The 144,179-nt window shown below is 46.8% G+C and overlaps 1 protein-coding gene and 1 pseudogene across 1 annotated transcript; both read right to left on the bottom strand.

The window, feature by feature from the left end:
* Window positions 1–40,498: 40,498 nt before the first annotated feature.
* LOC144118987 (uncharacterized) lies at window positions 40,499–99,910 on the bottom strand. The gene is made up of 7 exons (XM_077651745.1): window positions 99,722–99,910; window positions 85,617–85,674; window positions 83,187–83,222; window positions 80,636–80,674; window positions 64,002–64,075; window positions 56,541–56,609; window positions 40,499–40,658 (listed from the first exon to the last, which is right to left on the bottom strand). The coding sequence occupies exons 2-7, from the start codon at window positions 85,669–85,671 to the stop codon at window positions 40,515–40,517; spliced, it is 417 nt and encodes a 138-aa protein (XP_077507871.1). The 5' UTR covers window positions 85,672–85,674; window positions 99,722–99,910; the 3' UTR covers window positions 40,499–40,514.
* Window positions 49,374–49,410, bottom strand: LOC144122297 (U5 spliceosomal RNA; annotated as a pseudogene).
* Window positions 99,911–144,179: the final 44,269 nt, after the last annotated feature.

Here is a 144,179-nt window from a genome sequence, read left to right as displayed (position 1 = left end):
AACCTAAAAATCAGCACAGTTAGATGTTGGGGTGGAGGCATGCAGAGATAATTGTAACCGACGGGTGCCCAGAATTTATAAGTATTCTTTTCAGTAAGAATTTAGCTTTCGGCCTGTCTTCGTAATAGACAAGAAAGAAGCATGAAAGGCAATTGTCCCGATGTTTTGAGCGCCAGAAGTCTTCGTGGTGGACAATATTTTGTTCAGGAGGGAGAAATGCGCTACTGAATGGAAAGAGATGGTTTAGGGCGGCAACCATTAAATAGCTGTTCTAACGCAATAGCTTCCCTCAAAAATATTCTCGGAAGACTGAAGCCAAAGGTCTAATAATAACAGCACGAGCTAGAGCAAAGAGAACTCGGATACAACCGAAAGTCGAAGAAGAAAGCAGGCTTCGCCAAGTAATTATGGGAGAACTCATTACAACAGTGCTGCTCTGCATGCGACTGTCTACGTCTCCTCAACGACTGCACTACATTATTATCTGCTTTCTACACTGCGCAGCAAGAGGAGTTTACGACTGTCAGTCTCACTGCATCCAAGTTGCGCACCAGCTGCGGCTGAATTTCACGTTACATTGCCGCTACCAATGTGGCGAGAATTGTATTGTTAGTTTTTATTTTTCACTGCAATATTTTGCCGATCATATTTTGTAGGGAACATAAAAATTCCAGGCCATCATAGGACGTAATCGGCTAATCTGCATTAGCAGTACTGGCTGTACGTTCTGCTGTTGCATCGATCGCCTTCTCATCGCGCTTTTGAAATTTCTTTTACTCTGGGCTCGTGGTGGGTGCAGTCTACTGGACGGTAGACGCAGATTGGTAGAGGATGGCGGCTCATAGGTGGCAGATGCATTTTTATCAGTGGGTGGTCTAGAGGAGGTGCATTTAAGACGGGCAGAGTGCGTGGAAAGTAGATGCTTTGCGATGACAGCGGGATTTCGTCAGACGACCAGCCTTCGAAGGCAGTAAAACATTGTTTTATTTATTTTATTATTTATTTATTTATTCATACTGTTAACCCTCTGCATGAGGGTCATTACAGGGAGGGAAACATATATAGACACAAGTGCAATTCTCTTCGCTAAAAAAAAAGAAAAAAAAGAAACACTCAAATGCACAGAATTACAGATTTGCACAGCAATCTTCCAGGAACGCGTTCACACCTATCACAAATTTTTCTACATCTGTTTGGTCCACAACGTCACTTGGTAGTTGATTCCAAATTTCTACAGCATCGGGAAAAAAGGAGTAGCGATAGACATCAGTACGTGTAATAATAGGTTGTAATACCTTACTGTGATTTTTCTGAGGGCAACGCTTCAGGGGAGGTGTAACATAGTGATGTTTATTAACTTTGACTTTATCATTCATTATCAGAAAAAAAAGTTTCAATTTCTGCTTTGTTCTTCTTACTTCTAGTGATTCTAACTGACACTCTTTTAGCATTGCTGTGACTGAATCAGTGCGGCGGTATTTAGAGCATATAAAACGTGCTGACATCCTTTGCAATCTTTCCAGTTGCCGTTTTAAACCCTTTTGATGAGGACTCCACACTGCACTTGCGTACTCTATGATTGGCCGCACGAACGTCTTGTACGCAATCAATTTAATTTCTCTAGTCGCATTCGGCAACTTCCTCCTCAGGAAACAGATCTTCTGGTAGGCTTTTAAATAGACATTTTCAATATGGGTGCGCCAGTCATGATTATTTGTTAATGTCACTCCCAAGTACTTGAGACACTTTACTTGATCTAAGGAATTTTCACCGATATTGTATCGAAACATCATAACATTCTGCTTCCTTGTTACTTGCATGTAATTAGATTTTTGGTAGTTTATTTCCATACCCCATTTCAGGCACCACGAGTTTAACGACTGAAGACACCTATTTATGTTCATCTGATCTGCCGGGGAAGCCACAGGAGAGTAAATCAAACAATCATCGGCAAAAAGTTTCATTCTGACAGGCGATTCGACGATAGCAGAAATATCATTTATATACAATAAAAACAAAAGCGGACCTAAAACGGAGCCCTGTGGCACCCCCGACAGAACTTCACGCCTATCCGATACTGCACTTTCTATTTTGACGACTTGACAGCGGTTACTTAGATAGGCCTGAATCCACAGTACTATATTTTCAGCGATTCCTAATCTGCGTAGTTTAAAAAGAAGCTTATGATGCGGAACTTTATTGAAAGCCTTCGAGAAGTCTACACAGACCACATCTACCTGCTGACGTTCATCTATAGCCTTGCAAAAGTCGTTCACTGTTTCAATTAACTGCGTTACTGTCGAAAGGCCGGTCCGAAAACCATGCTGAATTGGACACAATAGGTCATTTATTTCCAAAAAATGAAGGATGTGTTTAGCTATTATGTGTTCAAAAACCTTGCAACATACGGAAGTGAGTGAAACTGGCCTGTAGTTTTTTACAAGAAGTCGATTACCGCCTTTAAATACCGGAACTACTATTGCGCTGCGCCAGTCACGAGGTAAAGAATGATCCCGCAATGACTTTTCAAATAAAATTTGCAAATAATATGATAACCACTCATCATACCGTTTAAGGAATTCCGTCGGTATTTCATCGGGACCGCTCGATTTCTTCGGGTCCAGAGACAGCAGCTGCTCACAGATGCCCTCCCTATTGATGCGAATCTCGTGCATTGAGTATGGCAACGGGTAAATTATTGTATGATCACTCTCAATATCATTGTCATCCCTACTAAAGACCGACTGGAAGAAATCATTAAACAGATTTGCAATATCGTTTTTATCAGTCACCTCATCGTCCCCATGCATTACCTGTGTGATTGCGTTCTTTTTCGCTGAAAAATATCGCCAGAACTTTTGTGGTGAGCTTGTGAGAAAATTAATCAGTGTTGTATTGAAGTAAGTTGTTTTCGAATCTAATAACACTGTTTTCAGCTTCTTTTTGATGTTTGAAAGTTCTGTCGCTCTATTTTTTTGCTTTCGCAGCCTTTTTACCTTGCGCTTTAACTGAATGATCTCTCTAGTGATCCAAGGATTGAGCTGCTTCGATTTCTTTGAGCGAGTGGGAACAAACCTATCAATGCAATATTTTAGTGTGCCCTTAAAACGTTGCCACAATTCCTCGACACTTTCATGGTGTGATGCAGTTGCAAACTGATTCAAGTTTTCTTCTAAGACGTCTAAGATAGACGTATCGTCTGCCCGGCTGTAATCTTTGACCCGTATTAAAACATGCGATTTTTTGCGAACTTGTGTGTTCAACCGCACATTCAAACAGATCATCTTGTGGTCAGATAATCCCGGCTGGACAGATATAGTGTGGTCTGCCACTTTAGGGGATAAGAAAACCAAGTCCAACAATGACTGGGACCCCGATGTAACCCTTGTAAAATCCTTTACTATTTGCTTAAGGTTATGAGCAAACATAATTTCCATTACTTTATTCGCACTGCTTATTTCTACATTACCTGTTGACAAAGTTTCCCAATTAATATGTGGCAAATTAAAGTCGCCAGCCATTATCAGTCTGGTGTTCTTATTTACATGAGAGTTAAGGAACAAAAGCAATTCATCCAAAAATTCAGGAGATGTAGAAGGCGGCCTGTACACAACACCTACTAAATGTACAAGGCTCCCACAAGAAACCTTGCACCACACCATTTCAGAAAGGCTGCAGTTAAGAGCGACTGCAGCTACTGTGCTTTTCACAACAATAGCCACCCCCCCTCCTCTAGAATTTCTATCCCATCTAAAAACATGGTAGCCTGGTGGGAAAATGCTATCGTTACTAATTCCCTCATGTAACCAGGTCTCGGTTATTAACAATAAGTCAGGGTTCTCGAAAATTAGCAAATGTTCTAAATCAGTTGTTTTGTTTGCTACACTGCGGGCGTTTAACAGAATAATTCTGAGCTATATTTGCGAGCAATCGCTATGATCATCAGAATCTGCAGTTGATTTGGTCGGGGATAGCGAACTATGACCAGCAGACTCATCGATAACTTTGGGTCGTCCTATCTTATCTTGGTGGGTTCGGTACAGACAACGCTCTTGTCGTTCATGATCCCATGCGTAAATGGTGTTGTTAATCTTAAGTTTATCATGTATCAGTTTGACCTTTGTTGCGTTATCTCTTTCTGCTTTACTACTTTGCCACAGTTTTTTTCGTACTGCTACTGTTTCCTTCGCATAGTCTGGGCTTACACTTATCGGGCCGCCTTTCAACTTCCCGCAATTCTTAAATACCAACTCTCTTTCTCTAGAGTCGAAAAAGTGCATAATGACAGGTCTATGGCTACCAGTTTTTTTCTTGCCTATACGATGAATTCTGTCTACAGTTTTCGCCTGAACGCCCAATTTTTCATTAAATATCTTCTGAACCACAGCTTCTCTCAGATCGGAATCTGATTCGTCTTTTGCTTCTTTGACACCAAAAACCAAAAGATTATTACTTCTGCTCCTGTTCTCATATTCAGTCAACTTATCTGCCTGCTGACGAACAAGGGTCTCTAAAGTTTGCATTCGTTTGTTCATTTCTTCGATAATATCAAGAAATCCAGTCATCCTATCGCATTTTGCATTAAGTTCGGTCATTTCTGTTCTCAGTTTATCTATTTTAGCATCCGACGTGGCCTGGGTTTCTAGAATTAACTGCAACATTTCAGCAGTCTTTGGCCCCGGGTTTTCCTCAATATCACCAGAAACCAACAAAGACAATAACATAGACCAAGTGTCACTCAAAACAGTCAAAGCAGTCAACAATCTTCCAGGGCACGGCAGAACTAACAGAGAGCGGTTGTCACTCCTAACACTTGCAATATTAGTCAAATAACGAACCTGTAACAGCAGGATCGGAGGCTTAGACATGTTGCCGGTTGTCCAGGTGCCGTGCCCTCTGAATGCTCCGGCGTCGCGCAGTTCCTTTTGTAGGCTAGCCACTGGTGACGTCACTGTCATCGACGGAAGACGCCCCTTGAACAGGTTATCGCTGATATCGCTGTCGTGATGGGTCGCGTAGAAAAGTGGTTTTTCATCCGTTCCACAGGTGGAAATGCTTGCGGCAGCAATCCACGGCAGAACCTGTAACAGCAGGATCGGAGGCTTGATGGTTGATTTATAGTAGGTAATTTTGAAGTTGGAGAAAATAAGCGGGAGTAAAACAAAGAGAGAGAGAGAGCGAGAAAGACGATCGGACAGGCAGGGAGGTTAACTAGGCAGCGCTCGGTATGTTACCCTACACGTTGGAAGGGGCACGGAGGGAGGGATAGAAAGGGAAGAGAGTAAAGGGAGATGATCACTTTTCCGCGTGTCCGTTGGCCATTACTTGTAGGGCACACAGGGCACACACTGATAGTTGACAACCTTGCACACAGCCCTGAGTCCTCTAAGAACTTCAAAAGTGCCTTCAAAGGTGTCCTCTGCGATCACGGCTTACACCAAATACCCAGAATCTTGGTTTCAGCAAGAGGCCGAGGATCTAGAGGGTGGAGTGTTGCAGCCTGGAGTGCACGCTCACGCTGAAACCGAGGGCAGTTACAAAGAACGTATTCTATTGTTCCGTCTCACCCACATATCACACACGCACGAGAGTCTGCAACTGCAATTGAGTAGGGTTAGACATTTGCAAACGCCCCTCCCAGCCACGGGTGGCAAAACAGCGTAGCATCGCAGCGGGAGAAGCCGGATGGAGGACGGAGTGTAAGTAAGGGGTCAAAGCGGTGCAGATGGCATGTGGAGATTCCAGAAGAAGACCATGACGTTAAAATCTCTTTTCGGCCAAGCATTCGCAGATGCCTTGCGGCGCCGGCTCTTCTCAACGGTATCTGGACAATGTTGGCACTTCCGTGAGCCGATTGAGGAGCAGCGTCAGCTGCGTCGTTTCCGACAATGGCGCAGTGTCCCGGTATTCACTAGAAGACGATTTCATGACCCTCTTCCTACGCCTGGTGTTGGAGATGTCTTAATTCAGCTACGAGTTGATAGTAATCACAATGGCGAAAAGCAGAATAAAAACATTTTAGGGTTGCTTTTTAGTCGCAGAAGCACAACGCATTTGTGAGGTGTTTGTGCACGGATGTACTGCACAGCCGCACGAAGAGCGGTCAATTATGACCCGGTGGAAGTAGTCCGATGCGAAGTTTGCTGGTTAATACTGGTCTGTCTCGCAGGAATGACCACGGCGTATGTTACACTTGTATCTGAGACCGAACCATCTGTATAAACCTGAGTGCGGTCACTATATGCGGCGTGGAGTAGGTAGAGTGTCAACTGTTTAATGGCGGTGCCGATAAGTTCGATTTTTTCTTTATGCCCGGATTTGTAAGATGCACACGTGGCTCCCGCAGACACCACAGCGCAGAGGAAGGCCGTGTTGTCGTTGTGAACTGTGATGGGATGGACGACTGGTGGGCTGCTATAACCTTTGAAAACGCTGCGTGTGGTTTTTGATCCGCCACTGACACGAGGTGGTGCTGGGGAATCCTTGTTAGATGCCGTATGTGTATCCGAAGGGTGTGAAGGGTTATATAGAGTGGGTAGTCCTGGGCGATTGCAATGGTAGCAATGTTGATGCGCTGCGAGGGAGACCCAGGCATGTGCGAAGTGCCTGGCCTTGTATAGTTTGGAGGGCACGCAAACTCGTTTTGCATGTGCTTGAAAGAACTGGTGTACAATACCGCAAAAACCACAAAGACACAAATCTGCACACTTGCAGCATTGACAGAATCCGCCAAGAAATCTGAGCAGCTGTGTGATAGAGACAAGCTTTTTCTTTAGAAAGCTGCAATGCGGGCTCCATGATAAATTTCGGTCTATAACAATTCCTAAAAAAACGATGAGAAGCATGATAGGCGATGGCACGGCCGTCAGTAGTTAGCACATAGCGAGTCATACGTTTGCGCGTAAATGCCACTATAGCAAACTTCTCGGCTAACACGATGAGATGTTGCTCTCGGAGATAGGAGGAAGTTATGGTTGCTGCCTTCTGAACTCTTGGTCGCACCTGGAGACGCGTCACGGAGGAGGCTCAGATGCAGATGTCGTCGGCATACATACAGATATGGACGGTATTAGGTAGGTACTCCGGGAGTCTTATGAGTGTTAGATAAAACAAAGTAGGACTGAGCACTCCGCCCTGGGGCACGCACCGGAAGGTGTAACGCATGGGTGTGGGGTGTGGAGCCATCTTTACACATAATATAAAATGCCCTTTTGGTCAGATAGCTTTGGATCCACCTATCCATCCGTCCACCGATTCCAGCAGCCCCTAGCGCATCAAGGATGGCCTCAAGTGTCATGTTATCGTATGCACCTTTGACACCAAGAGAAATTGCAGCACACATGCGCTTCTGACGTTTCGGTTGCTGTACTGTGGACAGAAGATCAATGACGTTGTCTATGGAGAAGCGACCCCGTCAAAAACCCGCCATGGCCTTAGGATGCACGTTATTGAGCTCAAGTATCACTCAAGACGCGCCAGAAGCATTATTTCTATGACTTTTTCCACACAGCTGGCCAAAACTATTGTCCAGCATGATGGCAAGTCTAGCGGGGATTTCCCTGGTTTTAGTAATCGTATCATACGACTGGTATTCCACTGGGGAAGAACAACTCCGTCTTGCAATGAGTGGATGTAACGGCTGAGTAGTTTCTACTCTCAGTTTGACGTCAAGTGTGGTGGAGGTAACGGCAACCCTTACTGCTACCTTCACTCTAAGGAGCACTCATGGTTTTGAAGTTCAATACTAAGGCACCCAAATAGCAATTTTTACAACGAATTGCAGTCGAGGAACTTGCTTGCTACAAAATCCCTCACCGGCCATTTGAGGACAAGCACCAGCAAAGATGAAAGCTTTTCGCTTGAACAGGTTGGGTGGCCCAAAGGTTTGGTGCGGTTGAACCGGAATACTCCTCCATACTCCGAGATTTTTGCACTTCAGTCTGGGCTACTGAGCTCCTCCAGTCTTTTTAGGTTATTGTGGATAGATGCTTCTAGAATGTTTTTAGAAAAAGCACAGTTTCACCCCATCCCCTTTAATCTACGCTGAACATCGCCCAGTATCCTAAGTGAAGTCGAGATTTTACATAAAGTCAACGGCTACAAATTATTCCGGCAATCTACACTCCCTTCGTATATAGCCGAACAAAAGCCTTCCAGTATCATAGCCCTAAGCGGGATTGATACCAGCGTGCGTGCAAACATACCGTGTTCCTTCCTCGAGGCCGCAGACCAGTTTGCCATCCCCGCAGCATCGCTTTAACCCACCATGTTTATTACAAGCGTGACAATTGCAACCCTCAGTGAATTCTTTTGTGTTCTACTTAGTGTAAAGCACTTGCGAGCTAGAATGTCGCTGTTGTCGTCATATCCCATCCATTTGTTGTGCGCTTCGGAATCCTCAGCGGGGATAAGTTTTGTAGACTTGTTGCTGAATCGACGTCACCTTTCACACGATTGTTCCATGCTGCCGTATGCCTGGTTAAGTAAAGCTGCGGGCGTAAGCGTTTAATAGAGTGAGGGAGTGAAGCCCAAGAAAGGTTCCCGCCTGTCCAAATGACTGCCGTATATGTCTCCCGCGCCAAGGTGACAAAGGCTGCGAATGCGTTCTAACACGTCCCTTAGGCCGAAGAAGAGTGGGCGAGAGGAATGGTGCGTCACGCTATCTGGGATGCTGAGCACGAGGCCCTGCAGAAAAAAAATCTGCAACCGCTAGCAACGCTATGATAGTTCTTAACACCACATTTTTAGGCGAAAAGCCGTACTGCAGTCATACTCGGCTTTTTTTTGCGCCATTATAAGTATCTGTTGTAGGGCTTATGACAGCTTAACGCTAGCACCCGATAACAGCTGTTGGGAGAAATTTCGTTTCAACCAGTAGCATGCCGTTGTTTTGCCGTTGCTGATATTTTTTATTCAACAAGAACTCTACAGCAGATAAAATGATTGCATACTAGCTTTCCTCGGTATTAATAACATAGCTTTTTATTCTTTTATGATTGTTTTCTTTTTTGTTTCTTGTTATTCTTGCGATCTATTTAGAATTTTCGCTTTTCGGCTCTGGCGCTGCATGTTTTATGATATTGCCGCGAACTCATTTTTTCTTTGTTTTCCTAGGCTGTTTAGTTTGGTTTATTGGCGTTTAACGTCCCAAAGCAACTCTGGCTATGAGGAACGTGCTAGGCTATTTTTGCGTATTGCCGCTGGCACACGGCCGTTTCACTTGGTTGAGTGCGCGAGACGCAACGAAAGCGCTCTCGAATTCTCGTCACCGCCATTTGTCGTTTCTACGATGTTCCAGATTGTTGTCGGTGTGTAACGCACCTTATCCATAAAGTTCTCTGCTCCTTGACTTTGAGGTCATGTCAGCAGTTGCTTGGGAATGCCGTTCAAAGAACGGAAGTCCTTATTTCTGCCATCGTTTGTCTTTTCTTCGCTACTCGAAAATTCTGTTTTAAGGTGACCTTAGCCTCATCGTCGTACCACTATTCATACCATTACCCCGCTCCGCTCTCCTCAAAAGTGCCATTCGGGAGACGCTGCAACGGGTTCCTCTTTGGCCAGCGGCGGCTCAGAAGGCAAACGTTTCTGCTTAACCACAGACCACCCAGTTGTGTCTACACACGGCTCAGTGGGTTACAAAGCCACTATCAAATCTCTGGCAACGAAAAGCATTACAGATATACCGACCAGAATTCTGCAGGCAAACCTGGATGCATGTCTTAGAACGAACGTTTTTCGCGGCTTTACGGCCAGAAAGAAGTCCGATACCATTGCTGGGTGGCTCCCGACCTTAGCTGCCGTGGAACGTCTGCAAACGCTACAGTGCATTACAGGTAGCAGCGAGGTCTCGGTACCGGTACAAGTGTACCTGGTTGCTGGATTCGACTTGCAACGTTGTATTTCCTACAACGTCGATGTTAATGACGACCAGGACGCCCTTCAGCGTGAGCTTTATCGTCCCACTCACCGAGTGATCCAAGCACGTTACATTGAAAAAGGGCGCCCATGCATCGTCACCCTGCAAGGCCCACCAACACCGCCGGCCTGCTTGTACTATTATGGCTGTATTTTACGGCCTCGGCCATACAAACCAACCGCCGTCTACTGCTACAGTTGCTTCAGACCTGGCCATATGCGTAGCTCCTGCCCTTTCACAACTCAAGTGGAACCTGCGTGAGAAGGCGCAGCGGCGTACAGATGAGGCCTCTACAAAACTGACGACATCACATCACCCACTTGCCCCACGAAGCAGAAGGCAACAGAAAAGATTCGTCGTGGCTATTCTAAGCAAGTGGCTGAGAATGTGAATACGCCCCTTGTGAAGACTTCCAACCGGTTTGCACCTCTCCAGTCGCATGATGACGAGTGGCCCGAACGTCCCGTGCTGCACACGCATGAAACTGCTACTGCTACAGAGCAGACTTATAGCGAAAAAGTGCATAAGGACTGCCAACATCAGCAGGCTACAAAACAGCATAGCATCCCGGAACCTCTCAACGATGACATAGTAGCAGTTGATGACCGAATTGCACGCCTTTTGCCAGAGGTCTCAAGGCTTCGACAACACCGTGAACTGCTTGCCCGCCGTAGACATGCAGCGGGATCTGGCACCGCCACTAGAAATGATGAATCAGCACCGAGCATGTCCCGATCATCAGCTCTTTCACTGCTCCTCCCAGAGTACCTGCTACATTGCCAGATAACTCTACAGCGTCCCTGCTCCGCTTCATAGTTGGCCAGTTATCCAACCTTACGTCTGTTCTCTTGCAACGCTTGGACTACTAACCGAAGATGGCGCGTTCCGGCTTTTCTGTTGTGCTCCAGTGGAACTGTAGAGGCCTCTCCACTAACATGGGAGAGCTCGAAACCCGTCTTCGCTTGCACAACCTCCAGGTGTGGGCCATGATACTGCAGGAGACTCATGCTTTGTCAGGAATTCTGGTCTTCAGTGGTTACGCGTCGCCTTCGATGAACGAACATCGTGTGCACACTGCTTCCCCTCCGGGAAATGCCGCGGTATACGTTGACACGCGTTTCCCTCATGTATGCCTCTCTCTGGAAATTTGGTGCACATCGTATCAGGAGGCAGTTGCAGTTGCTGTAAAATTACCGAAGGCAACTGTTGTGGTGGTATCCTACTACGTAAGACCAGCGGGTGGCACTCCCTTCAGTATTAATCTGGGCTGGTTATTGACTGTGCGTAGGAAATACCTCGGGTGTCCGATTTTAGTCGGAGGTGACTTCAAAGCCCCACATCAAGAGTGGGGGTGCCCTACTTCGAGCCCCTGCGGCAGGCGTGTGTGGAATGCCTTCGCGGGTGCGTTGTTTATTCTTCTAAATCACCCCAGTTCAGCAACGCGGGCTATGCGTCACAGTCACAGTGCCACCTATGCTTCTGATGTGACGTGGTGGTCTGACCCCGGCACTCCCTCGTGGCACCTTGAGTCTGACAGTTGGGGCAGCGACCACCATCCTAAATAATCGGTGTCCATCCATCACGTGCTCGCCGGTTACGCCGCAAGTGCACGGTGGTCAACTAGGATTGTTTCCGTGCTATTCTTCAGGATCTCCCTGCAGAGTCGTCACCATCGCTTCTTGACCGCATACAATGCGCGTTAAACAGGGCTACCACATGCACCTTGGCAGACATCGATCGACTGGTTCCAGATATCGGTCTGCTAAACTTGTGGGCTGCTTGAAGACAGGCCGAGCTGGCAACCTCACGTAATCCCACAACTGCACAGGCACGTATAAGAGTGAACTATATTTCTGGTAAGGCTCGCAAATACGAACGTGATCTATAACGAAGGCAGCGGCATGCGTGGTGCGAGCAGTTTTCTGCGATGTTGTCGAATCCATCTCTCTGGCGAACTTTCTGGGTCATGGAACACGGTCACCATCGCCACAACACAGCTAGCACCGCGTGCTTCGCAGCTAACTTGTCTCTGGATGATTTCGACAGAGAAGCGGCGCGGAACTTCTTTCCAAAATATGATGTGTTGCCACCCTAAGGCACCCAGTCTAACTTGATAGGTATTCCAGCTAACGTAGATAAACTGCCATCAGCACCAGATGCCGAGGGTCTTGCGTCTCCTTTTACAATGCCTGAGGTGCTTGCAGCAATAGACGAGGCTAAACGAAACACATCGCCCGGTCCGGATGCCATTCCATATGAGGTGTACAAGAACATGAGTTGTGCTGTCGTGTCTCAACTTCTCGACACCAATAACACAGTATGGCTAAACGACTCTGTGCCTGAGACCTGGAAATTGGCCACAGTGATGCCAGTTCCAAAAGCAGGGAAGCCACCGACGTATCTTGGCAACTACAGGCCTACTCCTGTAACATTAAAACAGTGCAAGTTGACAAAGAAAATGTTAGCCACACGACTGTCGTGGTGGCTGGAGCACCACGCTTTCTACCACCCCACAAATTTGGCTTCCGTTCATTTATCGGCACTGAACGTGGTTTGGCTGTCTTGGCGTCGCAAGTTTTGTCAACTCGCAGCCACACAGTACGTACCGTCCTCGCCATGGATTTTGAAAAGGCTTACAATATTATAAGTAATGCCGCCATTTTGCATTCTATTGACACGCTGCATTTCCCTCCTCGAGTATACAATTTTATGAAATCCTTCCTTGAAGGCAGACGATTTGCCATAGGCATCAGTGGTGACTACTGTTGTGCTCGCGCTTCCTTGCTGCTGTGGAATTCGGCGAAGTTGGGCATGGGGAGGATTCCCCGAAGACCACCGCGAGGGTGGGTGAGCCCTCTGGGGGAGACGTGACTGCAGGACTGCCGGAGGCGACGACGACAATAGCGTCCACACGTGCTGAAACAGGAATGCCGGAAGAAGCGACGACAATAGCATCCCCACGTGTTCAACAGGAATGCCAGCGACGACCAAAAGCGTATTCGTTCCGGTCCTCGCCACGACGAAGTGCAGTATCAGTGTGGTCCCCTTCAGTCACGCTGGTTTTGAACAATTGCCCGAGTGCCGCACATTCGACAGAGCTTCCGCGTTTCGGTCACCAGTACAAGACCTTTCGACACCTGCTGGGAGACAGCCTACATTCCTGTGTCATGCAGGTGCCCTCCGGGTCAACATGGGCGCGGTCCGGACGCACGTGCGCGGCCACCAGGAGGCCGCGGGGACGACAAAGTGACCGGGCCCTGTTCCCTTTCCCTCGACCGAGCTGCGAAGAAACATCTGGACCGCCCTGCCGTGGGTGGTACCATCGGTGCCATCGTGTGATTGGACATCATTCTTCGAACTATATTCCCCAGCTAGAGATCTGGGGAATACGAAGAGTATTTAAGGAGCTGCTGGTTTGATACTGCAGAGAGCCCCCTTCTTGAGAGGTATCAGAGACTCCCGACTACTAAGAATCTCTCTTTACTGAGAAGCACTCTCAGTTGCCCGTACTCGTACATAATGTAAATAGTCCTTGTATAAAGTTTTCCAAGTTTTCTTCCTCCGATCGTCCTCGTCTCTTCTCCGGCCCAGTCACGCTACCTGAATCCCATCACTACATAGGATCATTTGAACCTGTTCGCGGTGTACCCCAAGGCTCGGTGCTGTCACCAACACTGCTCAATATTGCTTTCATTCCTCTTGCATGGTGGTTACATGATGTCCCTGACGCTGAGTTCTTACTGTAGGCCGATGATATCACGGTATGGAGAACTCTCCATGACCTGCTAACTCAAGCGGCGGCCCTACTGTCGGCCTTAGGTGTTGCCGCCAATTACGTTATGTCTGTCGGCCTACAGCTTTCAGTGAGCAAAACAACGTTCATGTCAGTGGCAACCGCTGGGGACGCCGTAAACTCGCTGCCACGCCCATCCGTCTCCAACTATCTGGAACCCCAGTTCAAGAATCATCGACATTGAAAATTCTGGGTTTGTCGATACATGCGTGGGGAACGGGTACTGCCTGGCTTTCTCAGGCTAAAAAGCAGGCGTTGCAGACTTTAGGCCTAATCAGACGTGTTGCTCCCAAAACCGGCGGCGCTCGCTCCCATGCCGCACATTTGGTGGCAGCGGTTTTGCAACCGCGCCTCATTTACCAAGCACGGTTCCAACACTTCACCAGAGCTCAGTGGAATCGTCCGGAAGCCGTCAATCGAGAGGCAATGAGAGCTATTACTTGCCTTCCACGCATCACACCGATCGTGGCACTTCAAGGAAAGGCTGAGTTAAATACCCTTGACGAGCTTGTGCAGCAGCGTCGTGATGCTCGTAGCCTTAAGGCCACCCTTTTCCATTCACCGCGAGCACTCCGGACCTTTCCTTCATCACACACCATACTGTAACCGCCCCCGTCAGCATCAGTTCTTCCTCCATGGAACTTGTGCAGCTGAGCGACAACAAACCTACCCATCTACGTCGCCCAACCTTTTTCATATGCGGCATCGTCCCTTCGCGAGCGAATTGCGGAACAAGATAGTCACCTACCCCACGGCTCGATTATAATATATGTTGATGCCAGTATCCAGGGTTGTGTAACGACTTCACTTTAGTGGCCCTGCCAGCCTGCACTTAACAAGAAGGCCAGGCTTCGATTAGTGGAACCCCCTACTTCCTTCTGTGCTGATCTGCTTGCTACACAAGATGCGCTTGGCTCTGTAGTCTCAGTTACCTTGCTCCATACAGCCCACATTATCATCCGTACTGACGCTCTTCAAGCAACTCGTCTACTCCGACGTGTCATCCGCAGCCCAGAATTTTGCCAGAATATATATCGCCTGGCCTCTCGCATCCTGCAAGCCATTCGAATTGAGTCTGTCCCACGTGACCTACTCAATTCACAAAGATCTGCAGATTCTGCAACCCGCTTGCCAACCCTACCCGCGTCAATGCCTCAATACCCCTGTATGGATGATGCTACCCTCCTTCTCACAAGAAAGGAACACTTCTGGCGCCGCACACGTGCTCTCGTCCCTCCGTGTGCGATAACCCTTCCCCACGGTCTTACCCGTGCAGAGGAGGTTGTGCTCCGGAGGATCCGGGTCGGAGTTGCCCTCACTTCTTCCGAAACTCGGACGTGGGCTCAATTTCGCCACTTATATCCCCACCTGGGATGTCCAGTCTGCAACTCACAAGACATTTAAACTGACATTCACCAATTGTTGTGGGCTTGCCCGGCACTGGAGCCAACTACAAATCGCTACCTGGCAGCAGCGGGTCTCCACACAGACAAGCAGTCCTCATATATTGATTGGACGCAGGGGCCACATCACCGCTCCCTCCTCGCCTTCTTTAGATCGGCATATCTTTGCTGCTTTATTTAACACCCACCCACTTTTTTCTTTCATTTCTCTTTTCTTCGCGTGCCCCGCCGCGCTGGCTCAGTGGTTAGGGCGCTCGACTACTGATCCGGCGTTCCCGGGTTCGAACCCGACCGCGGCGGCTGCGTTTTTATGGAGGAAAAACGCTAAGACGCCCGTGTGCTGTGCGATGTCAGTGCACGTTAAAGATCCCCAGGTGGTCGAAATTATTTCGGAGCCCTCCACTACGGCACCTCTCTCTTCCTTTCTTCTTTCACTCCCTCCTTTACCCTTGCCTTACGGCGCGGTTCAGGTGTCCAACGATATATGAGACAGATACTGCGCCATTTCCTTTCCCCCCCCAAAACCAATTAGAATTAGAATTTTCTTCGCAGCTCCTCTTATGCCCAGAGGCAATAAACAACGCTATCAAAAAAACGATGGGCGCGCACATGCTACAGCTAGATCTGGAAAGGAAAGCAAAGACATCACGAGAGACACAGAACAGAGAGAGACGCACGCGTACGGACCAGCGGTGACTTTCATTTGAACGTTGTTTTCGTTGAGTGAAGGGCAGAAAACGGTCAGGGCGACAAAGGACACGAATTCATTGGTGCGAGAACAACAGAAACGAAAACAGCAAATGCGTACGACGAAACCCTAAACGAGTGACATTTCTCCAGTTGTGGCCTGGTCATTTCACAGATCCACTCGCTGCTCGTCGAAAGGAGAGCATGGCAGGTTCCCCGAATGGTTGCTTCGGGGCTCGGAAGGCCAGCGAAGCTCGCGCACGTGCTCGAGGAGTGAGGACCGCTTCTGTCGACAATCGGCCATCCTATTGGAGTGTTAGATTTTGTTATCTGGTTCCCTATATTAGCGCCGCGATCATCGTCGTATGGATGAATGGATAGATAAATGGAGGATAGTCCACTTAGAAATGGAGTAGAATTAGTTACCGCCATGGTCGTTTTTTCTCTTATATTTCTTTAAGAAATCTGCTAAATTTAGCCGGGCTATCTGCAACTTTGTCATTTTCTTTAAATACAGATTTTGTTCTTGAGCTTGTCACCTTACATTACTACTGTTCTCGCTGGAACCACATATTCTTTAGGCACACAGGAGTTTTCAGTAACGAAGCAAGTGCAGGCACCGCAGCTTTCTTCACATCAACAAAGAAACCGACACCACCTGATTTGAGAACCAGGAAAGCACATACTATAGTGTCGCTGTTTTGCCGTTCGTAGTGTTTCCTTTAGATTGCGGCACGAAGCACGGAAAGATTGCATAAAGCATTGAGGGGGGGGAGGCGGCATAGCGACATTCTTTAACTTAGTCTGTGCAGAACAAGAACACTGAAGATAAATATTCTGGAAAATATCATATCGACTTATTCAAAGAATTGCATGCTCCATATTTACTGATGCAACACTGGAACAAAATTCCTGACTCTGCTGCTTGCTCTACTGATTGGCCAAAATACATTTGTTCTGTGTTTGGAATAAGGACTCTATTGCGTCTACTTTATCAGGTCAACAAGTGCCGTTACAAAATTTGGGAGCGAAGCGAATCGCGTTGGTTTCGGCTTAAAGTTGCGTGGGAAGAGGAGAAAGCTCAGCGCAGAGAGGGCTAGACGACTCCCTCCTGAGGTAACCTTAATCGCTAGTCCTGATGCCTCCTCGAGTCATTTGATGATGCTCTCGAGTGTCATTGCTCGTGTAAGCCCAACGTAGAATTATGAGCGGCGCTACGGCCGTGTTCTGTAGTGCAGTGGCAATTCAGGGCAACTAGGGCTCCAGGAGAGACGCTGAATAGGAAAAAAAAATTCGCTATATTCAGCAAATAATAATAATAATAATAATTGGTTTTTGGTGGAATGGAAATGGCGCAGTATCTGTCTCATATATCGTTGGACACCTGAACCGCGCCGTAAGGGAAGGGATAAAGGAGGGAGTGAAAGAAGAGAGGAACAAATAGGTCCGTAGTGGAGGGCTCCGGAATAATTTCGACCACCTGGGGATCTTTAACGTGCACTGACATCGCACAGCACACGGGCGCCTTAGCGTTTTGCCTCCATAAAAACGCAGCAGCCGCGGTCGGGTTCGAACCCGGGAACTCAGTAGAATTTTCTGAGCACAACTGCAATAAAAATTGGAGGACGCTTTATCTTCGTCTTTAAGAGGCGACGCGACAGCGTGTCGCAGCGTTGCCAAGGGGTGCATGGAACGACATCGTCCGTTCGGCGCGTCGCCTGGCCCGTTGTACAATTTAAGGAAAGGACGCCTGTGTCACGTATCTCGGCGGACACCCGAACTGGGCCGTGAAGGAAAGAAAATTAAATGAACAATTGCATTTAAGGAAAGGAAATGACGCCTGTCTCACGTTTCTCGCTGGACACCCAGATCGCACCGTAAGGAAAGGAAAAAACGATCGATTAATCGATTAACCAATCGATCGATCGATCAATCAATCATATACATCAATCAATTAATCCTTCACGCTCTCGCTTTAAAATCTCTTCTCTTACGGCGCGGTTCAGGTGTCCACCGAGGTGCGCCAATTTTCGCTCACGGCCAAAGACGCTGACGCCGATGATAATAATAATAATAATAATTGGTTTTTGGTGGAAAGGAAAAGGCGCAGTATCTGTCTCATATATCGTTGGACACCTGAACCGCGCCCTAAGGTAAGGGATAAAGGAGGGAGTGAAAGAAGAGAGGAACAAATAGGTCCGTAGTGGAGGGCTCCGGAATAATTTCGACCACCTGGGGATCTTTAACGTGCACTGACATCGCACAGCACACGGGCGCCTGACGCCGATGACACCGGCTTTTCTGCAACACGAGCTCTTTAACGCTGTTGGGTTAAAACACTAGGTATCAACCGGTTGATATTTAACTATGAACGCCTCTGTACGAAGTTATGGCCGAAAACGCGACACAAGACCCTTTTTTTCTAAGTTGGACATTTTTTTTCTGATACACATTGTGTTGTAATATAGAATAAGTAATTGAACTGAAAAGTACGTGTTATAGTGAGCCGTCTTAAAATACGGTGTTGCTCAAGAATGTCGCGAGCACTTTTTATAAAATAACAAAAAGAATGCTTCTAGCGGTAAATTCATGAATTAAAAGAAAGAGAACCCTTCATGGAAAAAAGCTCATGATTTGCGATGAAAAGCACAAAAACGAGATCCTAAAAACTCTTGAACGCGAAAATAAAATATTTGATGTTTGCAAATATTTTATTGATACCAATTTTTCTAGTCGTCTCAGAAATTCAAAGGGCTGCCACATGACCGGGAAAAAATTTTCCCCCAAAGTTATAAATGGTAAGTATTTTAGACGACTAAATAAAGAGCCACAATTTTTATGGAAAAGATCTGAGGGTTTCGTGCCAAAACTCTGGTTCATTTGGCATGGAATGACGCATTACTGACTTGCTGAACACTCAGAAGGTAAACTAAAGGCCGGAACCCGTCAGCGATCATCACCTAGTCACGAGTGATGTGAGAAAAGTGTTGCTCTGATGATTTCGCTCCGTGAGTGGTTTATCGGAGCTCTTCCTTGCTGCTGCCTCTTCAAAACCCGTCTGGAGCCAGTCCCGTGACTTGCTCTAGAATCGCAGTCGACAGGTGGGGCATAGGGTGCACAAAATACGCCTCGAAATCTCTTTAAAGGCGCTCACGCGACCAACCACTGCACCTAGCTCATGCCTCACGCATTGCGGACACTTTGTCAAATAATCGAAATAGGACTCTGCTTAACACTTTGAAGCTGTTCTCTTGAAAACATCCTGCAAAGAATGGATGTAGCGGCATAAGGGTCCTATCAACAGCAGCCGCCGCAGTTAGTATACAAACGCCAGCGGCGATATGAAACGTAAATGGTTGTAATGAAAGAAGAGGCCTAATAAACACTTTTAGTTGCTGCGTACGTAGCGACATTGCGTAGACAACCCTCACTACGTTCCGTACGCTGTAAAGGACACCCCCTTCACACGTATAGTTGGCCGCACCGCCACAGAGCAGCCGCGTGGAAATTGTTGATAGTGCATGTTTGTCTGGTAGGTGCTCTCGAATGCTTTTAGCGCCATCCATTACCACAATCAAAACTGCAATGCCTATTCAATCCAAAGAAATATCCAGGTCAAGCGCCAGTCTTTCCGTACTCGCATTCTCCGTCAGCTGGCAAGAGCCGGAGCGAGTTGTTTCCTACCTACATGCCTTAGGCTTTTATATTTTAACATGCCTCGAAAAAGTGTTCTTTCGAATGCTCATGAGATCTCTATGTTGTCATGGCAGACGATCGGTGACCTGGCGAGTGGAGCGACGCCTATTTGGAGCTGCTACGCATCTGCACAATGGCGACGACGACTACGGGATGAGTTTTCAAACTACCGCTCACGATATGGGCTGCTAGATATTGACAACTTCGTGCTTACACTTTTCAGGCAGCAATTCAGGTTTACTAAAGAGGATTTTTGGTGAACTGTGTAGCGCCCTTCGTATTGCGGAGGCAATCATGACTGCACAAAACGTCAACATTCCCGGCCGAGAAGCCTTGTGCATTACCCTGCGAAGGCTCGGTTATCCAAACAGATAGTGTGACTTGGAAACGATGTTCGGAAGACATTCGTCTCTAATGTCGAGAACTGCAACAATGGTGACATACCACATCGTCGCCGCTTTTGGACATCTTATCACTGACTGCAGCAACCATGACTGCTGTGTTCCAAAAGTTTGCAAATGTAAGTCACAATTGAAACCTGCGCGTTGTTGTGATCGCACTTCCTTCCTGCTGTAGAATTCGGCAAAGAGATGTGACTGCAGGACTGCCAGAGGGAACGGCAACAATAGCGTCCCCACGTGTTCGAACAGGAATGCCGGAAGCAGCGACGATAGCATCCCCGTAACAACGATAGTGTTCAACAGGAATGCCAGGGACGACCACAAGCGTATTCGTTCCGCTCACCAGTGCAGGATCTTTCGACAACCCATAAGTGTATTCGTTCCGGTGCAGAATCACTGCAGAATCTTTCGACACCTGCGGGGAGACAGCCAGCATTCCTGTGTCATGCAGCTGCCCTCCGGATACTCGTGCGCGGCCACCTGGAAGCCGCAGGGACGACAACGTGACCGGGTCCTGTTCCCTTTCCCTCGACCGAGCTGCGAAGAAGCATCATCTGCGAAGAAACATGAATCCCAACAACTGGATGGCAGCTGTGGGATGTCCACGCGTAGTTACCGGCTCCAACAGACCTCAGCAGCTACGGGACAGAGAGGCGTCCGCTATACCTTGGCAGGGTGAGTGCCCAATATTTTTCGTTCATTTCGCCAGACCGTAGTGGCACAGGCAGATCCTGGGTGCGGATTCCTGTTGCCCGGGGAAATTGATTTAGGGAAACTGCTTTGCACACTTCAAGCTAGGGTTTTGTTTCAGTGGGCTTGCTAACGATTGGTGAAACTCACGATGGAGAAGTTAAATGTGCAGGACCTGCTCGAAATTTGTCAGGAGCTGGGGATTTCGCTACGTTCTGCGGAAAGAAAACAAGAAATTCTCGAGGTTATGCGGCAGGAGGAGGTGACTACTGAGGAGGTCGACGAGGATTGGGAAACGATTGTTGGACGCAAGAAAGAAAAAGAAGAGCTTCGCTTGGCACAACAAAGACGGGAATTATGTGAGAAGAAAGAAAACGAAGAGCATCGGTTGGCTCGAGAGAGACGGGAGGTCAGTGAGGCAGAGGAAAATGTGAGAGAACACGCTCGAAAAATGAAGGAGCTCGAAATCGCGTCGAACGGAGGGAATATGGCGCGTCTTAGCCCTGTAGCTTCGGTAGAGGAGCAAGGGAGGCAGAGATTGCAGGATCTCGTCTCACCACACCGCGTAGGAGGCGATACTGCACTATTTTTGGTAAATTTCGAACTCGCATGCGGGAAGGTGCACATCGATAAGAGCGCTTGGCCTGAGAAGTTACTTCCTCTCCTTCCGTGCGAGGCGGCCGAAGTGGTTTCTCGCCTCTCACGGGAAGAGTGTGATGACTACGAAAAGGTAAAGAGCGCACTGCTTACAAAGTGCCGGCTTTCTGCTGAAGCCTTTAGGCAACGATTCAGGCAGGCAATGAAAGGTGGAGAGTCGCATACTGACTTCGCGTACCGGCTTAAAGTCAACTTAAACGAGTGCCTTAAGACCGCTGAGGTGCACGGAAGTCATGACAAGGTACTGGAGTGCACCGCACTAGAGTAGCACTATAGCGCGATTCCAGAAGATATCAGGATATGGCTGCAAGATAGGCTAACAGATATAGACCTAGACAAAGCAGCACAGCTCGCAGACGAGTATTACGTTCGCCGAAACCTCCAAAGCAACTCAGGGTACGATAACAGGTTAGTTAAGGGAGAAACCTATTTAAAGAGAATCCCCGACCGAAGGGTGCCACCACCACGCCGAGATCGCCGAACAGAGGAAGCAGGATCAAAAGGAGGAGGTTGCGAAAACAAGATGGAGTCACCCAAATCTGCCGATTCCCCGGAACAGCAGGCACCTGGAGCGCGCGCGTTTGAAGCGCGAAAGCCCATTGTCTGCTATAATTGCAACAAGGAGGGTCACATCTCAGTGAACTGCAAAACAAAAAAAGATGGTGTTCGCGTGGATGCGAGAGTCGGAGGAAAACCTTAAATTTCTGGAGCCATACATGCGGGACGTGGTTGTAAATGGCAAGAAATTCAGGGCACTGCGGGATTCAGCGGCTACCAGGGATGTTGCTCACCCGTCCTGTGTTTCCTCCACGGACTACACATGCGAAGGCGCCTGGATTAAGCATGTCGCCTATGAAAAGAGTACATGCTTGCCTATAGCGAAGGTGACTCTAGACGGGACTTTTGGCAGGCTAGACACAGAAGTGGCTGTTAGCGCAAACTTGCCGACACACTTCCCCTACCTGTTCTCGAACAAATCCGAGCAGCTGCTGAAAGAGAAAGGTCTCTCTTTCACCTCTGGCTTGGCTTGCATGGCGCTAACACGTTCTCGAGCGCGAGAGCTCGCAAAGAAACTCCACTATGCTCTGATAAATGAGCAGGCACCGAACCATTCTCCCGACCAGCCGGGGGATTTTTGTAAGACAACTGATCCGTCTGAACCGCATGAGCATGACCATGAAGGTGTTCCCGAACTAGCGGTGGCCCATGAAATTCAAGGAATTACCCATTCCGTAGAGAATGGGGCAAGAGGAACCAACGCGAAGGGGTCGACATTAACACCTGCTTCGACTTGTTGGGAGGAGTTGACTAAGGTTGATAGGAAAGCACTCATTGAAGAACAGAAAAGCGACCCATCATTAGGAGCTCTGAGCAATAATGTCAGAGCAGCGCAGTCACTGTCTAAAGTGTACTACGACAAATCTGCACGCAAGCGCACTTTTCAGTTTGGCGACCAGGTGATGTTGCTGCGCCCGTCAAAAAGGAACAAGCTTGAGGTGCAATGGGAAGGGCGAGCTAAGGTGGTGTCCAAGCTTTCGTACACCAACTATGAGGACAAATTTAAGAACAAACACAATCAGATAATCCACCGTAATTTCATGAAGCCTTATGTGCAGTGTCAGGCCATGGTTAACATGGCGCTGAGCATGCCAGAGGAAGAGATCTCAGACATACCTTATGTCATACATGAGGACAAGCAGGTAGCGACTGAGCTGCTAAATTCAATTCGCAGAGAGCCACGTTTGTAAGAAAATCAACGAGGAGACATGAAAAATGTCGTCCGCGACTTTGAGGCGGTGTTTTCAAACAAGCCAGTAAAAACAACCCTCATCGAACACAACATTCAGCTGTCCACCGAGCAGCCGATCAGGTAATATACCTAGGAGTACGTTTCCTATTTCGGCCAGGATAAGTGAGAGCGAGTGGTGTAACGTACCTTGACTGTAGGTATTGGGGCGGGAAAAATTAAATGCCACGTCGGCCAAATCCAGTCACCTATTCCCGTACTGCGTGCCCTTTAAGCACCAACTTGATTTCATTTAGCGAATATTTTCCCTATCCAAGTGGGCCTCGAGCGGGAGCACATGCCTTGTACAGGTGCCCTGCCAATACTACTCGTCGGGAGACACCATGTGTTCATTCAGGCAAAACATTAGATCTCTTCAAGTTTTAGTTGAATTTGCTAAGTGCAGTTTTGGCCCTGAGTTTTGGTCTGGCGGGATGAGTGGGTTCTGAGGGCACATGCTTTTGTCAGGTGTGGTTTGGTGTCTGTGATCCCTTTTGGCTAGCATTGTAGAGAATTTCCCAAAACGGCCATATGAAGAGGAGAAGCGATGCCGAGCTTCTGCACTGAAGGTCATCAGAAGACTCCCAAAGAGCATCTGGTTCCTGCCACGCCCAGTCAGCCGAGCTACGTGCTAGCAATTCATCTTCTGGGCGCAATATCTGGCGGCGGGGGTGCTGTTGTGACCGCGCTTCCTTCCTGCTGTGGAATTCGCCGAAGAGACGTGACTGCAGCACTGCCAGAGGGAACGACAACAATAGCGTCGCCACGTGTTCGAACAGGAATGCAGGAAGCCGCGACGATAGCGTCCCCATAGCAACGATAGCGTTCAACAGGAATGCCAGTGACGACCATAAGCGTATTCGTTCCGTTCCTCACCACGACGAAGAGCGGTATCAGTGTGGTCCCCTTCATTCACGCTGGATTTGAACAATTGCCCGAGTGCCGCACCTGCGACAGAGCTTCCGCGTTCCGATCACCAGTGCAGGATCTTTCGACACCTGCGGGGAGACATCCAGCATTCCTTTGTCATGCAGCTGCCCTCCGGACGCACGTGCGCGGCCACCTGGAAGCCGCGGGGACAACGTGACCGGGTCCTGTTACCTTTCCCTCGACCGAGCTGCGAAGAAGCATCAGGACCGCCCTGCCGTGGGTGGTACCATCAGTGCCATCGTGTGATTGGACATCATTCTTCGAACTGTACTCCCCAGCTAGGGATCTGGGAAATACGAAGAGTATTTAAGGAGCTGCTGGTTTGATGCCAAGAGGAGCCTCCTTCTTGAGAGGTATCGGAGACTCCCGACTCCTAAGAAGCTCTCTTTACTGATAAGCAATCTCAGTTGCCCGTAATTGTACATAATGTAAATAGTCATTGTATAAAGTTTTCCAAGTTTTCTTCCTCCGATCGTCCTCGTCTCTTCTCCGGCCCAGTTACGCTACCTGAATTCGAACAACTGGTGGCAGCGGTGGGATGCTGCTACCTGAGACCCAACACCGTCTGACGATGTCATTACACAGCAGGACCTAAATGCCTGTCTTATAGTTTTTCGTTAAAGGCTGTTGAAGCAAGAGGTGCACCATTGCCGAAATTTTGGGCATTTATTGACGGGACATCACGCCCTAAATGTCGTCCCGAAAGGAATCAGAGCCTGTACTACTCAGAACACAAAAGAGTGCGTTGCACAAAGTACCATTCATTGATGTGCCTAAATGGAATTATATGCCAGCTAGATGAGCACTATCCTGGGAGCTATCATGATTCATATGAGCCCCTTATATTATTCTCCATTATAGTTCGGTGTCCTGGTTTTCTTCACTGAGTGCTACAAAAATTGGCACAAAAATGTCAGAAACATACTAGTGTGATTTAGCTCCCGTAAACGGGCTGTTTTTGTGCAGGAATACTCTGAGAGAGTGGACTGTATGCCAAGTTGGAGTAGGTAGTGAACTGTGAAGACTTGGTTATTTATGGGGACCCTGCACACCCTCTTTGGCCACTTTTGATGAAGCTGTATGATAGATGCTATTTGACACGAGGCCAGAAGGCTTTCAACTATGCAATGAGTGGAGTCCACGAGGCGGTAGAATGGGGATTCGTCAAGGTTATTGCTGAATTGGCCTTCCTCGACTATAAGGGAAACCAAAAATTATTTGGCGACAAGTGGAAAAAATGTATAAGATGGCCACAATTTTAACAAGCTGTCAGACAACTATTTATGGCAGCCAAGTGTACACCTATAATAACCTAAACCCGCCTATCTTTCGTGAGTACCTGAACCCACTCCCTGTGTTATTATACCAGCTAAGATAAAGCGTATTTCAATAAAATGAGACAAGCTCGTGCTTGGGCACTTCCTAATATATTTTTGCCGTGAAGCTTCGAATCAACTGTGTGAGAGCATTGTCCGTTCTATCAGCATGTCTTTGCTCCTCAGCACGATTTCGCCTCTCATCTCCTTCTTCGGCGCGTTCTCTCCGTTCCATAATTCTTTCTTCGTGCTCCATAATTTTCAACTCTTTCTCCTTTTGGAGCATGCTTTCCTCTAACGCCAATGGGCGCATTTCGACCTCGTTTTTTTCTTTCATGACCATTTCATGCCTCATCCTTTTAAGCATGAAATTGTAGTCGCTGTTCTGATCTGCTTTTCTTTTTCTTGTTGAAGACACAATTTTCAAGAAATAAGCAGGGAACATGTATGGCGTTTCATGTCTCAGGCAAATTGTCTAGAACATGAACATTTTCAAATAACCTGCCTCGTCCTGGGTAACTCAAGGGCATTTGCTGTGGCACTCGCTCAGATAGCTGAGTGTTGGGAAGGCTCCTGGCATCAGACACGGCAGGAGTTGCGTCCATAGGAGGCATGCTTGGGGCGCACTCCTCGTCATCTGCTGTGGTTGCCAGCATGCCGTGCAATAACTCTGCCGGCGTGACCCCGCTGCTGTCTGTAAACGCAAGTTATGAAAATTTGCTTTCACCAACAGCCCTGCATGATGAAAATTGAGCCTCTGTGATCGCAGCTGAATTACTGCCGTCGGCAAGAACGCTTACTGGCCATATCGAGGTCGATACCGGCACTTTCTGACGGTGTAGCCCGGTATGTCGCCGCGTACCTCTATATGTACAATTCCTGGCAGCGGCCGCCTTCTTCCGCGCTGCGGTGTTGTTCATCGGCTGGGAAGCGGCTGCAAGGTGTTTCCAGCTCGCAGACCCACCATCTTTTCTTGATCCCTTAATCTTATAAGGTGTCCTTTCGATTAAACACAATATGTCATGAAGGAGTTGGTCAGGCTCGCAGTACTCTTCTTGTGTTCCCGATCTAAATGGAGTCAAGTACAGAAATCAACGCTTGCGCACACACATAAAAATAATAGAAAACTTCTTTTGATTTCTCCAATCGTTGGCGGCGTCATCAAGAAGTCGATCCGATCGCGCACGCTACGCGATGTAAATGGTTTTTTCAGCACCGCCTTCAGCCTAAGGGCGATGTCGTCCCATTGGTCGGGATTCCGTCTTGGGTCACATGCTTGTACCTGAAGAAGTAAAGCGACATCCAATTTCGGCGTATTATATACTCTGCCCGCGTTGGCAGCAAGGCTTCCATTACTGGCGTCGGCTTGCATGTTCACCGTTGATGACAGCACGTGCACCACTGGCGTCTGCATGTTTACGATGTTGTGGTTCCGTATCGTTCTGCCATCTAGTGACAAACACTGAAAGCGGTGTAGCGATGGGCTGAGCTTTTTTCAGTTTCTGACAACATAATTAGTATATTACTACTCTTAACGAAGGAACAAACTTATAATGTTTAGTGAAGTGCAAAAGCAGGCATATTACTAAAACATTATTCGGCAGGTGCTGTTGCAATCAGGATAAACGTACACAACATTACTTAGGCTTAAAAGGTCAAAACTCGTCTCAATATCTAAAAACAAGGGACATTTGTCACTAATATTTTGGCGTGTGGGGGAGAGTAGACAAAAATAACAGCTAACAGCACAGTTTAGAGAGAGCTTTTGCATTGGAGAAAGGAACGGCGAAGTTAATTCGGTCCGAAGCGAGCGCGTTGGTTGCCGCCATGTTCTCTACGCAGCACGTAGCGTCCCACGTTGCATACGCTACGCTGTTTCATAGCGGGAAGCCGTACGCAACGCGCGGCTAGATACTTTACTTTCTGCGCATGCGCATTTGTTACCCGCAGTGTCGTTGCGTACGCAAGCTCACTGCGTACGTCCAACTAAAAGTGTCTAATAACTGTCGCAGCCTCAATGCGCACCTGAACATCGCCGTGAGAGGAGCGATGCAGGAAGCAGTAGAAGAATGAGAACACCTCGAACATCAATCGCATAATTAGATGCGGGAAAAAGATGAGGAGGCGTGTGTGTGGCAGAGGCTGATTGCTCTCAGTGCATTAGTACGCCGTTGCTCAAGCGTTCTTGGAAAAAATGCGAACAAGCATATGCCGCTCGTCTCAGACACCAAGTACCTGAAGAGCACCAACGATAGCCAGATATAAGCCGCCGTAATGGAATTGCCGGCCGCAGCTGGCAAATGAGAGGATTAATTGCAGAGACATGGGACAGGCATTTGCCCTGCAGTGGGCATACTCAGGCTGCTGCTGATGATGATCAAATATAATTCAATATCCTGCAGTTCGAGAACACCGTGACGAAGCAGCCCGCTAGCAATGGACATCTATACTTTCTTTATATGGACAAACATTTCAGCGCATCAGCATAGTAAAAAATTATTTTATCACAGTTATATTTTTGTGGCATCTGTCTGTGCCTAATCATTACCGCGTACTATCGAGCGCATGCATTTCCGCGTTACCCCTTTCTGTAATTGCTATTTAAATTTTTTTTCTGAATAATCTCTACAGATGCTACAAGCTCGTCATTCCTTGCTTATTTCCGTCACGCGCAACAAAGAATCTGCATATTAAAAAACTAGCAAATATACAGCTTTATTTCATACTAATACTAACAAAAAACGTTCGAGGTCGCTGCGGTAACCCGCACTGCTGGAATCCGAAAGCATTGAAGCCTCCTCGTTTTTATTTGCCTCTTTTTGCTTCACTGTCGCCTCTCTGAATTGCTTCACTTGTCCCTTATCCTCACAGTTACTCGATTACGCAGTGATGTAAATTCATCCAATTCCCCAATTACCACAACTGATTGTCTTACTTGATCAAGTTCCATCAATTGCCCATTTTGAGTTTTCAAACTTGGCGCCACGCTTCGTTTTCAAATTTGGCGCCACGCGTTGGCTCCACCCACACTTCCAGTTTTTCAAGTTTGGCGTCTCAAGTTGTAAAGGGTTTGCTCACTTTTTGTACATTTTTGGCTCTAATTAATTACCTAATCAAATTATCGACATACTTCTTTTATCGACATAGACCTCACATCATCCTCTTTCTATTTCAACCTTTGGATTGGCGGTACCTCTTCTAAATTCCTCACAACTTCTGCGGACAGGCTTTGCGGACACGACCTTCTCGACATAGCTTGGTAAAGCATTCGCTTTAATATGAGGGTTTTAAAGTGTTAAAGCGAGATACGCTGTAGTGGAGAGCTCCGGATTACCGTAGATCAGCTCGGATTATTCTGCGTGCTCTGACATAACACATTATATGTGCGCTTGAGCTCGAAAGTGCTGCTTAACACAGTCTCAATCAAGAATCTTGTGTGATGCTTCGGTATAACTAGAGTAACATTGAGTTACTTAGGTTGAGCATCGCGCAAGGTGCATCCAGTGGGAGAAAGCTCGGGAAATTTCGGAGGAGCGTCACGCCAGCTGTAGCCATTGGGAGAAGGGCGTCACGCCAGCTGCCGCCGAGTGGAGAGAGGATGCGAGGATGAGCGAGAAACGCGGTTGCGTGCACATGCGGATGCCATAAAGAATAATAATAATAATTGGTTTTGGGGGAAAGGAAATGGCGCAGTATCTGTCTCATATATCGTAGGACACCTGAACCGCGCCGTAAGGGAAGGGTAAAGGAGGGAGTGAAAGAAGAAAGGAAGAGAGAGGTGCCGTAGTGGAGGGCTCCGGAATAATTTCGACCTCCTGGGGATCTTTAGCGTGCACTGACATCGCACAGCACACGGGCGCCTTAGCGTTTTTCCTCCATAAAAACGCAGCCGCCGCGGTCGGGTTCGAACCCGGGAACTCCGGATCAGTAGTCGAGCGCCCTAACCACTGAGCCACCGCGGCGGGGCATGCCAGAAAGAACAGGTGAAGATTGAACATGTTCTTCGCACGTCTACTCGGTTTAACTACGTTAAAACTCGATTACTTTTATCAACTTCGCCACCATTGAAGTGCAGTCGCCGCTGCAGGGAATCCGCAACCTTGGAATAAGCAGCTGTGCGCCGCAGCCATTCAGCAACGTTAGCGGGCCTTATTTTCTGCCTGCTGCCGGAGACAATGAATACCTCCGACAGTAAATTTTACACAATGTGGTTCGGTCTTTGCTCCTATGTTGCACACGTTTATCATGCATGACGCAACGAAAGGGAAGCTATTTACAGTCGATGTTTTAAGAGTTAGAGCTGTGCTATTAGTTCTATTTAAGTTATTAGTAATAATAATAATAATTGGTTTTGGGGGGAAAGGAAATGGCGCAGTATCTGTCTCATGTATCTTTGGACACCTGAACCGCGCCGTAAGGGAAGGGATAAAGGAGGGAATGAAAGAAGAATGGAAGAGGTGCCGTAGTGGAGGGCTCCAGCATAATTTCGACCTCCTGGGGATCTTTAACGTACACTGACATCGCACAGCACACGGGCGCCTTAGCGTTTTGCCTCCATAAAAACGCAGCCACCGCGGTCGCGTTCGAACCCGGGAACTCCGGATCTGTAGCCGAGCGCCCTACCACTTAGCCACCGCGGCGGGTAAGTTATTAGGAAACATATGAAACGAGGGAGACTAATCAGCACAATATTTGGCATCAGTCTTGCGTGTGTGGTTTAGAATTGCCTTTATAATTTTGCTTTATAAGTGTTCAGAATTCCAGAATTAGGTTTCTTTTCTAGACAACAGACCTCTCTCACTGTAAACAAGAATGAACCCAAATGGGGGTTTAAATGTTTGGCGCAACCTTTACACTCTATATGCGGAAACATTTACTCCATGAATATGGAGTAAAATGTGCTAAATGACCTATTTTACTCCATTCACTAAATAATAGAGTATAAAGGAGGTTTCTCCTGCTTGTAACTCCCGCTTTTAAATGGAGTTTCTTGGTCTGAATGCGCCCCAAGTCCCAATTGGAGTAAAAAAACACCATTTTGCGCCATCCGACCGCCAACTAACGTCTCGTCTGCTTCTGGTTAGTCGTCTGATAATAGCGGTGAGTGACGACCCCCTGGTTACCATCGTCGCTGGATCTCTGCTCAGTTCTGCGCCTTCACGGGCGCCTGCCGCGGTACAAGGTACGCTTGTCGCCGTTTTTCGCTACAGCAAGCTACATAATTTAACTTTTCTTGAGAATCCTCCTGTGCTCTAACTATACGTGACCTTCTTTTGTTAGTGCCGCCACCCCGTTAGAGCCTCCGTTTAGGCCTAATTTTCACAGCTTTTTTCATTGTGGTTCTCGCGGTGTGTTGCAGCAGATTATAATGCTTGATAGAACATAGTTTTAACGCTCAGCTCTTGCTGAAGGTGAAGAGACTACATTTTTCCTCAGTCATATTGAAATGTCAAGCAACAAAGCAGTGAATATGAAAGCAAACACTGCCATACCAAACTAGCTGCAGGGGTGTTTTCATTTTCAGCTTATTCTGCTCTGGTTTTTAGTCAAATATAGCGTGGTGCACGACCGTGAAAACAATCCCGCGACTCCTTTTCTGTTTTGAACTATTGATTCTAATGCTGCATTCCTTTGTCTACGAACATAGCCAACCAAACAAGCTCGTACAGCAGAAGCAGACGACAGGCAGACGACTCCTGCCGCCTCCGCCTACTCCGTTGCTGGGCTTGCAGACTGCGACAAGAACGCTTGAAGCGGAGCCACATTAGGGCAGCGCAGTTTTCCAAGCTGGGTTGCCGGCGGCCTCCGCAACTACTCCCCGTTCACTCCGCTGGCACTGCTGTAAAAATGAGGCTGGATGAGGATAAAGATTACGCAAGTTTTGGGCTCTATTTCTGTGGGTAGTAAATATTTACTCCCTTGTACTTCTAGATTCCTCCCTTGTATAAAAGAGTAAATAAAATACTCTATATATATGAAGTAAATAAAACCTCCTTTTGGGTGTGCACTAGAGGACAAGCCATTTACTCCCATTTGGGCGTTTTTTTGTTAACAGTGCTCAGTTTTGTTCTGGTATAGACTTAGCGCTATTTTCGCACTGCCAAGGACAGACAGCTTTAAGTGGCTTAATCTACGCAGTAGCACGTGTGTAAGACTGGACACAGGCTTTAGAATCTTCAGAGGCTGGCGCTCAACGAAGAAGACGACGAGAAGCGCCGAACATTGCGAAGCTCGAGCGCCGAACACTCCAAAGCTCGAGCGCCGAACGCTTGGTCGCTCGTGCGTGCTCTGGACTGAACGCGGTCTCTGTTCTGTGCCTGGACGGTTCGGCTGGTTATCCGTGACGCTGTGCTTATTGCTGTGCTGTGCTCTTATTACTGTGGTGTGCTGTGGTGTGCTGTGTGTGCTGTATTAGTAGTGTGCTGTGTTCTTATTACAAGTGGTGGAGGTGCCAACGATCCCTCGCCCTGGAGCTTCGCACCCGCGCATTGACTACCACCTCTGCAATGCCTGAGACCGTCACCCAAACCGCTTCACCGCTTCCGTCGGCTGTATTCTGTTCCGGCGCCGCGCGGCAGCGTGACCCGACCACCTTCAGCGGTACAGATGACACGGATGTGGAGGATTGGTTGGCCTCCTATGAACGCGTAAGCGCATACAACAAGTGGGACGATAGCGTTGTCTTTTATCTGAGCGACGTAGCCAATCTCTGGTTTCGAAACCACGAGGCGGACATCTCAAGCTGGGCAGCTCTAAAAACCAGTCTAACAGAAGTTTTTGGCCGTCCCGCCGTGCGAAAGCTTCGCGCCGAGCAACGCTTGCGAAGTCGGGCCCAGCAAACCGGTGAAAACTTCACCAGTTATATAGAAGATGTCGCCGACCTCTGCAAGCGTGTCAACCCTTCTATGAGCGAGGCCGACAAGATCAGACACATTATGAAAGGCATTGAGGATGATGCCTTCCAGATGCTCGTCGCCAAAGATCCCCAGACTGTCTCCGGTGTCATCGGCTACTGCCAAAGCTTCGATGAGCTGCGCAAACAACGCCTTTCTACCCGGCGTGCAGGCTTACAGGAGGCCGCACTTTGCAGCTTGGCTCTGCCAGGGGACGGGGCTCTGGACAAACAGTCGCTCATCCAGAGCATCCAGCAGTTTGTGCTTGAGAAAGTCGCACGCCAGCTGTCTTTGTCTACCTGCCCGCCTACGCCTGGGCCGTCGCTCACTCCCAACCTACAGCGTGTTATTGAGGAGCAGGTCGCTGAAGTCCTGCCACCTCCTTCTCAGCCACCCCTGATCGCGGCTCCTCTTATGTACGCAGATGCCGTGGTGCGGTCGCGGCTCTCATCTGCTTCCCCTGTCTACAGGCCACCTACCCGGCAGTTAGAACCCCAGCGACCTGCAACCCCGCCTTACCGTCCGGTTGCCCGCCCCCTATCACAGCCGCAGCCACTCAACCCCTGGCGCACACAAGACAACCGCCCTATTTGCTACGCCTGTGGCGTCGCTGGTAACGTTGCTCGTTTGTGTCGCAGTCGTGACCACCGTCCCTACGATTATAGGCGTGAGCCGACGTACGAACTTCCGCCGTCGTCCTCACCTGCATCACACTTGCCACCTCCGGATTCTTCTTCTCCTAGTTACCATCCCCGCTCCCACCGCTCGCCGTCTCCTGGCCGCCGTTCCCGTTCCCCAATGCTCCGTCGCCAACCCGCCGTCCACGCGGAAAACTAACCACCGCAGTTCCGGAGGCAAGAACTGCGTCAGCAGCGGCTCACTCAAGACCCGTTTCTGCGCCTGCCAATATTATTACCGTTTTCGTTGAAGGAGTCGCCGTCGAAGCACTTGTTGACACTGGCGCAGCCGTTTCGGTTCTCTGTCACACCCTCTGTCGCAGACTGAAAAAAGTGACGACGCCCCTTCCTCCCCTTTCTCTCCGGACGGCCAGCGCTCAGGACATTCGACCGTTAGCCGCCTGCACCGCCCGCCTGCTCATCGGGAACGTTCCCTACACAATCGAGTTCATCGCCCTCGCCCGCTCCTCTCACGACGCTATCCTTGGCTGGGACTTCCTCTCCTCACATCACGCGGCTATTGATAGTGCCCGTGCTCAGCTTGACTTGTCGCCCTACAGTGACGCCCCCTTGGACATTACCGGTGCTGCTGCCGCTACTGTGGTCGTCTCAGAGGACACAGACGTTCCACCTTTCTCTTCAGTGCTGGTGCCTCTTGTGCTGCACTCTAAGATGCAACAGTGACTTATACCCCCTCTTTATGATGTGCTGACCAGAAGTCTGTTTTGCTGCCTCATGCTGTGCTGACAATTGTTCGTAGCTCCAGGGCTATTTATGTGGCCAACCCGTTCTCCTGCCCTACCACTTTACTCCGTGGCCAATCGCTTGGTAGCGTTGCCGTTCTCGATACCGCCTCCGCATACCCCCTCGTCGATAGCGCGGCCGGCCTTCACGTCAGCGCCATTACGCCTGTTCCCATCAGGAATCAGTCGTCTGTAGATATTTTTCACCGTTCCGTCGACGCCGCCCTGACGTCTACCCAACGAGACCAGCTTGTAGCCGTTCTGCAGCGTTTTCAAGCTTCGTTTGACTACCAGCAACCTTCCTTGGGCCGCACCACCACCGTTACCCACTGTATTGACACTGGAACCCATGCCCATTTGCGCCAACGTCCGTACCGCGTGTCAGCCGCTGAGCGCAGCATCATTGACGCCCAGGTGACCGACATTCTCCAACGTCACGTGATACAACCGTCGCACAGCCCGTGGGCATCGCCAGTGGTTCTGGTCAAGAAAAAAGACGGTTCCATCCGTTTCTGCGTGGACTACCGTCGTCTGAATAAGATTACACGCAAGGACGTTTACCCTCTCCCCCGTATCGACGATGCCCTTGACTGCCTGCAGGGCTCTGAGTTCTTTTCTTCATTGGACTTGCACTCCGGTTACTGGCTGGTGCCGATGGCGGAAGCCGATCGCCCAAAAACTGCATTCGTCACACCCGACGGGCTCTATGAATTTAATGTCATGCCTTTCGGCCTCTGCAATGCACCCGCCACATTGAAGCGCATGTTGGACAACATACTCCGAGGGCTCAAATGGCACACATGTCTTTGTTATCTAGACGACGTTGTAACCTTTACCCCGGACTTTCCGTCTCACCTCCAGCGCCTCGAGACTGCTCTTCGCTCCCTGGCCGACGCTGGCCTCCAACTTAATTTGAAAAAGTGCCGCTTCGGAGCTCGGCAGGTCACCATTCTCGGTCAAGTCGTATCGAAGGATGGCGTTCTCTCGGACCCGGCCAAGTTGCGAGCTGTGGCCGAATTTCCAAAGCCCACTTCTGTAAAAGACCTCCGCAGCTTCGTTGGCCTCTGCTCCTACTTCCGCCGCTTTGTCCGCAATTTTGTCACTATTGTCGGCCCCCTGAACAAGCTCCTTTCCACCCACGACCTTTCGGCCTGGTCGCCACCCTGTGATGAAGCGTTTACGACACTCCGTCGCCTGCTAACCATTCCACCTATTCTGCGTCACTTCGACCCTCGTTCTCCGACGGAACTCCACACCGATGCCAGTGGCGTCGGCCTCGGTGCCGTACTCGCTGAACGCAAGCAAGGCTTTGACGAATACGTTGTCGCTTCCGCTAGCCGGACACTCACAAAAGCTGAAGCCAACTATTCTGTCACCGAGAAGGAGTGTTTAGCCATCCTTTGGGCGATCGTCAAATTTCGCCCCTACATGTATAAACGCCCTTTTGACGTTGTCACCAATCACCACGCCCTCTGCTGGCTGTCGTCTTTGAAAGATCCCTCTGGCCGACTGGCGCGATGGGCTCTGCGACTACAAGAGTACGACATTCGCGTTATCTATCGTTCCGGCCGCAAACATGCCGATTGCTGATGCCCTCTCACGTTCCCCTGTACCATTTGAGGCAGCTCCTTGTATATCCGTCCTGTCTTCTTTCAAGTTTGTGTTCGCTGATATGGCTTCCGAGCAACGCAAAGACCCGTGGATCACTTGCCTTTTTGATCTCCTATCTGGCCAATCGTCTCGACCTCCTTCCCGTGCTCTCCGTCGTCAGTCCCACCATTTCGCCATCCGAGACGAGCTTCTTTACCGCCGCAACTATCTCCCGGATGGTCGCAAGTGGCTTCTCGTTATTTCGACACATCTGCGCTCCTTCATTTGCTCTTCCTACCACGAATACCATTTGCTCTTTCTACCCAGTGTGCCCATGCCGGATTCTCTAAGACTTTCACCCGTCTACGACAGCGGTACTACTGGCGTAGGATGGCCCGTTACGTCCGCCAGTTCGTTCTGTCCTGCACCACATGCCAGCGACGAAAACATCCACCTCGCCGACCCGCCGCTCCTATGCAGCCGCTGCCTTGCCCAGTACAGCCGTTCGAGCGTGATGGCATCGACCTCTACGGCCCTCTTCCCAGCACATCAACCGGGAACCGCTGGATCATCTTTGCCATCGACCACCTTACACGTTACGCTGAAACATCACCTTTACCATCCGCTACAGCCCACGACATTGCATCCTTCCTTCTCCATCGCATCATTCTTCGCCATGGTGCTACCAAAGAGCTGTTCAGTGATAGAGGTTCGGCCTTCCTCTCAGAAGTTGTAGAAGCTCTCCTTCAGGAATGCAACGTTGTTCACCGCACCAGCTCCGCCTACCATCCCCAGACAAATGGCATGGCTGAGCGTTTTAATCGCACAATCGGCGACATGCTGGCCATGTTTGTTGCTTCCGACTATTGTAACTGAGACCGCGTTCTCCCTTTTGTCACTAACGCTTATAACTTCGCTGCTCAAGCCACCACCGGATTCTCTCCGTACTTTCTCCTGTACGGCCGTGAGCCTTCTTGCACAATGGACACCATTCTACCTTACCGCCCTGATGCTCCCGAATTTACAACTCTTTCTCAAGCCGCAACTTATGCCGAAGAATGCCGACAGCTTGCCCGGTCCTTCACTTCTCACGCACAGCAACAGCAGAAAAGCACCTGTGATCCCCCTGCACTTCCTCCCGCTTACCTTCCTGACTCTTTGGTCTGGCTCTGGGTACCCTCCTCAGGTCCCGGCCTTTCCTCCAAACTTGTTAGCAAGTACCAGGGACCCTACCGTATTCTTCAGCAGACATCCCCCGTCAATTACCTCATCGAACCCCTTACACCATCCCCTGATCATCGCTGCCGAGGCCGCGAAATTGTCCACACGACCCGCCTCAAACCTTACTACGACCCCGCCGTCGTCGCATCGACCTAGGCCGCCAGGATGGCGCCCTTTCGCCCGGGGGCAATTGTAAGACTGGACATGGGCTTTATAATCTTCAGAGGCTGGCGCTCAACCAAGAAGACGACGAGAAGCGCCGAACATTGCGAAGCTCGAGCGCCGAACACTTCAAAGCTCGAGCGCCGAAAGCTCGGTCGCTCGTGCGTGCTCTGGACTGAACGCGGTCTCTGTTCTGTGCCTGGACGGTTCGGCTGGTTGTTCGTGACGCTGTGCTTATTACTGTGCTGTGCTCTTATTACTGTGCTGTGCTGTGGTTTGCTGTGTGTGCTGTATTAGTAGTGTGCTGTGTTTTTATTATACGTGTCATTTTGTCTGAAAAAAAATATTACGCCGTCTTATGAGCAAAGTGACGCTTAATCAAGTCCAGAACATGTTGGGAACAGTTCCTTGGAATCATTCCGGTTCAGGTAATGTTCTAAGTCAGCCAAAAGTGATAGGTTCGGTTAGGTTTCTGTTCGGGACAAAAATACACGTTCGGTTTAGGTTCAACACACTGCACGTACAAGTGACTGTAAGTGGTTCTGACAAACACCAGGAATATCAATAGCCCATAGGTACTTATATTGGCTTTTTAAGTAAAGGAAAAGGCGCGGCAATTCTCTCATAGCTCGATGAACACCCGAACCGCATCGCAAGGAAACGGAGGAAGGTGTGAGTGAAAGAAGAAAGAGTGAAAGAGGTGCCGTAGTGGAGAATCCGGAATAGTTACGGCCAACTGGGGATCTTTAACAAGCACTGACACCGAAGAGCACACGGGCGCCTTTTGCGTTTCGCATCCATCGATACGTAGCCGCAGCGCCATAACCACTAAGCCATCGCGGCAGGCAAAGGTACTGATATTAGGCTCTTGTTTAAAGATTGGATGATGAAAAAATTGTGGCTGTTTAGCATTACTAAACACGAGATATTGTGCGAAAGAACAGTTTTTGCAAGTGAACACCCCCGCCACCTACCTGAAGGCGCGATTAAGGTCTCCGCTGACCCAGGAAGCGAGTTAGACATTTCTTAACCTTTTTCATCGTGAATGCCAATTTATACAATGCACGCCGCAGGCCTGTGATCCAGTGCTACGTTTCTGCAGCAATGTTGTCAATGTCAACGCGTATTGCTCTAATGCCGTGTTTCGGACAGAACGTTATCCACGCGAACGCATGCAGCGCACATGTCTCTGTCACTAACGCCACATAGATGAAAGCATGAATATTAGTTTGATAGTAGTATTAGTCGATGAAGAAGGTGTGCAACGCACAGCGCGAGAGTGTGTTGCAGTTTAACACGAGGCGTGCTCGGCTGCGGCGATAGCACAATGCCTTGGGCAGTGGCCAGCGAAGCTGATCTGTTCGCACCGCCGTGAGTATGAATCCCAGTCGCGAATAATAAATTGATTTAATTAATTTATTTATTTCACTGCACACAAACTAGCAAATACCTCAAGAATACAAACATCACAACATCTTGCTCGGGGTTTACCAATCGGAGTTGGGCTTTCGCGCCAGTCAAGTTCTGTAGTAGGCAACGGTAAAACCCGATTCGTGTACTGAAAGGCTGTGCTTAAAGTTGTGGCTGCTAGATTGCGCAAGCATGCAGGCCGCCATACTCATATTATACTAGATCGGACATCAATATTGCAACTTCCGACTACACTATAAGCGAACAAATTGTGTTTCAAACCGTAGCAGTCGCCATGAAAACCGGCTTAGCCTTGATTACCTGTCCGATATTTATATTACTGTTAAGGGTCCTTTAGAATTACTGCAGCTCGGGGGGCACAGCGCCGCCTCAATGAACTGACCGTGACGAAAAGCGCACAGGTACGGTGGTATATAAACGAACGACAGAAACGAGAAATGCAGGAAAGGCCACCTCAAGCCGCGAGGCGTGACCCTCCGCGTATTTTACGAATCGACAGTTGAAGACCCCTAACAGCAAATCGCTTTTTCAGACTTTTTCGGTTAGTAGGTCAACAGGCAGTAATTGGTTTTGGAGTGTAGACTTCGCTGCTAATTTGTCAACTTTTCAGCGGGCCTAGCTTTAAAGCTGGAAAACAGTCCTATTCAAGCCACCAGGCTTTCCCCGGAGAAACGTATACCGGAATACTGCACCAATAAAAGCATAACCAGGAATTCTTAGTTTGGAGTTATAGCTTAACTAAAAAATGTTAGAAGTAAGTTACCTGGTGTTCCTGCGATGATGACTCATCAGCAATGGCGCGCAGCGAGTGAGCCGAAATCGAGGGACTGAGTGCCGGTAGCTGCCACAACAACACAATATTATAATGGCAATCAGTTGTCTTGATGCTGAACAAACGCCACCGCATTTTTCTTTCACTCGCCAGCCTATTCCATTCCTCTTTCTGTTATAATTTTGTTCCAGTTCTGTGTCCATTATCTTTCACTCATCAATCTATTGCAACTTACATTTTATTACAGTTCTGATGAAATTCGTATTCATAAGTAGGCGCTCTTCTTTGTTGATATTTGCTGAGTTATTCTTAGTCCGGAGCCTGCCTCTTCTGTCCGCCACAAGTGTAGAGGGAAGCCTCCACCTGCTAGCCATGACAGGTGAAGTTTTCGCCTTCATGGCACTCTTAATTCTATCACATTCAAGATATCAATGAAGTGTGCTATCTAATTGGAGCATACACAACCTACGGTACTCAAAATTAAATGGCAGCCTACGACTACGCTACCTTTGATTGTGTTCAGCCAGGTTCACGACGTTTACCATACTATACCCTGTGTTATGCAGTGGTACTTTGTAATATGAAGAGATATTAATCAGCAACCATAATCGCCGTGCAGTTAATGTGACGATGTGCCTGTTTTGGATGTAAAAGCTCCAGAAAGGTTAATTATTGAAAAGAACGAAGTTTTGTTACGGGAGCGCATAGCGGGAATGTGTTCCGAAAAATGCAACGACGGCCCCGCACTCTGTTTTGTCCAGGAACTACGCACTGGCATTGATTGTTAGGAAAAGGTTCCCCAGAGTTCCATTCGTTATGTATGTGTTGTCTATCACAGGTTTGTAATTATGTTTTTTTATTTTTAAACTCCTGGTGAACACACTCGCATTTTTCGTAGTTTAGGCACTACGTACAGTAGAAGGGTTAGAGCAGCGATATCTCGTGTATTGGCTTGTCCGAATTATTTAAGGTAATAAAAGTAAAATATAGATACGTAGTAGAGAAAAATTCGCAGCGTGAGATTACTTTTGATCGCTCATGTCAAAAGACCTTGATTATTAAACCGAATAAAAATGGCAGAAATATATATTTCCTGCACCTGCAGGATGGATATAATTTATCGACATAAGCGTAGCTCAATGCGCTGAGATATATAGGTATAGGCACATCAGTCGTAAACATTCGTGGCAGCGTTAACACCTCGCCTTCGAAGGGGACCATGGCCCCAAACAGTAAGCCTAATCATAACTGTAAAGTTGATGTGATGGAGAAGCCAGCCGATGGACCCAGTAAAGTTACCATTCATTCCCTGTTTTGAAGATAGAGTGACAAGAACGACACGTGTATTGAATAAGATCCTTGGCATCTGCTGGTTCCAGAGCCAACAAACTATACTCTAAATCGGACCGCGGTTGGGATTTTATTACTAAGAGATACTAAAATCTGAACTTGCAATACTTTTTTGTTAGGACTAGGGAAAACAACGTGTATCATTTTTCCTACAGGTGAAAAAAATTATCTCCCTTCCGCTTATTAGAACTATAAACCGAAACAGAATAATGTGTACAAATAGACGAGAGATAGGGTGGAAAGATGAAGCGCTAAAATACTACCTGCCTGGCCTTGTGCGGTAGTATTAGTAGGCATCTGTGAAGCACCTGAGCGTACAAAGCATGTTACCTTGACAGTGTTCGCTTGAAGATATCCAAACGAATAAAAATCGAATAGACTGAGTCGATGTAGTGGTTATTTATTCTCGATTACCCAGTGTCCCTACACGGACACATGTTTCGGTTCGATTCTTGCGAATGCAGACTCCGGACATACAGACTCCGAGCGGGCACTGATATTCCACATGTCGTTTCATGCCTTGCGCAGTTGTGACGTTCATATCCTGAAATCAATAACATTCAGCAACAGGTTGTTCTATACTCGGCATAAGAAATAAATTCACCTGAAACTAGCGGTATGATTGTTTTTTATGGTCGGCATCAGATTCTTGATGTGGCCACGTTTGCATCTACGAAACTTCCTGGGCGGTTCCTTTGCATTCCGATATCGGGTACGGCAGGAGAAGACATTTTCATCGGGAAATCTGCTCACAGCTGCTTGAGAGTTGAATCCGTAACTTAAACTTCATCAAGAAAAACTAATGACTTCCGCTATTCACATTCTTTAAATATTAGCCTTATCTCAAACCACCTTCTTTTATCAACCTCTAGCACCTAGGAAGCCTAGCGTTTTCCTTCTCTCTCACAAAGCAAAGTTTTTCCACAGAGCTCCTTTCGGAAAAATTCTCTTGACAGTAAAGGAGGATTTTTCTTTGAATTTTATAGGAAGAGATATCTCAACACTAAGGTGTTTCCGAAAATGACGGGTCTTCTTTAAATGTTTCTTTTTTTTTTTCAAAAAATAAGCACTAGTGCTATGTTGTGTCGATAGCGCAGAAATGCCATTCAGAGCAATAGTGCTGTTTCTGAAAAAGAAAAAGGGTGCCTCTGAATCGATTATAATTTCAAATCTTGTGCACTTCAACTTAGGGCAAAAAGATTGCTATACTGTTTGCTGAAGGAGCCGCCGCGGTGGCTGAATGGTTAAGGCGCTCGGCTGCTGGCCCGAAAGACGCGGGTTAGATCCCGGGCGCGGCGGTAGAATTTCGATGGAGGTGAAATTGCAGAGGCCCGTGTGCTGTGCGATGTCAGTGCATGTTAAAGAACCCCAGGCGGTCGAAATTTCCGCAGCCCTTCGCTACGGCGTCTTTCAAAGCCTGAGTCGCTTTGGGACGTTAAACCCTCTTAAAAAATCTTTGCTGAAGGAATTTAAATGTACCTCATAGAGGTCTCAGAGGAGAATTAAAAAAAGAAACACTCGCTTCGAGGCATCATGTACCGTGTATTATGTTTCGGCTCACTTTACACGCAGAAGTTGACAGACGTGAATATTGTACCAGGCTTGCAACGATTGCTACGTACGCGACATTCATCCAGGAGAACAAAGCGATTCTTTTGCACCAGGGATGGCTCATAAATGTTAATGCGAAAGCATCAGTAGTCCCATTACGAAAAAAGGTGGCGGCGTGTGAATGTGTCATCGCAGATTACACAGAACATCCCAACGATGGCAAGAAAAATAGGATGATGTCATCAAGCAACCATTTGACGTAGACAGCAAGCCGAGCAGCGCCACTTCAGCGATTCCTATACGTGTCGTTCCTTTATATATGTTCGCCACTGGCCGACCTCCATGTGGTACCAGTTCTCCCGAAAGTCGTACCAAAATAGTGACGCCGCCATTTGTCGTGTCCTGCGATTTCTCTTCACGTATGGCTTACATGTGCTATTTAAATTGGATACTAGCTTGCTACAGAGGCTCCAACGGGCGACATATGCTAATTCAATGTTGGCCTTCCCAGACTTTCATATCAAAATTGTGATGCAACTGTTCGTCGTGCAGATTTCCGGGTGGTGTCATACGCTCGTGGGCACTACCCGGAACGCTGCACGATGCTGCGCTTTCATAAACTCGTAGAAAAGGAGTAAGTGCATGTGCCAATATTCCGCGTAAACAGATCACGGAGGTACAGTAATGTTTTCGCATTCCTACACGTAAGCAGTCTTAACTGCTTCTGCCGAATTTCACGCGTGCATAAGAGTGAAAATTAACAAAACTAGTTATAGGTACGACAGTGATACAAACTAGAAGTGTCTTTGGAAGGTGCGGCGAAACTATTTCTGAGCGCGTTACTGCGTCGATTTTAGTCTAAAAGAGCGGCCGCCGCGTTGGCTGAGCGGTTGCGGCGCTCGGCTGCTGGCCCGAAAGACGCGGGTTCCATCCCGGCCGCGGCGGTCGAATTTCGATGGAGGCGAAATTCTAGAGGCCCGTGTACGGTGCGATGTCAGTGCACGTTAGAGAACCCCAGGTGGTCGAAATTTCCGTAGCCCTTCACTACGGCGTCCCTCATAGCCTGAGTCGCTTTGGGACGTTAAGCCCCCAAAACCATAAACCTTAGTCTAAAAGCTGTTCTAGTAATTTCAGTTTTTAGCATCCAGTTGAAAGTTTTTGAGTGGCAGTAAGGTATTATGTATCGTTTCGTGCAGATCGCGCAGCCTCGTATACGCTCTCATTCGCGATAAGCATTTGATATCTTTGCCACGCATGACGGAAAGAATTTGGAGGGATAACTCCATTAATCGCGTTCCGAGCCTCAGAGTTAGGGCCCGTTCACACTTGTCCAAAAATCCGGCGAGCGAAGCGGATTCGGCCGCTTTTGACGCCGAGCGAGGCGGAAAGCGGCGCGGTGAGGGCGATCGGGCTGGACCCAAATTTTACTCGTTCGCCGCCGAGGCGAAAAACATGGCGGCGCCTTTCGATGCAGGGCCCCACGCCTCGGAATGAATTCGCCGTTGTTGCTGCTTTGTTCAGCGCGTTCGCTGGCCATAAATCGAACACCGGTACATCGCTTCGCATCACCTCACCTGTAAGCAAAATTAGAAGTAATAAATTTGCTTTATTTTTTATTTTGAGTGACGATTCTGCAGCTACTAGGCCTACGAGCAGCGCCGGTTTTGTTGACAGTACTAGTTCCCGTCCTGACAAGCAGATGTGGTCACTAGGCTGGGTGTTTCGTTGCGAGTCTGCTTGCATACGCTGAACTAAAAATGGGAATGTGCTTGCGTTTACGTACGGAAGCGTGCATACGATTATGGTACACAGAAAGCATCGATTTGTGCTCTTTTCTAACCATATTAGTGTACACCGCGAGTGGTGACGTGGTGGCCGGGAAGTGTGTGGAAAAGCGAAACAGCAGCGGCGCGGCGGTTCCGCCTCGTCCGGGCGTCAACAGATGAGAACAGGTCCTAGTGTGAATGCGCACTTATGCTGATTCCGCAGATAGAAATGGCGGCCTCCATAGCAATGGCATTGCATCAAAGCGTTGAGGGCTACTTCTCGCGTTTCGGGTCCCAGCGTTATGCGTTTTTACGCGAAGTTTAACCCAATGGTTCCCATGGTAACCGAAGAAATACATAATGCAATGGCATAATACAGGTACCAGGCGGCAGCGCGATGCCCGAGCACTACAACTCACTGATAATCTGTCTCTTGTTGCCAGGAAGGAAGAAAAGGAAAGTGCACAGGCCTCCTCACTGGCTCAAGCCGAGCCACAATCGCTACCACGTGCGGATAGTAGGAGAGTTGAAAGATAGGATAGAAAGACAGGATAGTACAGACGCGGTAAAGACGAGGCCGATACCAGAGGTAGTGCAATATCGGGCCAACCGGTGGCGGGAGTGAAGCATCCTTCAAACTCTCCGCCACATTTCCAAAAATAAGTCCATGATTAGAAAAAATTTTATTTACATATGTACACATGCCAAGGTTACCGGATACATTTGACATTCACAAGTTGACATGACGCTCAGCATGTAAGGCGAGCCAATTAGAGTGCCAAAACATCTGTGAATAACTAACAGGAATTTCTTTTGTGCGATGTAAAGCGGCGTGGCATGATTATTAACAGTGAGTGATACCGGAAAAATCTGACACGGAAAAAAAAAGGGGGGGGGGGAATAAAGAAGAAGATCTTAGCGCCAGTTTGGTCTAAAGACCAGAACAAGACGTTCATTGGTAACAGAAATGAATGGGCATGACCACTGCCGGAGAAACTCTTCCTCTCCCAAGAAAAAGAGTTCCTCTGACAAGAAACTGATCAGCTCCCTTCTAAGACGGCCAAGTATTGGCCACACAGCTCGGCGTCGAAAGCCACCAGCGACCGCGGTGCATCGATTGCGCCATAAACTAAAAAGACCTGCAACAATTAACAGGCAAGCAAAACGGCCGCTGGGGAAGCGGCCGCGGGAGACAAAGCTCGAAATGCCCTGCCCACGGAATCCCGCATGAACGGCGCGCCAAAAGACACGTGCTACCATGCAGGTGACTGTAGCATGGCGATTAGATTACGGAAGCGGGCAATTCGGACAGGTACTGGAGCGTAAAACGCCCCACCGCTCCAGCCGATCACAAGTAGGCAGCACTGCCCAACCAAGTTTCCACACAAAGTCACGTAGATGGTCTGGGAGAGGCGTCGATGTTATGCGCGCCCATTGAACGCGGCGCATCGGTGAGCGGCGAGCCGCCGGCACAACAGGCAACAACAGCGAGCCCATAATATTCACGACACGGTCTGTAAGGATGTTGACGTCAGGTGCTACTGCGCTTGCATGCCTGAAAAAGGCCACTGCCGTAGTATATATAGCGGTAGGCTTCTCTGATTGAGGACCATGATTAACTGGGGCCGAGGGATCCAAAAAGCGCAAGGAAGGGCCCAAAAAGTACCGCGCCAGGGTTCGCGCCGGAGACGCGTCCCCCAGCAGGATACGCAACATGCACTTCAATGCTAACAGTGAGGACGTGATGGTCAACGTTGGGAAGGCAAAACCACCTCTCTCACGTGGTTGTCCAAGAACAGCACGAGGCACAAGCTCGGTTCCGCATGACCAAAAAAAAGAAAAAACTGTAGTCTGCACCCGCCTTATGACGCGCAGGGGTGGTTTAACAATGTGGCAAAGGTACCAAAAGGCACCCAGCACGACCGACTGAACCAGGTAGCGCCTCTCAAGCAGAGGAAGGTCAAAGGTCTGTGCCCTCTGCACACGAGCTGTAATACCCTCAACGACCGAAGACCACATACCATCCCATACTCCAGCACAGTCGTAGGTCACTCCTAAAATGCGCATCTGCTCACACCACTGCAAAGGTATTGTACTCGTTATACGTCTCTGAGGTGACCCTACAAAAAAGTAATGACTCTTGGAATAATTAAGAGCAGCCCCCGACAAGGAGGCGTACTCTCGAAAAACGTTTAAAACTTCGAGCAGGCTGCGTTCATCAGCTAAGTATAGCGTGATGTCATCTGCATAAGCAGTGACGCGTACACTCTCACTGCCTGGCAATGCCAGACCGCTAATAAGAGAATGGTGATTGACTGCCAAAAGGAAAGGCTCTAATGCTAAGACAAACAAAAGAGGGGAGAGCGGACAACCTTGACGGACGCCGCGGCCAACATCAAATGCGGTACTTTCCCAGCCATCGAGGAACAGAGTGCTTGAAATATCTCTGTACATCTCTTTAATAAGGAGCACTAAAGAAGGTGGGAAACCGAAAGCATCCAATGTACCGTAAATATACTCATGCTCTAGAAAGTCGAATGCCTTCTCTTGATCTAGAGAAACAAGAAGACCCTGTGCGCGCCGCCGTATAGTATACTCTAGGATATCTCTCGTTACAGAAGATAAACTATGTATTTCACGGCCCGGAATGGAGCAAACCTGGTGGCAGAAAATGAGGGACGGGAGAAGAGCCCGTAAACGGCGGACGAGTAATTTTGCTAATACTTTATAATCTGTATTTAGTAAGGTAATAGGGCGCCAATCTGACGGACATGTCGAGAAAGAAGACTTTTTAGGGATCAGAACGATGCGGCCTCTTTTAAATGAATTAGGAAGGACATTCCGAGTGAAACAGATTTTTAACACTTCCGTGAAAATGGGGCCTACTATATGCCAGAATTGTAAATAGAACTCCACAGGAAGACCATCTGGCCCAGGCGTTGAGCCTCGTTTCATGGAATCTAACGCCTCCTTGATTTCATCTGTTGTTGGCGGAGCCATAAGGCCATCATGAAGTTCATCCGCAACCTGCGGCAAGCCTGCAAAAAAAGGGTGTGCGGAAACGTCATCGCGATGAACCAAAAAGTGCTACTGAGCAATATCCCTGAAATGGACGAAAAACGCACTGAAATTCCTGCCAACTGGCTGGGCCACAGCACCGACGGAAGAGGTAAAAGCAGGGGCACCTTGAGCGCACAACAGCTCCTGGCGTGCAAACCGAAGCACCTCTGGATGAGAAGTTGGATTGCGCCGACAGCGCCATGCGGCCGCTGTCAGAGAGGATGATCGTAAAAGACGCTGGAGACGCTTTGAAAGTTCCTCTTTCCATGCACACATAAGCGCCGATGGCGACGGGGTGCGCTGAGCTATACGGAGCTTCGCCGTCATAACACGAACCTCAGCTGAGACGCGAGCTCTAAGGGCTCGACCAGAAGCGGCGCAATGGTGACGCCACTGCTCCTTCAGACGATCCCAGTCACCAGGCACGGCCCCAACAACCGAAAACCGCAAGGCCCGCGTTAGTCCTTCTCTCGTGCTGGCATCGTGAAGGATGCGTACATCCAAACGCCAGTGTCTGAAAGGAGACACTGCAGCCGCCGGAACCCTGATCGACAGAAGAAAGGGGCGATGGTCTGATATGTGTACTGGTGAGGATGGCAGCGTAATTACATTAGCAGAACCCACTGTCCTCGAAAGGCCCGTCGGTACGTACGCCCTGTCTAGCCTGCTTGACGACAATCCGCGACGCCAAGTCCACACAAAGACGCCGCCATGCAGGAGCTCATAAGCATCTGTTAACAGAAACTGGTTGACTAGGCGGCGCAACTCGCGCGCATTCCAGCTTGGTCTGCCTCTGCCAGGGCCCTGCACATCAGCGACCGTATCGAGCACGCAGTTGAAATCGCCCAACATCACAACGTTTCGTCCTCCAAGAAAATACACATCAAGAGTTTTATAAAATGAGTTTACCAAATTAGAATGCGCAGGTTCGTAGATGCAAAGAAGTCTCAGACGAAGTGAGTTAAACGTGCAGTCGAACGCCAGCACGCGTCCAAGCGCATCGTAGGTAACATGATGGTCTCGCAGAAGTATTCGGTTCAGAACAAGAACGCCAACTCCGCTAGAACGCGTGCTAGCGTACGAAAAGAAAGCATCGATACCAAACTTACGCTTAAATTCCAACACGTCACTGAGGCGAAAAAAATTAGTTTCTTGCAGGCAGAGGATATCGCAGCCCGATGAACGAGCGAAAGCGACCACCTCGGTCTGCTTCATAACATTGCGAAACCCTTGCACGTTAAGCGTGATGATGTTAAGTGTAGCCATTTTGGTAATGAAAAAAAAAACAACGAGTTGTGATGTCTAAGCAATACAATGCGCGCTACGAACGGCGCCAAACCATCTCACTGTTTTCGTAGAGTCGGACCAGAGGAGGCACGATGCCTCCTTGCCCGACCAGAAGAGTTGTCCGAGTCCGTAGTCGACGTATGTGGACGCTTTAAGCTGGAGCTCAAAGCGACCATCTCAACATCCGAAGAGAGAGTACTAGAAGTGCTGGCGCTAATCCTCGATGCAGAAGAGGACGGCGACTGCACAGATTCCACGTCAGGAGATGGCCTTGGCTCCTGCCCAGGCGAAATATTTGTGCCGACACTAAACTGCGATGACGAAGGAGATGACGACGGCGGCCTCGGCTCCTGCCCAGGCACGATGATAGTCTCGTCGATGACGATGTTGACTGAAGAAGCTGAGGACGACAAGCTGCTCTCGTCACCATCGGCCTCAGATACACTGGCGTTGTCGCTCAAAACCGCAACGCTGGCTGCGGGCTGCCGCGCAGGCTGCGAGAGTGGCCTGTCCCCAGCATCAGAGACCTGCAGGGGCGCAATGGGCTCGGCCTCCGTAGCGGCAGGTACACTTGGAGAGACTGAGGCTGACATAGCAGGCACATTTAATGCCGGCTTGCGAGGTGCATCACTGGACGCATCAGCCGTAGGCACCGCTTCCTCCACCGATACATTCAGAGACGCCGAGGAACCACTCACAAAGCCGTTGGTGTCGGTAACGCCGCGTTCCTTGATGGCTTCATCGGCTGCCTGTGCAGCCGGTGGAGGTGCAGGTCGGGCCGCAGCCTCAGAGTACGAGGGCTTGATCGCGCATGCCACGGTAGCGTGCGGATCACCACAACGTCGACACGGCAGCACACAACCTTGGCCTTGGTGCCCAAAGACGCCGCAGCGGGCGCAGAACGGAGCCGTGCACTGTGCTCTGAAGTGTGATGTCGAGCCACAACGTCGACAAACACGCTGCATGCCTTTGTAATCGCATGCCACGCGGTGGCCAGCGACCTTGATGTAGTTAGGCACGGGCGACTCGGGCTTCATTTCAATTCGGACATACCGCGTCCCGGTGGTGACAGTGGGACGCGACCCCATGATGCCGCGACTTATGTGCAGCACCTTGCCATAAGGAGAAAGAGCCTTGGCAAGGGCATCACTTGGTACTCGGGCGGGCAGAAAAAGAACAGTCACCTGAGTCACCTGGGGGCTCAGGGGAACGATGGGGACGCGTTCGTTGCCGATGATGAGGCAAGACGCATCAACGATTGCAGCCATGGCGGCTTCACTCTTTACGGTAACTTGGTAGTTGCGTCCACCGAAGTGCTGGACACAGTAAACTTCTTTCAAACGAACTACGGAGGCTGTCGCATCGACGACATCCTCCGGACTAGCCCCCTCAGGGACGACGACATCAAAGGCAAGGGCCTTTGTAGGTGGCTGGCTCACCATGTTGAGGCGCCCGCCAGCCGAAGGACACCGGAACAAAAGATCACTCTTGGTGGTCGAACACCGGCCACCGACGCAAGCCGGCGGCCGGAACGCACGCAGGAACACAGCAGGCCGAGCAGTCCGAGCAGGCCGAGAAGCGATCTTTAGTAAAAGCGGTAATCTTTAGTAAAAGGCGAAAGATTAGTACGTACATGAGGTGAGGCCTGAGCGTTCCATTGGACCCGTAACAGATACTCTACGGAGTGGGGACTGATAATCTATGTCGATCCGGTGTATACATCTATGTCTAAGAGGCGTCGAAGTCGGGCCTGAGCGTTCCATTGGACCCGTAACAGATACTCTACGGAGTGGGGACTGATAATCTATGTCGATCCGGTGTATACATCTATGTCTAAGAGGCGTCGAAGTCGGGCCAAATATTCCCGACATTCGTGTGAAATTTGTGGGCCACCCGTTTGCCTCAGATTGCTCTAGATAATGTCATACGATTCAGCCTTTCGCGCAGCATAAACCTACTAGTTAAGCTAGAGCGCACCTCACATCAGAAATCAGAACCGGTCACCTATGTACCCCATTCCACGCCTTTATCAATCTTCATATGAACATTGCGGGTCAACAGTTGGCCGCAGAGTGTTCGGGGTGAGAACACATGATTTCGCGTTTCATGCAGCTTAAACTTACTACTTAAGTAGAGTCTCCCTCGCGGCAGGGACTTGAACCGGCGACCTATGTTACGTGTGTTAACGCTCGATATACGATCGCCGCCTCAGCGTCGTCAGTTTCTGGTCGTTTCATCAAAGAAATTCATCAAAAAACTAATCTACTTCACTAAGAAATGCTAACACGATGATAAGAACGGCCTTGTGACTTTGAAAATTCATTTCCTGCCATCCACATGTCCGCGCAGCCTTTATAATCAAGGTCTGCATTCAGACCCTTGTTTTGTACGCAGTTATGATTACTTTCTTCATTCATTCGTTCTGCTCCAAAACTGCAATATCGATTTTGGAATAAGCGACGCAATTAGTCAGTGTCACAAAATACGGCGCATTTTCAAAAAAAAACGGGCGCTGCGCCTAAGCAATCGCACCCGCGCGCGGTAGTGTAAAAAAAAAACAGGAAAAGAACGCCCGGAGAGCGCGTAAGCCGAGCGTGGGCTTTTCACTCAGCCCCGCCGCGGTGGCTCAGTGGTTAGGGCGCTCGACTACTGATCGGGAGTTCCCGGGTTCTAACCCGACCGCGGCGGCTGCGTTTTTATGGAGGAAAAACGCTAAGGCGCCCGTGTGCTGTGCGATGTCAGTGCACGTTAAAGATCCCCAGGTGGTCGAAATTATACCGGAGCCCTCCACTACGGACCTATTTGTTCCTCTCTTCTTTCACTCTCTCCTTTATCCCTTCCCTTACGGCGCGGTTCAGGTGTCCAACGATATATGAGACAGATACTGCGCCATTTCCTTTCCCCTAAAACCAATTAATATTATTATTATTTTCACTCAGCTCGCAGGCGGGGCGAGAAAGTAAACATAGACACGTGCGGCGTCGATTTTTCTCGAATGTTGGCGAAGTTTTTGCTTGTTGTCGACCGAAAGGGGGTAACCTTGTGCGCGCCAAAGTGATACCCTCCCACTTCGCTCCGGCGCCGATGACTCAGCGTGCCGAGAGGTGGTGGTGTTAACTTTATTACATACAGGGGAGTTTAGTACGCACAGGTCCTTGGGCCCCCGCACGGCCCCACTGCGCTCAAACGTTCATGTCCCGGAGGCTCATGACGCTGGCAGCCCGGCCTGTGGCGATGGCTTGCTTGGCCGGGTCCTCGGCGCGCAGTAGGGTCTCCCAAGCCTCTCAAGTGGTAAGGTGCTCCACGCCCCGCGGGGAGGATCCGACAGGCAGAGGAAAAGGATATTATCGAGAGTGGCTTTGGGGTGGTGGCAGAGGGTACAGGAGGGGTTTGTGTGGACTTGGTGAAAGCGCGAGCGTATATAAGGGGAGCGTAAGGTGCGTGTTTGGAGCTGCCTCCAAAGTGTCTGATGATAATTGTCGAGGGAGGGATGGGCTGGGGGGTACAGCCGACGCTCGGCTTTGCAGGCCTGCGTCAGTTAACTGAAGGAATGCATGCGCTCTCTTGAGAACTCCAGATCGAAGACCGCCGGTGCCTGGTTGAGAGAACCTCGGGCTAAAGCGTTGCAGCCTCGTTTCCGGGATTCCCGGAGTGGGCAGGCACCCATATGAGATCCATGTGGCGGGGCGGGTGTGCGGAGAGGGAGTGTAATATGCGAAATGCAGGGACGTGAACTCTCCCGCGGGCGAAATTTAGTATGGCAGTTTTAGAGTCCGATAGTATACACCGGGCCTACGTGCGCGTGATGGCTACGGCAATAGCGGCCTCTTCAGCCTCCTCCGAAGTGGAAGTGGGGGATATGTGGAGGGTAGCAATCGGTTGTAGGGAGGGGTTCGTGATGGTTACAACCGCGTCGTCACCTGTGCATGCGGCATCCACCCAAACAGCATCCGGTTCCATGCCATAGTTTTTGTGGAGCGCCCGTGCGCGAGCTCTGCGCGGGGCTCGTGGTAGGTGGTGTACATGTTTTTAGGGAGAGTTTTAATAAGTAGTTCGCGGTGAATGTGGTGGGGGACCCGGAGCTGTGTGTGATTTGTGGCTGGTATCCTGATGCCGAGGGTGTGTAGGATGTGTCTGCCAGTGGTGGTTCTCGCGAGACGTATGTATTGAGTCTGTCGGTAGGCCTCGATAAGCTCACCTATCGTGTTGTGTAAGCCTAGCTGGAGTGGAGTTAGAGCGGAGAGTCAGGAGGGCCGCTCTGACTTCTGTTTCCGTAATCTCCGCGTCGAGATTCGCATTCGGGGTGCCGGAATAGGGGGAAAGAGGTTTGAGGTACCGGGAGTTGTATGTGTGTTCCTTAGTATGTCGATGAGTGCGTCAGGAGAAAGGTCGGTCCTGTGTATAAGGCGTGTGACGTGGTGTTTTGTGGCTGTTTTGGATTGCGTCGGGTCAATTAAGCGACGGAGGAGTTGCCAACTGCGTTTGGATGACAGATTGCCAGCCATACTGTCACAAAACTGTCCCCAGTTCGATCGGCAGAGCTCCTCAAAGTGCTCAGTAATTTGTGTTTGCAGTGCGGCTAGCCGCTTTTTAAGGGCCTGATTGAGCTTTCGGCCTTTCTAGCGCTCTAGGATGCTATGGTGGGCGTCCCATAGGTGGGCCAGGTGAGTGTCGAGGGTGGGCGTATGTGGTGTTGTGTCAAGCGTTCGATTATGTGCGGAGACATCATTCATGAGTGATGCCACCCACTGGTCGATGTCTGTAATGAGGGCGTCAGGAAGGGCCGCCCGTGCTGCGCGGACCGCATCCCAGTTAGTGAGTTTGTGTGTTAGGTGAAGGGTCGTTCTCTGTTTGTTCGGTACTGTAACGGAGAAGATGTAATGATCGCTCCCTAATTTGTGATGTGTTGTGTTCCACGTAATACCCGCAAGGTTGCGGCTCAGTGTCAAGTCCGGGCTGGTGTCCGCGCTAACACTGTTGCCAATTCTCGTGGGAGTGTTAAAGTTGTGTATTGTGAGGCGGAGCTGTTGTACCAAGGACCAGAGTCGCCTTCCTCGTCCCGTGGTGGTGCGGTAGTCCCAGTCAGTGTGCTGACTGTTGAAGTCCCCTCCGATAATCAATGGGTGCTTACCTGCAATACGATGGAGATCGCGCAGTAGCGTTTCCAATGAAGCCATCGGATGAGACGGTGTGTGATATATATTTGCAATAAAAATAGATGGTGTGGAGTGTGCATCTGGTATCATATCTGTGTACACGCAGGGCGTCTCGGAAGTGATCTGATGCGTTTGGCGTGTAATGGAGTGATGTATGAGTGTGGAAGCCCTGGCTGTATTCGTTGCGTCCGAGTGAGCGGATGTGTAGCTGGGAAGTGTTGCAGGGGCATGTGTGTCCTGAAGGAGGAGGATGTGGGGCGTGGGAAGTGTGGGGAGGAGGAGTTAGAGGTGTTCGCGTTTGCTCCGGAAGTGGCGGCAGTTCTATTGCAGTATTAATAAGGAATTAGGTGGTCGCCCCGCCATACTGTAGCTTCGGTGGAGTGAGGGTAGGTGGGTTGGGTAGGGGGTTCTGTGGGGTAGGTGGACGGGATTGATGGGGGTATTGGGTAGGTGCAGTGAGGGAAGGACCTGCTCTTTTGTTTGGAGGCGGGTGTCGTACCGTGCGAGGCTCATCTCAAAGGCGTGCAACATGGGCGTAAATGCCGCTTAAATATGTTGCTCGAAGCATTGGGACAGGTGGTCGATGAGTTGATTGAATTTTGCCTCTAGACGCGCGTCCATTTCGGCGAGTTTAACACCCATGCGGGCCTATAGGGATTGAAGGCCGGTCAGGGTGACCGGTGGGTGCTCTGTTGTGCGTTTCTTTCTTGGGTGGGGGTGAGGTGGGGGTTTGGGAGTCAGATCGTTCCATGTTTTCAGTGGGTGTTTCAGGTAGCAGCGTGGGTTGCGTGGGAGGGACTAATGGCGGAAGCGGTAGAGGGGTAGAGGTGGGGGTCTTGATGAGAGAGGTAAGACGACTCACCTCCTCTCGCAGGGCCTGTAGCTTTCGGTCAAGGGCGTCCACCTGTGTGGGCGGGGGGGATTGAGGGCTTGCTGGTAGCTTTGAGCCTGTTGCCTGCTACTCTGCCCAGGAAAGTTGTGTAGGCTGTTAGGCCTGGCGGCGACGAGACGATGAGCGAGACTTGCTAGAGCGACGAACGCTGGCGCGGTCCGCGTCTCGCTCCGGTGTGCGGGAAGTGTGCGGTTGCGGTGAGCGCCGTCTCATCGCTTTGCAACCTTTAGTACCCTCATGTGGGCGCCTCTCCACAGAGTATGCAGGCTGGGGTGTATGTCGGAGTGTCCTCTCGTGGCTGGGGGATACCGCATCTTGAACAGTTGTGCGTACGCTGAAGGGTACACTCATCCGCGCGATACCCTGGTTTTCTACAGTTTGTGCAAGCATCAAGGTGTCCTCTATATAAAGTGCAGTTGTGGAGACCGCCTCCATAGGAGATGGTTTGGGGCACTGGACCCGCACGGAAGGTGGTGAGGATCGAACGGGTCTGTCCCATGCGGCGTGCATCAATGATGGGGACGCCAGGGTTGCCCGTGATGAGGTCTTCAAGAATCTGTGCTGGGGTTTCTTCCCAGTAGGCATTAGTGATTACTCCTCTTACTGCACCATCCGGGGGGGGGGGGGGGGCGATGTAGGCGGTGACGGTGTAGATTTGGGTTCGAATTGAGATTTGTTTGATGGCGGCCAGGCGTAGCCCGTTGTCTTGATGCGGGGTACTCATCGTGCAGGTGTTGTTTAGGGGGTGGATACGCACGTTGGTGTGTCCGGGACTTGGCGGTCCTTGGCTGCAGATATCAGGGCCAGGCGAAGCTGTCGCGGTTGAAAGTCGGTTAAGTTGAGTCCCCGTTTGACCGAAACACTATCTTGTAGGTATCCCCAGACAACCGCGGCTGGCGTTGCGACCTTTGCGCCGCGAGACGCGTCGCGCGCAGCTGGGACGCTTGGTAAACTGAATCTTCAGGTCGTGAGCCGGTGGTGGTATTCGCCTGGTCCTTGTTTTTAGGTGCTCCTTTCTGACGGGCGGGTAAGCTCAAGATATGGTTCCAGTCCCTGGGATCGTAGTCCTTCGGGTTGATTGTCTCTCCGATCACGTGGACCTCCATGCTGGCGAGTAGGGGAGGTCGAGCGGCTTATGCTTAGCGCCTAGTGCGGCAGCTGATCGGCAAAGGGCGGTTTTCGGCCCGTGGGCCCATTTACGGGGGACCGACGGCCACGAAATTTGAATAGATGGTAGCGCTCACCTTTACGAACGCTGCAGCGAAGACGTTGGCACTGCGTGGGTTCAAATCCGGACGAAATCGCCGTGCTTGTGCAGAGCCGATGCGTAGCGCGTTCGCACTCGCCGGCCCCGTACCGACAATCTAGATTTTCCTGGACGGTGATTTCTGTGCTCGACCAATGGGGTCGCGCGCCCAGCGCGGGAAGGAGAAGGAGTTCGTGCAGTTCAAGCTGCGTGTATGCGCGCGCCTGCCTTGGCACGACGAACAAACAGACGCGGTCTGCGGCTATACATGAGGGGCTGCAACCACTGTCGGTTAGCCCGAGCCGCCGTTTAAGTTTCCGAGAAGCGCGCCCGCTTGACTCCCGGGAGAGCACCACTCGACCAGCCAAGGACCAGCGAGGCAACGTGCGCCAGTCTGCGGATTGGCCCCGTCGAGCTCCTCAGGTCGTCAGACAGTCGCAGTGCCCGGTGAACAAATTGTGTTTTGTTTGTTTTTCTCTCTGTGTTAGTGCAGTTTAGGTGCAAAGATTTTGTTGAATTGTTATCTCTCTCAAGTGTTACTTTGCACGCGTTGCATGGTATTTGTGAATCACTTTGTATGTGGTCGTACGGGTGAGTGTGAAATCTCTGCATCGCCTCTTAGCTGTATAAACTTAATATTTTTTTGTGACCTTTGGCTGCGACCCATTCTCTGGCTTGCGGCCGGCGAGAGCTGGACACCAAACGACCAACCCCCTTGTCACTTGCTAGCTGGCCTCCGGCGGAGCTTACCACGCTGATTCGGGCATCTCCTTTGTGACCGAGACCGCTACCCCCACACGCTCTAAGGGTCTCTGGGAGCGCACGCTAAAGTGCGTGAAGTGGTGACAGTAAGTAAGGCGCATACATGTATGGCGAATAAACAGTCGCCCAGGTCGAAGGGGATAGGCGTATTTCTTTTCATACAAAACATGCAGCGTTGTGATTGCAACCCTTGAACATTACTGTTGAAAAAAGTACTATCCTATACATACAACGCAATGTTATGAATGCTTGATTTGATTTATGCGCGTTTAACATGCCACAGCGACTCAGGCTTTGAGGGACGCCGTAACGAAGGGCTCCGGAAATCTGGACCACCTGGGGTACTTTAAAGTGAACTGACATCGGACAGTACAATGGCCTCTGGAATTTTGCCTTCATCGAAATGCGATCGCCGCTGCCGGCGCGGCCGTGATCGAAACCGCGTCTTCCGGGTCGGCAGCGAAGCGCATATCGACTGAGCCACCACGGCGGCTCTATTATGATTGCGTTTTCATTCAATGGATGGACAGTGCAGATTTACATACGGCCGTTAAATATTGTGTCAAATAAATGCTGTATTTTCGTATCAAGACGATCACATAATTTGCTGCGGAAGTTTCTGGCAACAATCTTGGCTCTCATTGAGCCTGATTACAAAGGAGACATCGGCAACTTATATAACAGAATAACAAAATTGGTTACATACGTAGCAAGACACATTGTTTTGCACAGTGTAATAAATCCCTTCACAGTCGTTCTTGCATCCAACAGGTACCTATGAGAAAGAGAGGTATATAAGTCACGGAAGTGGACATTGTTAAATTTACAGGTGTAAGACGGGCTCCCTTCGGTAAGCGGCACCACTGTTAATATGTCTTAAAAAACTAATCTCATTTAACTGGTGCCAGAAATACGTTGAGGCACAAGGGATATGCAGGAAGTGTAGGCAGTGCTTTCAGCATCAGCCACCTGTGGTCCTGTGGCCGGCGTGAATTTAAACACGGGGTGCTCATTAGGAATGTAGGAAGGGAAATTCTGATTCTCACTTCCGCGCACTTGAAAAGGGACAGAAGTGTAAAAATATTACACCTTGTATGCTACATGAAGATATGTTCCGTTGTGCTTTTTGGCGTCTATTTAGTACTTAGATGGATTGGGTTCACAGTCAGCGAACAAATACACGTTCTATTGAAAAGAAAACACTAAAAATAAACCTGCTGTAAACTTTTTGCCCCATTTGTAATCTTTTTAATGGAAATAACGATCACCACACACTCGCGGTAGAGAAGTGCTAATTCTTCTAATCAAAATATCATGTATTACTGGCCGCCGCTCATTCAGTATCATTCATGTTTATAAGAGGCTACGCCGCGGCATATAGGCGCTAAAGTTAGTGAGAAGATGGAAGTAAGTATATTTCGATGACAAGCAAAAAAGCACGGAGTGAGCGGTTTTACGCTTCGACAGGTATAAGAGCGCTGACCATGAAGTCAATATTATTGAAAAAAATGCAGTGTATGCTCATGAACAAAACTAAGGAACGAAAGAAAAAAAAACATCAGATGCAATTAGTTAGAACCAGTGACATCAAAAAGCTGTCAAGTTAGCGATTTTTTAGAAGAAAGGATGTCAGATGGCCACTTGACACAAGTCAATACAATATAACATGCATGTTTCATTTTTTTAGAGCGACCACTGTTCCTTGCTTTAACTCCCGACGTGGTGGTTACATAGCGGGCTCGTGTTGTCAGCAGAGTGAAAATTGCTTCTTTAGGCAAGATCAAAGGCGCATTCATTGCCTAGTTTCACGATCAGCACATTGATCGCGCCGTGAGAAAGGAGGGAGAGAAAGACGTGAGACAGAAAGAGGCGCTGTAGCGGAGCTTTCCGGAAGTATTTCGGCAAAAGCGGTTCTCTAACCTGCACTGACATACCTCACTTCGAACACTACACGGGCACTCTGCATTTAGTCCCCATCGAAATGCGGCCACCGTATCCAGGACTTAATCCACGTCCTCGGCGTCAATTTTCGAGCGCGATAACCGCTTAGCCACCGCGAGAGTGTGACCTGAAGAGGAAGACACGTGGAGAGAAGGAAGGAAGGCCCACCAGTAGAGAGAAGAAACAAGTGACGAAGGGACATTGCTGCAAGATGTAGCCAATCAGCTTCGGGTGCTGTCACATTACTTGATAGAGCGGAGGCAAAGAGGCGATTTGTCTGTTTAAAAACACTTTCACAGAGGCGTGTCGCGAAGGGAAAAGTGCCCCTCTGGGCAATTGTTTCTAGGAGGAAGTCGGTTCCGGTTGTGAAGTTGTTTACACTGTCCCTGGAGCTCCCCATGAGGGCTGGAATATCTGCGTGCTCCTGCTGTTTTGACGGATTTTGCCGGGTCATAGAAAACCCGCGTGGGGCGCGGGCGAACAGAAAGCTCCCCCGACCGGCCCAAGAGGATGAGATTACAAACGTACCAACGATGTTTTCGGGCAAGGTCTGTAGAGGAAAAGTCAGGGGAATTAAATTTATTTTGTTTTTTTATGGAATCGCCTAGCCGTGTTGCAGCGTTCTTCCTTTTCGCAGGTCCCTCCTTTTTTCTTCGTCGATCTATGATCACCTAGCTGCAGAATACTACATGCTGGGCCGAACTAAATAGAGAGAACTGAATTCACTGACTTGTTCACAGAAAAGTACACTCCAGTGGCATATCATAAAAACATCGAATATTAGAGAACCTGAAATAAACCAATCATTACATCTAGGGCAGTGCGCGCTGCAAAGCAAGGGCGCGGGAAGATGACGATCGCCTCCGAAGCCCAAGACCTCAGTTGTCGCTCGCTCTTTGTCTAAGGTCAAAAACCTCGGGAAAACCACGCTCTCACGTAGAACGTACGAGCCCACGGTTCCAAGTTGTATACAGTATACAGCAGTAGAGGAGAGCCGCTAAAGCTTATGGGACCGACGACCAGATTGTAACAAAGCATTCCTGCGCAGACACACAATGTTTGCGCGAAGATCCTCCGAAGTCGATCTGAGAAAAAGAAAGCCCAAGAAGACGCGCAGTGAACGCTTGGGATGGCCCGCCGATAACGGTTGGCCAGTCCCCCTGCGTGGGCATGTGCCATCATGTGAGGGTCACAACAACAACGGTTGGGCTTCGCGCTGGAATAAAAATCGAACGCTATTTTGGTCTCTGCGTGGACGCACGCCACTTCGGTCATTCATGTACAACATTCTGGGACAAAAAATTTGAATATTGGAAAACTGCAAGATACTGTTGTGGAAATATTGATGGTATTGGTCCTTTCTTCGGACATGTAGCAAAATTTTTCGTTCAAAGTGTTTCCATCGATAGCAATCGAACAGTTAAGACTGCCATTGAAAATCAACAGGGAAAGCTTTTGACAGCTACAAAAACTTTAATAGAAAAGAAATGTAAGACTGCCGTCGGGTGATCTGCGGATGTATTGATTGTTATAGTGAAATTGTATTTTATATGAAAAAGTTGAGTTCATAAAAGGGTTCCCGTTCAAATATGCCTTTGTCTGAAACTCTTGGGTATGCATATCCCAAAGTCGATGCAAAGAAACAAGAAGAAAGTAAGCGCCGAATACACGTCCGCACATGACGACCTTATAAGGAGATGTGCGCGACAAGTCTTACTGTCGCAGGGGTGGCTGCCGACAGCCATCTCAAATAATGGCGGCATATCAATACAATGGAAACTTCCGAGACCACAATAAAATAGTAAGCATGACTTCCCTCTTTCTTTTTGGCACGTGCGCCGGCCGCAGTGTTCCGTTTTTTCCTCGTAGCGCGTAACTGCGACGCCTCTCGGCGGCTTGGAGCATTGCTCCGCACTCCCCGGCGCTGATGTGGTTAGCCCATGCACTCTCCTTCCATTGATTCGGTGGTTTAGATATCATAGTCGCTAAGAATTGAGGGCGCCTCACAAAGCGGCATTTTTCACCAAAAAAAGAACACCACCTTCGTCATACCCACTAACGTTTTATAAACCGCTTCGTTATAGCGGGGCTGAAGTGTATACTGTAAGCGGATACGGATACTATTGACGAGGACTTTCTTTTTTCTTGCTGTTACTTCCACCCAAGTTTGTGCGCACAAAGCGCTGGCGTCACTTTAAGCAGCAAAACACTCGTAAAGGCGCTGCCGTGGACAGCATACTCAAGTATTCAGATCTTATGCGTGATGGGGTCCTCCTGATTGTTGCTGTTAGTTCTCTGGACTGTGAAGAAAGTGTTTGTGTCATTATCAGTTGGAAAATATGTTTCGTACGTTCGACGGTTTGAGCATCCACTGAGCATGTGGTAGGTGCTTTGCCCGGTTAAATCCCCTGCACCCAGGTGAAATGAAAATTAAAATTGGCTTTTGAGGTTAAGGAAATGACGCAGCAACTGTCTGACATATCTCGGTGGACACCTGACTGCGCCGTAAGATGGAGGGTTGAGCAGGGACTGAAAAAAGAAAGGAAGCTACCGGGTGCGCGCCGGTTCTCTAATGAGTGCATGTTTTCTTCCTGCTTGGTGCTTTGCTGTCTCTTATTTAGGGTTCATCAGCCACAAAATCTTTTTCTTCCCTTTTTTCAAAGCAATTTGCGGTCCTTTTTGTTCAAATGGTTATAAAAACCTGCTAAATATGAAGGGAAATAATTGTATTGCTCTCCACTATGTTTTGAACGGGCGAAGCGTGGACTCCGACAGTGCCCAACTGAGCGGCCAGTGGACTGGGCTGCAGGGCTGCGCAGTGATTAAAAACAGCTGGTGTGTTAGCTCTGCTAACTACTAAATATTGTGCGAAAGCATGGCGGGTCACCCAAATTTTGGGCATGGGCCAAACCTATTATGGAAGTGTCGCAAATCTGTTACGAACGTGGGTCAACTCAATTTTCAAAATTTTGGGTGTGGGCCAAGGCGATTTAGGGGATGTCCGAGGTCGGTTCTTACGGTGGGTCAACTGATTTTCAAATCTTTTCAAATCAAGGTGTGGGCCTACCCCATTTTTGGGAGTGTGCCAATTTCATTTTGTGAGTATTTCAAGCCTGTCCTGCACCCGAGCACACCCGGATTAACCTGTAGTCAAATTCGGCCAAGGTAATTCTAAGGACAAATATCGGCTGGTCCATGACATATTTGTGCATGAGCCATGTTGATGACGTGTCATACTACCTCTCTGGAATCCACCCTACAGTTTTTGTAGATTTCGGCCATGGTCACATCAAAGTCAAATTTCGGGTGGTTGGTGCAATATTTTGGCGTGGATCATGTCAGAGTATGCTATAATCACATCCTGAGCCTTCAGGTGCATTGTCAAATCTCTTCACAGCTGTTTTTACAGCCACTGGAAATTGACTCACGTGACCCGCCAGAAGGCTTCACTCATGCCACGGATATCGCAGAGAATTCAGCTATAATTGAATAAAACTCAAGAACAAAGCGGAGGATGCCCCTGAAAGGACGCCTTCCGGCCAATGGCGTCGACCGATTTCCATAGCACCGCTATTAGTCCGATAAAGAAGTGGTTATTCCCAATTCCTCTGCCACGCCCTGCAATTTCATGCTAGCGGGTTCAAGGGGATTGGTGAAGAAGGAGAGGAGGAGGATCGGTAAGGGAGGAAAATGTGTCGCCACCAATTACTGGAGAGACTCCTTTGAAGGACATTCGTTCTTTAGTTATATCGTACTACCAAAATTCTTTTTCACTAAAAAATAAACGCGCGCTACTTTAACAACGAAAGTTAACAATTTTCTTTCATTGTTTGTTTTGTCTGCGTAACGGCAAAATAAAATCTTTGTTTCAATTCACTTTCGGAGGCCTGACTATTACTCATCGCAGACGGCACCGAGACAGAAAGCGCTGACACAATTTCAGCCGGCGCTAACAGAGGCGTCGGCAGCTTACTGCATCATAGATAAAGGGCACAATCCGTATTTTTTTCAACCCCAGTCGACTGTTCTACAGTACGGGAGAGTTAGAACGTCATCAGGCAGCTTTCTTTCATATTTTATAGGCTTGCTTTAAATGCCACGAAAAAAGGACCACGTCAAAGATACATCCTACCCAGAATTCTTGAGCATGGTTTTTAACCTCTTTGCAACCTAACAAAAAGCGCTTTATCCTCAAATGAAGATTACAAATCTTATAACATTAATCTTGGCTTATTCACTAATTAGAGGATACATGGGTAAGTTTACAAGAGAGGGGACCGCGCTCTCGGCGCATGTGCGGCTGCTCGGATCTCTGGCGATGGGTCTTGCGTTGCCGAAACCAAAACTCGGGCACAGCACTCTGGAAATGGAAACTCGCGAACACCACAAGAACGGCACTAGGAAAAGCAGTATGCCGTTGGTTTTATACTCTATATAGTCTGCTATTTTTTTCAACCTTAGCTCAAATTACGTAAAACATGCTGTATACAGTGACACTGAAATGAAAGTAGAAGCGATGATGAGCAGAGCCTCTCCAGCCGGCACCAAAACTGTTACCTCCACAAGCAGCATATAGGCTCCGCTTGCTAACGAAAGTTACGTAAGCTTTGCCAGTCAATGTTCTGCTGCACATTTATGGCGTGCTGCAATTTCAACTGCCGTTGAACATTTGTGCTAGTAACTTCACTACTGTCCTTCACGGAATTGGTCATAATAGCATCAGCAAGGAAGGCCGGGACATCTGTGCTGCTCATGAACGGCTTACGATCATTAAATTCATCATGGCGCACATAGTTTCGAAGTGTGGTTTGCTTCACCTATAAAATGATTTTAAAACTAATGTAGGAATATCAACTGAGTAGAATCTGAAAAAGCGCTCGACTTGGCTGAAACATTTGCTAACACTAAAAAAGAACGGCTTCTACTTATCCAGGTAGACCAGGTGATTTTTTAATGTCAGGTCTTACTGGCGGGCCATAACTGTTCCTTTACGATATGTCCTACTGGTCTCTAGTTCTGGAAAGTTTAAAGCTCCAAGATAATAATTAAATTTAATAATTTTATTATTATCTTGGAGCTTTAAACAGCTGCGATTCGAAAAGATAATGTTTGCGCGTTGTTACTGGCCCTAAAACAAGAATGGCCTTACAGGGGCTGTGACTGGGGCTCAGTAAAGTAGTGGAATCCTAGGAGGTTAAAGGACGCTGCTTAACAAATACCCTGCAGTAAGAATTTTTAATGCGATTTGTGCAAGCTGCGTTATTTGCAGTCTAAACTTGAATTTTCCGCCTTCTTGCTTTCCTGCTCTAGTCAATTTTTGATCGCTGAAACGTCGGCGCTCTTCCGCCGGCCCAACCCACTGATTCCTTGCGCTACCTCCACCGGCTGCCGGCGAGGGCGGGAATTCCTCGGCGGGCGGTGCTCCCTGACCCGCCGGTGTGGCTGCGGCCACTGTTCCTTCGTGATGTCTGAAAGAGATGGCGCTGTGAACAAATGATAACCACCGCCTGCTGAAGTCACTTCCACGACATAACGGCATGTGCAGGTTTCGCGCAAAAGCACGGCGTCATTGATCATCGCGAAGTGCGAAAGCGGTAAGTTTTAAAAAATGCATTGCAAATTATCCTCTTGGTTTTGTTCTCTCGTACGTGGCGTGAACGCTCGGTGGCCTGCGCTGTACATAATGCAAGCATTTTACACCCAACCCAGGCACCTTTTTCATGAACCTTTTGAAAACAAGACCATAGCATGTGGGTAAATAAATTAGAGTAACATAAAAACAAAACGAAGACAGCAGGCAAGGCGTCAAGGAGTTTTTATGGTGCATTTTTACCAAAGGACGACACCGCACAAGTGTTTTTTCTTACACAAGGTGGGGTCAAAGGCATATTTCTCAAGCATTTTGCCTTGTTAAGCCAAGAAAGTGGCCAGCAGCAAGTCTGTATTGTATTGCATTTTTTCACTGGTGGGCACCCATTGTATTACCGATGGCCAAACGACACTCTAGGATCGAATCCCGCAACTCCCGCAAGCGAGGCTGATGCTTGAACCAGGTTACCGCTTCAGTACGATTTTTTTGTCTGTCGTTTATTTTTCGACTGGTATATATTAGTAAAATCTGCCGTCCTCTCCTTATCGCTAAAATCACGTGTCGAATTAGATATAAGAGAGTATGAGTTAGTAAACAAGGATTTTTTTAGAGGCCCGTCATGAAAAGTGTTCCTACCATGCTTGTCGGTCCTTTAACATGCAGAACTTTTTCACATGGGGCTTTCGTCGGCCGTGTGGTGGGTGTAGTTACTGAAAGAAAACAAAACAAATTCCTGATTTGAAGTGGGTCTTTGTATATTATTGAGGCATTAACGAAAAATAACGGTCACCTAAGCGGAAAATAGCGGACACCTAAGCTGCGCTTTAAGGCAATGACGTGATAGCGTTAATGGTTTAATGCCCATATATTTAGTATTGGTCTTTATATACTTAATATCCATAGATGCCTGGGAGTCGTCGTAACATTCCCGGCCAGTTACGCAGCGTATAAGCGATGCACCACATTCCTGCGATGCCAGCTGCTGCCACCGGTTGGGCTGGTGCGACTCTCGCCACGGCAATTTTGTGGGCGGGTTGCGATGGCGACAAAAGATCACGTCAGCTAGTTTGCCCACCAGCCATCTACGTGGGCTGCCTAGGTGGGCCACCCGGATTCCTTGCCTTTTTTTGTGAATTTTTCGTTCACTGTCAACGACGCCGACAACGGACGGCGACGGCGACACCAGCTTTTTTGTGACACGGGCTTCTTAACGCGTTAATAAGGTACCTATATCTGTCCAAATATATGCACTCACAGCGCATGAGTCTCAGATTTTCATAACGACGTACCTCCTCTGCAGTTGTGAGTTATGTCCCGATGAACTGCCCCATGCGAAAATCCTGTTACGGTCTCTTTGTGCCAATGGAAACATTATTTGGATTGTGCTCATGCGTTACACATCACCAGGGGGCGATGTTTGCTCTTCATGAAAATTTTCGTTGAAAAAAAGCTATTTCTTCACACATAATCTCCAGAAGCCTAAAGAAAGCTAAAAACTTATTTTGCAACTTCGAACATCCACTCTTTACTTTATGCAGGTATGCTCATATTTCTGCACAAAGCGAAATGGTACCTGGAGATTTATGACAAGGGCGAGTCTTGTATAGACGGTACATTTATGGAGTCTTATTTTTAATTCTCTGAAGCGCGCTTCAATTTTCTAGACATTTTCGTCCAGCAACCGTGATCTTTCTTGAGCATGATGTGCGATGGCCAAGATCAACTGCAGGATGACAAATCCACTATGCTGAGCCGCAATACTAGCTCTAGTTCTCTTAGTGCAATATTACGATGTTCTGTAAACGCCGGAAACAGGCGGGGATGCGCCGGCCAGTCTTCACGATGTGACTTGCGAGGGCAAGCGTCGACCCGCGGTTATGCGCTACTCTGCACTGCCCCAGTTCAGCTCGTTTGTGGTGGGTCGTGAGGCTTGTGCTTTTCGACTGCCCCCCAGGCCTGCTGGACGGTCCATAGTTGAATGCCCCTGTCTGAAGACTGCACTGCTCTTTGAAGTTTGGGTGGGTATGTCCTGGAGGTAGCTTCGGTCTGGAACCTGGCACAGTCCCACATCATGTGCAATTGGTCCGCCGGACCCACTGCACAAACAGTGCACACATCACACGGATAGACTTATGGGTGAAGCACGTGTAGCACTGCAAGGGCGACGAGTAAACCGGTCTGTATCAGCCTTAGGATTACTACCTCCTCCCAACTGAGTGCCGGGTGAAGAGGCGGCATTGTCCGTCGGGCTACGCGGTAACACTTCGTAATTTCCCCATAACTGCGCTCGGTGCTTGGTTTCCTACCACCACAGGGAACGGTCACTCTCGGCGGCGCGGAAGGTGAGCGCTCGCGCCGCCGAATGGGCTATCTCGTAGTTTGGTGAACCACTTGATAAGGATAGTGCTGCCGTGGAATTGGAGCTTGAGCTTGCCGAGAAATATGTGCACCGGCGGCCGCCATCACCACCAGGAAATACACGAGATTTGTTTAATTTCATGAGGAGCAGAAAAGTGATTCTGCAGGTTGTCACCATTAAATCCCTCGTTCGGCCCCCTGCTGACATTTTCGAGGCCTTAAGGGGCATTGCGTGTGGCCTATAGCGTCGATTTACATCTGCTCTACCTTCTCCACCTATATTCACATGCACTTCAAGTAATTTTATTTATGCCGTTATGCCTGTGCTATCGCACGTTGTTCTGTGCCTATCCCCAGCGGCTCCTGGCCCCGATAAGGTCACTTCATCTGTGATCAAAATTTTGTTTAACGAATCCCTTGAAGACCTATTGGCTCTAGTTAACCATTCCAATAAAGATCCTTGGATACCCCATGAGTGATGTCTTGCTGAAATAGTCTATTGCCTGAAAAGCACGGGGCACAACTTAAGTCAAAATACGCTCCATTTCATTAACATCGAACGTAGTGAAATTGGCGGAAAGGGTACTGCTGAGTCATGTTATGTATTTCATTTCTGCGAATGCTTTCTTGAAACCAGGTGAACTTTGTTTCGGGTCGGGCTGTTCGATTTGGTGTGCTCATATTGACCTCGAGAGTGGTGTTACACTAGCTTGCAACAATAAACCATTTGCGGCTCTTGTCACTTTGGATGTCAGTAAAGCCCACGACAGCGTTGAGCACTCGACGCTGTTACACAGGTTACAGGATCTTAATCCAAACTATTTGGCAGCTAGGAGCTCTGCTTTCTTTAAACACACAGAGAATTGTATTGCTGCCAAAATGGTGTTTTCTTTTTAAGTCAGTAAAGACTACGAACACGTTACACAGATTGCAGGAACATAATTTCCCAAACTATTTTGTAGCCTGGACCTCTGCATTCTTGGAAAACAGAATTTTATTTCTGCGTAACTGGTGCCTCTTCTAGGAGATTCAGACAGACAAGAGGAGTGCTGCAAAAACCAGTTCTCTCCCCTGTTCTTTGTAATACCTTTCTAAGCTCAATTTCATGCATTCATAATGTGAAAACATATGTTTACGCCAACTATATTGCATTTTTTTTGCATCAGCAGGTGGCATTCACACTCTTTATTACACCTTGCAGAATTGTCTCAATGTTCCTGAGACCTGGTTAGGAAGAATTAATCTCCTCCTCAATATGAAGGAATGCTCATTGTTAGTATTTCCGGTTTCTGATTCTGTAAATATCTGCCTGGCATATAGGAATCCAATTATTCCTCAAGTTCGCACGGTGAAGTATCTCGGAGTATACGAAACTACGCTATCCTGACGGGCACAGATTCCGCAAGTGTCTGCAAAAAGAATTAGGACCATTCACACCCTGCGTAGGCTTTGAAGTGCTAGGTAAGGCATGAGAAAGTACACACTTCTGCTGATTTATAAAGTGTATGTCCGCCAAATTTTGGAGTTCGGCTGTGTTGTATTCTCAGGAGATCCTGCCTGTGAACTTCGTTCTGTTGTGCTCTTGGGGCATCAGGGGTTGCGCCTATGTCTGGGGCTTTCAAAACATATCGCGAATACTGTTCTGCACATTCAGGCACAAATCCCATCTTTATCAGCGATGTTTCGCCTTGTAAGTTATAAATCATTTCTAAAATTTCACGACTCACCTTTTCACAACTTCAGTGGAATATTTCTCATTCAACCTGCAGTCTTTTTTAATGCCGCCTATTGGCGTTTGCATACTCCGCAGATATGTTTCCTGCAGTCCTTCCTTGATCTTTTAAACATTCATTTCACAGATGTCCACCAAATATATTACAACTCATCTTCTGTCCAGATTGCATTCGTTGACATTTTCCCATCGAATGCAAAGCTGCAGCCCTTTCCTGTCATATTCTCATTACTAGCGATTAGTCGCAGGATCGCTAAAGGGCAGGTGTGGGTTTTTTCTCCTTGACTGGGTTGGTCTTTCTCTCTCTTTCTCCCTGACTTCACTCCAGTTTATTTGGCTGAATTATTAGCAGTAATTTAAGCCTCACGTAAATAAGAAACTACTGTTTCCCAAGACAGACTGTGTCCATTTGCTCTTCGTTATCCTCATCCATTGAGTCTCGTGAATTGCGACTCTTTAAGTTCCTAATAGGGCTATATCTTAATTAGGTAATATTAATTTTAGTACCGGGGCACACGGTCTTTCATTGAAATGAGGTTGCAGATTCATCATCAAGGGCCTCTTTCTGTGCCAAATTATTGCTGTCCTATCAACCTATTGATATACAGCTGGGGTGAGCTTTCGCAGCTACACAGTATTTCAGGAATTTGCTGCCTCTGCTCTTGAATCAGCTCCCTAATATCAGCATCTTCTGCATCCTTGAAGTAGCAAAGTCTGGAGGTCACTTTTATGCGTTTGCGTTGCCGGGTTCCACTGCTAAATTTCTACCTTCATGGATCTGCTCTTGCTATTTCCTGACTGTGCCGTGTATTTTCCGAACCGGAGACAATAGATGACTACCTGCTGTTCTGCTGCCGCTTCTCTTCTTTGAGGAAGCGCCTATTACAAATTCCCTTCCACCAGTTCAGTCTGTCTGTGTCCTCTGCGATTGTTATTTTCATTGGTACTTCTTTGCTTGGACGAAGCAACGGGAGTGTGTCCTCTGCTGTGCAAGATTTCCTTCTAGAAATGCAGCAACTCCCATTCTGATTTTTTCCCTTCCCGCTCTGTCAGCGCGAAATTGAATAATACATGCCTTGTATTCGAATTTACACATAAAGCCATTGTCCCTTCTTAGATCTCCCAGTTAACAGGACCCCCTCGTTGCGTCGTCTCATTTATTAGCCTGTACCGTATTACTACTATTTCCGCCTCTAAACGCTCCTTTTTCCAGCGATTCACCGCCTGCATTGGCCGCTCCCCTGTAGTGGGTATGTGCAAACCTTTTTTTGACGCCTACCAACCAACCCTGTCCGTACCCATCGGATACTTTTTCGCTTTTATGTGTTGTGTTTGCTTTTATGGCCATATTGTCACATTCTCACGCTGCCTGAAGATCCCAAGAAAGCCAGAAGATCTCACGACGCTACCTCCTACGCTTCCTGTGCCTTCGCAATGCCGATGTTGATTCGGTAAGGCACGTAGGCCTACCTCAACCTGGCCGACTGACATGAACAGTAATTATGGCATGGAAAGACAACATCCTGCTATCAATGCCTCTGCTCTTTCTCTTACCCTTCCGCCTCAAGGATGTCTCCTCAGCACCTCAGCTCCTCCTGCACCTGTTATTTCATCGCTACTCAAGTAGCCGTCTTCACTTGTACGAGAGGAGTCCTCATTACCCCCCGCCAGCTTGCCTACTCCTGTGCCTACCCCTATGCCACTCCTGCTCAATACTGTAAGGCCTGTTTCTAATGTCAGTATTGAACCGGCTGCGAAAAAGATATGGGCCACTCCAACCGATCCTTCCGCTTCAAAGACGACACCGTCGAAATATCCACTCCTGGAATTCAACCACTTTTTCCGAGTGGAAATTAAGCCTACCTTGCAATACGAGATAACGTCAGTTCCTTAAAGATCGGTGTAGGAGCTCATGGACCATGCACTAGGCATCTCAGGATACCGCGGTTATATTTAGCATCGTCCCTCCAACTCCAACACTGTCCAAGTAGCATCACTTGGCGATTCTGAAAATACCTGTCATATTTAAAAATTATAAATCAGCGAGTCGCATTATGCACTTGTGCAGGCCTACCTGGCCTCTGGACATGGCTGGCTACGGTGCTTCGTTTAATACCTGGAACCTTATGCGCCACAGAAGAAACTGATGACGAATCTCTTCTCCGACACCCACTCAGTGCTTAATGTCCACCGACTATGCAACACAGGCACATTCCTTCTCCAGCTTGTGGGGCCGTTAGAAGTGCCAACTCGATTCTCCTACAACGGACGAATCGTCCATCCGAAGCATTTCCGTCCTGCACCAGTCTTCTGCTATCGGTGCCTGCGACAAGGCAGCATCAAAAAGTTGTGCTCGGCATCCCAAGACACACTGCCCAAACCACCAGCAGGCGGTCTTCTCTCCTTCGAGTTTCCGTTTTGTAAGGCAAACGACCACGACATTACTTATTCTAAATGCCCTCGAAAGAAACGTCATCCGGTGGCTGCCACTAATTAGACTGCAGTCAAGATCTCCAGCCGTTTTCCTGCTCTGTTGAAAGAAAGTGTAGGATGGTACTGAAATCCCGCCCGCATCTTTGCCTTAACCTTCTCGTATCCGCCCTTCTATGCCTCTCGTTTAGAAGCCAAGTCTTCGTACCTGTCGAAAAAAAGTTGATTTGCTTCGATAAATTGCTCTATGCCGGATGAGATCTCGGCTATCGATGACGCGATCGGCATAGGGCGCCAACCTGTCCAGCTTTGCCGACGTCGCTCTCTTTTACTAGAAAGTCCGCATCGATCTCCTGTTTTTCAAGTACCTCCTTTAGCTAATGTGCACAGTCATTCAGACTCAAAATATTAACAATACTAGAAACCTGCAGCTGCATTTTTAATGTCATTCCTCATTACCCTTTTGCAGCAACTGCCTCCGATGATTTTATATGTTATTCAAGCGAAAATGCACTAACGCTACTTACCATATCATACAATGTAACTACCGTGGTCTTAATAGTAAGCTCCCTGTACTGAAGCTGCGTATTCAAGAAGGCAAACTCACTGCCGGTGGTTTCCTTTCACAGGAGCATAATGCGATCCTTCCTCTTTTAGAATTTCGTGCATATCACTACCTGTCAATATTCGATCTCCACAGAGCTTTTGCTCCTCATAAAAACAGCGGTATATGTTCATTGTTCAACCGCACATTCTCCCGTCGACCTATCTCATTGGTGAAATAACCGTCAAGAATTAACTGCCATTCGCACTAAGCCGCAGCGCACTCAAGTTCTATTGGCCTCATTTTATGGTCGGCCACAAACATCTCTATTCAACTTTTGATAGCTCAATCATCTGCCCATCTCATACCCAGGTGTACCCATATTAGTTGGAGGAGATTTTAATGAGCCGTACACAGCCTGGGGATGCACTCACGAATCTCAACGTGGACACCAAATTTACGACGCGTTTTTCGACCATTCCTTTGCCGTTTCCACAATTCCTCTAATTATATCCGCCCGCGTGCTCCTCCATCGACGCCGGACGTTTTATGGTGTGTGGGTCCCGGCAATCCTCACTGGTCTTGCGAAGCAGAGAAATGGAGCAGTGATCACTCTCTATTCCAATTGATTTTGCCGTATGTAAATTACGTTAAATTCGCCGCAAGATTCTTGCCACTTCTTGGGACACTCTCCGCACGGATGGCCGCCTCATCCCGATACCTCCTGCCTACCTCAGCCTCAGCCCTTTCAACATCCACGCTTGTCCAAACAGAGAACACAATTTCTTCCACTATCGACAATTATCAACCAAATCTTGACCTTCAGCTTCTTAATCTCTGGGCAAGGTGCAAGGAACTGGACGTATACATCACTCAGAGTCCTGTCAGGTCCGAATGCGCAAACGGAACTTTATAGGCTAACCACTAACGCCCGTCGGTATTCTAAACACCTTCTGTACAAGCGTTGGACAAAGTGGTGGTCTCACCTCAGTATTCCTCTCGGAGACCGAATGAAAGCCATTCCTCAAAAACTTAGCCGAAAGCGTCGTCCTAGCTTTTCGTTCTTCTCCAGATGAGTTCGCTTCGCAAGCGGCCCTTCATTTCTTTCCAAACTGCCCACAAGCACAAGCTCCAATCAGTCCAACATACGAGGCAGAAGATAAGATCACATGCCCGTTCACCATGGCTGAGCTCATAGCTGCCATTGAAAACATCCGCCCAAGCACTGCACCTGGCCATGATAGTGTACCTTATGTCCTATTCCGGAATCCGAACGGTGAAGAATTTACTGCACTTCTTCGAATTATTAACGAGATCAGGACATTCTGTGAAATGCTCTTAGACTGGAAACATTCAGTGGTATTTCCAATACTAAAGCCCGGCAAATCACCTACAACTCTTGGGGCACTACGTCCGATTTCTCTTATCCCAACTATTTGTAAGCAGCATTAAAAACTGCTTGCTACTCGACTCTCCTTGCGGCTGCACCATTATGGAAAATATTCGTTTTCCCAAATTGGTTTCCGACCAGGATACGTATCCGAGGATGGTCTTGACCGCTTTGCCAACGACGGAATACGTCGCGCGCCTCATATCAGTCTCGTTCGCACAGTCCTAGTAAAATATATCACGAAGGTCAACGATAACATTCTCCATGCAGCCATTTTCAACACTATGTCAGCACTTAGCAGGCCCTTGTTCCTTTATCGAGCAATCGATGCTTTTCTTTCACAACGGACGTTTGCTATCCGCGTTACCGGTACACCCACAGGAAGCTTGATTTATAATCGCGGAGTACCGCAGGGTACTGTTTTAGCTCCAACTCTAACATCGCATTCATTCCTCTGAAACACAGCCTCTCAACCCTTCTTAATGTTCATGTTCTAGCATATGCAGATGAAATCACTCTCCGGACCACAAACCACTCAGCTCAGGTGCAGCAAGACTCCCTGCAAAATGCTCTCAATCATCTTCACAAATTTCTTGCCAACACTGGCCTCTTTCTTAACCTGGCTGTCGTATTTTCAAAGGCACTCTGTTCGTACTCACTATTGACAATGCACCACTTCCTAAACTGGAACCTACAAATGTTCTGGGCCTGCACGTTCATGCTTAAGGCAAAGGCACAGCTTGGTTGCCAGCTATGTGGAAGTGTGCCATATGAACACTTTGCCTCATCCGAAGAATAGGCAATTGACTTTGAGCTGCCCGCTCAGATACAGCTGGTCTCTTTGTTCACGCTGTCTTTCAACCTCGGCTCCTATCCAGGATCAGTTTCAACAACTTACAAACGACAGTGGTCCACACTTGAACTCAACCACAATGCCATGAGTGCCATTACTGCCCTACCTCGAGTAACTCCTATTTGACTGCTTCAGGAGTACACACAGTTCAACACACTGGCAGATTTAATTATCCAGCGACAAAAAAAGAGCACGGAAAGTTCCCCTTTGTCCCACCTTCGAGCCTCCACCCCCTCTATGGGCCTACTTTCACACTACTTCAAACTAGCCTGCTCGCATAAGGAGTCAGAGTTCTCTGCCATTAGCTTTTTGTACGAAACAGGATGGCTGTATCCGTTACACAAATGTTGCCGCAATCACAAAGGGGCATCACCTGATTTTATAAGCCCAACGCAGCCACACCTCTACAGCCGCCAAACCTACTGTACTGACACTTCATCTCCTATTGCCTTCGAACTGTGATTTTAAATGCCACAGACGCTTTACCTGCCGACCTTCCTTATAACCAGGCGCACCTATTTACTGATTCAGAAGGAGTTCTGAAGCATCTAAAGAAAGTCCGTGCAACCCGTCGGGTTTCCCAGGCCATACATACTGCTCGTCTATCCTACATGGTTCCTCTACGCATTCACTGGGTTCAAGCTAGGAGAGATGTCGAAAACATCGCAGCTGGCATCCAATCTCGTTTAACAGAGGTCCCACAACTTCACCTGCCTCTGCCATCAGATCCACTCACTTCTGGCGCATTTAACTTCATAAGCCTCCCTCAGGCAGCTTACACGTGCTCCGATTCTCCTGTGTACCTGCCCCCTTCCTTTAAACCTATCACGCGTAGATGCGGTCTCTCTGAGGTGGCTGCGGGTCGGAGTGGATCTTACGCCTGTAGTTCAGAACCAGTGGCGAAGTGCGAAGGTTCCTGCGCCGGAAAAGTGCCCTTACTGCGAAGCACCCGGTTCTGACACACCTGTCACCACCTACTGTGGACATGTTTAAGAACTTCTCAGGTGCACGCTCGTGTTATTCTAGAGGCAGGCTTGTCTTCCAATAATGACTCGAATTTCCACTTGTGGTTGACGAAAAACAATTACGCTCGAAGTTTATGCAACTTTTTACAAATAACAGGGCTTCATACTTTTATGAAGGCTTGTGCGTAACGTTCGTTATAGACATCGAATTTTACGCCCTGTGGCACATTTAGTGTCACACACAAAAAAAAATGCTCAAAATAGCGCCAATAGAGTGTTCCCACGCCAATGTTGCCAGGTAACGGTTTGCAGTAGAATAGAAAAGTGGGCGAGTTGGCGAACGTTTAGCATATTTGAATGGCGCGAAGAAACGAGGACAAACAAAAAACAGCGCTTCGTTGTGTACGTGTTTCTTGCTTAGTACACTTTTCTTCGCGCTGTTCAAACGTGGTTAACGGCTAGCGTTCATGATGATACTTAAGTGGAGTGCCGTAGCATTCTGGTTGTTCATTGCGGTCTAATAAGGCACCTCATGTTTCGAACACCGTCATTGACCACAAAAGTAGAAATTAAACGATCATTGAAAGTTGGACACAGCTATTCTTAGCCGAGGGCTCTCGTCTAGCTGACAGATTTGTTCTGCCTCTACCTCCGCATTAATTGCCAGATATGCAGTCGTGTTTCGGAAGTAATGTCCTCTTCTCCAACTACAGGATGCATATGCGGTTTGCCGGTGATGCTAAAAATGTAGGCTGCAAGAGAAATATGCCTGTTCTTGATTTATGACCCTGTGATTATGGCACCAATTTAAATGAATTCATTCGAGAATGTAGGCGGCCGCTACACTCCGTTGTCCCATGCCTATTTTTCTTGTAAAACCTTTCCTCAAACTTATTCTATTCAGCACTTGGAGACAAATAAGTGGACTCGGATAGCAAATCTCACAATACAAAGGTAGGGAATATGAACGCGTGGCTCGAAATAGTAACACCCGTGCTTGTCTTGCGGCTAGTAGTGGAGTTAACTCTATTTGTTGGAAGGGCTCCAAAATCACAAGCGATCTTGGTCAACGCATGGCACCTGTTGAGGTCAGCAAAGTCGCTCATACGAATGATATTTCGCATGCAATAGGTTTGCGAGTAAACATCTACACCAAGAACGTGAAAAAAATCTCATCCGAGAAAGCTTATTTTTTTACATCCAATAAGGTTGAACACGTAGAAATCAGTGCCTTCCGACAACGCATACCATTTTCGAGTGTTACCAGAATACGTTGGAAAGCCTTCGAAAAGCAAGACATATCATAAGGGGCGTCTTCGCTTTTCTCTGCGAATAAAGTTCAGCAGGTAGACAGCGCACAGTTGTAAACAAAACCTTTGGTTTGCTACGGCGAAGGTTGCGTGAACCCTGCTGTGGGAACGACGGCTTATTGTCCCCAGCAGGCATGAGCCGCTACCTTCAGTCCACCAGCGCGAATAACAAAATATAGACTTTAGCTAAAACCCTTGTCTGCCTTGTGTGAAAATCAACAACAACTGCATGGAAAAGCGAGGCTAAGTGCACCGAATATAAGAAACTTGACGAAGAATGCAACAAAAATGCCTAAGTACGACACATTGCACACCTCATCAGGTAATGAAATCAAGAAGGCACCCGTGCGAAAAACAAACGCTCTAGTGACAATCGCGCATTGAGGGCAATCAGCGATACCACTAAGCTAAGCCACCGTGGATCCCCTTCGTGCTGAAAGAATAGGTCCTTAACCCAATCTAGTAGACAGGAATTTCGAGTATGGCTCAAAGGCTCATATAGAAAAACACGCCAGATCCGTCCAAACCAGGTTATCTCTCTTCTTGAGAGCACTCAGCTATAATAGTTGGCTGCTCTTAACACTAAGCCAATATCTTCCTCCCACCATTTTCCATCATTAAGGTGCATTGATCAAGATGAAGGGCGCAAAGATGGTAGAAATCAAATCAACGACATACTGAAAACGCCCACCATATTGCAGCAAGCTACAGCGCAAGAAAATAAGTGCTCAGCCGACATATAAAAGCTGTCATTCTCGAACTGGGGAAGTGACATTTCTATCAATAGTTCATGAAATCCTCGTTACTGTAATAACTATGCCAGAAGGGATTTCCGGGAGTATATACAAGTGACCAGCATTAAGCCAGCAATCTTGAATTCTGTAACAGAGTACGTTTCACACGTTTCCTCAATGGATGGTCCCAGAAGAGAACCGTGCGTGAAAACAAACATGTTTCGGTCAAAGGTTAGCACTCTCGACAGAAGTGCTCGTTTACATTTTGTCGTGCTGCCGTTACAAGTGAAGGTAGCATTTAAAAATCATCTCGCGTGAGAAATTCTTGTTAGTTGATACGAATAGTGCTAATTAAAGATGTAGCGGGAACTAGTGCACTATTATTATTCACCTAATCGGTGGTTAACGTTACAATATTTAGCGTTACGAGCTCATTCCTTGGCATTACGTAGCGGCGGCGTTGACTACCTGGACCACGAGCACTAGCCCGCATCGCTTTACACAAAGTGCAGCATAAAGCTCTGGCAGAACGTGGCCGATCGCTGCCGAGCCAGTTTCTTAAATTAGTCTCTTAAATTTAGTCTTAAAATTAGTCTCTTAAAATTAGTTTCTTAAATTTCATGCGGAGTCTGCACGAACCACAGACGCTCTGCATCGCATCAATCAACGTATGGCATTAGAGGGTGCACACACTCAGCTTTCTACACTGCCACATTTATGAGAACCTCCTCCGTTCTGTGTCTATACGAGACTTCATCATCATCATCATCATAATCATCATCATCAGCCTGACTACACCCACTCCAGGGCAAAGGCCTCTCCCATGTCGCTAAAATTAACCCGGTCCTTTGCCAGCTGCGACCAACCTATACCTGCGAATTTCATAATCTCATCCGCACACCTAATCTTCTGCCTCCCCCTACTACGCTTCCCTTCTCTTGGAATCCATTCTGTTACCCTTAAGGACCAGCAGGTTGTCTTGCCTTCGCATCACATGCCCCGCCCAATCCCATTTCTTCCTCTTGATTTCGACTATAATGTCATATACCCGCGTTATAGCCCTCACCCACTCTGCCCATTTCAGGTCTCTTAACGCTACCCCTATCATTTCTATTTCCATGGCTCACTGCGTAGTCCTTAACTTAAGCTGAACCCTTTTCGTTAGCCTCCACGTTTCTGGCCCATAGGTGAGTACCGGCAAGATACAGCTGTTGTGCACTTTTTTCTTGGGGGATATTGACAAACTGATACTCATGATCTGAGTGAACGTGCCATATGCGCTCCACCCCATTCTTACCCTTCTAACATTTTTCCGTGCATGATCCGGATCAGCAGTCACTTTTGGTTTTCTGCATGTTAATTTTTAGACCCACCGTTTTGCTATCGCTGTCTAAATCATTTATCATGATCTGCAATTCATCTCGTGAGTGACTCAGGAAGGCAATCTCATCAGTAAATCGCAGCTTATTTAGGTATTTGCCATTAACTCTTATCCCCAACTCTTCCTAATTCAGGCCTCGGAATACCTCCTATAAGCAGGCGGTGAATAGCATTGGCGAGATCGTATCTCCTTGCCTAATGGCCATCTTTATTTGAATTTTATTGCTCATTTTAAGGAGGACAATAGTAGCTGTGCAGTTTCTGTACATATCTTCCAGTATTTTCACATAAGGCTCTTCTACACCCCGATTCCGCAAAGCAGCTATGACAGCTGAGGCTTCCACTGAGTCTAATGCTTTCTCGTAATCAATGACGGCTATATAGAGCGGTTTATATTCTGCACATTTCTCTATCACCTGACTGATTGTGCGAATATGACCTATTGTTGAATATCCTTTATGAAAGCCTGCCTGATCAATTGGTTTATTAAAGTGTAAGGTTGTCCTGACTATTAGCGATTACCTTAATAAATATCACGTAGGCAGCGGACAGTAAGCTGGTCGGTCTGTAATTTGTCAACTCCTTGGCGTCTCCTTTCTTAAGAATTACGATAATTTTTGCGGTCTGCCAAGGTTCTGGTAAGGCCGAGGTCATAAGGCATTGCGTGTACAGGGTGGCTAGTTTTTCTATCACAATCTCCCCTCCGTCCATCAACAGAACTGCTGTTACCTGATTGTCACCAGGTGCTTTTCCCCTCTGTATTGCTGTTAAGGCTTTCTTTGCTTCCACTTTCGTTACTAGCGGCATGACGCATTGCTGTGCGTTACTGTCTCTCATTAACGCTCTGATTACTTTCTCTACTGTATAGATTTGTGTATAATCCTTCGGCAACTTTAACTATCTTATCCATATTGCTAATGACATTGCTCTCTTTGTCTCTTAACGCATACATCTCATTCTTACCAATGCCTTGTTTCCCGTTAACCGCTTTCAGGCAACCTGTGTTCTATAGAGCATGCTCGGTCTTCTTCATATTTAGCTTCCTTATTTAAGCAATCCTTGCGCTTATATCATAACTTCGATAGCTCTGCTAGTTTATTCCTGTCTGTAGGGTTAGACACCCTCATGCTTTGGCGTTCCTTAATCAGATATTTCGCCTCCTGAGATAGCTTGCCGGTATCCTGTCGAACCGTCCTACTGCCTACTTCTACTGCGCACTCCATAATAATAGCTGTGAGATGATCGTTCATTGTATGGACATCAACATCGTCTTCCTCAATTAAGGCTGAACCTCTGTTCTGCAGAGATATCTTGAATTCCTCTATTTTCCCTCTTATCGTTAACTCGTTAATGCATTTCTTCATTAATTGCTTCTTCCATTCCATCCTCAAGTCTAAGCTATTTCGAGACCTTACCATTTTGTGGTCGCTACAGCACACCTTTTAGAGGACGTCGATATCCTGAACGATGCCAGGTTGAGCGCATAGTATGAAGCCGATTTCATTTTTAGCCTCACCACTGAGGCTCCTCCAGGTCCAATTCCTGTTCTATCGTTTGCAGAAGAACGCATTCATGATCCGTAAATTATTTCTGTCTGCGAGCTCTACTAATAACCCTCCCCGGCTATTCTTAGAACCGATCCCATAATCGCCTACCACCGGGGCGCCAGCCTGCTCCTTGCCCACCTTCGCATTGATGCCGCCCATCAGTACAGTGTAGTGTGATTTTACTTTGTTCATTGCCAATTCCGCGTATTCATAGAAACTTTCAACAGTCTGGTCATCATGGCTGGATGTAGATGCGTGGGCATGCAGCACCTTCAGCTTGTACCTCCTATTCAGCCCTATTGCGATAGCTGCCACTCTCTCGTTAATTTTATACAATATTCTTCTGCGTTGGCAGCTAAATACTGATTAATGAGGAATCCCACACCTAGTTGTCGTCTATACGCTAGTCCGCGATGGAACAGTATCTGCCCATCGTTTAGTACTGTATACGCCCTACCTGTCCTCCTAAATAAACTGAGCCCTATGACATCCCATTTAATGCCCGCTAGTTCCTCGAACAGCACTGCTAGGCTAGCCTCACTAGATAAGGTTCTAGCGTTGAACGTTGCCAGGTTGAGATTCCAGTGGCGGCCTGTGCGGAGCCAGAAATTCTTAGCACCCTGCGCCGCGTCACAGGTCTGACCACCGCCATGGCCAGTTGCTCCGCAGCCGCTAACAACTGAGGGCCGAGGATTAATTGATTTGATCTTAGAACGCTGTGACCAAGTACTGCACCAGGGTGGCCAAATTCTGTTCTGTTGAGAGAGTGTGTTTTTGGTTCTGGTCACCGAGCTCAGGCTGCACCCCAGGCCTTGCTGTGCAGTTCTATCAACACGCGCAGTTTTTCTTCCTTCAATCCTTTGGAGAACTGCGCGCCACTCGGATTCCAAGCCCGGACCTCTTGCACGCGAGGCGGATGCTCTACTTCTACGCCATCACTGCTTCCTAACATGCCGATGTAGGTGAAAGGTGCAGGGAACGAGCACACCGCGCCATTCTTTCAGTAGGCCTGTCCAGATATCGTGGCGATAACGTATATGCAGTTTGCACGTGAGGCAGGCATTGACCTCCATATATGATGTCTATGTCCCTAATGCCCCCCTCCCGTGAAGGAGCCTTTCTTTACGCTTCATTTAATAAAGGTTATGTAGCTCAACATAAACACTGTGCCTACCTCATAATTCATTACTGAAGTACAGGTCGTGCTCCATGCTTCGTGTAGGACACCTGCACATTCAAGCAGCAATGCCGACCTCCTCACCAATGCTCAAGAGCTATTGATGGTGCAACTCGCTACCCCTCCGTCTCCGCATCTACGAAGACGTACTTGGACCTTGTCTTCCAAAATAAGGATTTTATCAACGACTTTCGGCACATAAACTATAACTTTAGCGATCAGAAGGCAAAATCTTTACCTTTAATACAGAAAACAGAGAAAGATAAAAAAAATGAAATTTGTGCCCTTTCGCGCTTAAGCGAAAGTTGAATAATTCGCGTCACTGAGTCGTTTGTGCTCAGGGGAAGTTTTCTGCTTCTGCAGGGTATGCCAAAATGTCTACAGTGCTTAGGAGAATACCATTTTCACATCTGATCCCGCTTTAAAAGCAAAGCCTGTGGTCTGGAAATTTTTCACCAACCCTGTACATTAATTTTCCGCGGCAGCTGTTCTCAGAATGGCACACTGCGCTTGAAATGACCACTACGATTTTAATATTTTATTTTATTATGCAATGCACCTGAAAAACTTTGTAGTTTAGCGCTTGGAACAGTAAAAAAGGCACAGTCGATATGCACACTGTAATTGCGGGGGCGTCGCAAGTGTTCTCTGCTTATCGTAGTGTTGGAATTCGATTTCTAGGCATTTCTACTTGCAACTGTAACGTTTGTTTTTGTACCAAAATTTAGTTCTTTTAGAAGTTGAGAAATCTGCGACAAGAAATAGAGTAACTGTAGAGAGCATGCTATGCGTCGTCACCTTTGAAGCAACCATTCTGGTTGACCTACCCGATGTGATGCACTGCACTTACTTTCAGGCTCATTGTCGTAACTGTCATAGTCGTCAGAATCTGTGTAAAAAGCAAGATTAAAATATTATTCTAGACACATATAACAGGAGAACGTAATAAATATTTTCTGACAAACTAAATCGACAATGCATCACAGGACAAGATAAGTCAATCTCCGCTACGTATCTTGCTGCCGGGAGCTGAAAAAAAACTTTATCGCAACGCATTCCAGTTCCTCAATCTAGCCTCCTTTGGAGCGTTCCTTGAGGTAGGCACAACACCGCCTTCATGTTCCGTTACCTTGCTTTTTGACCTGTACGAATGATTCACTTCACAACCTCTCGCTCTGCTTTTGCGCTGTAGGGTGTCTCCGGCAGCAGCGGCGACGCCGAGTTCGCGATGACAGAGCGAACATTCGCTGCTGCATCTGCACTGTGAACAATGGGACGTTGCCAGGCCTCGTATATCTTTGAGAGCTTTGAAACCTATACCTAAAATGCAAAACGCGGGCACGAAGGCACGCGTAGCTCAAAACAAATACAAATTATAGATGCTTGCTTCTTCTCTAATTAGAAAAATATATTTCTCTTAGTAAGCGCATACTTTATGCAAAAGACGCTTACTAGCGGCTGCTCGTCGTCCTGAGTGCCTTGTGACCCACAGAGTAGCTAAATACGTTTAGAAATTCATGTAGCTCTTCTCAAAGATATCTTGAAACAAAGTGGCATGGTGGGCTGTCTATAAAAGATAAGGAAACTGTGCAAGCTTTGGAGCGTTGTCAAATAATCGGGTCTGAGTTTTGCGTGCAAGAACTCATCGCGATTCGGCAAGCCACTGGTGCTTTTAACTCTCTTAGCCACCGCTAATCTCAGGCGCATTCCACACTCGTCATTTCACCCACAGCGTTCTGAGATTCAAGGTCATAATCCTAATTTTCCTAACGTGTTATAACTATTACTTCATTATGCTTCGGCGTAAAGTGTGGGCCAAGCAGATTGGTTAGATTTGAAAAAAAAACATTATAGACAAAGTTAACCCATCTAATTCAGGTAATGCTGTTATATTTGTAATAAATCAATAAAGGCTCCTCTACACGCATTCACTTATGTCGATAAAAGGCTGTCTTTTTCGATAAATATCCGGTTTATACCGGATCAGTCGTCCCTTTCTGCTCCTTAGACTTCTCGCGCTGTTCAGAATAAATTTAGTGCTTCTTGGTAAAAGGAGCTAAGGTATGTTCTTAGATGGGATTTAATATTCCAAACATGGACGTAGGCTATGAGATACACCTTTGTGAAAGGCTGCATAAGAATTCTGACGAGTTATTTTGTACTAATTTTCCGCAGCACTGGAAGGCATTCATTACTCAATAATCTAAATATGGCCGCTGTAGTGGGGATGGGATCCCGCGACCTTCTTTCCAGCAACCGCATGCCATAGGCACTGATCCGCTGCGTCGAGTGGTAAGGAAGGTCGGTTGATTTCTCGGACACGTTAATGTGATAAAGTGTAATTCAATGTAATAAGTGAAAGAGCCCTCATTGAAAGGAAACATTTTTATCTTGAAAGCATTTCTCAGCAGCTACAGAGCGGACACAAAAATAAGATAGGCGAACAGTGTTATTCATGGGTGATGTTAACTAAATAAATCAAGGAAGATTTGTCATGGTCAAGGCAAATGCGAAATAGGTGCGCTCGCACTTCGGCTTTCTCTTCCATTTCTATTCTATAACTCGGTTTATGAGGGCAATGCGATAGCGGTGTTGTCTGGATCCGTTGCAAACGAATGGAAGTTGATAAAGACGACGACATTCAAAGCACAGCACGAAAGAGTGGCAGTTAAACAAGCGGTATGTTCGATTACGGCGACGACGTAGTGTTCTTATGCAGTGGCAAGCGAATGTAATGAGTTCGCGCCGCCGAGGGTTCGAAACTCGCTCGCGGTCACATAGTGTTTTGCCACTGAGTATTTTGCATAGCAGGCCATAAAGCCTGCTAGCCAGATGCCTGCAGTATTTATAGCCACCTGCTCACCGTTGAGGTGAGTTACTTATCTAAGCCTTCGAAAAGAGAAAAATCTGCGAAATGTGAGACCAGAGGTATCGGTGGTAGCGGACGGAAATATGATTACGCTGACAATATCCTCTCTAAGTCAGGCAAGTAAGGAAACGTTAGCGTATACAGTACTTTGTCGGTTTTTAAAATTTACCTACTCTTCACACTTTCGTTAATAAAAGTACGCACACACTGGCAGAAGTGGACAGAGACTTGAGAAATGAATCTGGCAGGGCTCGTGCCGGCAGCAGCGTCCCGATTGCGTGCTTTGTGTGTTCAAACAAGGAGCGTTGAGCGGCATCTTATGAACTCACGTCCTACCCGATGAAGGCGGATGCTGAGCGAGGCTCGAGGCACAAGAAACATGCACAGACTAGCCTCGTGAACGAGGGCCGAAACCGCGCTGTGGCGACAGAAGCGCCAGGAAAACCTTTCGCTGTTATAATCTGGCTGAAGAACTTTAACAGTGCACAAAAAACAGGTGAACTGCGAGCAGTGGTTTATTTAAAATACTCACCAGTTCCTTCATCGCTGTCCTCAGGAAGGGCAAAACCTATATGCAAGAATAACAAAAATATTTTTTTCCAGTAAGTAAAAAGGTTGGTGACATCAGGCCAAGAATGGCAATGGTGCACTACGCACACTACAGTGCTGTTATATGCTGGGCGCCGCTAATCGACACAAACGGTGCATCAATTTTCTCTTTTCTAGATGTCAAGAACGAAAGCACTTTCAGCATTGGTCACATTTTTTTTCAGCTATTTCTGCCTTTGTCGTTTCGCAACTCTACTTCAGCGCGATACGAAACCACCACAGCAACAGCAACCCGACATTAATTGCGCAATTATCTCAAAAGAACGAGGTGTGAGTATGTGCTACGACGCCTGTGCATTAACGCCATCCGTCTGTTCATGCCCAGTTCTCCTTGCAAGGTTTCTCGATAGGAAGTGCAGTAACTGTGTGCTGTGACGCTTGTACGCATGCTAGTCGCTACAAGGGACACCTTTTCCGTTTAGTTTCAAGGCACAAAGCTTAGCTGATAGCAATATAGAACCGTAAATAACGCAGTTTTGTGTATTTATCAATTAATGTAATTATTCAATTAATCGTCGGGTTCGGTACCATAATTATGAGGCGAAAAGTTCTCTATATACTTTGAAAGACTTAACAGGATCTCTATTTTTACAGCGATAGCTGTTAGGCGCCCGCCCCTAGCTTTCTCGTCGCCGTCGTCTTTACCGGTGGGTGCGTTTATCTCACGGTCAAGTGACATTAACGCACCCGCCGTGACCTTAATTACCTTAATGTCGCGAGGCTTTATGTCACGGTCAACTGGGTTGCATAAGCCTATATAAAAATTAGTGCAAAAGTCAATTTGAAAAAAAAAATTCAACTCATGCGTCAGAGCGAATTTTACTAATCTTGAAGTACATAATCAGGTACATAATGAAGTAACAAAGAAAAGTCAGTGAAGACCACATTTATAGGAGCAGACTTTCCCAATCACAGCCAAATATTTTAGACTCATAACATGGTGTATTACGGGAGCATAAGATGAGAGAACAAAATTTTCACTTCAGTTTACAAGCAAGCCCTTTACAATAGATTTGAGCCAGCCCTCACCATCTCCAACTACGTAAACGTCTGTGCCCGCACGAACTTGCCTCCAGCAGCGCCGAAAACGGCTCCGTCGTGAAAGCCCCTGCCATCGATATGTCACATAAGGATAGAGGCGCTGCTGATTTTCAATTTGTTGAGGTGGAGGTAATGAAAGAATGCTATCGATGGCCATCTGGCCGTAGTAAAAATAAATAAATAGTAGATAAGATACAAAAAGCAAGTTCTTCCGCAAACTAAATGATTTTCATCGGCTGGGCGCAATGTTATGATTGAGCCTGCGTTGGTGGTTAACGCAGTTTAGTGCGATCGAACAAACTGTCCCTTCAGGGTATATACTCGCAAATGTGTTGTGCAGCTTTCATCTGCCTCTCTTTATTTCAGCACCTCGAATGGTCTTGCACATCTTTCATGATGTGTTTGGAGCGAAAATCACAAGGCGTGCATTTGTTTAGTCACAGACAACTTTTATGCATGTGGAGGGATATGTGAAGCAAATACAGTCCCAGAACCACTTTTATTCTCTCCATTTTCCCTCCTTCTCCTCCACTAGGTTGTCCTCCTTTCTTCTCATAATTTTCACTCCCGTCCCAACGTGATTTCATGTCTGGGAAATGCTTTGCCACTTAAGCAGGCAGATGCCTCAGGTAACCTGGCCGCAGCAGACAGGCGGCCTATTAAGTGCACAGAAGCCGCGGCAGCCACTGTGAGAGACAGACTGCTCGACGTGTTAATGACTCATTCAGCGACCACCAAATCATCGCTCATAAGGCGTCTGCTTCTAGCTTTCTCCTGGAGACAGTGACGAAAACCGGATTCAACCGGGAATAGAAAATCGAATTCATTCGGGGAAAGGATTCAGGCGACTAGTACAAATAGAAGCTAGCACGGGAGATGGGCGGCAGTGGTAGGAATGTTACAAGATCGAGGTGTTAGTGTGAAATCCTGAATTGTGATTAAAAAAAAACTCCTGAGAGTCATGAGGCAATGATGTTATTTTGTTTTGCTGGGAACAAGTTGCAAGTGTCGTTCGGCCACGTGGTCTCTTTTGTCCTTCTTCGTATTAATTTCTCTACTTTGTCGTGTACTCTCATCTGCATTTTTTGAAATTTAGGACTTTTGATGTCTTCTGCTCCTGTTTCTCTTTGATTTCAGAGAGTGTTTTTGAGAATGGATGATGGGTTACTGGCAATGCTATTGAATAAGAATTTCACATGCTTCAGCTACATGTTTTAGAAGAGGGAGATTGTACATATTCTCCATCTTCGTTTTGCAGAGTAGCTGTCTAGCTAGAGTAAACTTCTGAAGTATTCATTCGTAATAAACTCACCATGCGATGCCAGGAGCATGAAGCACAAAAGCGAAGAGTAGAGCAAATCCTCCATGGCCTGCAAAGGTAGAAAGAAAATGCGTTGCCGCAAAAACAATTATAGGCCGACATTTCCGAACGTTGTAATTTTCTATAGAGGCTGTTTGCAATTCATCAAGAGATAAAGATGTGCACTCACTGTCAACGGCCCGCCTAAAAAGCTAAACGGCGTGCTGCGTTACTATAAAACTTTCGTGATTATATCTAGAGAACTAAAACAATGGCGTTCTTTAGTGACCTTAGAAGCAGGTAGTGTTATTGTAACAGCAAAATTTCGGTCCCTTTTATGCAGTCCTTTTTGAGCTGAAGGGAACGGCAGGCAAGTAAGTGTACAAAGACAACCCACTGTAACATTAATGCCAAAAGCTCGGAAGATGGTTAGGAGGGTTGTAACGCAATTCGTCCAGCGTTAGCATGGCCTCAAGACAGAGAGATCGTTCTTGAACCTCGATCGATCGCATACCGAGCAGTTCCGAGTAATTCTATCACATCGCTGCTGCCTCAGCTGCTCGAACCCTAGACTCCTGAAGTCTAAGTCGACTCCTGCATTTTCGCGACCTCAACTGCACTGTTGTCATGTCTTAAGTGTCTTAAATTCTGCTTGGGATAACTGCAAGAGACGCCACGGTGGAGAGCTCCTTATCAATTTAGAGCACCTAATGTAACATATCTGCCATTTTACAGCGAAAGAGAGTTTTTGTGTTTCGCCTCCACCGAAATACGGCCGCCGCGGCTGGGATCGCACTCGCGACCTGGGGATCAGTAGCCAGACACAGCCGCAACTGAACCTCCGGGTCGGGTCTCTGGCCCGAACGGATGAGTCTCTTGTCAACAACGATAGCCACTTGTGGCTCGTGCGGCAGCATTCCTTTGTCCCCTTAGGCGTTTTTCTTCCGATCTCGATCTGGTCTGATCGCAGGATCGCTTCGAGTTCAGAAGATCCTTCTTCCTTCATGACATTTGAAAAACAATTATCAGAGGGGCCGCAATGAGACGTTTTCGTACAAGAGTTGGACACACCTTTTTTATTGTCAGGCAACATTAAGGAGAGGATGGCGCCTGTTAGCGGAGCGCGCTAGGCCTCTTCTTTTAAAGGCGTGAGCCACAATGGCTCAAGTTGCTTAATACACATCGAAATGCAAATACGATTCACAATGAAGATTACACAGAGCCCAGGTAAGGAATGTTAACAAGAAACTGAAATTAAACTACAGTCATTGAAAACGCATAACTACAGTAAATATAACAATAGAAAATTCCCGTTGTTTAGTTTGGTTTGGTTTATGGGGGTTTAACGTCTCAAAGCTACTCAGGCTATGAGAGACGCCGTAGTGAAGGGCTCCGGGAATTTCGACCACCTGGGGTTCTTTAACGTGCACTGACATCGCACAGTAAACGGGGCTCTAGAATTTCGCCTCCATCGAAATTCGACCGCCGCGGCCGGGATCGAACCCGCGTCTTTCGGGCCAGCAGCCGAGCGCCATAACCACTCAGCCACCGCGGCGGCTCCTGTTGTTTAGCCCTGGTTAATCCTGGAGTGACGCGATGGCTATAGCCGGGCGATTGGAACTCGCTCAGTCGAATTGCAAAGTCTGTCTTTCGCCGCTCCGTTTCACTGGGCATTCCTTCTTCATCTTCGTCACTGGAGGTGGATTCACTCCCCCCTCCTTCTCCCCATCTCCACTCCCCCCCTCCTTCTCCCCATCTCCACTCCCCCCTCCCCCCTCTGTTTCGCTTGCGCGTCGCGCCGCCGGCAGCTGCTCCGCACCATGTGACCAACCACGTGACCAGCCAAGGCACCGCCACTGCTGAAGGCTCAAAATTCTAGCGTAATGTAGCTTTCGGTACAAAAAATCAATAACGGAACAGTAAAATTGGCGGGGACACTTCAGCTCCTCCTAACGTTATGACGCGATAGCGTAATGGGTTAAATCACATATACGCAGAAGGTAATTCTCTACTCCAGACACATAGGAACCTAGGAGTTCCAATACCCCCCTGGCGTAGTGGTGCAGCCCTTAAGCGATGCGCCACTGCTCTGCCATGGCAGATACTGCCTGACGTGCGCCTTGTGCGATCCAGTGTGTTTTTCCCGGGCGACTATACATTACTGCCAGCTGCCATGGTATGCAGTACGCTCACTATCCGGTGTGCAGGTTGTGATGACGCCGCAAGGTCATATGACTTAGGTGTCTACCTGCCTTTTAGGTTGTTCTATGGGGACCACCTGCCAGAGTCATCCGCGTGATTTTCTCTCAACGGCGACTACAGCATCGGATTTTCTTGGTAACGGAGCCTTTAACGCTATCGCGTTAATATAACAGGGACGGAGACAAGATCACACCCAAATATATGATAGTAGTGAATAAAATTGTTTGTTATAGTATAAATCAATGATCATTAAACATATAAAATATAACACTGCACACACTACGTGGAGCCAGTGGCCAACTAGGAAATCTAGCTTCTAGTAGATAACAAGAGCGCAGCTGCCCTCGAGAACATGCATATTTGCGTGTCGCATGCTTGCTTTTGCAGTGCACGCTTCGCCCTCAGACCAAGCCGTTTTTAAAGATGTAGAGGTGTGTTCGAATGTAGTCATGCTGTGGACATTATTAATTTCAGTAAAACTTTTGTCGTCTTCCTTTGTGCTCGCTGACTCTCTCCTCATGTTATCACGGCAGTTGGTCCGCAGAGAATTCTGTAATGAATGACATCGTTCACGGAAGTCCTAAAATATCAGGAGAGAGCTAAAGTCAGAAAGGTCTGTAGGAGTTCCTTTTTTATGTATTTACAGAGCTGGCTTGTGCAGTCCATCGCTGTAAAAGAACAACTAAGCCGCCTTTTTCAAGAGGTAAAATTTAGCCCCCAGAAACAAGAACGCCGTCCTTGCAGTAAAACAACCACACAAAGTTTTCTTCCTCGTAGCAACTGCACCTGATGCAACGGCAAGTCGTTAAGACTACAGTGAAGCAACTTATCTGCGACCCCTCTATTGGAGTGTATAGGATTTCGTTCAAAATCTTCTGGCAATGATAAGTCGGCGAAACGGACCCTTTTCCGTCCCATTGTGACCAAATTGGAAATCAATCCTCCCTCAGCCATTAATCCCTTTTGAACTTGCACTTGTCCAGGCACTTGAGCACTAGGAAACAGTAGCTTCTAGAGAAAATATCGTCACTCTTCGCTCTGCCTTTGCGGAACCACTGAAGGAGGACAAAAAGAATGATGCCTTACACGTATACCTCAGACTCTAACGACATCAAGGAAAGCATTAAGAATAATGACTCACCTGTCAATGTCCCTGTCAAACAGGCAGTTGACACATACTTTTAAGTGAACGGAAATAGGTTGCAGTTAAGCAGCATGTACTGCGATCCTGATATGATCGTCTGGATATCCAGATCACGCCAAATGAGGAAGATTACAGCTAAAAATAAGCTTGGGTATGCGTATTTCTGCTTGCAACCATTAAAAACTTTGAATGCCGATTCCTTTTAATTCTTTTTGTGCGTATGAATATGCTCTTCTTGAAAAACAGGTGGACACTTGTGTTAAATTCTAGTATTTCCTCCTTTGCACAAACTTCTCCTCACATGCATGTTCATCCCAGATTAATTTTGTCCCCCTCTCTTTTTTGTAAAGTATGCAAACACCCTTAGGAGACTAAAAAGATAAATAAATACCTTGTGACTCCTGCGCACATTTAGTGCCTCTTGTACGCCGCAGCTTAGCATCGTTAGAGATAAAACAATCCAGTAGAGATATGTTTTGCTTCGCATCATGGCGAACATTGTAAGATGCCTCTCAGTTTAATTTTGTCTTTACACTCATTCCGTTCGAGAGTGTTAGTTGTTGATTTCAATGTGCTAAAGCGAGAGGAGTAAAATCATTCGCCCGAGTTGAGAGCATACGGCAGCGGCAAATGCTGTCGAATCGACGGATGCCTGTGATCATCAACAGCCATATTGTCAGTTTGAATGTTCAGTTCACACCGCCAACATCACGCATAAATTCGCGGCACACTTAAGCTCGGCCTTAAGGCTAGGACGCGACAGCGTTCAACAGCCCCTTCAATTGCCCGGGGTCTCTTTTGTATATCACTTCACAGACAGGGACACTTAAATGTCTTCCAGACGGTGGCGGCTTTTTCAGTGCAATTGCCTTTTTGCTTCAGATGCACTACGTGCGGATGGTGGCATGACGTCACAATTCTTTACGTCCACTAGGTATTGTGTAGTGACGTCATCACTCTCCAACTGTGTCCTCGTTGTGGGCTGCTTCAATTACCCGCACGAGATGACATGGTTGTGTCGTCACGGCCCTCTCCACCAATGCGGATTTTCTCGACAGAACACTGACATCGGCTTCAACGCTGAACACCACCCTTAACGCTACCGCATTACTGTATACTGTCTTTGACATATCTGCTGCAGTTGACAAAGCCGTGCTGCACCGCTTACTATAGCGCTGTTGTCACATAGCTTGCACCGTAAACTGTTGCACAAAAACTTCATCAACGTTCGCTGAACTGTGGCTGCCCTTTCATCAGTTATATGACTTTCTTTATCAAGGAACAATCAGGAGTCACGCGATGATTCTTGACGAAAATTCCCGCACAACTGGTCCAATATATTTTTGATTGGTTCATAAAATTTGATCTCCCAAAGCGACTCATGCTTGGAGGTATGCCTTTATATTGGGGTCCGGATACTATCGACCGCCTAAGATTTTTCACATGCACCGACATCGTAATCTACAGGGAATTTTCGTATTTTTCCTTCATTGAAAAACATCCACCGCGGCAAATATCGAACCCACGACCTTGGGATCAGCAGCCGAACGCTAAATGCACTCAGATACAGCGTCGGGTCGAATAGATTCTTCATACCTCACTATCATCCGGCTTAAACACTTGTTTATGCGTTCCGGATGCTCATTCATAACAGTTATCAACCGAAAATGTTCGCTTACGGGTAAAGCAAAGTTCCAGTAATTCATAAATGAAATTTTGATCTTGTAGCGAAAGTTACATTTGTCACGAACTTGCAGTTTCGTCGTGCTCACAGTCCCACCGTGGTCGCATCACACCACGTGACCAAACACGTGGATGGTCACCGGACCAACCGCGTACAAACCACGTGACCAGCCACGGCGCCGCGCTGCCGGCAGCTGCTCCGCACACCACATGACCGACCACGTGACCAAATCACGTAGTTTAATCGTGAATAAAGGCGCATGTAGTTAATGCACGGGTTTCATATATTAACTCTTCCCAATCAGACGTCGCCGCACTTTCCCTACGTATATCCTTGCCTAACAGAGCTAGGCCGCCATCAGTTTTTTACATGATGTTTTACCAAAAAATTTAACGCCGGCCTTTGGTATTCACACTCCCGCAAGTGAGAGCAATACCATACGGTAGACTGCAGAGCCGCTTTCTGAAGTGCATGCAGTAATAGGTCTGCCATATGTGTTAACGAATGCGCACGTTATTGTTCATGAAAGCTGCCGACTTTAGAAAAACAGTCCAACGAAAATCAAAGATTTACTAAAGGAAATGCAAAATAACACGTTCATATCTTGATGGTATCTGCCTTCCGCACTGACGCAACTCAAACTGCAGTTCTTATGTCATACTACACACGGGACTGCGTGAGCATTTGGCCATAATAAATACATTTATGTACTGCATGCGGTAACTTACAATGCATGTTTATTTTTTGCCAGATTGCCCAACATTTCTTTACTCCTGAAATTTGGGCACCCGATTTGTATTGACATTTACAACCTCACCCAACCGACGTAAAATTGATCGGGCAAGCCTAGAAAGCAACGCTTTCAAGAAGTCATGTCTTATTCGAATCTTCTTCGTAAACCGTGAATTCACTTCTCTAAAAACTAATACCAAGCCCGAAAATAAGACTAATGAAAGAACCTGAAATTTAATTTTCTAGAATACAAGGGAAGCTGCTACCGCTAAAGATACTCTCCGTATAATTCACGCTAGTCATAGGCCGGCGGATACCTGGTTAGCTAGGTGGTTACCGAAATTCCGTTGAAAGCCAAAAAGTCAAACATGGCATAAAACATTACGTGAATGCCAGTTTTAAAGAGCTACTTTGCCTGTGTTCCCAGCGATGGACCACTGCCGCACTTTTTATAAAACGCACGGAAGAGAACAAACGCGAGTAGGGGAACTTACCTTCTTAGTTCACTGTTGACACGCTTCCAACAAGACAGGGATATATATACTGTCTAATAATGTTGAAGATCTAAGCTCAAAAACGGTGCTGAATAAATTCAACTGTTGCAATAAACACACAGGAAAGGCTGAGGTTAACGACCGAAAGCAAACATCAATATTAATGCATTCCTGCAGGAATGTTTTCGGGATAGCTGAGACTGCTCGCTTGCTGAAACCGATTTTTGACACATTTTTTTTTTAAATAAGCTCGACGAGAAGCCGTTCTCCGAAGTCAGCACCCTTCTGATAAGTAATATAACCATAATTATTATGCACTGGTTTTCAGTATATCTATTATCAACCTCCTAGATATCGGTACTATCTTTAAAATGACGTTTAATTTAACGCCTTTTAACAATTTAACATTAATGGTAACATTTTTTTTTAAAATGGCGCCGCTAGGCTTAGTACTGAAATCCAGTTAACTGCTTCTACGGCATAAAATAGACAAAGTCATTCCGTATTTGCTGCATAACAGATCCGAGCGACGCCATTTTAAAAGTGTGCATTGCGGAAAGGCAGCTTTATGCACAAAAAAATGCGTTTTTCGACGTTAAACATTTCGAAATGCATTGGCGATAAAGAAAATTTAAGAACTGGGCTCAGATTTTATGCTGACGGCCTTCGAGTTTTCTATTATAATGTTGTCCCTTGATATCAAAATAAAAAGAGTTGATTAGTTTTTTTAATTAGTCATTTAGTCTTTGAGCTCTACGATGCACATAATGCCCTCTTTGCTGTACAATCCATCTGCAAAGTCCGTACTGATGTATTTCTTGCAGGGTTTAAAAAACTATCTGTAAACAGTTAAAAAAAACACTTGGACCTACTTAGGGCAGGCAGTGACCGCAGTTCAAGACCACGACACAGAGACAACTAGAAAAATAGGCAGTAGCGCATTTGGCACGTACATTTAGGTCTCAAATGGAAGCTTGCCACTATCCTTCAATAGAATAGTTTATACGCTCTCAGTATCTTACGGGTACCGCCAAATGAACCGAAACCAGCAAATGGAGAAAAAAGGTTAATCTTTAATTGCGGACAAGGCAGCGAGTGATACATACTAAAAAAAACGGCCAGTTGGGTGTAAATTTATTCTCCTCCAGCGCACGCCCAAATGGGGGTCTTATTTTCTGCGTTAATATGAAGAACTTTATTTACTCCCTCATACAAGGGATGTATTTAAGTGCACAAGCGATTAAAATTTTTGACTAACAACAAAATGGAGCGCGAAAATGGAGTCATGCTTATTCATCTTCATTCACGGTCATTCTTTTAGCAGTGCCAGTGGCGGAGACGGATAGGGAGCCGCAGGGGCGGTCGGCAACCCAGCTTGGGCAACTGCGCATCTCGATGTGACTGCGCGTCACGCGTTCTTTCTGCCGCCTGCAAGAACAGCGGCTGTGCAGGCGAACGCGACAGGAATCGTCTGCTTGTCGTCTGCTTATGATTTGCGAGCTAGTTTGATTGCCTGACGTCGTCGATAAAGCGATTTCACACTACAATAAATAGTTCGGGCCTTGAAAAGGGTCTCAAAGTAGTTTTAGCGGTCATTCATTGCGCTATAGCTGACTAAAATGCAGAATAGAATGAGTTTGAAATGAGAACACCGCCAAACGTAATCTGGTATGGCACAGTTTGGTTTCATCTTCGCGTCTTGAAAGCTTGGTTTTTTATTATGATTGAGGAAAAATGTAACCGCCTCAGCTCAACCAAGACCTCGGCGTTGAACCTCTGTTTTATCGCAATTACATTTTGATGCAACACACTATAGTCTGCTTCAAGGCAACGCGCAAAGCACGCGTAAAAAAGCTGCGCTATGAGAACGAAGCCTAAAGGGGGGCTCTTGCGGGGTGCCGACTCTAACATAGGAAGGTCGGATATTGTTGGAGCGTGCTGGACGCTTCAGAGGAGCAGTCCTTCTGTAGCTGTAAGCGGGAACATCTTGTACCGCAAAAAGTTCCCGCGAAGCAGCAGAGGTGAGCGGCGACCCAGACCAAAGAGGACGTCAATCATCGCCATTCTTACACGACTGACGACAAGCAGATAAGACGATAGGTGGAGGTGCCGATGGCGTAAAATGATGTTTATTTTACGCTATTGTAGATTGAGGAGCTTGAGAACAAAAAACTCTATTTAAAAATTGGTGTTAAAGAGAGGAGAATCCTTCTTTATGCCCCATTATTCAGGGCAGGAAGTAAAACAGGTCATTTATCCCATTTTTGCTCCACGTTGATGGAATAAATAGTTCCGCATGTGAAGTTTAAGCGGTTGCGCCAATCATTTACACTCTCATTTGGTTTGATTTGAGTGTAGGAAAGAAAGTAGCAGGAGTATAAAGACAGGAAGAGAGCAGAGTGGGACAGGGGATAAACATGAGGTAATCACTTCCTAGTCCAAATCAAGAAGCAGATATCGGTACGGGCAGGGCATGTACTGCAAACGCATAGTAACTGATTATCTTAAGAATTGATGGACTGAATATCAAGATAAAAGAAGCGTAGCACAGGCCGACAAAGTCTTGACCACAAAGCGAATAAAACAACGTATAACGCTCGTTCATAAACGCGCGAAATTTTTCTAATCCGGCGGCGTAGTTAGGCAGCTATGAAAGGAAGAGCCGCCCATAGAGCCAGCTTGGAGTTTCGCGTGTCTCCCTCAAAGCCGTAAAGACTTTGCAGAACGTTCTCTCGGCGCTCACACAATGGCTATGGTCATCGAAGAGGAGAGTCAAGTCGTGTGCCACGGGAACACGCTTGTACGCCCACCCTGCGGCCTGATCAAAAGAATTATTTCTCTTTCTCTAGCTAGCACGTCTAAGACGCCCAGCATCAGCTATAGCGGCTGTAAAGGTATGAAGTAATTAAAATGAAAAATCCCAATTGCACTCGTTGCGTTCATTACTTCGGAGGGCAAAATATTTTTCAGTCAGAAAGCTTAACACGTTTTCCACATCCCTAAGCGGAATGCGAGCATGCGGAATGCAGAGAGCAAGAGAAAGGACTCTTCTCGAAAGCGAGAAAAAGGCTGCTGAACGCATACATCGTACTTTTGCATTTCACTGCTAGTATTTTCGGAAACCCGCAAGCATTGCTGGCATTCTGCGGATGCAGCTGTATACGACCTTTACGTTTTTTAACAGATGCCAAGAAAGTAAAGGGCACGCAAAAACAATATATACAAATATTAAATTAGCTTTCATGAGTATAAAGAAAGAGAGAGCGAATATATTTGGACCACTCAAGAAAAAAATGATGGTCGATTTGCGTAGTTAGCCGAGAGCCGAATTTGACTTCTGTTTTATTTTTCGGATAGCAAAAATGGGTTAATACCCATATATGAGGAACTGCTTAATCTCTGCTTTGCATTCATCAATCCCTGGGAGTCTTCATACTAATAAGTTGGCTCATACCGATCAAATAAGCTGGCTAATACTGATCGAGCTTCCATCCAGGTCTCGTTCTCAAGAAGTGACGCAGCAGCCTTACTCGCTCATTCAGTGAAGGCTGCCATGCAACAGCACTGCAACGATTTGAACCACCAGCAGTACCGTGTCTCTCGGCTTGATGCTGGTTCGCGACTTCGCCTACCATCAAATGTTATGCGCGACGTCAACAAACACTGCTCCATCGGTTGCGGATTGGTGTAGCGTACGCTAAAAGCTGCCTACACAAGATTGGAGTTCAAGCTAGCCCAAACTGCTTCAACTGCAGCCATACAGAGACAATCCATCACGCTATTTCCGACTGCCCTCACTGTACTGATGCGAGGGCCTTGAAAAATACTCCCCGGGGCGAACCTCACTGACGGCTTGTGTGCAATGAAGGCTGTTCTCAGGTTTTTGAGTGAAGTAGCGCTAGATGTGCGTCTGTGGCACTAGCATGGTCACCTCAAACTGAGACAACCCCCAGCAATTCATTGTATTATAACATCATCAGCCTCCATTTGTACCCTCACTCTTCTTTTACTTGCCTTTCCCCCTTCGACCAGTGTGAAGTAGGCGGCCAGGGTCACCTTACCACAGGACGACCTCTCCACATTTACTTTAAATAAATTGAATAAATTACTTTTTCTTTCGGTCATAAACGTCGGCCAGGTAAATATAAAAAGATTAACGGTAACATTTTCTTGTGAGGAATAGTGGACAGTTTATTTGCCTAGAATTGGCCTGGCCAAGAGAAGAAAATATCCTCAAAACTGGGGACCTACGGACGAGAGGCAGTAAACTAATAATTAAAGACACTTTCTCCTCTGATTTAGTCCAAAACTTGTGAAATTTCCTACGATAGATCCTTAACCTTCTAGTGTCACCTGCTAAACTTTCATTAACTTCTAATAGACGGTAGCGCTGCGACCAGGTTTCAAATTGTCGTCTGTAACTGAGCTGGGCTCAAAACAGAAAGGTGCGATTTAACTTCTTTGACGGCAATGATACCATGAAAATATTTACAAGCGCTTAGAGATTGCCTGCGAAAACCTGGCAGCGAATAAAAGCGCGATCCGTCATTGGTGGAAGCGTCTCTCGTCGCCCGAACCAGGAAAAGGAAGGCATTCGGATCTCCCACACGACGGCTGGCATCAGACACCATTTTGCAGTAGTTGGGCTGTTAAAAAGTTTTTGCCTGCTGTGTTCACCGAAGACTAATAAATGACCATAAAGAAAAACAAAGGAATACATGTGCCAAATTGCTTGCTCGTTATGAGGTCGATGGTGGTCATGTTTTGTTAAAAATTATACCGCCACAATCTGGAAGACGTTGAAGCAACGAGCGTTAGCTGTTTGGTAGCACTAGCTATCGTCCATGCGATGTATTACAGCGTGATTAGGCTGCTTTCCCATACGAGTGCTGAAGTCACGGACGCCATGTTATGCATAACCGTAACTAAATATTAACCTAATTAGGGGACATTGGTGTCTAACATGTTCTACTCATTGAGCCCATTACGAATATGCCATTAGCTAGATCATGACGTGACTGGTTAATTATAAGCAATTAAATATAAGCCTAACTATGACTAAAGATTAAGTTCATTAGTTAATCTTGGTGTCTGACGTGTTCTACTCATCTAGACGATTCGAAAAATCTAATGCGTTTAATGATGATCTCATTATTACTGAGTTACAGGCGATTAAACATATTCACGTGACCAGCTGTGTCGTCAAAAAATCAGTGACGTCACTAATCAATGAGCAATTCGACATACTTATGACGGCACCAAGCAATCACCTGTTGGGTTGCTATATTAATTTACTATGAGGGCCGCTGTATTGAATTTCTCGGACTCACGCCGAAGGGAGGTGGTAGCAGACCCCAAGAAATCGAGAAACGTGATGAATAAGAGCTAACGCTCGTAAAAATGTAAGAGAGTATAAATCATGGGTTCATCTCTTCGAGTCTCAACCAAAGCGGCAACTGAGGTGGCGGCACTACACAAGGTCTGCTGTTAACGATAAGTTATAAACTTCACCCTTCGCTGGCAAAGTCATAGCTAGGAACTTGTGGAACTGTGAGAAGGTTTTCTGCTCGACGTACTAATTATTGGTCAGACGATCGACTTTGAATCCTACTGTAAAATGTTTGAGAACATACTGCACACTCCCCATATTATAAACTCTGTGAGGCTCTCCAGTCGCCGCCACAAAACTCTGACTTAACTTTTCCTCCCTAATGACAACGCGAGGCTATCCCCAAGTCCGCGCACGCGAGAAGATATCACAAATCATTGCAGGACTTTTTTTGTTCACGCACCCTGCAGTCCGGACCTCAAACCTTCTGACTTCTCTTTCGCTGGCCTACTAAAGAATTGACACTGTGGGAAGCACAGCAGCCACAATGAGAAAGTCATTGAGGAAGCTAGACGCTGGCTAAGCGACAGGTCAGTAGAGCGGTACAACGAAGGCATACAGGCTCTCCCAATTTGGCGGTGTAGTACGTAAACGAACCGTGATGAGGCTGGAAAGTAGCCTCTAGTAGAAAGCTAATTGGGAAACATTATCATACATTTAAACACTGAATAAAACGATTCTCTCTTGGAGGAAAACTTTTCAGTTACGTATTCGATGACCCTCGCATTTACGCTCAGACGTTTTACATCATTCTTAAGCTTGGTAACGCGAACTCTGTTATATGTATATGACAAAAAAACTGCGGGAGCGATTTTGTAGCGATACCTACATTACGGTAGCATCTCGAGGCTTCAGCGTGGCGGTGCCGCCAACCTGTGGCGGCGCCACCTTTTTGACGACGCGCAACACGGTGGCTGCGCCGCCACGATGTCACGTGGTTGCTCACGTGCTGCGGAGCAGCTGCAGGTGGAGCGGCGCCGTGGCTGATCACATGGTTCGTCATGTGGTTGGTCAAGTGACCAAGTTCCACTCAGCCAGCTGTAGCTATCGCGTCACTCCAGGTTTAACTAGAGCAAAACCACCGCCAAATTTTTTCTGCGTTTGCAACTTCTGCTTTTATCTAGTGATTGTGGCAAAAGCCTTATCCTTTATATCGTCACCTGCCAAACCGGTGACAGTCCATGCGAGTAAGCTTAACGATGGCGGTCAAAAACAGCAATCAGATTCGCGGATACTTCTACAGGTGGTAAAGCACTTCCTAGCAGTCGTAGGTTTTACCCGCGCATGCTAGGGAGATGAGGCTCTAATTTTTCTGTGTGCTTCAAGGAATTTGTAATTTATTTTATGCTGCACGTTTCTCAGCACAGAACCAAGGAAATGCATGAATTGATATTGTAACCACGTTTTTCAACACTCGTATCGTTTTAGAGCTCTCGTACCCTATGCACTGAAAAACATTCACTGGTGCAACTACCACTCCGGAACTGAGGAGGATAATCTAATATAGCTAATATAAGCTTACATGAACTTGCAATATCCTTTAAGAGATTCTTTCAATGTACCAATGTTTATTTCACTATATGCCATAAATGCCATGTCCAGCACTTTACTGTTCTTTTTAGTTGCAAATATAAAAAAGGCTTTCATGTACAGAAACGCTCAAGTTAAAAGGTAAAGCTCGCTGAATCCATCATAAGAAATGCATACACCCAATGTATTCTGCGAGTACCCTCTGCAGACCGAAACAGCACCTGCTATCGAACCAGCTTGAGATTACAATAAGGACTGCGTAGCGATCCAATAAATCTAACTGGTAACGGCAGTTGCAGGGGCAGAAACATCAGTAGCATTTATTAGAAAACAAGGCTGAGTATTTATCCCTCGACCAAAATTAAGAGCAGAAATGTATTTTTGGCGAATATCTTGAGCGATGGATTTAAACCCGGTGTTTTTGCTTCTACACTTGAAAAAAAGATAGCCGTAGCCGGGCTGTGGAGGGTCAGATGAAGAAATGCATGAAAATTTTCAAAGTTTAGAGTGCCTGACAAAAGGAAGCCCAGAGATGAATTTAAAACGCATGTATACTGCCGAGAGCGTGCCGTGAATCACAATGGAGGTGATTCGTTGCTCCGCAAGGCCACGTTTCATTTTGGAGCCTTTGCCCCAATTTTGCATCCTTTTCACCTACGAAGAGCACACATGCAATAACTTCGCTATAGCGGGGTTCGAAATCAGGCAGGCGCACATGGGCTATGTTCGATGCCTTTGTGGAGGGCTCCGTATTTATTTCGATCCCCCTGGAGATTCTTAACGTGCGCTAACAACGTAGAGCACACGGGTGTTTTCGCTCTTCGCTCCTTGAAAACAAGGTCGCCGCAGTCGTGATTAGACTATGAGACCTTCATTGCCACTGAATCACCACAGCGTGTGAATATCGATGTTTCTTAATGCAAAACGATCATTTTTACTCACCGGTGAACTTACTCCGGCCAGTCACCGCAGGTCTGCGAAAGCGTTACAGCTTAACTACCTTCGACTCATCTGTATGTAGAGGATTGAGCTCTTATTCCTTGGGGGATCTGGCAGCACAGACGTTTGATAAGTTCACGAAAATTCACGGCGAAGTAAGAAAGGATTGTTTCCACTGTCACGTGAAAACAATTTCTCCATCCCAGTGCCTTTCTATGACCTTTAGCAAAAACTGAAATCAGGCGACGTGCACTATTTTGGCCCTGCTCAATGAACTGCCAGCCAGAAACAAATTTACAAAAGCTATTGCAGAAAACAGTTTTTAATGTCAGACAGCTCGAGGCATAAGTCAGGAAAACTTGTTCACAACTTGACATCAGAAAGCTTTTCCCCTTGCGCCAAATTTTTTGCCCTTTCGACACAGTCCGCTGATGGTCACCAAGAGGTTAGAGTATTATGGAGTCCGTTCGTGCTAACTGAAAGTTACCGCAACAAAAGTCTTTTAAGTTCGGCGCGAGCGCAAGAACTTCGCACTCTCGAGATATCTGGGTGTGGAAAAAAACACCTTTATTGCCGCAATAATCGAGCGCGCGGGTGCGTTTCTAACTTTTCTTCTCGGCTTGTAAGGTGCGCTTTCGCGCTGGAATAACATGACGCATTCATATGCGCCATTAAGGGTGTCATAGCCCAACTTCTCTTCAATTGAAGCCCAGTGAGCACAAATTCCTATTTATTCCATTCCTCCCTCGGGTGTTATCAGACCACTAGCCGGGCTATGTTCAGCATTCAGTTTATTGTCATTCGCAGCAAGTCAGCGGGGAAACATCGAGGTTTTGAAGCCTATTTTGTGAACCAATTCGGAGTAATTTTTGTATAATAACGAGGTTATCACTTACGTACACTTTATTTTGTTTCAAATGAGACTAAAAACTCCTTGGGGTCATCACCGTATTTATTTATGCTCATATAATCCGGTGGCCTCCTCTTCTCTTTATTGAGAAGGTTGCTAGGACTCATAAAAGGTACTTAGTGGGGAGCGTCACTTCCAATCTCATCATTTTAAGCGCCCGGGCTATTGCTTTTTCCAATCAGTGTAACAGTAACCTTTGCAGGCGATCCTGCTTTTTGAGAAATTGGAGGACTCGGGCTACACCTTCTCGCGGCACGAATATTTTGCGGCCTTCTGCTGCTTTATGAGAGTTTATATATGACATCGAGCGAAGCTTGTCTGGAGGGTGGTCTTCTTTTGTATTGCAAACTCATTTATAGAGACTATAGCTGACTTCTGAAAAAAATTACTCCAGCGCAGAGTTACGGCTTTGGTCGTTTTCCGCTTTGACGTTTCCTAAACGATTTCTGGTAATTCGCTAGTTACAGACAATTGACCGTGCCAACGGTATATCGTCTAGTACAAAATGACATACTGCCGTAACTGGAGTCCTCCCTTATGATTTCATAGCGCGATGAAATGCGTAAAATACAGAGCTTGCGCAATGTCTAGAACGCACTACAGCAGCATGTAACAATCTACCTGTGTGACTGAGGAGGGGGCAACCTTTTTTCAGAGGACTAATCAATAATGTTGGTGAAGTAACGGAGATCCGCGTTTTTCCCATGCGCTTCACCTAAAGAACGACCCGACATCCCAGCGTTTAAATTTTTCGACCGGAACAGTCACTTATTTTCCAAAAGTTGTATTTGCTGCCATATTCCTCACCATAGCGCTACGGCATGTGTTTCTAGTTGTTGTGGACTGTGTACTTGCCTGGAAACTCAAAAAGTCACACTGAATTGTTTTGCGCAAAATTACACAGCAAAGAGGGTTATTTGAGGTCCTCTACAAGGCAAATGCCTTAGTGGAACTTTTTCAACTTAGATGCTAAAGGTACGTCAAATTCTACTATAAACGAAAGTGTTTTGGCCGTTTACTCAGCCGACGTGACCTTTTGAAGGTTATTCGCAATCCCATCACTTTCAGGTGGGATGCACATTTGAGCGCCCTGTTTGTCTTCGCAGCCAATGGGCAATCGCTGATGCAGCCGCTATAAGAGTAATATTTCTCTAAGCATACACAACTTTAATGTCGAGGAAAGAATATACGACGACGTTTCTTTCTCAAGTTTTGAGAGTTCGTCAGACGACTAACTTCTGCAAATGCGTCATTGTCGCTCTTTCATTTGGAAACATGGCATCCTACACTTCACTTGAGGCAAATGGTTTCATTCCGTACGAGCGACGAATAATACGAGCAGTGTTCCCCCATTTTTACCGCAAAGCTTCCTTTCATCGCTCGGAGGTATAGCAAATGACGCGCAAACTCCCTTTCTCTAGAGCTGCTTATTGCTTCTGGGTGAGGCTGGCATCTAAATATCTGCACGTGGCAGAGCGCAGGGAGACAAGTGTCTTCGCTGCCACCCAATAAGGTACTTCACAGCATTTGTGCGTCTTCTTTACTGGCACCCACCGCAGAAAGTTCTGTGGCGGAGACCCCAAGAAAACGGCTTAAATTGGTCAATCTCGCAAGCCACAATAATTTCGCCTACGAAGGAAATCAATCGGCACCGGAACACCAAGGAAAGCATTTTTTTCTGTCCTGTTGATCGCTGAAAAATTAGTAGTGTAATCGCTTTTTGCTTCAAATTTAAGCTGTTCTAAACTGGAAGAAGGACAACATATGCCACGGGTGCGCTCGGAACCCAACACTCGCACACGTCGCGGAACGGGCGCTGCAAACAAAGCTATAGGGCGGCACTGCCCTGCCTCCTACTTTCCACTGTATTCCTGTTGATCTCCAGAACGGTCACGAGCGATTCCCTCGGCTGTAGCAACGGACGTAGAACGTCATGTGTGATAACATGTCGATGTCGCCATTGTGTGCCTTTTTTTTGCCCACAATTCATGTTGCGCCCGCTTCAATCCATTCATTATCTAAAAGCGCAAGTGGTCGTTAGCAGCACCTTGTGTAAAGGAAAATACTTTGGCTATGGCGCCTTTTGACTTAGGCTGCCCTTGCTCCATAAAAAGTGTTCATCATGATCACATCGAGCGATTTATATTTCGCGGTAGCTATCAGGCATAACTCTCGATCAGTAGCTCTCAAAGAAAATTCACAACGGCTACGCTAATGGTTTAACACGGCTTATTCCGGCTAAAAGTTGTCTTGCGGCAGAGATTCCACTAATATTTTTTAATACCAGCATGACCAACGTTCACGCCGGTGTTCGTAGCGCCACTAAGAAAGAAGCGATAAGAACGATGTGAATTACTTTAGTGCACGGCAACTAAAACAACTCTCGCTACACTCTGCTACTATCAGTGCCGCGTGCAAATATAAAAGAGTTCTCAGGGAAGGGTTGTAGCACCAAAATATACAACACATATCAAGCGAGACGGGACAGGCGCTCACTATGGCACTCAATAGCACTGCAACAAGTAATACACATTAAGGAGTTCAAAGAAGGAGAAGATAAAAGATCGAAAGAAGTCTGCGTCGCAGAAATCACGATCGCCGAAGCGGACACGACGGCTGCTTCAGGAACAGATGCCGCAATTTTCTATTCACCCTTGACCCTCCGCTGAGCTCATGCCAGTATAACTGAGCGGTGTACATAATCTGTGCACATGTTTAAGGACAGCACCCGCCGTGGTGGCTCAGTGGTTAGGGCGCTCGGTTACTGATCCGGAGTTCCCGGAGACAGCGGCGGCTGCGATTTTATGGAGGAAAAACGCTAAGGCGCCCGTGTGCTGTGCGATGTCAGTGCAAGTGAAAGATCCCCAGGTGGTCGAAATTATTCCGGAGCCCTCCACTACGGCACCTCTCTCTTCCTTTCTTCACTCCCTCCTTTATTCCTTCCCTTACGGCGCGGTTCAGGTGTCCAACGATATACGAGGCAGATACTGCGCCTTTTCCTTTCCCCCAAAACCATTTAATATTATTTTTTTAAAGGACAGCCCTTCCTGGCGTCAATTCTGCCGCGGTTGGTGCGTTCCTTGGCCTAAGTTCAACAATCACATACGTGCTCGCTTGACGGCCGCGGCATTCACACTTGGCGACCATCGGTTCTAGCTGAAGCATGTATTATTCACTAAAGGTCCGCGTAAGCCATACTAAGCACCACCGTGAACCACCCTGCACACCTGCATAAACGGCATTCACTGACGAAGTTCAGCGGCGTCATATCTGCCCAGCTGCCCAAAAAATAAAACGGAGCACGTGAGCGGTGGCGAGAACTGCTTTCCAGCGCGCAACATTCGCGAAAGCGCACGGGAGTAGCGAATATCCGAAGGACCCGCCCGGCAGTTTTGATGCTCGATTTATGTTGACACTGACGCAGTTGCGCTGCTTCCATCAGTGTTCTTCAGAGGCCCTTTTCATGGTTCATGCAAAGATTTGTCGGTGGCACGCCTTGGTGCGGTGGCTGAAAAATAACCTAGAAGTGAAGTGTGAACCGCTTCAGGCACATAAGCACGCGCTATCAGGGTGGTGGCATTCGTGACTAAGGAGTGTGCGCGGGCAGAAACAAAGCAGATTATGCAGAAACAATGTTTCTGCATAATCAAGAAATCGGCTGTGAGTACATTCCTTTTGCACCTGAACAGCATGGAACTGGCCATACAGTTTACTACGGAAGAGGAAGGAGATGGCCGTCTGCCTTTTTTGGACGTTCTGGTGAAACGCAACGGCCCGGGAATATCATTCAGTGAATTCTGGAAGAACACGCACACTGGCAGGTACCTCAACTTCAGTTGCGTACACCCGACCTGTCACAAGAAGTCCGTTGTCGCATCAGCGGAGAACCTCTGCTCTACGCTGGAAGAGAAAGCGACAGATCTGGACACCGTTCGCCGCGATATGGTGGCTTCGGGCTATCCCAGTTCTTTTATACGAAAATCCGAGAATCGCCTAGCTCACCCGCCGCCACAGCAACTCCAGCGAGAGAAGAAGAAAAGGATTCCGATACCCTACGTCCCCGGAGCAAGTGAAAGTTTATCCCGCATATTCCAGTCGTACGAAGTGGACGTCGCATATGTACCCACGCAGAAGCTGCGATACGCGGTGGTTACAGTGAGAGACAAGATAAGGAAGGAGAAGTTCCCGGGCATCGTGTGTAGGGTTACCTGCGCTGATTGTGAGCATGTCTATATCGGCGAAACAGGTGACTTTCGGAAAAGATTTCAGCAGCACCACAATGATGTCAAGAACAAGCGCGTGGCAACAAACGCACTGGCTGATCATGCTATTTCCGAGGGCCATGACATTGACTGGGACGGCAAGAAGATAATCGGAAAAGAAAAGAGCAAGACGACAAGGCTTTACCTAGAATCTTTTTATATTCCGACGACGGCAAACACGCTTAATCGCAACGAAGGCAATCTACCCCCCATATACTCCCGCTGCTTGCGTCATACAATGAAACCTATATAACTTACCTTCACCTCTGTCTTTCTTTCATCCTGAACAAGGCCCCCGTAAGCCGGGGCCGAAACGTCATCTTTTTAACGATTGGTCGGCGCTTAAAGATTTTCCGCCATGAGCGTACCCGACCAGGCGGGTTTCCGTCGAACCCTGGATTTCATCACACTTGAATCATGCTTTGAAGTACGTGGCGGTGATGTCCACATTGCAAAACACTGTGCTTTCACGTAGTATTTCGTGCTTATCAGTGCTAACCACCAGCCACTTTTTTGTGCACATCCGACGTAAATCGTGGTTTTCGGTCAAGCTGTGTGAATTAATGCGCAGTTCCCAAATCATTTATTACTCTCTTGACACAATTTTTGAAATTAATTATCAAAACAAATTTGCAATAGATAACTTGCTGCTCAGAAATTTTTCGTAAGTAAAGTATGTCTGGGCTTTCTGCAACGCCTTGTTGATGGTTGGAAGCATGTCCACTTCTCTGGATAACTCTTCACTGCACAATGTCAGCGACCAGATCCTTAGGTTTTATTTGATGGTGTAGAATCCTTACAGGAGCAAACACCTGGTCGCGCTCGGTGTCAAGCACAAAAATCCTGATTGGCTGGCATACATTGACGCCATTAGTGATGTCACCCCAGCTTGGAAATTCTTTTGACTGGAAGAACAAGGCGTTACCACACCGGCAATGACGTCACCAGACCAGGTTTGTCTGTTCGGAGTTTTCGCCTGCCAACCGTGGCCGGTTGCAGCTTCGGTGCAAGTAAACCTCGGGAAGAGCAGCCTGAGTCTCACAAACCTCACCTGAAACTTCGCGCAAAGGCACAGCACCTTCTAATGCTAGCGCACTGCCGGCACAAAAGTCAATTACATGTCCTTGAGTTGTTGTTTTTTTTGCCACAGAAAGACCTTTTAATAGTTTCGGCGTAACTGTACTTATAAATTTGATTTTAGCTGCCAAGAATGATTCACCGTTGCGATACACTAGCTGTAAGAAAGTTTTTGAGAGTTCTTTGGAGTAGTTTCCTTTTTTTTGCGTCCTCATGAGACACTTAAGAAAAGAAGCTAGGGCCCTTAATTTAAAGATACTCCTTTTTTCTTCCCATTTTTTCAGAAAGCCTCTTTCTGCAAATAAACGTTTCAGACTATCAAGCCATTCTGCCAGGATTTACTATAATGCAGCTGTTTAGCAACGCGCTGAATATGCCTAGGTAGTTTGGGTTTCTTACAGTAGAAGACATTCATGCAATATTGTAGGCCGATTTCAAGTCGGAGAAGAAAGCGCGCGGTGTGGTGTTGACTGCGGGGAAAATATTTATCCTACTTCAGACGCGGCGGAAAAGAAGGCGGCTCTGAAGCAACCTTTCTTGCGTAAATATGCATTTACCGCCACATTATGTGTTGTGTGAAATGAGCTCGATATTTCCGATATTTATTAGCTTACCTTATGTGTTGTGTGCAATGAGCTCGATGTTTCTTAGCTTTCAGAAAAGGCACAATAATCCGGCTTTCTTTCCCGCCTATGATGCCTTGTAAATTTCCTATAGCTTGAAATGTAAAGTGAAGATACCAACGGGTGAGACAGCGTAATAATTAATGTGTAAAAACAACGACAGAGGACAAAAACTAAGCACCAAAAACTATGTTCCTTTTTCCATGTCCCGCTCTAGACAGCAAATAGACCAGCTTTTTGCTTTAAATGTCGCCGACCCGAAAAAATAGGTAAGCAATAGATAACGAAATTTGACCAGAAACAATACTTTTTCTTTAGAGCCGAAAGCACTACATTTCTTAATGTCTAACTAAGGTATTTTGAGCATGGCATGCAGAACTTCCAAGGAATAGGTATTTTCAGCTTTTCCTAAATCAAAATGGTCTGCGCGTGGTCGCCGAAGCGTACGCTGTAATAAAATGTGTTCATTATCTATACATTCGCTTGTTCAGTAGTTGGAAGCCCATTAGAAATTTTTAATAAGATAATTGTTCAGGGCGACCAGTCCCCTGGTGCCCTGCTCCGAGAAATCCTTGCATTCTCTTGCAAATATTGCAAGAAAGGAAATTTTTCCAGCACGTGTTTTGACTTGCTTTGTGAATGCTCATTATTTAATAAATGCAATTCTTTTTTCTTACGGCATCCAATTCTCAGGGCCAAAAATTGTCCAAGAACTTTTAACAAAACTTCATGCCCCAGCCGGCGGAAAACAGAATACGACACATCAGACCGTCGACTGTTTAAACCCTCTGCGGATGCAGGTATTCAAAATATGCGCACTTCATGCAGCTATACTGCAAACATCCATTTTTTTCAGAACATGTAGGTACGGTTGTCAATTTTTTTTTCATCTTTAGTCTTAACAACATATAAAGAAATAATTTTTAAAAATTGCAGTGGCTTCGCTGTGGTTAAGCCTGGAGTGACGCGATAGCTACAGCTGACTGAGTGTAACTTGGTCGCGTGGCCAACTTCGTGACGAACCAGGTGATCAGCCAAGGCGCCGCGCCGCCGACAGCTGCTCCACACCACGTGACCAACCACGGTACAGCGTTGCGGCGCAGCCACAGGGTGGCGGCGCCGCCACGCTGAAGGCTCGAAATGCTACCGTAATGTAGCAATCGCTACAAAAACACCGAAACATCTGAAAGAAGACCTGAGAACAATTGGGCGCTGGAGCATTTCGAATAAGACAGCAAACGGAACACAATGATCAACAGTCGGCTTTACAGCCCTGACAAAGGTATTCAGTTGTTTGAATTTCTGATAGCTATTAGCTCGTTATTTATTGTTGAGAACCAGTTGTGCAGACAGAAGGGACGAACACAGGAAAGATGCGGTAGACGAAAATGTGGAATCGCGCACTTTCCGTCCACATTGTCTTTCCTGCGTTAACCCTTTATGTCTGCGCAACACACTCTTAACAACAGCCATGCACCAATTTTCCTAGCAGGAGATTCTTCTAAGTTCGCTATTTATATCGTCTTTGACAAGTTACAAAATCCGGCGAAGTGCCCTCCTATAATCATAATAAAGTTGACCATATGCAATATGTATATGCTTGCGAGGGCGGTAGTAATTATTAGCTTGAGCTGGGAATGCTTTTCTGCATCCTGCAGCTTTCCAAGGAAGCAGAATTTCCTATAAACTTTGTCTAAAGGCTCAACTCTTAACAGTTTTTCTACCATATTATTATTCTCCTGAAGGCGCAGTCCGACAGCGCATGTTCGGGCTTATGACGTGCAGATTTCTTGGATATGTCGACAGCGATGTGGCCTTCTTTTAATGCTAGAGGCCTACAGGAATTTTTATGGGTTGCTGACATTTCAATGCTCTCTCAACATCTCCAGATGGTTTAAAACATTTTTTCACAACCTTTTAAATGTGCAGAATCTGTTTCTTTATTTTACGCATATCCTTAAAAGCATGTTTTTCTTCCTCTGAAATATCATGCATAAATATTTGTTTGGATGCTTTTCCGGCAGTGAATACCACCGCAATTTTCTCTGTCATAGAAGCTTCTTCTCTTTCATTGCCCGTTCGCTCAGTGCCGGCCGAGATAAAACCAGATGAAAGACGACGTGTCTATAGCGCAGCAGTCAGTAGCTCAGAACGGAATTATTCTGACGCTAATGTGCCCTTGACGTCTTACCCTGGCCAAGGACATCATCTCTTGAAAAATGTCTCCGGTTCGACGGCTGCCTCGGGTTGAACTTCTAAGCTATCTGGCGTTCCAATACACACTTTATACAATACAGTTATGACAAAAGTTGACTGTACTCTACACACATGTGGGATCGCAAGCAGTGGTATGTTCAGCATACATCCTGACGCACTGCCCTCACTTTGTCCTATTTGAGACCTAAGTTGAATTGCACTTCATTTTACTATCTGGTTGCCGACGATATGAACTGCAAACTTGATTTCTGCTTAGCGTTGGATTCCTCGGTCGAGACTCGACCTTTTCAATTTGGCAGAAATTTTTTTTTTTTTGAAAAACACATCTACATCTTTCATTGTCGGGATCAGATTCTAAGTCTGAGAAGGTTAACGGTATTATAGTCATGATCTTTTAACCCTATATTTTGTCACATCTTAACCGCTTTTCGACCTTTACTAGTGGATTCTGAAACTCGAAATATTTTATTTCGAGCACATTACTTAAGTTCAACGTCAGTTCCAGCACGTCAAAGCCGTACGTGCACGATATTATACTGTTTAAAAAGGAACAATTCTTCCCAGCGATGACAAGCAGCTGCCTCTAAGTGCGACGAGAAAATTTTGCTTGTATCTTGTGTCTTGGCCGTGCAGTATGGCTTTTGCAGTATATGTGTCCCAAAATGTAGGCAAGTCAGCAGCTGGCATTTATTTCCAAGAACTCCGTGCACCTATTCTAGTGGCAATAACGCGGCGCGAAGGACAAATGAATATGTGACGTACTATCGTTATGGAAAGAAACGTGAACAACGCAGCACCTACGCGCTCCACTGTTAGAATTTCTTTTCATTGGGATTTTGCATGAGTGATGATAAGACGTTGAAGTCCTCCTATAATGTTACACGACTCTAACGTATATTTGCTACTACCGAAGTGAACGCTTGATAAAAAGAAATGTGAACACGGAAGCACCTAGGCACCGCTGTGCTCTCGTTTCCTTCCATCGCCCCTTTAAGAACTAGCTCAACTTTCTATTTTGCTACAGTATTCCGGTTACATCTCAGACTACATATTGTAACTCGTTCGAAAATTTGGGCGTTTATCTAACTCTCCGCAAATACAATTGCAGATTTTCTTGCTTTATTTCTCACTGCCCATTGAAGTGGCATCATCCAAAAAGTAGAATAATATTTCCTTTTTTTTATTATACCACCTGTTTTATTTTCCTCCCGTCCATGCAAAGCGTGTACGGTTCCTTTCATTAATGTCGCCTCTGGGGCATCTCCTGTAAAGGATCAAGTACGGAGATTCGAATTAGCTGTTAGGATAGCTGAGCTGTCTGCGTCGTCGCGTCCATCTGTCGTGTTTCCTTCGTGCTACTTTTTATACCCTCATGGCACATACTGGAAACAGTAAAGTTGAAGTAGCCAAGGATGAGGCCTAAACGAATCGGTAACACCTGTTTGTATTTTATTCCTGGAGTGCGCAGTATATAAGCAGGACATACCATTTACAGTCAACACCATGAATGATGTAAACGACCAAAATGCGGTAAAAGAGGAAAGTCAAGCCTAAAAGGGATATTGCAATGGCACAATCTGTAAGCAGTAAGACGAAAGCAAGAACTGAGATGAACTAACAAATGCAAGGAGAAAAGCTTCAAAATTTAAGACTATAATTGTCTAAAAGTTATGACGGAAGCGAAAGGTTGGCAACCAATTCATCTCCGAATGTATGAAACACAATGCCTAATTGTAAGGAAGCCACCAGTCATCGAAGCCAAATAAATCTTCGGCGAATGTTGTCTATTTTTGAATTTATGGTGTTGATAATTGGGAAATTAGCAGCGCAATCATTTAGTCGCTGAAAGTTAAATAATATTCAGTAGGAGATAAAAGGACCATATGCAACCAGAAGGACCTGATTCTACGACCTCCGCATGCCACGCACGGTGCTCTATGAACTCAGATAAGGCGCCATCTGCCAGTATTCTACTTTCAGGAGCATGGGTATTGTGCGTAATCTAACCTAGAGAGTGTTCAGCAGCGCCACCATAGGTGATAGAGAACCTTATGCGATCTACAAAGATCATGGGTATGGATCCCGCTGACGGCATGTGGTGTTTTTTTTAAATTATAAATATATTTAACTCATTAAATGATCACACCACAAATTTATAAACTAGAAAGCATTTCACTATGCTCTCCTTGATTTTGGTGACTGTTTACTTCATTGATATATATGTCAGAACGAGCCCCACATTTCCCAATCCGCTGCCGCGGTGGCTGAGTGGTTATGGCGCTCGGCTGCTGGCCCGAAAGACGCGGGTTCGATCCCGGCTGCGGCGGTCGAATTTCGGTGAAGGCGAAATTCTAGAGGCCCGTGTGATGTGCAATGTCAGTGCACAATAAAGAACCCCAGGTGGTCTAAATTTCCGGAGCCCTTCACTACGGCGTCTCTCACAGCCTGAGTCGCTTTGGGACGTTAAACTCCCATAAACCAAACCAAACTTGTGCCTGTATTGCGTATTGTGTACCGGAGTACATCCTTGCATTTGTCGCTTCGGTGAATGGATTATCTTTCTGCAACACTTAAGCAGTCCAAAGCGATTGCTTTCGCAAAGCCTATATGCTGACGAAGTAGAATAAATGAGTAACACACTATTTGCCACTGAAGAGCTCTTAACATAAGATATCACACGGGTGACAGGAAGGGGCACTTCATGGTTTCAGGTTTTTAGTGCAGGGCATGGCCGCTCTATGCCCACAACCGCTGAATCTCAGCGATCGGCGCTAACTTGATCACGGCGGAAGTGCTGCTGGTATTGTGAAATGATTTTCGCGCAAGGAGGCACTGCAAAAAAGAAAGAATACAACACGGGCGCTTACTCGCAACTGCTTAACGAGGTGAAAGTGATTGACTTATACCCCTGTCACGCGGGCACTTGTAAGGCCTTAGAAGTTAAGGATCTTTGTCCCAAAGGCGTGTGACGCACATCTACACTGCAAACCGTCGAGTCCTTTGCAGCAAAGGTCCGCTGCCGCTAAGGCTGCAGTCAGCGGCCTTAAAGTCGCTTAAAGGGGCAACCCAGACGTTAGCGCCAGCTAGGGAGCTCAAAAAATAAAAAATGACGGATTTTTAGTTTTTAAGATGTAAAAATATAATTTATCCTGTTTAATGATTAATTTCGCGTTACAGTACATAGTATACATGATCGCGCTTTGCTGTTTTTTCTTCGTTTGCTTTTTGGGCGCAGTTTTCCTTTGCTAGTGTTTTCTATTTTCACATTCGCAGTTGAACTCCGTTATATATCTATAGTGATTTGCTCTTAAGCGTATGTTATTTTAAATTTGCACACAATTTCAATGCAAGCAGGGATAATTGAGGCCTCTCAAGCAACTACCCAGTTCGGCGCACAGAAGTGCGCAACAAAAGAACAGCGACAGGAACACCCGCCCACTAGCCGGAGAGCGAAACGTGGGTTCTTATCCGTCTCTGGGAAGATCACCGGTCAGAACTGCGCAGGGAGAGACGGAAAGGGCCCGTTTATGAGGCAATTGCTAACGTACTGGCCGAACAAAGCATCATAAACACAAAGGACCAGTTGCATTCCAAAATAGAGAACTTGACTACAGAATATCGGTGAGTAGTAAACGTAGCCAACTGATACTTTTATATATACCGCGGCAGGAGATTAGGTCTAAGTATCGCTAATTTTTGTGCTATGATAACCGCTCGGCAGCTTTCAAAGCCTGCGACAGGTGAGGCACAGTTTTAAATTACATTATATGAGAAGGGCTACTGCATTCGGTTGGGGGCAGCTTCTGGCTTTTCACACTACGTTCAGCATGCGAAAATGCATACTTACCGCAGTACCCTTGTTTATTCAATAGCAGCAGTTAAAATGGGAATTTGTATAAGATACTTTTATCTACCCAAGTGTTGGACACCTAGTACTTATGAAGCTCTCTTTGCAGGAGATTGTCACGAAAGCACACTGGCCAAGGTGCCACACCCTGGATATTCTATTGTAAGCTGCATAGGTTTTGGGAATCTTGCCATTCAATGGCCATTCTCTCGTGGAAGAGAGCAGTTGCCACCCTGTCAACACAGCCGAAGAAGTAATTTTCTTGGAAGAATATGATCGTCCATCTGCAAGGACGACTTCTCAATCTTTGAAATCTGAAAAAATATAAATTCTAGGCTAATATAGAGCAGAAAAAATGCTAGAAGTAAAATTCGGTGCCCTTTATTCTAGCCAGAAATCCAGCAAGATTTTCAGACTGCTCGATTTGGATGCAATTGCAATGGTTGGAGTCTGAACCCTGAAAGACACAACAAACCACTGCTCATAAATTGCTCAGAAAAACTTTGTGTCGTTCATTTTGGGTGACAGCGCCTTTACATATGTAATGGCATGGATAATATTAAAGATATTAATGCAAGATTGGAAAACCACGCTAAGTGCCAAGTTAAAACACATCAGCAGGAGATTACAGCTGTTTTGTACTGAGGTGCAAAAAGCCAGACGGACAGAGGCGTATTTCAGCAGTAACACTCTTGTCATGGCAGACAACACTTTTTACCACTGTAAACATAAATACGGTTTTCATGGATAACACTTACCAGAGCAACTGACCACGGCGGCGGTCAGCCCTGTGACGCAGCGGAGGCTGCTAAGAATTTCTGGCTCTGGACATAACCGCCTTTTCAGTCTGAACCTGAAAACTTTTAACGCTAAAACTTTATCTAGTGGGGCTAGCCTGGCAGTGCTGCTCGAGGAACTAGCGGGAATTAAATGGGATGTCATAAGGCTTAGTGAAGTTAGGAAGACAGGTGAGGTTTATACAGTACCAAAGGACGGAAACATAATGTGCTATTGTGGATTAGCGGATAGACGAGAACTAGGAGTGGGATTCCTCATTATTCAGGATATAGCTGGCAATGTATACGAGTTCTTTAGCAGTAACGAGAGGTTAGCTGCTGTTGTAATTGGGCTCAATCGGAGGTACAAGCTGAAGAGGGTGGTGCAGGTCTACGTGCCTATACCCAGAGATGATGACCAGCCCGTCTAAAGCTTCTATGAAGACGTGGAATCGGCAATGAATAATGTAAAAACACACTACACTGCACTCAAGGGTGACTTCAATGCTAATATGTGCAAGAAGCAGGCTGACGACCAGGTGGTAGGCGACTATGGGGTAGGTTCTAGGAATAGCGGGAGAGTTATTAGTCGAATTCGCAAATAGGAAATAATTTACGGATCATGAATACCTTCTTCCGCAAACGAGAAAACGAGAAGTGGACCTAGAAAAGCCCAAATGGTGAAACTAAAAATGAAATCGACCTCATACTATGCTCTCAACCTGGCATCGTTGAGGATGTGAACGTCCAGGGAAAGGTGCGCTGTAGCGACGAAAGAATCGTAAGGTGTCGAATTCGTTTAGACTTGAAGAGGGAACGGAAGTAACTAGTAAAAAGGAAGTCCATTAACGAGCTTGCGGTAAGAGGGAAAATAGAGGAGTTCAGGATATCGCTGGAAAACAGATATTCGGCTTTGATTGAGGGAGACGATCTTGATGTGCATACAAAGAACGATAATCTGACAGCTATCATTACGGAGTGTGCAGTAGAAGTAGCCGGTAGGACGGTTCCACAGAATACCGGCAAGCTATCTCAAGAGACGAAAGATCTGATTAAGAGACGCCAAAGCATAAGGGCGTTCAACTCTACTGGAAGAATAGAATTTGCAGAGCTATAAAAGTTAATAAATAAGCGCAAGTTAGCCGACATAAGAAAGTTTAATATGGAGAGAACCGAGTGTGCTCTTAAGAACGGAGGTAGCCTAAAAGCGGCGATGTGGAAACTAGGCATAGGTAAATGTCACATAGATTAAGGAGCCTAAATTAAATTTTAGAGGAAAGGTGTGAAGAAGACGAAGTGGATTAACCAAAAAATAAAGATGATGAAGCATTCGGTGAGTTATAGAGAGATGATTGGTGGAGAAGCAATCGGTGAGGTGGAGAGAGATGATTGGTGTAGAAGAGAAGAAAAAGAAGACGACGACAAGGCTTACGTGTACTAAGGCCAAGGCTATAAAAGGGCGAGGGAGAGTGAGGCACGGGGAAAACCGCAGAGAAGCGGAGACTCCGGTGGGTCAGGGGCACATCGGTTGTATGAGAGCGACGCCGGCTACTGCTCCGGTGAGCTCGCTCTCTACGGCATCGCATCGTGGACTCCTGCCGTGCCTGAGCCCTTTCCGGGGAGTAAACAGAGGAGGCTACCACCTGCTACGGCCAGGGGTGTCTCCAGCGCTGTTGCCACCCATTCGGGTGGTGCCCCCAAAGCCAACAACACCGGCATCCCTCCATGGCATCACCTCCACGTGGCATCACCTTGTGGCATCACTTCCGCGTGCTCTTGAACCGGTAGCTTTTACGACGCTGCCAGCGACGCCGGCAGCGACGCCAGCCCAAGCATGTCGAACGCCGCCTAGACGCTGCCAACTGGATCAATACAATGCCGCAGCCACACCGAACCAACCGTGAGCACGAACGCCGACCGCTAACAGCAGTGTGCCCGGGCCGTGCGTATTCATAGTCTGTGTTTTGTGTTTGTTAGTTTTGTGTTCTAGTGTGTGTATCACGTAGAGGGTATTAAATGTGCGTCTGTGTGGGCACACCTGTCGCCTAGTCCATTATTTCGGTCCGAGTGTTCTCCGGAGAGATCCGTGACAAAGATAAGTGGCGAGCATGTGCCAGGATACATCTCCTTTTTCTTTTTGCTTTGTCTCAGATTTTTCCGACCTCTCTAGGGCAGAAAGTATGGATTTGGAAATAACGTCAGAACTGGCGCTCAAACTTGGGTTAAGCAAGGAAGAGGCGATGCGTCTCTGCGACCAGCAGAAACCGGAGGCAGATAGGTAGAGAGCGGAAAGGGCGCAAGTAGGCGCAAATGCTCGCGAAGCAGATGAGAGAGCTCGCGAGGCAGAAGAGCGAGAAGAGAAAAGAGCTCGCGAGGCCTAAGAGCAAGACGCTAGAAGAGCTCGCGAGGCAGAAGAGCGAGTAGCTAAAGGAGCTCGCGAGGCAGAAGAACAGGAGAAAATAAGGATAGAACGGGAGAAGGAGTTTATTTTTTGGAAACAGGCGCGTCACGGGAGGATATGAGGAGATCATTGACAATGATCAGCGTTCCTTAGCGGGTACAGAATCTCCTAGATCGGCCAGAGTTTGCCCGAGGAAGCTGATGGCTCCTTTTGATGACGAGAGAGATGTTCTGGACACATATCTGCAACGATTCGAGCGGATAGTTTTGCGGCAAGGCTGGGAGCGCAGTGAATGGGCCACGGCATTGAGCATGTGTTTAGTCGGAGAGGCGCTGAATGGGGTTGGAAGGATGCCTGCTGCTGATTCCATGGACTACGAGAAATTCAAAAAGGCACTCCTCCAAAGATTCAGGCTTACGGCAGATGGTTTTCGTGAGAGATCTCGCACCGCGAAACCTGAGGATTCGGAAACCACTAAGCAGTTTTCCTACAGGCTGACCAACTGTTTTGACCGATGGCTTGATATGTCAAACACAGAAAAGAGTTTAGAAGGGGTGCTTGACAAGGTGGTGACAAAAGAATTTTTAGCGTGTTGCTGCTCAAAGCTGGCGCTATTCCTGAAAGAAAGTTGTGTTCACTGGAAGAGTTCGCCGACACTGCAGACCAATTCCTCGAGGCTCAAGGGCTAAGAAATTTGAGTAAGGCAAAAGAGGAAACCCAACAGATCCTATAGACAGATGCGGAAAAACCAAGAGCATTTGGCGGTGCATCTAAGGCGCCAATAAGGTGTTTTCTCGGCGGCAAGGTCGGACACCGTGCTGTTGACTGTTGGACTAGTAGCGCTGCACAAAAAACACAGGTTGTGTGTCAAGGTTGTAAGAGGAGGGGTCATGCTCTGGATGAGTGCCGATACAGAACGCTGGACAGAGCCGCATGCGTTGTCGACCCTAGGGTAGAACTTGTCACGCCACCCGAAGTTCCATAGCTGAAAGGAGAGCAAACGCCGTTGGAAAATGAGGCAGTGAGTGGAACACCCAAATCGAAAGCAGCAATGCCAGTGGTGGTTGGGCAAATAGGAGACCGTGCTATATTGGTGCTTAGAGACAGCAGAGCCAACACAGTGTTGGTTCGGAGAAGCCTGGTGAAGGACGAGGATCTTACAGGGGAAGAGTCGGCCGTCACTTTTGTAGAAAGCACAGTAAGGTACCTTCCTGAAGCCAGGATTCAAGTGTCCACGCCATATTATACTGGGCAGCTAGTGGTAAAATGCGTAGACCAGCCCATCTACGATTTCATCTTGGGAAACATTATGAGTGCAAGAAGTGTCGAAGGCCCCGATCACGAGTTGAGGATGCTCGACGTTGAAGAACATCCAAAGGAGGGCAAAGCAGGGAATGGGTGAGGGCACAAACGCGGGTTAATGACATCCTAGTCGAAATAAAAAGGAAGAAATGGCCTTGGGCAGGGCATGTAATGCGAAAGCAAGATAATCGCTGGACCTTAAGGGTAACAGAATATATTCCGAGAGAAAGCGCAGCAAGGGGCGGCAGAATGTTAGGGGTGCGGATGAGTTTAAGAAGTTTGCTCGCATAGGGTGGGTGCGGCTGGCAAAAAACAGGGTTAATTGGAGAGACATGGGAGAGGCCTTAGCCCTGCAATGTGTGTAGTGAGGCTGCTGATGATTATGACTTATCAGAGCACTGAAACAAGGCATAGCTTGGGGGTTATGATTTAACTGTCCAATCTTTTTGTGAGCCAGTGCTTTATCTGAATATTTATTTTGCATGGAGTGCTGCCCTATCGTATTATCAACAATTTTGAACGCTTCTGTTCATGTTTCACTGTTTCAAACACTCTTCCAACCGATATTTGTGCCATGGAGACAAGTATAAAGATTAGAGCTCACTTCTGTTCGAAGTAACGGCTGAGGCAGCTGGCAGAGATGCTGCTGCAAAAGACTCTGCACCAGAGCCTCAACCACACTTGCGAGGTGCAACAAACACTGCCGCACCTGTGGCTAGTACCAGTCACCAGCAGCAAAAGAAACGCAGCAATCTCTGCTAGAGGATCAGAGCCTCCTTTGACAGGATCTAAAAGTATTTAGAATAAAAGAGCTTCAGCACCGTTAGGGGAAGACTGAAGACCTCATTCAAGGGATCGACTTCTTTAACAAATGAAATGTTGAAATCTGAGCTTGCATTCATGCATATGCTAACGTTGGGCCACAGGCTGAGTGAAACGTACAAGGCAGTGTTGCGATACAGTGACAGCAGTGCCATTTTAACACAATACAGTGACAAAAAGTACTTCAGAAAAGGCAAGTGCGAATGAACAAGGCAAAATGAATGTGCACTACGTCGCACTAGCAATAACTAATCATGAAAGGACCTATACTGTATACAAAGACTTTTGTTCACAAAAAACGGATATCGGAACATATATACATATCAGTGCTTGTGTGTCTTGCGCGAGGTTAACCACGCCCAGATCGTGCCACGTCAGAAAGCACCCTGAAGGAGTGCTTCTGACAACAACGAAATTGGGTGGGAAACCCCACTGAAGTCAGTTAGCTAACCTGGCTGTTCAGACCTCTAGATTAAGAAGCTGACGTGACTGAGGTAATTCATTCTTCTGATTTTGCTTGTGCAAGAAAAACACTCCTTCAGGAGAGTTTGCAGTGGAAGGTAGGAGGGCACAAACTAGACCCTCTCTGGTCCCACACTTGCATCCAATGCTGTCTAGGATTAGGTATGCTGTTAAGAGGTACAAAACAAAGGCAGCACTCTTCGTCATGTTCAGTGCCCTTCTACAGGAGCTGCCGAAAGTAATGCACAAGAGCTGCCCGAACACTAGCCCCCTTATCAACATCTAACTGCGTATTATGAGCCGGCTGCTCAAAAGCTCTAAACCTCATCCAGCCATTGCTGCTGTTCCGGGCACCAAAATGTTCACATATCTTGTTGAGAGTACACCAGGCTCTAATAATCACAGGCATATGCCTGATCTCGCACTCCATTCTTTTCATGGAGTATCGAAAGCGGACTGTCATCCTCCCATAGGCATATTCAGCAATCCTTCGGGTTTTGGACAAATGATAATTGAAGAGCCTTTTTTTCATCTGCAATGGACCATTATGCGGGAAGGGTTTCATGAGATTCCCCGTCAGAGAAGATGCCTGATCGCATAGGAAAAACGGGATCGGATTCACTGTGACCGGCGCCTTGAATAGCTGCCCTTCAACTGTTTCAGCCAGATCGGATTTAGTGTACAAATGAGAGTCGGGGCACCGACCTGGTCTTCCAGCAGAAACGCACCGAAACAGGTATTTATGGTCCACAGGGGTCAGAGGAATCAACTGTACCTGCATAAAAGAAAAGAACATTTTTTATGCACAAAGGTACACGATGGAAATATTTAATGTGCTTTAAAAACAGCACATTGGACGGAACCTAATGCTGCTTTAATTAATAATTACAATATTTTGAATATTATAATAATAATAATAATAATAATAATAATAATAATAATAATAATAATAATAATAATAATAATAATAATAATAATAATAATAATAATAATAATAATAATAATCAATCAATCAATCAATCAATCAATCAATCTTTATTTTTTTCGGTGCCCAGGAACAACCCAAAGGTCTTGGTGCTGGTACACCATTCACACGCACAAAATGTAAATTTATTTCACTACAAAGGAAGACACTCAGGGGAGGTAATGCAGCAGTCAAGGCGATAGAAAAAAAAAAGACATATAAACTAGGCGTGACAGCAAGCATGAAGCAAAAAAGCGAAAACAGCGGTAAATGAAAACAGCTAGAACAGGCAACAGACATATAAATAACTAATGAAACAATAAACAAAGAGAATGAACGACCGATAACAGCCAAGTACAGCATATAGCAAAATACAAACAAGAAAAAAGCCAATACTAATATGAACGAATATGAAACCTCTGAAATACAAACTAGAAATACAATCATACACAATAAGAAACGTAATTAGTGAACGCGTTACAGACAATCAGGCGTGAGTATACAGTATTAAAGAAATAATATTAATGACAACAAGTACACGTGATGAACAATTAAGGAGAGAAAAAAACAATATAATACCGGTGCAAACGCACAAGTGTAGTAAAGACAAAATGCATGAAAGGGGAAGTTATGTATGAGAAAAAGAGTGCTCAAAGTGGAACGTCACGGACATCCAATATAAAGGAAGGGAGAGAATTTTCGAATATATCTAGGTGAGGACAAAGAGAATTAAACAACTTTTGCATTCTGTCCAGAGGGGAGAGGGAGTGCAGGAGCGCAGAAACTTGGAATGGTCTGAATTCCCTTATGCTCTTTCGCGGTACACGCAAAAGGATACGCGCTAGGAGCTGAGGGCATAGAATGTGACCATGAAGAAGTTTATACAAGAAAATTATATCTGCCCTCACGCGACGGCAGCTAAGAGAAGGAAGCTGCAGTGAGTTACTCCGTCTGGGACGAGAGCTGGAAGTTTTGCAAGAAAACCGATGTTGAAATATGCGTAAAAACTTTAGCTGAACTCTATCGATTTTTTCACAGTTCGACTGGCAAGTGCCGTTCCAAACAACAGACGCATATTCCAAAAGCGGCAAGCATATGGAGAGGTAGAGCTTTAAGAAAGGAAGTGGGGATCGAAACTCTCTCGAAAGCCTGCAGATGAAGCCGAGTGTACGCATAGCCCGTAGAGCAATGCGTTTTGTATGAGAGGAGAAGCTGAGGCTACGGTCGAAAAGTACGCCGAGGTCATTAATTTCATCAACCCTGGGCAGCGGCCTACCATTCACAGAATAAGAGTAGAGAAGACTGTGCGTTTTACGCGTAAATGAGACAACCTTGGTTTTAGATGAATTGAGAGTGAGCCCATTTTTCAAGCACCAATCAGAGAAGGCGGATATGTCAGATTGCAATGACAAGCAATCGTGAAGAGTATGTATTGCCTTGAACATTTTTATATCGTCCGCATAAAGGAGAAATGAGGAGTTTTTGACCACGGATTAAACGTCATTGATAAAAACAGAGAACAGAAGCGGGCCTAATACCGAGCCCTGAGGGACTCCGCTGGTTGGAGTGTAAACAAATGAGGTCTGTCCATTTACACTGACAAAACAGGACCGATCAAGAAGATAGTTGCGTAGGAGGGCTACAATTGAAACGTCGATCTCAAACAGCAGAAGCTTTTGAAGAAGTAATGAGTGAGTAACAACGTCGAAAGCTTTGCTCAAATCACAGTACACAGCGTCTACCTGACTCCTCTGAAGGACTTCAGCTGATGTATACGTCATAAAATTCACAAGGTTAGTTGTAGTAGAACGACCTTTTATGAAACCATGCTGATTATGAATGATTACATTTTTGAGGTGGAAGGAAAGTACTTTGTGCAAAGCTAATTCAAAAAGCTTAGAGGTTGCACAAAGAAGAGAAATGGGGCGGTAGTTCGAAACATCAGATTTGTTTCCTGATTTGAAGACAGGGAAAACAAGCGCCGTTTTCCACACGCGGGGAAAGGCAGAATTTTTCAAACAGTTATATAAATATCGTGGTTAAAACAGGGACGAAGGTACTATTGAAGGCTTTTATTATGGCGGCTGGAATGCCATCAGGTCCAGGGGACAAAGATGGTTTCAAACACTTAAGACTCTCACTTACTAACTTCTCGTCGAGAAGAACGGAATTATGTGCGCCAGCTGGAAGGCACACGGAGTCGCAACGTGGAGATTTGTACACGGAGGAAAAGTGTTATAATAAATACAATTAGCACACATATTCACCTTAGATGTGGATAAGAATAAAAATCGCTGTGTGTGGATTAAACGGAACTTGTATAAAAGTGATTACTGAAAACAGAATTATAAATAGGGTTGAGAGGCTTTAAAGGTTATTTTAGATTGCAAAGGATTTTTTTAGATTCATGAAAATTAAACAAGCATTGAAAGAATGCTGCAGCATTGTAAGTAGCCACGACGTTATAGTTAGGTCAAGTCAACTCATTACTGTGATGTCAGCTACGTAGTGCCCTAAAGAAAAGTCAAAGGAAACCAAGACAAAAGCACTTGCCAGCCCTCGTCGTTCCTGGAGTCCACTGCATTCCAGTGGGGTGGAGACACCAGGGAATGGCAGCCATCCAAGGGCACCACTGCCTGCGGCAGTCCTGAAATAGCGTAAAACTCTCTAATATGTTCACCCATTTCGGTTGGTGCCATCATTCGGATCCATTCCGCTTCCAGCACATCCACCAAAGTCTCGGTAAACTCCCTATATATAGTGTTAACAGTTGACCGCCCAACACCGAAGACTATAGCTACCACCCGGTCTTCGACAGCTGAGCAGAGCTTGAAAATTCCGATGCCAATCCTTTTTTCTACACTGATGGCCTCCCACATATTTGTATGTTCACGCTGCACTGCAGGCTGGAACCGGTCCACAAGGTACTGAAAAGCCGCCGCGCCAACGCTGAACGCCTGCCGAAAATGCTGGTCTCCGAGTTTCGGCAAAGTATCCTATAACTATCACTCGTTTCGGGGATACACCCACCTACTGAGGTGCACAGTTCGCGGAGGGAACACGACGGCTTTGCAATGGGAAATGCTTGGGGGAATTTGTTCCTCGAATGCATTACCGTGCGCCTTAGCCGCATCCGCCGCCGCGCGTAATGATGCGACAGAGGCAGTTTTCATGTCTATTTCGCACTTCGTGTTAACGTCTTGCGACTCGTCGCTCATGATTACGGCAGCACATTGATCAGGCACAACCTCATTTCTCTGAAATATACACAAGGACATAAGCAACAAAGTGCGCTTGTCACACAGAACGAGAAGTGGAAGGGAAAAGTGCGTCTACCGTAGTCAGATCGGGAACGATGGAAAAAAAAGAAACTTTTGTTTCAAAATATCTGTTTCTCACCTTGAGAACGTTCGCTTATTATCGCAGTAGATAATTTTTCCAGCATAAACCAAAGCAGTCTTGTCCAGTTATCACTTCAGCTGAAGTGCTATCGCCTGCTTTAAGTTTATAGATGTTAGTAGCGCCGCTTCACACATAGTAGTTGGTAGACTTCGTGATTGCCGAATACGTTTGGCATTCACGGAGGCCACGTTCTAGCTCCTTTTGATTTGCACTGTCGCAGAACCGCTGCTCCTTTTCGGTTTTCCTCTTTTATTGCAATAAGAAAACTTTACGGCAAAGGCCGTGGAGAAGTCCCGTGTGACAGTGGTACTAAATACCCTCCCAAAACCCTTTCGCATACGCGCATGTACAAGGCGACAAGAAATATCAAGCAAAAGGTCTTATCATAGCAGTCGTGACAGGAGTTTCTTCTCGGCCGTATAGAGAAAAACAGACCGGTCACTGACACTCTTCAAAGCCGCATTTTGTTTTTGTAAAAGACTTCCAAAGGTTCAAGTGTTGTTTGTTGCCTCCCACTACCCAGAAACTTCACAACACAGAACCATGGTATACAACTGCTGCGAGCCCTTTGGTGTTCTACTGGTCATTCACTCGCAAGAATTTCTATATCTTTTGCACGGTCCTTAAGTCGGTGGTTCACACAACGTACCGTATGCCCGATGTAGGATTTGCCGCAAGACAAGGGAATCTCGTAGACGACATTGGTAGCACATTTTACGAAACGCTGACCATGCCTCTTTTGACCGCCAACCTTTTGGTTTTCGCTACTTATGCGACGGCTTACCTAAGCAAACTTTCCAGGGACAGAGAACGCCACTGGTACATTAAAATGATCAGCCACTTTTTTCGGCCTTTGTGTGACTGTAAATGCAATGTACCACTACAGGCCTCTCTCTGGCCTCCGGTCCATTCGCATTTGCACCAGGATTCATGTTTTTCAGGAGCGTGCGCGCCATAGAGATCAATACTGACTCAGGCAGCCAGCTGCAAAGAGCCTGCCCAATTTATTATGGAAGCTAGCTTGCATGTCATATAGACACGACTTCCGAGGCGAAGACTCCAAGCGGAGAGTTGTGATGCCTCTTTTAACAATCTTTGAGTAGGCAGAATAATAGAGCAAGAGCCCCTTCTGCGCATGAGGGAAATCGGCACTGGAAATAAACCAACCTAAAATCTTACAACGTAAAACTAACAACTGAAGCATGCCATTTTTTGGCAGTTTTATTGTAAAAGTTCGTACATTTACAACTTTTATAAAGTCGCCTAAAACACCTTTTACTGTAGCCTCATGCGTGACGGTCTAGCTATCTCTTCTTTAAACCAACAAAATAGCATTCGATGTAACGACACACTTTAAGGACGATGTCGTTACTAAAAATGGCTGAAATGATCATGCAAAGAAGGATGGATGATGACAAAAAGGTATTCCAAAGTTCATAGACTTCGGAAGGCCGATGCAAAAGACTCCGGCAGATAATATTGCTCGTCAAAATAGATAAAAGTGCTACGAAGATTAAATTCCAAACGGGCTGAAACATCATCTGCCGTGATACCAGTGGGGCATGGAAAGTTGCAGCGCCACTTTCGTCTTTGCATGTTTTCGCAGAGCCAAATAGTTCATGACGCGTGACTACATAAAACAGCTATTTCATGTCAACAGAAAAAGCGAAATGCGTGTCAGCACTGTGTTACAAAATACGCTACTTATCTTAAACTTTTTCCAAAACTTCCAGGGATGTAGCCCTGGTAGGCTGGTCGCTTAAGAGTGGATGGAAGTGACGGATTAAGATACTTAAATATTGCAGAAAGTAGCGCGTAAAGCCATTGTGGCAACAAAGAGCCTTGATCGCATCTCACAGATTGAAAGAGAATGTCGCGTTTCATTGGCAATAAGTAAGAAAAATGAAAAAAATTGGGGGTGGTTTAGCTCTGTTAAACCTGGAGTGACGCGATAGCTACAGCTGGCTGAGTGGAACTTGGTCACATCGCCAACCACGTGACGAACCACGTGATCAGCCACGGCTCCGCGCCGCCGGCAGCTGCTCCGCACCCCGTGACCAACCACGTGATAGCGCTGCCACAGGGTGGCGGCGCCGCCACTTTGAAGGCTCGAAATGCTACCGTAATGTAGCTATCGCTACAAGACAAAAACTCTTACTGGCAATATAAACAACAAAAATATGAACAGCAAAACATCACCAAGACATTCAATGGTTTTTAAACTGCTCATTGAAAAAATCCGCAGCTTTTTCCTTAAAAGAAATAAGCTGTACGGCGCACTACATCTGGCAAAGCTTAAATTATCCCTGTTTTGTACAAAATATCGGCCATCGAATACAACACTCTCAAGTATTCTTCACCGCTTAACACTTTCTAGGCCCTCTCTGAACGAATGGTACTCAGTTCAATTTACTCTATTTCTTTAACAATACCTTTCTAGTTCTTATGGCATGAGGAGAGAGTAAGATATTAATTTTACGTTGTTTTACGGCGGAACGTCCTTTGATATGCTCTTTAGAAAGTCACTTGGCAGGCGATGGCTCAACTTTGGTGCGGGAAGCTGTTTCAGTCGGTTGCTGCTTAGAAGTAAGATGACGGATAAAAGCAGTTGCTGGTACATGTTAGCGCAAAACTTTTAGCGCGTGGTTGATGTCGTGTGTTGTCAGGGGGCGCAGATGTGTAGTGCCCGCAGACCGCTTTTCGGAGCCTCATCAAGTAGCTTACATCACGATACCGTTAGCTTACTTCCCTACGTTTGTTTCTTTTAATGGTTGCTCGTGCAGCCCACCCGGGGGCAGTTCGTTCGGTTTTTCTTGAGCAAACGCTGTAAACTGCATCATATTTTTCAAGGGCGGTCAAGGGTTAGGAACAGGCCAAGAGCTGATTATTTCATGTTCTTCTTTCACAGTGAATCCTACACTCGGGCGCCACAGATTCGGTGGCATCAATTGTGATACTGTGGCAGTGCACAGCTGAAGGGAAACCATATGCCTTAGACACTGACAGAGAAAAGGGAAGCGCGTCCAGAGTGGTGACCGTGGTGTGCGCTCCCTGCCCGGCTCCTTCTACTGTCCTTGTAGCTCCTTTGAGTACTGTGTGATGCCGCGCGTCTGATGTAACTATGACCCAAAGGCGCGAACGGTGTTGAAAATGCACTTTTCGCGGTGAACAATTTTGTACGGACACCGGCATACGATTGGTTACTAAAGTTATGAGAACAAAGAATTGATTGCGCTACGTCATATGCGATTCCTTAGACATATTGCCCTCAGAATCCTGTGGAAAAATACTCAAGAGCCTTTTTTTTGTTGGAAGCCTCCAGAAATTCGAATAAGGATTTCACTCCCACGAGCTTCAAGTCAAGTCAATTCAAGAAGTCTTTATTGAGTAACACAAACAAAATGTATACACAGATATTTGGACCGATAGCCAATGAGGCTAGTAAGCGGTCCAATACAAAATAACATATAGGACAGCAATCACAAACACATTGAAGAAAAACTAACTTTGTAGCCTTGCTTCCATTCCCAAAAAATGTTTCTTGCATGTCAGTTTGAAATTCCTAGCTTGCTTTATTTCAATTGGCAACGAGTTCCAAATTTTCGCTCCTGTAAATTCTATTCGTCTTTCTCCGTACGCATTATGGCAAATTGTAAGGTTAAAATTGCCATTGCTGGCTTGTCTAGTGTTGCGGACGGTAATACTGAATGCACCAAGAGGTATGGGGTAGTTGGTATTTATAATATTATTAACCATAAGAGCTATTTTGTAATCGCGTAGGGTTGTGAATGACATGATTTGAATTGCGTCAAAAATGTTATTGTTAGAACTATTCGAAGAAGGTAATCCCATGGTTTTCAAGGCACGTTTTTGTAGTCTTAGCAATGGTGTTAAATACGTTGCCTGCTGATCCGGCATTTTGTGATAGGCAGAATGGTGTTTGTGCCATTCTGGCTGTTTTTTTCACCATTTCAATGTAAATGAAATGTATCCCTTACGTTGGGATGTGTACAATATATTGCATGCCTCGAGCGTGCCACCGTATCAGAAAATAAATGAAGAATCGCCAGGATTCCGAGACCAGAACTACTGTGCCTTCGGGGGAAGTGTGGAACGGGGGCTGCTTTGTGTTGTCTTGGGTCCACGTGCAAATAACTATCCAAAGCTTCAAAATCGTCTGAGAAAAAATTGCAGGAGACACCTAAGGTCCGCCTTAATTTTATTGCGCAATGCCTTAAAGTTTTATTCCGATATATACTGAATTGGTCATTCTCCGTCTTAAATTAATACACCCCTGGAAGTCTTCATACCGCTTCTGGTGCAGTGGTTTAGCGGTTAAGCGATCCAGCACTGCCCTGCTATGGTAGGTGATGCCACCGGCCGGACTTCTGCGACCGTGGCTACTCCTCTCGAGCGGCCAATATTTTAGCTGCCACCTCCCACGATGGGCAGTTTGCTCGCAATGCGGTTTGTAGGTTTAATGACACCGCAATGTCGCGTGGCTCCGGTTGCCCCTCTGCCTTCTAGGTTGCTGCTCTGGGTTTTTTTCCTGGATTTTTCGCTCCAGGTCTGCGACGACGACGACGCCGGATTTTCTGCGACACGAGCCTATATGCTCACGGCCATATTATTAATATGCGACACGAGCATATTAGAACGCTGGCGTTGATGTTTAAATGTGCCAAATAAACACTGGCTGAAAATACATAGACCCCGGCATGGATTAGGCAAGATTAAACAGCAGTTTGAGAGAATAAATACTAACCTCATACGAGCATGAGCGATAGATGAGCCGGTTAGTTCTTCGTTCTCTGCTTAAACTGAACTGATGATGTATGCCAGGCAGGGGTTTAAAATGTCCAGTTCGTACCTTAATTTCCACCTGATGAATTATTTATACACACGTAACTAACTTTTTAGCCGCCTAGCTAAGATGTTTGACAACGCCTCCTGCGTTATTTCTCAATATGATTGGCTTGGCTACGTTTGTCGTCCTGAAACAAATTTGCGGAAAGTGACATCTGGATATTTTCAGGATAAGTGAAAATGGGACCAAAAAGCAATAAATAGCGTAAAAACTTAAGAAGAAAAAATAAAGGAACAAAGAAATAGAGAATATTACTAGCCACAAAAAAACTGTAGTCGCAAACTCTGGAGCTTATGAGAACGTACCAAATTTTCACATTATTCAAAGAAATTGAGAGCAAGCGTGTAGACAGAGATAGCCCAATGAAAATCTACTTCAAAAGCTTGACCAATGAGTCTAATGCAAACTGCACCTGGCAGCCGCATTCTCTGGATCGATCCTTGACATAATAAATACGCTTACGCGTGCGATGTTGACGCCGATACATCGGCTCGTCTCCCGGATGCAACCTTAGCCGGAGTCTGTTGAGAGAAAATAAGCAACTTGAAGGAAGCATGTGAAAAAAACGTAGTTGTTTCCAACATGGCTGTTTTGTTGCGATGAACGTTTACCGAATTAAAAGCCTCAGAAACTTACTGGCGCGAAAAGCACTATATTCGTGGGCGAATGTCGCCTATGTGTCTTGAAAATGGTCAAAAAGTTGAAGGGACACGAGCTATTTCGCTTCCATGACAAATAATTATGCTCCGGTTCTTCTGAATGTACGCAGTAATTCTCTGTTTAAGAAACTGCTCCGTAAAATACATTCAGGCATGGTATGGTCAGACGGCAGCTCCGAAAGGGTCTGACCTACAGGTACAGACTGCATCACGAAGAGGGAAGAGGATATGCTTAGTGTATAAGAGAAGCTTTGAATCATTACGTTTTTTAACGTCTCCTCGAAAGAAAAAATAACAACCGCTTCCCAGACTATAACTGCTCCCCATACCATTGCCCATACCACAGCGCCCGAGACCAGCATCGTTCCTAGAGGTCCTATAGGACCTCTAGGAACGAAGCTCGTCCATAGACCGGCTTTCTATCACCACAGCATTCCGTTTACACATCCGGTTTATTGCACACGCGGCAATCGCCGCCCTCAGTGCATTCCATTATGTGTTCTACTTGCTGTAAAGCGCTTGCCAGTTAAAATGTCGCTGTTGTCATATCTCAACCGTTAGTTGTGCGCTTCGCGGTCCTCGGTGCGGATCAGTTTTGAACACTTGTTAGCTGCTAAATCATAGTCACCTTTCACACACTTGATCCGTGCTCCCATACGCTCGGCAAAAGTGAGGGTGCGGCTGCTGGCGTTCAGTAAAACTAGTGTATGACGACACAAAGACACGCACATGTGAAAACGATTGCTGTTTGTCGGCGTGTACGAAGTCGACAATGCTACGAATTTGCCCTCACGCGTCTCTAAGGCCGGAGACGGTGCGATAGCAATGGTGTGTCAAGCAGCAAGGAACGCTGAGCGCGAGGCCCAACGAGAAAAAAAAATCTGCAACGGTTGGCAACGCTATGCTAGTCCTAAACAGGATATTCTCGGCGAAAAGCAGTGCTGCTGCCATCCTTGGCTTTTCTTTTTGTTATTATGTGCATTTATTTTTTGCTTATGGCAGCGGCACCGCAAAGCCTTAGCAGCGTGTTATAACTGTTCGGGGGGAAATGTCGTGTCAAGCATTAGCTTAGCGTTGTTTATCCTTTGTAGACTTTTCTTTATTCAACACCTTGCCTACAGTAGATACAAGCAAATGCCTAAATGTTTACCTCAGTATTTGTCACACAGTCTTTAATCTGGTGTGCTTTCGTTTTTTATCTTTTGTTTATTTAATGTGATTTAACGTCCCAAAGCGACTTGGGCAATGAGGGACGACGTGGTGGAGGGCGCCGGATATATCGATCGGTTCTTTAACGTGCACTGACATAGCACGCTTTTAATTTATTTATTTATTTGACATACCCTAATGGTATGAATACTGTCCCGCGTGAATGCGGGAGATCACTGGTCGCAAGAGACAGCGGCGTGCTTCGACGAACGTCTTGACCACGACTCCAGATCGCTACTTCTTCTTTTTGAGGCGGCGCGTGCTTCAGCTAGGTCAGCGCTATGCGAATATGCGGGATGCACCATGTCACTGGAACCCGGAAAGAAAGAGCATCGTCCCGATGCGTAGCCTGTGTGTTTTGAAAAAAAGTTAACTAGGGAAAGCTTGATGTGCGCGCGAAAGTCCAACTTTACGGCTATCGCTTGTAGTAAGGCTTGAGACGGACAGCGTGTACCACCTCAGGGTGCAGGGATCGCCGAGACTTCTGAAAGCCGTCACGAACGACCTCATAGTTGAGGTCTCCAATTGGCCTGATCCTTTTGTAGGGTCCAAAATACCGTCAGAGCAGCTTTTCGCTAAGTCCGCGTCGGCGAATGGGAACCAGACCTACACACGGTCTCCTGATGTGTACCGAGCATCACGACATCTGAGGTTATAGTATTGGGTATCTCGGCATTGTTGGTCAAGAATCCTCACTCTGACCCTCTCAGGAGCCTCATCAGTGAGGTGCAGGAAGGTGTGAAGATGCGCATTCGGGTTGATATCGTCCACATGCGGTAACTTGGCGTCCAGCATCGTGGTCACGTCGCGGCCGCAAACGAGACGGAAGGGTGGCATGTTTGTCGTTTCCTGTACGCCCGTATTGTATGCGAAGGTGACGTATGGGAGCTCTACGTCCCAAGTTTTGTGCTGAACGTCGACATACATTGAGGGCATGTCACCTAGCGTTTTGTTTAATCGTTCCGTTAAACCGTTCGTGTGAGGGTGGAAGGATGCCGTCTTTCTGTGGTGTTTATGACTGTGGCGTAAAATCTGCTGCAGGAGGTCAGCCATGAATGCTGTACCCCTGTCGGTGATTAGGATCTCCGGTGCACCGTGATGCAACAAGATCTGTTGGATGAAAAATTTTGCCACGCCAAGGGCTGTGGCGATTGGCAAAGCTGATGTTTCGGCGTATTGTGTCAGGTAGTCAGTTGCCACGATGATTTAATTGTTTACCAAATGAGAAAGAGGGAATGGGCCCAGCATGTTCATCCCGATCTGCTGGAAAGATCGCGATGGTGGACTATAGGCTTCAAGAATCCCGCTGGTTTTGTTGAGGACACTTTGCGACGCTGAAGCTTCTGCACGTTCTGACGTAGTGTGCAACGTCCGACTGAAGCCAGGGCCAGTAATACTTCTCTTTGATTTTTGCAAGCGTGCGGGCTACACCCATTTGCCCAGAATTCGGTTCATCATGTGAATCTTGAAGGATTTTGTCACGTAAGCTCGTCGGTATGACAATAAGGTATTGCTGATTGTTTGCGGCTAAATTTTTCTTCACGAGGACGCCATGGCGAACTCAAAGTGACGCTACCGAGCCCTTGAAAGCCTTAGGGACAGTCAAGCGGGTACCGTTAGAAACTCCATAAGGTGCCGAAGTTCTGGGTCGGCGTATTGTTTTTCAGCTAGGCTCGGTGCACTGATCACATTTGAAGTGATGTCGTCGTAGTAGTTACCGTCCTCCGTTGGGTATTCGACCGTGGCGCCCGAGAGGTAATCGGCGTCCGAGTGCTTCTGGCCGGTTATATACGCCACTGTTCTTGGAGGCGGAGACTTCATCTGACAATCAGGCTGACAGATCTTTGACGGTCGCGACCCAATGCAAGGCATGATGGTCCGTAACTACAGTAAAACGTTTTCCATAAAGGTAGGGTCGAAATTTCGACGTCGCCCACAATACCACTAGACACTCTTCTTCAGATGCTGGGTGGTTTGCTTCAGCGCGAGACAAAGAGCGGCTGGCGTAAGCGATGATTCGTTCTCGACTGCTGTGGATTTGAACCAGAACGGAAGCCAGGCCGACGTCGCTTGCGTCAGCATGAAGCTCCGTACCTGCGTTTTCGTCGATGTGAGCCAGAACTAGAGGTGCTTGCAAGTGGCGTATAAGAGTTTCAAATTCTTGTGCTAGTGGGGCGTCCTACGTGAAAGGCGTGTCTGTCCTCGTCAAACGCGTCAGGGGCTCGGCAATTCGAGCGAAATCTTTCACCAAGCGACGGTTGTAGGCACCGAATCCTAGAAAGCGGTGGACTGCCTTTTGGTCCTGCGGTGGAGGAAAATTGGCAATGGCTTTGGTTTTGTCTGGGTCTGGACGAACTCCCTCGTAACTGACGATGCGACCCTAGAACTTTAGCTCATTGTAAGCAAAGCGGCATTTCTCATTTTTAAATGAGAAAATATTAAAGCAAAAATAACACAAAGAACAGCTGATCTGATAGGGCAACTTAATGTCAAGAGCTTGCACAGTAGAAAACTGAGGTAGGATCATGAAATTTGTCAGGTAGCGGACAGGAATCCTGCAATTTGTGGAGTACAGAAAAATTGGGGACTTATGAAAGAGGCCGTAGTCTTTAAGTGCATCGATCTGAGCTTGTGATGCAAAGTATAGGGTCGTTCGTTTTCGTGTGAAACCTGGTTTCTCTCAATTCTTGCGCCCTGAAAATATTCATCGTCATCAGTCTGACTATGTCCACTGCTGGGCAAAGACGTCTTCTGTGTCTTTCCACTTAACCCTCTCCTTTGCCAGCTGCGCTAACTGTGTCCCCACAAACTTAATCTCATCCGCCCACCTAAGTTTATGCCGCCCCCTACTACACTTGCCTTCTCCTGAGATCCATTCTATTACCCTTAAGGTCCAGCGGTTATCTTGTCTTTGCATTACGTGCCCTGCCGTCGTCCATTTTTTTCTTTTCGTTTCGAATATAATGTCATTAACCCATGTTTCTTCCCTCAGTCACTCTGCCCGCTTCTGGCCTCATGACGCTAAACCTATCATTTTTCTTTTCATAGCTCCCTGTATTGCCCCTAATATGAGCTGAACCCTTTTCGTTCGCCTCCACGTTTCTGCCCTGTAGGTGAGTGCTGGAAAGATACAGCTGTTGTATACATTTCTGTAGAGGGATATTGGTAACTGCCATTCATGATATGAGAGAACCTACCAAGTGCCCTCCGCTCTATTCTTATTCTTGTATTTAATTCCCTCTCATGATGCAGATAAGCCGTCACTATCTACCCTAAGTAGATATATTCCTTTAGTAGACATATTCCTTTATCACTTCCAGCACCTCGCTGCCAAATGTGAGCTACTGTTCCTTTGCTAGACCGTTGAACATTACTTTGATTTTCTGCATGTTAACTTTTAGACCAACCGTTTTGCTCTGCCTGCCTAAATCATTACACATGCTTTGCATTTTATCACCTGAAAGAGAGAGAGAAACAATTTATTGAGCCGAGCTAATTACGACGTCTTCCTAGGTACCGTCGATAGAAATGGTTCTCTCTTCACAGGACCCATATGCTTCCCTAGCCGCCTGGCCCCTGGAGATCAAGATGAGCTGGTCTTCCAGGGCGGGTCTGGCTAGCATGGTCTCCCATCGTTCGGTAAGGGAGGATGTGGGATGGGGTGGGGTAGTGGGGCAGGCAAGAGGTGGGGGGATTGCCTTTACAAAATCGCATATTCCAAAGACGTGTTGGAGCGTGCCTCAGCTTTGCAGAAATTATACATACCTTCTGGCACCTTGCCGAGTACATCTTGTTTTGAAGGTAATGGTGCGGGAAGGCTCCTTCCTGTATCTGCCTGTAAATCGCTTGCTGTTCTCTGCTAAGAGATCTGTGAGGATCGGGGTAACGTCGTCTCTCCGTCTTGTATTCATTCGTAATGTCACTATAACTATTTATGGACTGTGGCTCACCTTCCTCTACACGGTGTTACATCACTTGGGCGAACTGGTGGTCAAGTTCTTTGCCCTACAGCCCAGAGTGAGCTGGCGTCCCTATCAACTCAACTTTCCTTTCAGGTACGTCGCATTTACTCTAGAGAATGTCTAGTGAAGCAAGAGACACCCACCCCTTTGTGTAGCTGTTATATGCCTCTTGCGAGTCAGTGACAATTATTACCACTTTGGACTGCTCAAGTGCTAGCGCAATCACGGCCCTTTTTGAAACCTCCGGAAAACTGGTCTCAATGGAGGCGCAGGTTAGGAGCACATCCTGCGTCGTAACTGCCAGCATGGCTTCCGATGAAAACTTGAATAATGAAGTGTCTCTGAAGAAAGGGACTCCTTTCATTCATCTCCTGAATTATTCAGCAAGACTCTGTCATCAGCGTATTGCAGATTATTTAGTTATCCTCTATTAACTCTGATCCCTAGCTATTCCCAATTCAGGCCTGGGAATACGTGCTGTAAACAGCCGGTGAATAGCATTGGCGAGTTCATGTCTCCCTGTCTGACGCCCTTCCTTATTGGAATTTTATTGCTGTTTTTATGGAGGGCTATGGTAGCTTTGCAGTTGCTATAGACATCTTCTAGTATTTTCACATAAGGTTCTTCTACACCCTGATTCCGCAATGCCTGCATGACTGCTGAGGTTTTAATCTAGTCAAAGGCTTTCTTGTAATCAATAAAGGATAAATATAGGGATTGGTTGTATTCTTCACATTCCTCTATCACGTTTTTGATAGTGCTAATTTGATCTATTGTGGAATATAGTTTACGAAAGCCTGCCTGATCATTTCGCTGATTGAAGTCTGAGGTTGGCCTGGCTCTATTAGCGAAAACCTTAGTAAATACCTTGTAGGCAACGGACAGTCAGCTGGTCGGCCTGTAATTTTTCAAGTCCTTGGCATCACCTTTGTTATGAAGTAAGAAAATGTTAGCGTTCTTCCAAGCTTCCAGTACGGTCGAGGTCATAAAACATTGCGTATCAGGGTGGCTGGTTTTTTTAGCGCAATCTCTCTCCATCCTTCAAAAGATCAGCTGTTACCTTATCCTCACCTGCTCATTTTCCACTTTGAATTGCTCCTAAGGCTTTCTTTAATTCCTCTTTCGTTACCGATGGGATGACGCATTGCCATTTGCTACTCTCCCATTAACATTCTGAATACTTTGGCTACTCAATAGATTGCTGTAGAAGTCTTTCGCTACATTAACTATCCTATTCATATTGGTAATGGCAATGCCCTCCTTGTCTTTTAACGCATAGATCTAGTTTTTACCTATGCCTGGATTCCGTTTCGTCGCTTTTAGGCTACCTCTGTTCTCTCCATATGAAACTTTCTTAAGTCGACTAACTTCCGCTTAATTATTAACTTCGATAGCTCTACTAGTTTTATTTTGTCTATAGGGCTAGATGCCCTCATGCCTTGGCATTTCTTAATCAGTTCCTTCATCTCCTAAAATAGCTTGCCGGTATCCTGTCCAAGCAATCTACCACCTACTTCTACGGCGCACTCCGCAATGATAGCAGTGAGAATATTATTCATTGTTTGAACATTAAGGTCGTCTTCCTTAGCTAAAGCTTAGCATCCCTTTTTTTGCAAGATCCTGAGTTCATTTACTTTCCCTCTTACCGCTAACTCGTTAATGGGCTTCTCTTTCACTAGTTTTCAAATCTGGGCTAATTCGAGACCTTACCAATATCTGGTCAATGCACCACACCTTTCCGACTACCTTCGCATCCTGCATAATGCCAGGGTGAGTGAATATTATGAAGCATGTTTAACTTTCAGTCTCCATATTAGGGTTCTTCCAGGTCCACTTCCTGTTCTCTTGTTTGCGGAAAAAGATATTCAACATCCGTCATTTATTTCTATGTGCGAGCTTTACTAATAACTGTCCCGTGCTATTCCTAGAACCTATCCCATAGGCGCCTACCGCCTCGTCGCCAGACTGCTTCTTTCCCACCTTTGCATTGAATTAACCCATCCGTACAGTTTACTGTGATTTTACGTTGTTCACTGCCAATTCCATTTCATAGAAGCTCTCAGTGGTCTCGCCATGATGCCTGGACGTAGGCGCGTTGGCCTGCACCGGCTTCAGCTTGCGCCTCCTATTCAGACTAATGACGATAGCTGCCACCTTCGCGTTAATACTATGCAGTTCCTCTACGTTGTCAGGTATATCCTGATTGGTGAGGAATCTCACACCTAGTTCTCTTCTATTTGCTAATCCGCCCGCGATAGCACAGTATGTACCCACCCTCGAAAACAGTATACGCCTCCTTCACTAAGCGATATGACATCCCATTTCATGTCCACTAGTTTCTCGAGCAGCACTGCTAGGCTATAGCCTCACTGGATAAGGTTCTAGCGTAAGACGTCGCCAGGTTCATATTCCAATTGCGGCCTGTCCGGAGCCAGTGATTCTGAGCACCCTAGCGCTGCGTCACAGATCTGACCATCAATTTGGTCCGTTGCTCCACAGCCGCTGGGCAATGAGGACCGATGGTTAATTTGTTTTTTCATTGAAAGTTGTAACCAAGTACCACATCACAGAGGCCAAATTCTGTTCTTGTAGGGAGTGCGTTGTCAGTTCTTGTCACCGATATCAGGACGTATCCCAAAAAGATTCTTAAAAATGATGTTAAACTCTATTTCTGCGTGCAAGTGTGCCTATAAGAAACTAGTTTTTCTGGTGCACAAAGCTCAAGAATGCTGGAGAGTAGTGAATGTCTCATATTGTGAGGTATACTAAAAAAATGCCGGATATTTTGATCCCTGTTTAATATTTAACAGTTCTTAGTGAACATCGAGTCGCTTATACCTTTAGGCCAAATTGAAAACTACAGGTACTGGCTGCGATTTCATTGCAATAATTATACCCATAACTATGAAGCTCTGTTGCAAGGTAGGTGCACATTCAGTATGCGTGGTTCGAAATTGACTTATTAATTTCGCACTGAAAAATGGTGCACAAGTCTGTACTATACGAGTTTTTTGCAATGGAGTACAAGGAACTGGAGTGGAGTATTTGTTACTGCACCACTCAGCCAGTAGTTCTGTCACAGGACCACCGACCTTCTGAATATTTATAGCTCACAGCTAGGAGCTGCGATTGCCCTTTCCTATTTTGTCTGTCCTAACCGGTGCAGGGCCAAGAGCTCAGAGCTAACAAGCATTTGACACCATTGAATTATATGCAGTAGTGCTGGAACCATCCATATAGTCAGTGTTAACGAGGTCGTGGTAAATGAAATTTACTGTAGAAAGTTTGTGTGAAATAAGGTTAAGGGTGCTTACTGAAAATGATACTTTTTCTTAGTTGGTATTTGAAACAATAGATTACATATTAAATTTAGTTCTTGCTGATCCCTCAATTTTTTCAGTTGCAAGTTATCAAGAGTTGTGTGGAAGTCGTGCAAGCCACCAAGTTGCGTGTGATTTGTGCCAGTGACCAGGAGCAGGCTAGGAATTTTGTAAATGACCAGAGGTATTCACTCAATAAATCAAACTTTTACTGTAAGTACAGTGCTCTTGACACGGCGTTGTTTTGGATGCATGCATTGAGCTCCCTGCTCTGTAACTGCCCACGGAATGCAAAAAATGACTTCAAGAATATAGGGTACAGTAGGCAAGGCAGACAAGACACAAGAGAGAACAGGGCAGGAGACATAAGAAGACAGGAGGCACAACAGGAGACAGAAGACAGGAGACACAACAAGACAGGAGAGACAACATGACAGGAGACAAACTGCAGGACCGGAAGCAGACAACAGGACAGGAGACAGACAACAGAACAGAAATTTTATGTTGTAATCCTGATGTGCTTTTTGACTGGGATTTTCTCCATTCTTTAAATTACAAGTTCAACTTCATTTTGTTTTCTTTGATCTGTTTGTAGTGTTGTTCGAACCTGCACGCGATAGCATTCCCCTTCGGCAGTCGGGGACGCGTTACGAATTCGCGAAAATGGACGTCAGCGCGACAGGACGGAGCAGTGTTAGTTTTCTGTTCATTTTTGTGTAAAAAGAAACGATGGCAACGCTAAAGGATTTGGTCGAGTTGGGTGAACGCATGGGGTTGAAAGACGCCGAGCTGCGCACGTGGGTGGCTGCCTGATCAAGAGAAGGAACGTGCAGCACGTGCGGCCGAGCACGAGGCTGAACGCGAGCATGAAAAGGCGCTAGCATAGGCTAAAAAGCTGCCTCGATCATCATGTGAGAAAAAAGCAAATGGTGTTACTTTTCTCACAAGATCAACAGTTCGGCTTTGGATGCCAACTGAGGCGTTAATAATATAGGAATAGCAGATACTTGAGTAACAATATAAAAGTATTATTTTATTGCTGTTTTCGATTTGTGTTTTGTTATCTTCCGCTGCAAGACCTGAAATCAATCCCAGCTTCTGAGAAAAACACACCCATAAATCGCGAGCGTGATCAGTCGTTTCCCACTTTCCATTTTGTAGAGTGGCGAATCGGGCTAGTTGGTGCACGTTTGATATTTTCGAAAACGCTAAAAAGCACAGAAAAAGAAGGAAAAGACAAAAACGAGCGCCACTTCCAACTGTTTATTTCATGAAACAGCAAGTGCTTTATACAGTAGTTAAAGGCTACTATGACACTGCGGAAAACTGTACGTGAACGATGAAAAAGTGTAGCTACCGAGACTGACAGCAACCAGAAGACCTGTGCAAAATTACGTTGATACACTGAGGATTGAGAGTTCTTTTTTTAGGAATGAAATAGAAGGAGCGCTGACACAAGTACTTTCCAGTGATGCTATTTTCTGTGATTCGATAATGTTTCGGGTAAGTTGATCATGACGACGTCCGAAAATATGGCACTGATTTAACAATGTAGCACAGTTCCGGCTCATACTGCAGTGAATGACTAGGCTGCTTCCAGAAGAATTTCTAACATTATTGTTGTGCTGGCGTAGCCGGTCGTTGAGACAATAGCCTCTTTGACCAACATAATTTTTGCCACAAGATAGAGGGATGCAGTAAACAACAGAATCATTACAGTCCACGTAAGCAGTTTGGTGCCACAGGTTTGTTAGACTGACGGGTAAGGCTTCGTCGCTTGCAAAGACTGCTAAGCTTATGAGGGACCGTTAACACAGCTGTCACCCAGCTTTCTGCGCTGTCTTTTTTAAGTTGTGGGATACACTGTGCACGTACGGGAGCACGGCAACCTTTTTCTTATCACTAGACTTCTGTGCGATATCATCACGAGCGTTAAGGTTTCTAAGCATGTATTCTGCTACTGATACCTGAAGGGGAACAGCGTAGTCAGCGGCGGATAGCCGGTTGACTTGTTTGCGGAAGCAGCGAGGCATGCAGTGGTGGCAAGATTTTGTGAAGGCGTTTTTAAAGCAAAGCGCAATGACTCCACGCTTTACCAGCTTAGAGTTGGTGGAGCGAAAAGCTAAGAGGGGCTTATTGCCGCGAGGTTCGTAGCTCCAGCAAACGTTGTTGTCGGTCAGTGAAAAATTAATATCTAGAAAACGTATTTCCCCGTCGGATGGATGTTTTTGGGTTAGTTTTAGACGGATGAGATTATTCTGGAAAGCTGTTAAACTCTTGCTAGCTTCGTGCTGAAGGAAGCTCTGGTCACAGTTAATACACAATGAAAAATCATCAACAAATCTAAAAACCTCAAAAACGTTTTAACCCTCATGGTAGCTTAAATCCATATTACTGAGCCCCGGTGCAATACAGGAGCCAATGCATACACCTTCCTTTTTTAGGTAGTGTTCATTATATTACGAAATAAAGGTGTTTGAAAGATAAAACTGAAATTTCCAGAAATCCGGCGCACGAAACACTGGCATCATTTTGAAAGAAGACAGCAAGCATCGAAGCGATCTATGCTGTCTTGAACAAAATCGACAGAGCAGCGTGCGGAATTAGTAGTACGTCTATGACATCGATTGAGAAGGCCTGAAGGCCCTTGTCTGGATGGGATGAAACGAAGCCTAACATTTCTTCTGAGTTCTTAACTACAAAAAGGTCGTCAATGCTGAGCAGATTCAGCCTTTCTTGCAGAAGCAAGGCAAAACACTTCTGCCGCGACTACCATCTGATGAGAAAATACGCTTTCTAGATATTAACTTTTCACGCTCCGACAATGCTGTTTGCTGGAGCTACGAACATCACGGCAATAAGCCCTTCTTAGCTTTTCGCTCCACCTTTTCCAAAGTGGTAAAGCGCGGAGTCAATGCGCCACCGCCGAGTGCCCCACAGCTTCCACAAGCAAGTCAACCGGTTATCCGCCCCTGGCTACCCTGTTCCCCTTCAGGTTTCGGTAGTAGAACGTATCCTTTGGAATGTTAACGCTCGTGAAGATATCGCACAGAAGCTAGTGATAAGAAAAAGGTTGCCGTGCTTCCGTAGGTGCACAGTGTCTCCACAACTTAAAAATTCAGCGCAGAAAGCAGACGTGGCAGTTGTGCTAATGGTCCCTCATAAGCTTAGCAAGCTTTGCAAGCTGACGAAGCCCTAGCCATCAGTCAAAAAAAAAAAAGATGTGGCATCAAACACCAAACTGCATACATGGACTGTATTGATTGTGTTGTTTACTGCATCCCTGTATCCTGTGGCAAAGCGTATGTTGGACAAAGAGGCTGTTGTTTCAATGACCGGCTACGCCAGCGCAACAATAATAGAAATTCTTCCGGTCGCAGCCTAGCCATTCACTGCAGTATGGGCCGGAACTGTGCTACATTGTTAAATCAGTGCCATATTTTCGGACGTCGTCATGATCAACTTACCCGAGAGATTATCGAAGCACAGAAAATAGCATCACTGGAAAACACTTGTGTCAGCGCTCCTTCTATTAAATTCTCATGAAAAGAACTCGCAATGCTTAGCATATCTATTTATTTATTTATTTATTTATTTATTTATTGTACCCTCAGTGCCAAAGGCATTACAGGGGGGAGTGGGTTTAGGATAAACAACAATGAAATAGAATACAGCGAAAATAGGTATTACAAAATAAATTTCCTCCAGAATAAAACAAATAACAACATCCAGAAAACGTCAATAGTATAGAAACAATGTATAAAATATAGTGGAACCAGATAAAACACACAATCAACTTTCTTCAGAATAAACAATATTAGCTAGAGCGTCATCAAAGATTTTATTATCAGGAATGGCTGCAGTATCGGGGGGGAAGGCGGTTCCATTCTACAGATGTGCGGGGAAGATAAGACTGAAAAGAAAATTTGGTGTGGCATGTTGGGATGCAAACCTTGTGGCGGTGATCGATGCGACGTGAAATGTATTCGAGGGGTGACATGAAATAGTTGTGAAGCGCAACGTGATGATATAGCTTGTGAAATAGCGTTTGGCGACCAATTTTGCGGCGAGATTGTAACGGTGGGAGTGAGACGTTAGATTTCATGGCTGTGATACTTGCCGTGCGGTTGTAATTTGAAAGAATGAAGTGAACGGAATTATTTCGGACTAATTCCCAGCAATATGTGAGGTTTTCATGCGTAGGGTCTCATATTGATGCTGCGTATTCTAGTTTAGGACATATGAGTGTTTTATAGAGTAGAAGTTTAAGGGATGAGGGAGCGGTAGAGAATTTGCGACGTATGTATCCTAACATGCGGTTACCGTTATTAATCACGTAGTCAATACGAATAGACCATGTTAAGTTTTGATTGATATGAATTCCTAAGTACTTAGATGTTTTTACCCAATCAAGAGGAGTGCCATCAAGATAATATGAAGGAAGAGCGTTAGATGTCCGGGAAACACGCAAAGCTTTACATTTATTAGTGTTTAATTTCATATTCTATGTAGTGCACCAGTTTGACACAAAATTAAGGTCTGACTGGAGAGTGTCAGTATCGTTGACGTTATTTATTTCCCGAAATATTACACAATCGTCCGCAAAAAGGTGAATGTTAGAAGATATGGCAGAAGGAAGGTCATTAATATAGATTAAAAATAGGAGTGGTCCAAAGAATGATCCCTGTGGAACACCAGATAGCACAGTAGCAATCGGTGAATTAGTGTTATTAGCATGCACAAATTGCCAACGGTTAAGAAGAAAAGATTTAATTCATTGGAAGACGTTAGGATCGAGATTAAGATGACTCAGTTTATGTAGTAGCAATTTATGGCATACTTTATCAAAGGCTTTGGAAAAGTAAAAAAAAAATGCAGTCAGCGCAAGATGAGTTCTCAAGTATGCGGTATAGCTTATCAGTAAAGGCAAGTAATTGAGTTTCCCAGGAGTATGTTTGACGAAAACCATGTCGCGCAGGCGTGAAAAATGAATTCTCATCGAGAAAGGTAACTACATTCCTGAAAATGATATGTTCTAGTAACTTGCAGCATGTGCTGGTGAGCGAAATGGGACGAAAGTTTTGAGGGCAGTGCTTACCACCCGACTTGTGAAGTGGAACCACCTTCCCAATTTTCCAGTCGATAGGAAGGCTTGCTGTGCCGAATGACTGTTGAAAAAGATTGGTTAGTATAACTGAACTATAAGCACAAGTATCTTTTAGGAATTTAGCGCTAATCGCATCAGAACCAGGTGAAGAATCATTTTTTCAAAGATTCGATTAATTTCGCTACACCAGGTGGATCGACAGTTATGGGTGGCATTGTCGGGAACCTGTGATGCGGTATGAATGGAAGATTAACGCTTGAAATGGAGGAAAAGCTTTCAACGAATGTGTCATTCAGCACGGAAGCACAAAGATCATTGGGGATAAGTTTACCGGTGGCGTCTTGTAGTCTAATTAATGGGTCGTTCGCAGGATGTATAACGCGCCAAAATTTTTTAACACTCGTTTTCAAAATTGTTGGAAATGTGGCAGACAAAAAGTTATTCTTTGTAAGTTTAATCGCGTTGACGTAAACGTCGGAAGCAGACTTGTACTTCGCCCATCGCGCATTAGATGGTGAAAGCTTCGCGCGGCGGTATATAAGTTTCTTTTTTATAGATAATCGTCTGATGTGAGAGTTGTGCCATGGTGCTTGTGGATTAGAGGTGACGATGCGCTTTGGGATATACTTATCAGTTAGTTCGTGAACCTTAGTTTTGAATGATATTGTCACCGGCGAAAAATACAGAGAACAAAGCTGTTCACTCGGGCGAGGTTTGCCAACACCGCCGCGCTCGTTCTGGACAAAGAAGACGTTCGGCCACGCGCTCGGGAACACAGTTCGACCTCCAGGTGGCGCCGGCAGAAAGTCAGCAGCGTGGCATTGCCCCTCCCATCTAAGAGGCATCGACTCGATGCCGCACGCGAGGGGAAGGAAAAAAAAATAGGGCGAAAGGTTATGGCGGGGTTGGGTCCGGGGCTAACGGGAATAAAACGGCTTCATTCGCGCCACGTGGACGACCTCGGACGTCGGGTGTCGAGAGGACCGGACAGTTCCTTGAGGGAGCACCTCGTAGGTCACCGCGCTGAGGCGGCGTAACACCTGGTACGGACCAAAGTAACGGCGAAGAAGCTTCTCGGAGCGCCCTCGCAAAAGGATTGGGCTCCACACCCAGACTTGGTCACCGGGTGTGTAAATCACCTCCCTGCGGCGGAGGTTGTAACGCTCGGCGTAGCGTTGTTGTTGGCACCGGATTCGTTGTCGAGCAACTTGGCGAGCAACTTCGGCGTCACGGACAAATTGGTCGGCATCCACGACAGAAGAGGGAGTAGGATCCCGAAGAAGCATGGCGTCCAGCATGGTCAAGGCTTCGCGACCGTGCACCAAATGGAAAGGAGTGAAGCGCGTCGTTTCGTGAAGCGCAGTGTTGTACGCGAACGTTATGTAAGGAAGTATCCGGTCCCAGTTCGCGTGGTCATCGTCGACATACATAGAAAGCATATCGGCAATTGTCTTGTTAAGCCGCTCAGTCAGTCCGTTGGTTTGCGGATGGTAAGCTGTTGTCCTTCGATGACTGGTGCCACTGAGTCGAAGTACCTCGTTCGTAAGTGCCGACGTAAACGGGGTTCCCCTGTCAGTTAATACGACCGTTGGAGCTCCGTGACGAAGCACAATGTTATGAATGAAAAAACTTGCGACTTCGGCGGCGGTACCACGGGGAAGAGCCTTGGTCTCACAGTAGCGGCTGAGATAGTCAGTGGCAACAGCAATGTACCGGTTACCCATGGAAGACGCCGGAAACGGACCGAGTAAGTCCATGCCGACCTGTTGAAATGGGAGGCGCGGGGGATCGATAGGCTGCAGGAGCCCGGCTGGTTTAGTCGGTGGCGTCTTCCAGCGCTGACATTCTCGGCAGGTTCGGACGTAACGGCGGACAACCGCAGCAAGCTTGGGCCAGTAGTACTTGGTGCGTATGCGCGCCAACGTGCGGGAAAACCCGAGATGGCCCGAAGAAAGGTCGTCGTGGCACGCGCGCAGAACTTCGTCACGAAGCGCAGCTGGCACTGCAAGCAGATAGACAGTGTCCGTTGGGCCATAGTTCTTTTTGTAGAGTACCCCATCGCGCAAGCAAAACGATGACAGACCGCGCTTGAAGAGCCGAGGTGGAGATGGGGCGATTCCTTCAAGGTATTCTATGAGGGGCAGCAGGTCAGAATCGGCCCTTTGTTGTTGGGCAAGGGTGGACGTGGTGAGAGCACCAAGAAAAGCGGAATCGTCGTCGGACTCGTCAGTGGGGCACAGGATTGGGGCGCGGGATAGACAGTCAGCATCGC

Source organism: Amblyomma americanum, chromosome 2, assembly GCF_052857255.1.
Source record: "Amblyomma americanum isolate KBUSLIRL-KWMA chromosome 2, ASM5285725v1, whole genome shotgun sequence".
Lineage (NCBI taxonomy): Eukaryota > Metazoa > Arthropoda > Arachnida > Ixodida > Ixodidae > Amblyomma > Amblyomma americanum.
The sequence above is the reverse complement of the archived record's forward strand: the minus strand, read 5'-3'. Positions and strand labels throughout refer to the sequence as shown.

What these genes read in the sequence shown, in the direction of transcription:
- LOC144118987 (XM_077651745.1), bottom strand. Translation starts at nt 85,671, where the DNA reads ATGGAGGATTTGCTCTACTCTTCGCTTTTGTGCTTCATGCTCCTGGCA. An exon ending in TTACGACAATGAGCCTGAAA is followed by an intron (nt 64,076 to 80,635) that starts GTAAGTGCAGTG and finishes GTTTTCTTTCAG; the next exon opens with TAACTACACCCACCACACGG. An exon ending in TTAAAGGACCGACAAGCATG is followed by an intron (nt 56,610 to 64,001) that starts GTAGGAACACTT and finishes TCTTTCTCATAG; the next exon opens with GTACCTGTTGGATGCAAGAA.